The sequence below is a fragment of the Petromyzon marinus genome, chromosome 24, assembly GCF_048934315.1.
Source record: "Petromyzon marinus isolate PM22_M1 ecotype Great Lakes invasive population chromosome 24, UKy_Petmar_22M1.pri1.0, whole genome shotgun sequence".
Lineage (NCBI taxonomy): Eukaryota > Metazoa > Chordata > Hyperoartia > Petromyzontiformes > Petromyzontidae > Petromyzon > Petromyzon marinus.
This window is the reverse complement of record NC_133690.1, coordinates 18,205,001-18,306,328: the sequence shown is the minus strand read 5'-3', so window position 1 is coordinate 18,306,328 and position 101,328 is coordinate 18,205,001. Positions and strand designations below refer to the sequence as shown.

The window sequence follows — 101,328 nt, the reverse complement described above, 5'->3', positions numbered from 1 at the left end:
AAGTCAGCTTGTGTAAGTCAGCATGTGTAAGTCAGCTTGTGCAAGTCAGCTTGTGTAAGTCAGCTTGTGTACGTCAGCATGTGTAAGTCAGCTTGTGTAAGTCAGCTTGTCTAAGTCAGCATGTGTAAGTCAGCTTGTGTAAGTCAGCATGTGTAAGTCAGCTTGTGTAAGTCAGCTTGTCTAAGTCAGCATGTGTAAGTCAGCTTGTGTAAGTCAGCTTGTGTAAGTCAGCATGTGTAAGTCAGCTTGTGTAAGTCAGCATGTTTAAGTCAGCTTGTGTAAGTCAGCATGTGTAAGTCAGCTTGTATAAGTCAGCATGTGTAAGTCAGCATGTGTAAGTCAGCTTGTCTAAGTCAGCATGTGTAAGTCAGCTTGTGTAAGTCAGCATGTGTAAGTCAGCTTGTGTAAGTCAGCTTGTCTAAGTCTGCATGTGTAAGTCAGCTTGTGTAAGTCAGCTTGTCTAAGTCAGCAAGTGTAAGTCAGCTTGTGTAAGTCAGCTTGTGTAAGTCAGCATGTGTAAGTCAGCTTGTGTAAGTCAGCATGTGTAAGTCAGCTTGTGTAAGTCAGCATGTGTAAGTCAGCTTGTGTAAGTCAGCATGTGTAAGTCAGCATGTGTAAGTCAGCTTGTGTAAGTCAGCATGTGTAAGTCAGCTTGTGTAAGTCAGCATGTGTAAGTCAGCATGTGTAAGTCAGCATGTGTAAGTCAGCTTGTGTAAGTCAGCATGTGTAAGTCAGCTTGTGTAAGCAGCTTGTGTAAGTCAGCATGTGTAAGTCAGCTTGTCTAAGTCAGCTTGTGTAAGTCAGCTTGTGTAAGTCAGCTTGTGTAAGTCAGCTTGTGTAAGTCAGCTTGTGTAAGTCAGCTTGTGTAAGTCAGCTTGTCTAAGTCAGCATGTGTAAGTCAGCTTGTGTAAGTCAGCATGTTTAAGTCAGCTTGTGTAAGTCAGCATGTGTAAGTCAGCTTGTGTAAGTCAGCTTGTCTAAGTCAGCATGTGTAAGTCATCTTGTGTAAGTCAGCTTGTGTAAGTCAGCATGTGTAAGTCAGCTTGTGTAAGTCAGCATGTGTAAGTCAGCATGTGTAAGTCAGCTTGTGTAAGTCAGCATGTGTAAGTCAACATGTGTAAGTCAGCTTGTGTAAGTCAGCATGTGTAAGTCAGCATGTGTAAGTCAGCATGTGTAAGTCAGCATGTGTAAGTCAGCATGTGTAAGTCAGCTTGTGTAAGTCAGCTTGTGTAAGTCAGCATGTGTAAGTCAGCTTGTGTAAGCAGCTTATGTAAGTCAGCATGTGTAAGTCAGCTTGTCTAAGTCAGCTTGTGTAAGTCAGCTTGTGTAAGTCAGCTTGTCTAAGTCAGCATGTGTAAGTCAGCTTGTGTAAGTCAGCTTGTGTAAGTCAGCTTGTGTAAGTCAGCTTGTGTAAGCCAGCATGTGTAAGTCAGCTTGTGTAAGTCAGCTTGTGTAAGCAGCTTGTGAAAGTCAGCATGTGTAAGTCAGCTTGTGTAAGTCAGCATGTGTAAGTCAGCATGTGTAAGTCAGCTTGTGTAAGTCAGCATGTGTAAGTCAGCATGTGTAAGTCAGCTTGTGTAAGTCAGCTTGTGTAAGTCAGCTTGTGTAAGTCAGCTTGTGTATGTCAGCATGTGTAAGTCAGCATGTGTAAGTCAGCTTGTGTAAGTCAGCTTGTGTAAGTCAGCATGTGTAAGTCAGCTTGTGTAAGTCAGCATGTGTAAGTCAGCATGTGTAAGTCAGCTTGTGTAAGTCAGCATGTGTAAGTCAGCTTGTGTAAGTCAGCTTGTGTAAGTCAGTAGTGATAGGGGTAGTGATAGGTGTTGGGGTAGTAATAGGTGTTGGGGTAGTAATAGGGGTAGTGATAGGGGTAGTGATAGGTGTTGCGGTAGTAATAGGGGTAGGGGTAGTGATAGGGGTAGGGGTAGTGATAGTTATTGGGGTAGTGATAGGGGTTGTGGTAGTGATAGGGGTTGGGGTAGTGATAGGTGTTGGGGCAGTGATAGGGTTTGGGGTAGTGATAGGGGTAGTGATAGGGGTAGTGATAGGGGTTGGGGTAGTGATAGGGGTAGTGATAGGGTAGTGATAGGTGTTGGGGTAGTGATAAGGGTTGAGGTAGGCCTGGTCGAAGCTGCGTGTGGGGGCAGGGAGTAGCAGCAGTAGCAGGATGATGATGGGCGAGAGGAGAAGCGATGTGGTTATTTCAAGGGAGGAACGGAAGCCGGTTATTGTGGAGGTGATTGCTCCGAGTGCTGCAGGGGGAGTTGTTTCAAGTGAAGGGGGGGGGCGAGAAGGGAGATGGAGCGAGAGAGCGAGACTGGGCGCAGCGAGGCGAGGGAGGCGCATCGAGGGGCAGTGTGAGCCTGGGAGCATCGCGGACAGGATGGGACAGAGTGAGATATGACAGAAGCAAGATATGGTGAGACATGTCTTGCTTGCCTCAACAGCCTGTTAAAGGAGACAAAGGGGGGGATCTTATTTTTGGTATGGGTGGAGGCGTGGCTGTGCACGTGGGCTGTAGTCCAGCGCTCTCGAGGCAGTCAGGGTTGGTGGATCACACACACACCCCCTCGTGCTCCACGTTGGCTTGTTTATCCAGAAAAGCCTGCCCGAATCTCGTGACTATTCTTTCAGGAGGGTCCCGTGAGTGACGATCGCTGCTCTGTAGATATGTGCGCTGCATGTTTTGTTGAGACCACGACACCAACACACGATGGCCTTTACCCTTGCGAATTAAGTCACGGCATCTTCGACGACCACCGTGACGCGTACGGCACGTGGCACGTCTGGCGCCTTGAGTGAAGGCGCTCTTACAATCCCCGCAGTATTACATCGGGGAGGCCGCTGGATTCTAACCGTGAACCTCTTGCAACAAGTAGCATTGAGAGGTTCTGTTAATGCAACCCGCAATGCGTTCGCCCGCCAAATATACAAAGCAAGGGTGGGCCAGTGGCGAAGTGAATAGCGGGCTGCGTTATTTGCAGGTAAGTTATTTTAGCGTGTTGGTTGTTTAGGTCAATACCAGTCAGTTACGCTGAACGTTTTGTTTTGTGTTCGCTGTGTTTATCTGGGTTGATAATTCACATTTCAGGGTGGCGATCATTATCGCCACCCTGGTCCTCACATTCGTGAACTTATTCGAGATGATGCATTTGACAGTGCACTGCGTGGCAAAGAGAAGACGGCATGGAATGCCTTCCAGTTAGTGCAAACAAATTTTCTCGGAGACAACAGGGCAGACAACTACAGGGAGTTGGTGGAAAACCTCCTTAAGGCAATACAAAAGCCTTGGTTGCAACATTTCACGAGATTGATTTGAAGATTTCGTGACTGTAGGAATCCATACTCTGGTTCTTTAGGTAAAATCACGTAGGTAGAAATAAATAAATGAAAGAAAATACAAATAATAGTGATATATTATTTGTATTTATTTTTATTTTTCTACCTACGTGACTGTACCGAAAGAACCAAAGAGTATGTCACGAGATATTATTTTTTTGCACTCTCATCTAGATCTTTCCCACCGAACTGCGGAGCAGTGAGCGACGAGCATGGCGAGAGATTTCACCAGGACATTGCAACAATGGAGAAAGGTTATGAGGGCAAATGGAGCCCCATCAATGTGTAGTGTAACAGTACACACGCCGGTGAGCATCTACACGGCTGTGTGTCGGCAGGGCGGAGGAGCTGGGGCAAGGGTCATGGAAGACCCCATCTGGAAGCCCCTGGAACCTGCTAGTGGGTTCCAGAAGGAAGGCGTGGCCATTGTGGATCCAGGCCGCGCTGGGTGGCATAAAAGCAGCTGAGAGCGGGAGCTCGGGGCTGCCGGTTCTGGGAGTGGACTCGTCTCGTCATCACTGTCGTCTCGCTGCCTTCGTCGCTGGATATTGCACGGCCGGAGAGTTGTTGGCTGTCTCGGTCGGCGCCGTCGGTGTTACACGGTCAGGGTTGTGTCTAGGCTAGGCTAGACGATAAATTTACGAGTAAAATTCTACTACCTACACAATATACATAGACGTAAAATGTTAAAACTTAAATATCTTGGGAACAGTAGCCACTCAGTTGTTTTCATTGTCATATTTGAATTCAGCACATCAAAATCCATAACAAGCAGCACATTTCATCTCTGAAGCAGACGCCGTCTAAACATTGTAGAGCAGTATCATCGATTTACGTTGAGAGAAATACAAATTATTCTAACCACTCTGACAGCTACAGGCTTAGTGCGGCCTGGACGCATATAACGAAGTAATACACCTTGCAAGTGTATTCCATGTAAAGCCAACATATGCTAATTAACTGTGATTAGCAATCTTCTATTGTTATATAATTACAATAACCCCCCCCCCCCGTCTGCTCAGTGGTGACGTCATCGTGCTCTATTCAAGACCGGATGTAGGTGAATCGATTCACTATTCTTGGCAAATCGCCCGATGATGCTGGTTGATAAAATTACCAGCGAAACGTCGTACTACTCAAATTGTAAATGCTGGGGATTTACTCTCCAACACAGCGGTGGGCTGAAGTAGTAAACTAATTGGCGCGCATTGTTTACGTGGCAAACCCCTTACTGGCTGTGTCGGGTGGTGGAGGCTTACGACACATTTATACTGATGCGATTTAACTCAAAACACATTTACCATGGAGGGGATTGTTTATTATGTAGAGCGGTGGTGCAGTGATTAGGGCGCTGTGCTGCACACGATAACTCGGCCCCACTATGAGTTCGATATATGGACTAACGATAGCGATGGTGGCTTACTGTGACGTCAGAGCCAACCCAGGCCCCCCACTGCAGCAGGGCCCTGCACTGACCAGCGTGGTGAAATATGGTCAAACACCCCCCCTCCCCCCGCACCCACTCCCAGCTGTCTTTATGTTGGGTGGGCAAGCGCTCCTCACCATCATTTTCTATGCAGCAACGGTCTATCCACTGCTGGATGAAAGTATCTTCAAACAAATATATAATCAGACAATTTGCCTCGTAACTTCCCATAGCTGTCCCTTCACTTCGATTAGCACGGTTGGCTAAGTACGGTCAAAAAGTTTAACATATTTTCCCTTAAAACTGTTTTTGAACACGTTCCATCAGCCGCGCTTCCCCGTGGGATAGTTAATTGTCTCCAGCAGCATTGGTTTCATAGAAAATCATTGTTCATGTCGTGGCTTGTGAACACGAATATTCGGCGCTCGAGTATCAATAGTGCGGGGGTCTTGCGGTGTCCCCTCTCGCCCCAACCCGCCCCGTCGTGTCTCAGCCCTGTGGTCAGGAGATCAGGGCCCGCGCCTGTGGTCAGTATTTCGTGTTACGTTTGGACGCAGATTGCCTGTGAGGCTGCTGCGTTGGCGATGCCGCACGGGCACCAGCAATAGCAGCACAACATCCACACAGTCGACAAGAATAGCGCCCTTAAAGGGGGGTATATATGTATATATTGAAGGCGACGTTTCGGGCAATGGGTCTTCTCCATAGCAGAGACGAGTGTGTTTTTGGGTGTTTTTCTGAAGCAGGGGTGGGGGCGGGCGGTGGGGGGACGGGGGGGGGGGGTCTGGATAACGAATGAAAGGCGCGTCATGAATCGATTAAAATCGATTATTAATCATGGATGATGCTGCTGATCGCTTGATGATTGCATAGAAAATTAATGTTTTACGTAATTGATTTCATGATAATGAAGATGATAATTGGCCGTGATGCTTGCTACACTCTGGAAATCCTCGCAGAGACGCAGGACCCCTATTAAGGCGGGTCCTGCCAAGCGTTCGCACGTCGACGATTGCTCATCATTCCAGCTGCGTGATTTGTGGGTTGCGTTTAAAATGTGGACAGTCACACAAACAGAGGTCATCACCGAAGACGACACCCCGCACACAATCTCATACTCTTGCCAATGGCGCCACGGGATCTGTAACGTCCGCTGTGAGCGGACAGCGCGTACTGCTTTATTCTTACGGTTATAACAACCACAGCAGTATTAATCGGGGTGGCCGCTGGGATCGTACCGCGAACCTCCGCGACAACGAGTGACGAACGCGTCCCATTCACATCAGCGATGGATAATCACGACGACGGTGGCTAATGAATGACGCTGATTATGATGATGATTGAATGAGGATCATAATTGGCAATGGTTGCTGATTCAATGATGACTGATGAATGACACTGAACGATGTTGATCACATGACGATGTTGCCGAGTTATTGATAAATAATTATGATGATTGTAAATGTTGTGGATTTGATCTCCAACACACCGGTGTGCTGTATCAGTAACGAATTGGCATGTTCTGTTTACGTGACAAACCTTACTAATTGGCTGTGTCGGGTGGTGGAGGGTTTAATGACACATTTATCTTATGTATGATGATCACGATTGAATGAATAGTAATGATTAATAATAATTATGATGATGATGACAATGGAATTAAGGATTTGATGGTTACTATGACTGTTAATCCATGACGATTTTATTAATCGGAATAGTTCACCTGCAATGTCGCTTCAGGCGGATGCAAACGGCATATATACAATGGCACACACACGAACAATGGTTTTGACTGATTTATTTATCGGCTCATTAGATGATGATGAAGATCCCAGCCAGTACCACCTCCTCGGCTCCTCGCTGCATGCATGTTTGTGGAACTTCTTTGACACTGCACGTACCCAACCGCGCTAATCGGAGGTGCGGGGGAAGGACATCAAACTAGACACAAGATGCAGTTCTAAAGAAATAAGTTGTTAATATAGATGATTTATAAGTGCATAACGCCAGTGGCCACCTAATACCGGAAGGAAGAGCGTTCCAGACGGCCGCAGCAGCGCCTCTCTGCCACTCCGGTGTCTCGCTCACCAATCCACGGTACGCGACAAACAGAACTCACGACACACGAAGGTCCAAAGATTGGAGACAAAATTCCTAACCACCAACCCCTCCCTCTGACCCCCACCCCTCCCTCTGACCCCCCTCCCTCTGATCCCTCCCCCGCCCCTCCCCAACTCCGCCTTAATACAAGAGCCACATCGCTCACGTGGGCGCTCCGAGAGCGAACGACACCCGGGAGCGAGTGGAGCCACTGATGCAACGCTAAAGACCGAACACGCAGCAACAGCGACGGGGCCAGGTGAGCCGAGAAGGGAGGTGAGCCTCACCGGGTGAGCGGTGAGCCGAGGGCACAGTAAGTGCGATGTGAGAGATGTTGGGGGGGGGGGGTGGAGATGCGAGGTGAGAAGTGAGGTCATGGGTGAGAGTTGTGAGCTGAGAGTTGTGAGGGGTGAGGTGAGGGGTGAGGGGTGAGGTGAGGGGTGAGGGGTGAGGTGAGGGGTGAGGTGAGGGGTGAGGGGTGAGGGGTGAGGTGAGGGATGAGGTGAGGGGTGAGGTGAGGGGTGAGGTGAGGGGTGAGGTGAGGGGTGAGGTGAGGGGTGAGGGGTGAGGTGAAGGGTGAGGTGAGGGGTGAGGTGAGGGGTGAGGTGAGGGGTGAGGTGAGGGGTGAGGTGAGGGGTGAGGTGAAGGGTGAGGTGAAGGGTGAGGTGTGAATGGTAAAGTGCGAAGTGAGAGTGGAAGTGAGATGCGAGCTAATGCGAATGTCCAGGTGGCTAGATGTTAACTACCTCGCCTGCTGTACAGGAGCTTCGAGGTTCAATCCCGACCCTGGCACCTGAGCACCTGGAGTTTGGATGTCTCTCTCTCTGTGGTCGCGTGGATTTTCCTCCGGGTTCTCATCTAGCAGCGGATAGACAATGGCTGATGACGATTACGTAGCATGAATTACGCAAGGTACATATATACACTTGCGTACGATGCGTCCATCAGTATGTGCGTGCGTCTATTGTTTTGTTGTGTTCTCTCATCGCAAGTCGTGCACCGAGCCTGGCACCACCACGATCGTGTATATTGTTGGTATGGTGGCGCCCAAGTAAGACCAAAATGTCCTGTACCCCCCCCCCCCCTACCAACTAGACTCACTCATCACACTTGGTGGAAACACAAATAAAATATCGTTGAGTTGAAGTTTGTATCGGTGCGCGCGATTATTCACTCCGTTGCCTGCCGCTCCATCGCCAGTCTCGAGCAGCGGCAACCCTAGGCGCCCCCTTGTGGCCCTGACGCTCGCCTTGTCTCATCGTCGTCCGAAAATGTTAAACCACCCCGCTCTCCGAGCTTTCGAAGATAACAAATGACAAGAAAAGAAAAGAGCATTTGAGCGTTCTTAGAAAGTCGCTGTTGGTTTTGGAAGGGGGCCGCCTATCCCGCCCCCCTCCCCATGCGCCCGCTATTTACGTGGAAGGCACGGATCGACCAACAGATGCAAGAAGCCGCAGCAGGACGCAACGGGGAATTGGTGGGAGCTGCTGCTGCTGCTGCCACTGTTGCCACTGCTGCCACTGCTGCTGGAGTTGATCGCAAATCTGGGAGTGATATCGCACGGTCCAATATCGCCGCTAGGCTGCACACAAAAAAACAAAGACCACCAACCCCCCCCGTATAGCCTGTGAACAGACGGCTGGGGCCAGTGCTGCTATCGACTAGCACCGATGAAGGCACGGCACAGGGTGAGTGGCTGGCATCACAGCCCGGCCGCATTTGTCTCCCTCGTGGCGACATTTACACATCGTACTCATTTAAGGCTGAGTCAAACTAGGGGAGGCCCATGACCAGTTCAGATAATCGTCACGGGTGTTGGCCGTGAGCAGGAAACGAAATCGGGTCGCCGGGTTCGTAGCGCGACGCGCTAACTACTGCACCACCGCTCTCCACTGCTGGCTACACACTCACACACTGACACAATCACACACTCACACACTGACACACTCACACACTGACTCACACACTGACACACTCACACTGACACTCACAACAACAACCGCCATTCGCCACTAAGTGGCGGTGATGTCACCACGACGCTTGTGCCAGGCCATGTGCACCTTGAGGCCACGTGAAGTATCGAACGCCCGCTGACAGGAGGTCACGGGGCAGACCCAGGTGCCACGGGTCGACTGACTAAGATGACTGAGATGGCTGGCTGATGCACCACCTGTGCCCCCTACTGTGCCAACCTGCTGTGCTTTAGCCACCCGGCGCTCCGCTCGTTGTTGTGAGTGTCACTCCTCCGCCCTCCGTTGTTGTTGGAGGGCGACTGTCTCCAACTGCCCAGTAGCGTCCTTCACGAGCCTCCTCCACAGAGGCCGATCTTGACACCGTTGGTACCAGTCATCGGCAAGTCCACTCAGCTCCACGTCCTCCTGTACCACATCACTCCATCTCTTCTCTAGCCCGTGCCGCGCCCGTTTAGCCCCCTCGATCCAGCCGAACAAAAGCTGTTTTGGCATGCGGTGGCTGGGCATGCGGGCTACATGACCCAGCCAACGCAGCCTTGCCTGCCGGAGGAGCTCACCGATGGTTAAACCCAGGATGGATCGTAGGCAGGCTAGCCTAAATGTTTCTAACCGGCAAAATGTTTCATTAGGGGGGTCCACGTTTCGCAAGCGTAGAGAAGGGAGGGAATGACCGTGGCCGAGAAGACCTGAAGCTTAGTGCGGAGCGACAGACCAGGTAGCTTCCACACAGCGTTATGCAACCGATGAAAAGATATTGCCGCTCGAGTGATTCGGAGTGAGACTTCTGCTGTTAAACTGGAGCCGGTCATAAGCACACTGCCCAGGTATGGGAAACTCTCCACTCTCTCCACAACTGCTCCATCACCGATTGGGAGTTGTGGGGGTGGAGTGTCCGATGGTACAAAATACCCAGGCAGTTGCTTAGTTTTGGTGGGGCTGATGGTAAGGCCCCATCTCTTAGTGGCACGCTCCAGTCTCAGCAGCAGCGTCTCCAACTCCTACTCTGAATGAACAGCTATTACCAAATCATCGCCATACATAAGGTGGTTGAGCAATAGGGAGCCATCCCTTGACCGCACCCGGGCATCGATCAGCCTCCCATTATATCTGTACCAAATGGAGATTCCCCGGTACAGCTAATGAAGGCTTCACGAACTACGTGGTCAAAATAGATGTTAAATAATGTGGGAGCCAGAGGACATCCCGGTCGCACCGAAAGGTGTACAGGGAATGGCTCTGACTCCCGGCCACGTAGTTTTACCCGGGCCCGCTCACCATCATGAAGGTCCTTAATGATCGTGAGCAGAGGGTCAGGGACTCCAAAAGCACGAAGAACAACCCAGAGAACAGGCCTAGTGATGGCATCATAGGCCTTGACCAGGTAAATAAAGCAGAGATGTAGGTCTTGTTGAAATTCCCTACACCTCTGTTGTAGCAGTCAGACAGAAAATATGGTATCTGTGCAGGACCGCCCTTTCCTGAAACCACATTGGGGCTCCGCAAGCCTCTCCTCAGCATGCCTGGCAAGGCGATGTTGAATAATCTTTGCCAGGACCTTTCCCGGCACACTGAGGAGTGAGATGCCCCTGTAGTTGTTACAGTCTGTGCGGTCCCCCTTCTTAAAGAGGGGGACCACCAGGGCATCATTCTAATCCTGCGGAACCCGTCCAGTGGTCCAGACTGTTGTTATGATGTAATATAGGGCAGTCTGTGTACAAACGCTACCCTCCCTCAGCATTTCGCTTGGGAGATCATCTCTACCCGGTGCCTTTCCTAGTCTCAGACTCAGGATCGCCCTCAATACTTCCTCAACAGATGGCACCTCAGCCAGCCACTCACAGGTGGTGACTTCTTCCAATATTTGAGGCACTGCAGCCTCAGCAGGGTCATCCCCACATTGTGTCACGATGTCTTCCTGGCTGATGGATTTCCCCTCCCCCAGGACCTCACAGAAATGCTCAGCAAATCTGCAAACCTGTTCCTGGGGGTCGGAGATTGGATCACCGTTTTTTCCATTAATGATGGTAATAGGTGTGGCGCTGCAGGTTACTTTTTTGATGGCGTTAAATAGAGATTTGTGATCGTGGGCCACTGAGGCAGACTCCATCTCCTCAGCAAGCCGCGACCACCACCCATCCTTGCAGCGCCTCACGGCTCTCCGAACCTCCGAGCGAAGGCTGCGGTTAGCCTCCTCATTCTCTGACGTGGGATTCTGTAGCCGATGACAGTGGGCCTGTTGCTTTTTCTCAACCATCCTGAACACCTCCTCTGTCAGCCAGGGTCTCTGGGGAGGTCTGGACCGTGTACCCAAAGCAGCCATTGCAGCTGCATGAGTCACAGTCCTAAACCTCGCCCATTTACCCTCGACATCAGGAGGAGTGGAGGACGATGCCAACCCCAGCCGCACGCGATGATGAAATTCTCGCTTGCAACTTTCATCAGATAACTGAGACCAGGCCACTTTAGGTTGGAATGGGGTCCTGGGTGTACACCCGCCACCGGAGTTGAAGAATGGCAGGCGCATCTTACAGATGACTAGTCGATGGTTAGAGGGCAGATCAGCTCAATGGTAGGTCCTGGTGTCAAGGACATGGGCTCGCATCCGCTGGTCCGTCACTATGTAGTCCAGCAGATGTTCTTGCTTGGACCCGGCATGCATCCATGATGTTGTGTGGATGCGCCGATGCCGGAACAGCGTGTTGGTAATTACAAGCCCATGGGCTGCACAAAAATCTAGCAGCCTCCTACCATTGTTATAGAGCTGATCTGGCCCATGCCCTCCAATCACTCCATACCAGGTGCCAGCATCATGACCAACTCCGACATTGAAGTCACCCAACAAGATGACTCTATCCCGAGCGGCCACTTTAGCCAGCACCTGTGACAGGAGGTCACAGAAGGCATCTGACTCATCGGCTTTGCCTGCATCCCTCCACGGATGTTCGTCTTCGGTGAGGGCATAAGTAACCACGACCACCACTCCTCGCCTCCAGTTGATGGGAAGGTGAGCCCAAAGTATCCTGGGGCTTACAGCTTCCCACACCTCACCGCCACACTCTCATGCCCCCTTCATTATTTTGTTCAAAAGAAGAGCCACACCCTGTTGTTTGGCAGTCTGCTGCCCCGAGTAGAGGACTGCCCACCCCTCATGGTGGCAGGAGCCAGAACCGGTCCACCGGACCTCCTGAATGCCACAGAGATCCAGGCGGTACCGGTCCAACTCCCGACAGAGGAGTAGCAGCCTCTCCTCCGCAGTGAGCGTTCGAACATTCCACGTGGCCACACGAAGTGGCTTTTCGTTGTGTCTGGAGGAGCCCCGAGGGTAGAGATTCAATCTCCTGGCTCCGCCAACTGGGGTTTGGCCAGGAGACGTCATAGACGCCTGCCCCCCCGGGGCCTCCGGCACAAGCTTATTAGTTATATATTTAAGTCGTGGTTTCGTGGTAATTTTTTGAAGGTGGAGGGGTTACCAGCCCCTCGCACCCGTCCAGAGCCCCCGTTTAGCCACTGTGGTGGTCACAGACGCCATGAGGGGAGGGGCCAATCGGAATTGGCCCTCTCCCCACAGCACTGTCGACGACAGAGTTGCCCGTCCGCCACCGCGAGGAGGTAGGGAGTTGTTTGGCCGGATAGACTGACACAACAACAACAACAACCGCCATTCGCCACTAAGTGGCGGTGACGTCACCACGACGCTTGTGCCAGGCTATGTGCACCCTGAGGCCACGTGAAGTGTCGAACGCCCGCTGGCAGGAGGTCACGGGGCAGACCCAGGTGCCACGGGTCGACTGACTGAGATGACTGGCTGATGCACCACCTGTGCCCCCTACTGTGCCAACCTGCTGTGCTTTAGCCACCCGGCGCTCCGCTCGTTGTTGTGAGCGTCGCTCCTCCGCCCTCCGTTGTTGTTGGAGGGCGACTGCCTCCAACTGCCCAGTAGCATCCTTCACGAGCCTCCTCCACAGAGGTCGATCTTGACACCGCTGGTACCAGTCATCGGCAAGTCCACTCAGCTCCACATCCTTCTGTACCACATCACTCCATCTCTTCTCTAGCCCGTGCCGCGCCCGCTTAGCCCCCTCAATCCGGCCGAACAAAAGCTGTTTCGGCATGCGTTGGCTGGGCATGCGGGCTACATGACCCAGCCATCGCAGCCTTGCCCGCCGGAGGAGCTTACTGATGGGACCTTGCCCAGATCTTTCAAGGATTTGTGAGCTCCTCACACAATCCAGTCTGGTTAAACCCAGGATGGATCGTAGGCAGGCCAGCCTAAATGTTTCTAACCGGCGAAGATGTTCCATTAGGGGGGTCCACATTTCGCAAGCGTAGAGAAGGGAGGGAATGACCGTGGCCGAGAAGACCTGCAGCTTAGTGCGGAGCGACAGACCAGGTAGCTTCCACACAGCGTTATGCAACCGATGAAAAGATATTGCCGCTCGACTGATTCGGAGTGAGACCTCTGCTGTTAAACTGGAGCCAGTCATAAGCACACTGCCCAGGTATGGGAAACTCTCCACTCTCTCCACAACTGCCCCATCACCGATTGGGAGTTGTGGGGGTGGAGTGTCCGATGGCACAAAATACCCAGGCAGGTGCTTAGTTTTGGTGGGGCTGATGGTAAGGCCCCACCTCTTAGTGGCACGCTCCAGTCTCAGTAGCAGCGTCTCCAACTCCTCCTCTGACTGAGCAGCTATTACCAAATCATCAGCATACATAACGTGGTTGAGCAATAGGATGCCATCCCTTGACATACACACACACTGACACACACACACTGACACACACACTGACGCATACACACTGACATACACACACACTCACACACTGACACTCACACACACACACTGACACACAAACACTGACACACACACACTGACACACACACACTGACACACACACACTGACACACACACACTCACACACTGACACACACACTGACACACACACACTGACACACTGACACACACTGACACACTCACACACACTGACACACACACTGACACACACACACACTGACACACACACACTGACACACACACACTCACACACTCACACACACTGACACACAAACACTGACACACGTCCCTCTCTCATACATTCCACGCGCGGACTCGACCTTGACCGAGTGTTGTAGCGAGTCGCCGCTCGCGTGTTTACACAGAGGGACTTCTCCTGCACGGCATCCATGCCGCAGGCTGCGCGACCTGGTGCGGTTGGGATCAATGGGGAGTGTCTGACTATTCCGCCAACGTGCACGTGTTTGCTTAACAGATTAAATTCGCTGACGTTTCAAGGCCGATGGTATCAAGGTGCGACGTTTTATGTCTGCACCTCCACGGAAGTCGCGTGCGTGCCTGGTGTGTGGGTCAAACTCCCGCATCGAACGTCTCTGACGGGGTGCGTTTATGGTATTATTTTTGCATGCCTTTTTTCTCTCAATATCGGGTAAACGTTCGTCCCGAACCTTGGGCACGAGTCGAGAGCCAAGGCCAACACATGGGGGAGGGGGTGGGTCGTAAAAGGGATCGTTAATGCGGTGGCGATGGTGGCATCTTATTCACCCTTCGGCTACCAGAAACAAACACGTTGTAAATACCGGAGCAAAGAACAGACACTCGACTACCGAAGCAGAAGACACCAGGGCGAAGGAGGGCATCGCTTTTCACGCAGAGCAGTGCCACCCTTCGTGTCCGCGGAAGCTGATGTCACAGAGCGACCTCTGAGATCCTTTGAATGTCGGAATTTGGTTATTTGATTGAGTGAATGAGTGAGTGGTTGGTTGATTGGGCGAGTGAGTGGGTGGCTGAGTAAGTGAGCGGGTGGGTGGGTGAGTGAGCGGGTGGGTGAGTGAGCGGGTGGGTGAGTGAGCGGGTGGTTGAGTGAGCGGGTGGGTGAGTGAGCGGGTGGTTGAGTGAGCGGGTGGGTGAGTGAGCGGGTGGGTGAGTGAGCGGGTGGGTGAGTGAGCGGGTGGGTGGGTGAGTGAGTGAGAAGTCCCACTTTGAGAAGCACGACTGAGTGTCCACGTGGTGGGGTGGATCTGGCTGTTTCGAGGATCAAGCTTCTCGGCCATCAACAAATGCACCTCGACACATGTAGATGGAACAGTCGTCATCACCAACACCATCATCATAGCCACCACCACCATCACAATCTACACGAGGTGGACAGTGATAATGAAGGTCGCACACCGCTCCTCTTACCTTGGCGAGTGAAGGGCGCGCGTGGTGGAACTCGCAGGGAAGGAGGGAGGGTGTGGAGGTCGCATTATTTGCAGCATGCAAATCCTCAGCTTAGCCATTGCCGTTTGTAATTAAGACGGTAATCTGTAATAATTTCGTATGAATGTAATAATTGTGTTGCTACACATTCCTGCAGAGTAGAAACAACATGTAATAATAATAATCATTATAGTCCTTGTAATCAGTTAAATATATGTGCTTTGCAAAAGGACCATTGCCAGAATCGTCGCTTATTAAATAAGTGCCCATTTTAAGGTCACACACACAGTGTCACGAATGAAGGCGTTGAGTTGTTGGTGTTTATTGTGCGTGTGCACCATTCCCCACGCAGCAGTGCTCAGAATGAAGCCCTCCTCATTCGAGACCCATTTATCATCCCCCCTCCTCGAAGGCACTGCTACAACCATCAACTGTCTCAGAAACATCGTCAGCAGGCGGATGCGCGCATCTCCGTCATACATTGGAAATTAGAGCCACGATCTTGTGGCTCTAATTTTACTGGGAAGGAGATTGTGGACTCTTTGGGAAGCAGTTTATTCGTGAATTAAGTATGTTTTTTCGAATATTTTAGTAATAACATAGATTGCTCTCTAATCATCAGGGTCTTCTTTTGAGCCAGGTATATATGTACTGGAGGAATAAGAGATGCTTTCCACGAGGGGAAATGTACCCTCGGTGAGAGCTCGCAAATGCGTGTGAGAGGTTTACGAATGAGATTTGCCACGACCACAACTGCAAATGCATGCAGGCAACTTCTTCCGTGGATGACGATGTCGTAATTGATGATAACTCGTGTAATACGTGCCGCTCAGATATGGGACTACACGAGAATTATGGACGATGACTTTTCACTTACGTTGTTAGGGTTGGTGTGTGAAGAGTAAGGAGTGATTGATGTGATCAGCGGTGGTGCATTCGGATATATTTTACTCTCACTTGTTCTGTCAAAAATGTGCCCTGCAGACCCACAATGATAATTAAATCCAGTGACAAGGTCGTGTTTTGTCTACAATTCTTTGCCATCCAATTAGGGGTTTTTAAAAGAGTATTTAGCTTCCCTTTGTTTTCAACCGAGTTGAACGTTTTCTAGATAAGTCTTGTGGTTTTTGTGAATTTAGCAAAGTTTGGTGATATTAAGAAAATGTAGCATTTTTTCCTTAGCGAGTACGCATATATTTCTTATTGTTCTATAGCTAATGCAATCAGGGATATTTTATTCCAGGCTATATCTAGAGCTTTCGTTAATTCAGGAATGTTCGATTAAAGCCAACGTGGACGATCATCCTTTATTCTGAACAATTTTAAGGGGGCATGTTTATCAATTATTTTCAGAAATTTGTTCTTAAAATGTGTCCAGGCACTTTAAAAAACTGGGATTTTGCTCGCCGTATCCCAGTTAGAATGGAGATCGTCATGTATAGATGCTTGAAGGTCTAAATGTTTTAAAGACCGTTTTATGATCATGTTTTGAGTTTATTTGACTTATGTTTGTACGACGAATGCCAAATATAATGGCACGATCACTGAGATGATTACCACGTTTGAAGATGTACCGGGTAGATTTGTTAGTAGGACATCAAGTATGGACGAACGATCTGAGTTCTTTCTATTGGGTCTAGTGGTTGAAGCAATCAATTGATGTAGATTGTACTCGTTTGCAAAGTCGAATGCATCATGTGGTATGTTTAGCCAATTCTAATCGAGGTTACCTCTGATTAATAATTCACCTTTTGGAATGGGTAATGTAATTTTATCCGGGGATTAATTTGAAATGTACTATTTTGTGGTCGATAGCAACACATCAAAGTAACATTTCGGTTACCTGTAGAATAAATCATGAGTGTGATACATTCAAACGAACCCGTGTCGTATACAGTAGTTAGTTGTATGCAAGGTAGGTCATTCTTCACATGTACTGCCACACCTCCTCCTCCTCTTCAGGATATTTTTCATTTTCTCCGAGGCTATGAGTTACTGTATATGCGAGGTGAGCCATGTTTCAGACAACCAGAAGATGCCCGGGAAAAGATTAGCGAATTAAATTGTTAATTATTGAAATTTAGGGATGAAGTCTCTCATGTTGACCTGGACAATGCCACGACCTCGTTTGTTTTTGAAATCTGAGTAAAAGGTGAGTGATGCAGAAAATGTGGCAATAATGGAACCATTCTTGGTTTCAACACCTGACCAAATCAACAAAATTAATATTGATAGTTTTAAAATATATTTATAATAGAGTGCTGTCCTAAACGTAGTGAGGCATGGCTATGAGTACATTTTAAGCCTTGAAGCGAACAACATGAATTGTAGAATTTTGTAGATTGGAGAAAAAGAATGAACAGAATAAGAGAGGTGCCATTGTTTGAGACAGTGTTTGGGGGTGGAAGGAGGGTGTTGTGTTCGATGGACGAGGCGACTGAGTGAGTTGGATGGGTCGAGTGACAATGGGGTGAACACAATGGGGCAGAGTTAGTGGGTGGGAGTACGAGCGTGAGTCTGCTCCACCCGCTCCAGACGAGCCCGCAGGAGCTGCATGAACACCAGCCAGGGGAGGAGCTCTCTCGAACAGGAGGAGCCCATCTTGAATGTCATGGCCACTGCACGGAGCCTCCATAGAGCGACCTCCCAGAGCAGTGGCCGAGGCAGCCGAGCAGATGGGGGTTGTCGGCTCACCCGAAGATGGCAGAGGCGACGCGCGTGGTGCTGCAGACGCACGTCGTGGAACTCTGCTCCGTTCTCTTCGTCTTGGTGTTCACGGGGTGGCCCCGTGAACACCACGCCAAGGGCTGCTGGTGATGCCAAGGGGGTCCGCACAATAGACACAGTACACTACGACACGCTGCGCCACACACAGAGCAAACTGCCCCGCAGACTTCAATATTCATCAAACACTTCTCTACTATACCACACATTTATACTCTACCCATCAAAATCCCACAAAACATTAGTGCACAGTACTCTTAATTAAATGATACACACAATGAACATGCACACAAATACACAATGAACATGCACGCAAACACACAATGACCATGCACACAAATACACAATGAACATGCACACAAACACAAAACACACACAAATACACAATAAACATGCACACAAACACACAATGAACATGCACGCAAACACACAATGACCATGCACACAAATACACAATGAACATGCACACAAACACACACAAATACACAATGAACATGCACACAAACACACAATGAACATGCACGCAAACACACAATGACCATGCACACAAATACACAATGAACATGCACACAAACACAAACACACACAAATACACAAGGAACATGCACACAAACACACAATGAACATGCACACAAACACACAATGAACATGCACACAAACACACAATGAACATGCACACAAACACACAAAAACAGATGAACACACACACATAAATACGCATGATATATAAATACCAAAAAAGGCTGTATAAAAAAAAAACCCATAAAAAACTGAGAATCTTAAAAAAACGTAAAAATCAGTTTTTAAAATCCGTTAAAAACGAAAATATTTTTAAACATACAAAGAATCCGTTTTGTCTTCTTTGGTTCTTTCGGTAAAGTCACGTAGAATGAGAATAAAATAATAAATTGATAAAATAAAATAACACAATAATATTCTCACGACGTTTCGGCCACAACACAAGAGGCCTTCATCAGGTGAAGGGAGCGAGACTGTCTGGTAGGACAGCGCTGGAGTGAGAGAGCCACGTTCAGATCACGGCTTTTAAGCTGTGTGAGAGGAACAAAGAGCCTTGACGAAGGAATTAGCATAAAATTTAGCATTGAAAAGGCTGAATGATTAGCTGGTGACTGGTCACAGAAATAGCTATGTTAAAAGTTAAAGCATACACATCCGCAGAGGCACCCATTGTTAAAAGGAATTAGCATAGAATTTAGCATTGAAATAGCTAAATTAAGGCATTCGCTTGTAACTGCTACAGAAATAGTTACGTTGAAGTCAGAGCATACACATTCACCGAGGCACTTAGTACAAATCAAAACAGGAGAATTTAGCATTGAAATAACTAGGCGAATTTAGCATTGAAATAACTGGGTGATTTGCTAGTGACTGGTCACAGAAATGACTACAAATCTGAGCTATTCACAGTACTATATAGTGAACCAATAAAAACTAAAATATAAATTACCTTCATGTTATCAATAAACTCTATATTCTCCAATCAGCTAAGCTACCAACCATAAGTCGTTATATATCACAATGCTATATGGCGAAAAAATGGGTGGATTCTTACCCTCAAATTTCCATACCACGGATAGCTACGGGCCCCGTTCAGACGGACGAGTTCGTCCATGGTCGGAACAGAGGAGGGGGAGAGAGACAGCTGCGAAGCCCTAGTATACTCCATGTTGTAAACCATACCATTAACCGTGGTGTGAGAGGTATTAAGAGGCAATGCTGGCGAAAGAGCTGCGGTCTGAAGGTCATCGTAAAATTACAATTAATTAAGAACAGAAATGATTTAACACATCTTTCCAGTGGTTACTGAGCCTGAATCCATCTTCTCGGTTGAAATTGTCTCTGTGCTTGTATATGTGAATGGCCTCATGAACGAATCTCTCATGGTAGCCAGTTGGTTTGCAAAGAACCTCCGTCTTGGAGAAGTCAATGTCATGTGAGCCCACTGAATTGTAACAGTGATCTGCCACGGCAGAGGAGTTCGTCTTACCGTGTTTCAAGTCTGCTTTATGTTCGCGGATGCGATCCGAGATATGTCTTTTGGTTTCTCCAATGTAGCTACTACCACAGAGGCACTTTAGTTTGTAAACGCCCGGGTACTGTATGTCTGGAAGAGCATCTTTTACAGATGGAACTAAATCACGGATTTTGTGTACTGTGTTGAATCGGACCTGGATCTTGTGTTTATTCAGGAGTTATTATTCAGGAGTTATTATTCAGGAGTTATTATTCACTAAAGTGCCTCTGTGGTAGTAGCTACATTGGAGAAACCAAAAGACATATCTCGGATCGCATCCGCGAACATAAAGCAGACTTGAAACACGGTAAGACGAACTCCTCTGCCGTGGCAGATCACTGTTACAATTCAGTGGGCTCACATGACATTGACTTCTCCAAGACGGAGGTTCTTTGCAAACCAACTGGCTACCATGAGAGATTCGTTCATGAGGCCATTCACATATACAAGCACAGAGACAATTTCAACCGAGAAGATGGATTCAGGCTCAGTAACCACTGGAAAGATGTGTTAAATCATTTCTGTTCTTAATTAATTGTAATTTTACGATGACCTTCAGACCGCAGCTCTTTCGCCAGCATTGCCTCTTAATACCTCTCACACCACGGTTAATGGTATGGTTTACAACATGGAGTATACTAGGGCTTCGCAGCTGTCTCTCTCCCCCTCCTCTGTTCCGACCATGGACGAACTCGTCCGTCTGAACGGGGCCCGTAGCTATCCGTGGTATGGAAATTTGAGGGTAAGAATCCACCCATTTTTTCGCCATATAGCATTGTGATATATAACGACTTATGGTTGGTAGCTTAGCTGATTGGAGAATATAGAGTTTATTGATAACATGAAGGTAATTTATATTTTAGTTTTTATTGGTTCACTATATAGTACTGTGAATAGCTCAGATTTGTAGTCATTTCTGTGACCAGTCACTAGCAAATCACCCAGTTATTTCAATGCTAAATTCGCCTAGTTATTTCAATGCTAAATTCTCCTGTTTTGATTTGTACTAAGTGCCTCGGTGAATGTGTATGCTCTGACTTCAACGTAACTATTTCTGTAGCAGTTACAAGCGAATGCCTTAATTTAGCTATTTCAATGCTAAATTCTATGCTAATTCCTTTTAACAATGGGTGCCTCTGCGGATGTGTATGCTTTAACTTTTAACATAGCTATTTCTGTGACCAGTCACCAGCTAATCATTCAGCCTTTTCAATGCTAAATTTTATGCTAATTCCTTCGTCAAGGCTCTTTGTTCCTCTCACACAGCTTAAAAGCCGTGATCTGAACGTGGCTCTCTCACTCCAGCGCTGTCCTACCAGACAGTCTCGCTCCCTTCACCTGATGAAGGCCTCTTGTGTTGTGGCCGAAACGTCGTGAGAATATTATTGTGTTATTTTATTTTATCAATTTATTATTTTATTCTCATTCTACGTGACTTTACCGAAAGAACCAAAGAAGATGAATCATTGCAGTCACGAAAGCTTTAAATCGAAATTTAATCCGTTTTGTGTTTTAAATTAATGATAAGTTAAATAACATACACATTTACACAAACCCACGCATTTATTTACACCTTAACCTAAAAAAGTGGGTACAAATTGTAGAATCATAACAAATGTATAACAAGTACTCTGCTAAAGAACTTGGCTTCGAGACCGATCTTAATACCGCCGGCACCACTCAGCTGTGTTTGTTGTTGTTACCTGTACACTCACTCACCTGTACACTCACTCACCTGTACACTCACCTGTACATTCACTCACCTGTACACTCACTCACCTGTACACTCACTCACCTGTATACTGTCCTGTACACTCACTCACCTGTACACTCACTCACATGCAACCAGGTTGATGCTGGTGCGAGATTTATGGTGTTGTAGTTTCTTTACACGTCGCAATTATTAACCAGATAGCAATTATTCAATCTTCTATTCTCCCATACTTTCTCGCTTGAATACCGCCCGCATCACCTGCACGAACAGAGAGAGATACATAGCTACGCAACGAGACGCATCGATACATAACGACCGATACAGACAAACACCCACGGAGATGCATTAAAGTCGAGCCGTGGCAGTGCGACTGAGGGCATGAAAATCAACCTATAGATCGCACAGTGAACCTACTGTGGTCTGCGCTTCTTCAACGGAGGAGGAGGAACAGCGACACGACACCAACTCTGTCTGCTGAGGCCGTCTCGTCGTGGGAAGCAGCAGCAGTAGCAGCAGCAGACCTCCATATTGGGCATCTAGCTGGTGAACAACATATGGATGATGGTGATGGATGTGGATGATGATGGCTGTTGATGATGATGCCAGTTTTATTTCCCCACTACGATGTCGATGATGATGCTGAATATTGTGTCAGTGGAAAATAAAATAATACAAATAGAACGATGATGACAATGATTTTGAAGATGACGACATCGATGGTATATCAGAATGGGTTGATTTTTTTACATTTCCCAGATGGTGATCATGTGCATAATGATTTTTCAACTTGATGATGATGATGATTGCGGTGCCAGAAACAATGATGACAATGACCCTGCTGCTGATGACGCGTCAGGCATGTCTTGATTTTAAATCTCTTCAAGATGATGACGACAACGATGATGATGATGACGAGGACGATGTCTATGAGCATTCCCAAAAGCAACGACGATCGTCTCAGGAACAATGATCAACACCGTGATGATGACGATGACATTGATGTATCAGTCCAGTCAGGTGCTCGCTAACAGCATTTGCCCCAACAGTCTGTTAAAGCCTCCCTGGGGGTATCTTTGTCTTTGTGTGAGCAGCGAGATGAAGGAGGCGCACGAGAAGACGACCGTGGGCCCGCCTGGCGCAGGAGGAACACGGCGCTTCGCCTCCGTGCGGGTGAGGCCTACGATGTGACCCCCACCGTAGCCCAGACCCCCCCCCGCCCCCCATTTCCCCCACACTGCAGCCCCCTTCAGTTCTAATCCCGGCCACGGCTAGCCAGCAGTCTTCTCTTCCTCCGTGTGGCTGGTGTCGATGCAGGGCATCGACACCAGCCACATTGAGGTGGTCGAGCCACACGACCGCGTCAGGAGCAGTGGCGGAGCGATCCGCTGCGACGTCTCCTTCGGGTTTGCGGATCGGGCGTCGTTATATGTCGCTCCGTCTCTGTCCTGGATGACCACTAATGGAGAGTTTTTAATGTTCCATTTGTGCATCGTCAGGTACCCGCATCTGCTACCGTGGTTTGTGCGGTGGATGCGGCTTAGAGTGGACCATGAGCAGCGTCGTGGGGGATCAAATCCCAGGGATCTTCTGCCTTGGGCCTTTCGCAGCAATAGCTGAGTGATATCTGAACCACTCTTTGCCCGATCCCTAGGTCGACTCAGCCTTAAATGAGCACTGGGGAAATACAGTCGGGCGGGCCAAGCACTGGGGAACTGCTCCACATCTTGTGCACAGCCCGCGTTAATAGGTGCTCGCTAACAACACTTGCGTCCACACTCAGTGAAAGGCGATACCGGCGATCTGTGCGTGTACTCTGTATATATATATACATCGTTTTAAAACAGCGGTGAGCCGTTACGTTGCTACGAACCTGGTGAACCCCAGTTCGATTCCCGGCTGACGTGGATTTCGCCGCAACGCCCTCGGATGCCCACAGCGGAGCCCCGAAGCCTATAACACCTGTTATGCATGGTCGGCGTCCTCCAAAGCACTCAACTCCTGCTAAGCTTCCGAGATGTGGTCATCGTCACAGGTCAAAGCGATGCTTTGCTGCTCCAATGAGAAATGAGGCAGTGTTGCTTATCTCTTGTTTACAGCCCTGCAAAACCAGTGATGGACATTCCACGTTACTGTGGCGGGAGCGAGTCTATTCAAAGGGAAATTTATGTTTCCGTTGTTGACGCTAAGTGTTACTTATCATATCGACCAGCAAGAAGGATTATGGGCTTAGTCAACTGCCTACTCAGCAGTTGAACTCGAAACCTGTAGATTCTGGGCCACAGTTTTCATCAATATTAAAGAAATTACCTGCTGATGCGGATGCTCTTGCGTTGGCAGTGATGGTGCACAAACAACAACAACAACAACTCCGTGTCAATAACAACACCGCGCGTGTGTGGCCTTGAAATGAAACGCATATAAGAGGCGACGTTTCGGGCAACGGGCCCTTCTGCATAGCACACAGAGAGGCCAGAAGAGAGACAGAGTGAATGATAAGAGTTGGAGGCTGTACTCGTCGTACTCCATGGGGGTGGGGGACGCTTGAGAATTTCGTGTTGCAGGTTGCGTGTTGTGATCATGTGTTGTGATTGTGGTACGATTTGGGTCAGAGGTACCTCATGTTTGTCACGTATTTTGGGGTGGATCATGGTGCTTGGGGAGGCCTCCATCAAGTAGTGGATTGACCATTGTGGCGGCTGCTGCTGCTGCTCATGATGAAGATGTCGACCGTAATCAGTCCGTACTTTATTGCATCACACGGAGCACACCAGGTTCATATTGTCTTTATTTTGATGGTTAATAGTAGCCTGTTAATGTTTGTTTTGTTGGTCGACCTATGGCACCTGAGCGCTCGTTTATAAAACTCATGTTGCATAAGCCGTGGACACAGTCTCATTGTAATCGACTGCGTAAGCGATCTCACCCCTGATTTATATTTACAGCCCTTATCAGACTGTGTTACCTGTGCAAAGGTGATAATAAACTTGGGTCTATATATTTACGTGTGTCTGTCAATTCTAGTATGTGGGGAGCAGTGGTGCAGCGGTTAGCGCTACGCTGCGCTGCGAACCTGGTGACCCGAGTTCGATTCCCGCTCACGGCCAACGCCAGTGACGATTATCTGAACCGGTCCTGGGCCTCCCCTCGGTCGACTCGGCCCCAAATGAGTACCTGGTGGGGTGTGCAAACATCGCCTCTGGAGGCGGCCGGGCGTGGTGTTGGCCACCCACCTCCTTGTGTGCCGTGCCGGCTTTCATAGGTGCTCGCTAACAGCACTTGCCGCAACAGTCTGTGCAGGCTACATGGGAGATATTTATATTTGTGTGTGTCAGTGTGTATTTGTATAAGTCCGTGTGTGTCTGTGTTTATGATGTGTGCGTGGATATGAGTTCTATATGTGTCTCTTTTTTATTTATACATCGATGGAATGTACTTTATATGTATTTATGGTCTACCATTTGTCGGGCAGTGGTGGCTATGCACGTGGCACTGTGGCGGCGAGGGTTGGTAAATCACATCACTCCACGAAATTTGTGAAACTCCTTTCCCGTGCGCTGTCTCGCCATGAGGTCTGTATGGGATAGCGCGTTGCCCCCTCACACGCGGGGGATTTCTCCGGATCCTCCGCTTTCCTCCCGCATGTAAACAATCATTGATTGGCCAACATCGCCTCGCGGTCGCGGTCGTGGTGGTGGGGGAGAGGAGAGATTTTAGATTATTGCACCATTCGCCGAAGCAGCCGTGGCGGGAGACCGAACCGAACCCTTGACCTCTGTTGCAGTGCAAGTATAGAGTGGCAATAGCCACGACAACGCCACAACAGCTCGCTACTAAAAAAAATCGGAGGCTTTCGTGACCAATATTATCCATAATAGAGGGTTTTTTGGGGTCAGATTGTGTCGATATATAAATGTGTCGTTAAACCCGTCACCACCCGACACAGCCAATTAGTGAGGTCTGTCACGTAAACACAACATGCCAATTCATTACTAGTACAGCAACACCAGTGTGTTTGTACTCAGATTGTAAATGTTCTGGATTTGCTCTCCAACACACCGGTGTGCTGTACTAGTGACGAATTGGCCACGTTCTGTTTACGTGACAACCATTACTAGTTGGCTGTGTCGGGTGGTGGCGGTTTCAACGACACATTTATATATTTACACGATCCAACCCAAAAAATACCTATATTATGAAAAAAAGTGTAACGATAATAGGGTTTTCCCCTTTCCGGCAATAAAACAGGTGTTAAGATTTAAGTGTAACGGTACCCATGTTGAACTTATTTCGCACTGCACGTAGCCAACCGTGCTAAGCTGAGGTGCGGGGGGAGGACAGCAAAGTAGACACAACAACAACAACAGCCACGGGCAGTTCTAAAGAAATTAACGAAGGCCATCGGCGCAAATTGGGCAGTGGCAAACGGGGAAATCATCTTGTTGGGGGAGGCGGTGTCACGAATGGTTCACGGGTGAAGTCGCTGACGATGACACATTGACCTCGCAGCTTGGAGCAGTGAGGTGAGGCAGTGGCGAGAGAATGTCCAATAATGTTGTTCACAACAATACCGTTACAATACGATATTGAGTCGTGCGGGGGGTCGTCCGAGACAGGGTGCGCTTTATGATGTAAGCAAGGGTCATTGCCCGAAACGTCGCCTGTTGTAGAGTCATTACCCTTGCGGGCAGTCTGATTGAAGATCGTTGTTGGGGTTTTCTAAGGGGCGGAGTCGTGGTGCAGGTCCGATGACCTGTAGTGCTCTTTTTTCACAGATGTCCAGTAGAACAAACACTACTTTGCATACGTGTAGTTATTTGGAGGGACAGACACGGGAAAGGAGGCGAATTTTCCACTTTTTTTAATGCGTTACCAATCCTTGCTTCGGAATCGAACTTGGATCATCGGGTTCGGGAGATTGAACTCCCGCGCCACGCGACCTCCGCCTCCTCGCCACCCCTTCCCCCACCCCCACCCCATTCCCCGCCATCATGAATCATTGCCACACAGACAGGCTATAGGTGTGCATGTGTCTCCGTGTCATTGGTGTCTCGTCTGGTCGCGGTGACACGGGGACGAACTCAGCGGAACACTCCACAGCTGATGCACTGACGAACACAGACAAAGATCACCCGTGTAGCCTTTCACAGGCTGGTGGGCAGAGTGCTGTTGGCGAGCACCTATGAAGGTCGGCACGAGACACGTGGGGGTGGTGTGGCCAATTCCACGGCCGGCCGCCTTTGTCTCCCCAGTAGTGAAGTTTGAAGCATATATACACGCCCCGCCGGCCACTCATTTAAGGCTGAATCGACGTAGGGGATGAGGCTCACAACCCGTTCCGATAACACTCGCCACTGATGGTAGCCGTGGTCGGGATTCCAACTCGAACGGTCGAGTTCCCAGTGCCGACCATCCGCTCACCACTTGCAGCTATCGGGAGGTGACCATTGCATTACCACCATCATCATCATCAGCAGCGGAAGCGGCAGCAGCCATGGTCAATCCACTGCTGGATGTAAGCCTCCTCCCCACGGAACTGATGATTCCATCGCTCCATCTCCGCGCGGTGTAAGTCCTCTCGGACCCGTTCCGTTCCATTGCTTCATCTTGATCCTTCGATAAGTAATCGCGACAAAGTAAATAAATCAGGTGGCATGTATTGTACTCTTTGGTTCTATTGGGTAAAGTCACGTAGGTGAAAATAAAATAACAAAAATTACGATGTTTCGGCCACAACACAAGCGGCCTTCATCAGGTGAAAGGACGAGACTGTCTGTAGTTGGAGCACACCCTCTGTTCCTCTTTCTTAAATAATGGGGACCACGACCCCAGTTTGCCAATCCAGAGGTGCTCTGTACCTGTCTTCCATGCAACATCGAAGAGGCGCGTTAACCACGACACCCCTACACTGTCCTGCGCTTTCAATGACTCTGGGCGAATCTCGTCCACCCCGGCAGCTTTGCCGCTCCGACGGCCCCCGTGGTGGATCCGACCCCGCCCCCAGCTGTTTCAGGGCTGACTTCCGAGACGAGGGCATGTCCACCGGGCTGAGGAGCTCCTCAAAGTGTTCCTTCCACCTCTCGACTATCTCCTTTAGTCGAGGAAAATGTTACGCCGCCAGCTTTACTGAGAGCAGCCTTGGCCACGTAACGCCGGCCCCTCCTAAGGCGTCGGATAGCTTGCCAGAATATCTTTGAGGCTGCCCGGGAGTTCCTCTCCGTGGCCTTTCCCAACTGCTCTTCCAGGGGCTTTCGCTTCCAGCGACTGCTGCAGCTGCTGCCCTCTTGACTCGCCCGGTGACTCTCACTCGAGTCGGGAGATCTTTTCGCCAGAATTTCACTCCATTACATTTTAATGCCTTTAATCATTTACCATTATTACCATTCATTCTCGCTCCTGCACGCCCTGTCAGGTCGGGCACTAAGCGGCATGTCCGTTAAAAATTAAACAACGCTTGATTCCCATATGTGTCGCTCCTATCTAAACACAGATGAGTATTGTTTTACGCATCCCATCAGCGACACGGCATTGCTTCTGTGGGCGCATTTTTTGTATTCTTCAGCATTGGCTCAACTCAAGCAGAACTGTGACCCGAATTCGACAATAATTGTCTCGTCACCTCGCAGGCTTGTGTCAGGCTCCCTTGAAACACTGCTGGTAAGCCGCCACATGGGCAAGGATCCTCTCTCCGTAAGATATTGGTCCAACTTGGAAGCAAGGCAATACTACAAAACGTGGAATAACAATCATTGGAGAAGATGAATGACAATGCAGATAACAATTAGCACGGTTGGTTACGTACGGTGCAAAATAAATTCAAAGTACAAACATTCACAGTTTGTGCCTCTGGTGGTGGTGATGCTGCGGCTGTGTTGGCAGTGGTGGTGCAACAAGCACAACCAACAACAACCAATCCAACAACATCCGTCAACAGCACCATGCGGACTTAAAATAACACGTAGGCTTACGTGACCAATATTATTCATGATAAAGGCTTTTTGTTTAGGTGACAAACCATACTAATTGGCTGTATTGGGTGGTTGTCGGTTATATTTACGCGATGTAACCCAAAAATGCGTTTTTTATGTTTTAAAATAAAACAAATGTGTAATAGGCGACGTTTCGGGCAATGGCCCGTCTTCTCCGCGTGTCCCCCCCCGCGCACGACCCCCCTCCGCCCCGGACTGCCCAGGTGTTCCTGCTCTGCCTGTCTCTCCTCTACTTCTCCAAGGCGTTCGCTGGGAGCTACATGAAGAGCTCCATCACCTCCATCGAGCGCCGCTTTGACCTGCCCAGCTCCGTGGCGGGGATGATTGACGGTGGATTTGAGTTCGGTGAGCTGCTTGAGATTAGAGGGGGGTGGGGCAGGGGGGGGGGTGTGGGGGGGGTGTGAGGGGGGTGGCAGCCGTCGTCCAGCCGTGGATTGACAACGGCCTGCCATTGACAGTGATGATTTATTTAATGTTTTGGTCATGCTTGGAATGACAGATGGACACGAAGAGGAACGCATGGATCCGTGGAAAGGGGCACGGCCCAAAACGTCGCCTATTATATATGTTCCCTTTAAGGCCACACAGTGGTATTGACGAACGTGTTGAGTTTGCCTGGGTAGGTAAAGGAAGCCGACTTCTGTTTCTCTCTCTCTCTCTGTGCGTGCAGGGAATCTTCTGGTCATGGCCTTCGTGAGCTTCTTTGGCGCGCGCTTCCACAGACCCCGGATCATCGCGGTGGGAGCCACGCTCATGGGCCTCAGCACCCTGCTCATGGCCATGCCGCATTTCTTCATGGGAAGGTTGGCATGGGGGTGGGGGGGGGTGGTGCAGCGGATAGCGCGCCGCGCTATGAGTCCCACTCGAGGCCATTTGTATGGATTTGTTTTGCACCGAACGTAGCCAACCGTGATAATCGGAGGTGCGGGGGAAGAACGACAAACTAAACACAACAAGCAGTTCTAAGTAATGTGTGGATAAGTGGGTGCGCATAGGGTGAGGTTGTCGGGTTCCTAGTCCAGCGCACGCTAACTGCTGCGCCACCGCTCCAACACAAGGACAAATATTACCTCTCCTGTGTAGCCTTAACAGACTGTTGGGGCAAGTGCTGTTAGCGAGTAGCAGCACCTGTGAAGGCACACGAGGGGGTGGATGGCCAGCACCACGCATGGCCGCCTTTGTCTCCCCAGCGGCGATGTTCACACATCGCTGCAGGTACTCATTCGAGGCTGAGTCAATGTAGGGGAGGACCAGGACCGATTCAGATCATCGTCAACAACGGTGTTGGCCGCGAGCGGCAATCGAACTCGGGTCACGTGTGTGTGCGTATGTGTGTGTGTGGCCTTCAAAAATTTACCACTAAACCACGTATAAAATATCTAACTAATAAGCTTGTGCCGGAGGCCCGGGGGGACAGGCGTCTATGACGTCTCCTGGCCAAACTCCAATTGGCGGAGCCAGGAGATTGAATCTCTACCCTCGGGGCTCCTCCAGAAACAAAGAAAAGCCACTACGTGTGGCCACGTGGAATGTTCGAACGCTCACTGCGGAGGAGAGGCTGCCACTCCTATGTCAGGAGCTGGACCGGTACCGCCTGGATCTCTGTGGCATTCAGGAGGTCCGGTAGACCGGTTCTGGCTCCTGCCATCATGAGGGGTGGACAGTCCTCGACTCGGGGCAGCAGACTGTCAAACAACAGGGTGTGGCTCTTCTTATGAACTTATGAACAAATGAATGAAGGGGGCGTGGGAGCGTGGCGGTGAGGTGTGGGAAGCTGTAAGCCCCAGGCTACTTTGGGCTCGCCTTCCCATCAATCGGAGGCGAGGAGTGGTGGTCGTGGTTACTTATGCCCCTACCGAAGACGAACATCCGTGGAGGGATGCAGGCAAAGCCGATGAGTCAGATGCCTTCTATGACCTTCTGTCACAGGTGCTGGCTAAAGTGGCCCCTCGGGACAGAGTCATCTTGTTGGGTGACTTCAATGCCCGAGTGGGTCATGATGCTGGCACCTGGTCTGAAGTGATTGGAGGGCATGGGCCAGATAAGCTCAATAACAACGGTAGGAGGCTGCTAGATTTTTGTGCAGCCCATGGGCTTGTAATTACCAACACAATGTTCCGGCATCGGCGCATCCACACAACATCATGGATGCATGCTGCTGGACTACATAGTGACGGACCAGCGGATGCGAGCCCATTTCCTTGACACCAGGACTTACCGTGGAGCTGATCTATGCTCTGACTATCGACTTGTCATCTGTAAGATGCGCCTGCCATTCTTCCGCTCCGGTGGTGGGTGTACACCCAGGACCCCATTCCAACCTAAAGTGGCCTGGTCTCAGTTATCTGATGAAAGTTGCAAGCGAGAATTCCATCATCGCCTGCGGCTGGGGTTGGCATCGTCCTCCACTCCTCCGGATGTCGAGGGTAAATTGGCGAGGTTTAGGACTGTCATTCATGCAGCTGCATTAGCTGCTTTGGGTACGCGGTCCAGACCTCCCCAGAGACCCTGGCTGACAGAGGAGGTGTTCAGGATAGTTGAGAAAAAGCGACAGGCCCACTGTCATCGGCTACAGAATCCCACGTCAGAGAATGAGGAGGCTTACCGCAGTCTTCGCTCGGAGGTTTGGAGAGCCGTGAAGCGCTGCAAGGATGGGTGGTGGTCGCGGATTACTGAGGAGATAGAGTCTGTCTCAGTGGCCCGCGATCACAAATCTCTATTTAACTTAATCAAAAACGTAACCTGCAGCGCCACACCTATTGCCTTATTAGGGGAAAAAACGGTGATCCAATCTCCGACCCCAAGGAACAGGTTTGCAAATTTGCTGAGAATTTCTGTGAGGTCCTGGGGGAGGGAAAATCCCTCAGCCAGGAAAACATCGTGGCGCAAAGTGAGGATGACCCTGCTGAGGCTGCGGTGCCTCAAATATTGGAAGAAGTCACCCCCTGTGAGTGGCTGGCTGAGGTGCCAACTGTTGAGGAAGTACTGAAGGCGATCCGGAGTCTGAGACCAGGAAAGGCAGCGGGCAGAGAAGATCTCCCAAGCGAAATTCTGAGGGAGGTTGGCGTTTGTGCACAGACTGCCCTATATGATATCATAACAACAGTCTGGACCACTGGACGGGTTCCGCAGGTTGGAAGGATGCCCTGGTGGTCCCCCTCTTTATGAAGGGGGACCGCACAGACTGTAACAACTACAGGGGCATCTCACTCCTCAGTGTGCCGAGAAAGGTCCTGGCAAGGATTATTCAACATCGCCTTGCCAGGCATGCTGAGGAGAGGCTTACGGAGCCCCAATGCGGTTTCAGGAAAGGGCGGTCCTGCACAGATGCCCTATTTTCTGTCCGTCTGCTACAGCAGAGGTGTAGGGAATTCCAGCAAGACCTACATCTCTGCTTTATTGACCTGGTCAAGGCCTATGATACCATCAGTAGGCATGGGCTCTTGGTTGTTCTTCGTGCTTTTGGAGTACCTGACCCTCTGCTCACGATCATTAAGGACCTTCATGATAGTGAGCGGGCCCGGGTAAAACTACGTGGCCGGGAGTCAGAGCCATTCCCTGTACACCTTGGGGTGCGACAGGGATGTCCTCTGGCTCCCACATTATTTAACATCTATTTTGACCACGCAGTTCGTGAAGCCTTCAAAAGCTGTACCGGGGGAATCTCCATATGGTACAGATATAATGGGAGGCTGATCGATGCCCGGGTGCGGTCAAGGGATGGCTCCCTATTGCTCAACCACGTTATGTATGCCGATGATTTGGTAATAGCTGCTCATTCAGAGGAGGAGTTGGAGACGCTGCTGCTGAGACTGGAGCGTGCCACTAAGAGATGGGGCCTTACCATCAGCCCCACCAAAACTAAGTACCTGCCTGGGTATTTTGTACCATCGGACACTCCACCCCCACAACTCCCAATCGGTGATGGGGCAGTTGTGGAGAGAGTGGAGAGTTTCCCATACCTGGGCAGTGTGCTTATGACCGGCTCCAGTTTAACAGCAGAGGTCTAACTCCGAATCAGTCGAGCGGCAATATCTTTTCATCGGTTGCGTAACGCTGTGTGGAAGCTACCTGGTCTGTCGCTCCGCACTAAGCTTCGGGTCTTCTCGGCCACGGTCATTCCCTCCCTTCTCTACGCTTGCGAAACGTGGACCCCCCTAATGGAACATCTTCGCCGGTTAGAAACATTTAGGCTGGCCTGCCTACGATCCATCCTGGGTTTAACCAGGCTGGATTGTGTGAGGAGCTCACAAATCCTTGAAAGATCTGGGCAAGGTCCCATCGATGAGCTCCTCCGGCAGGCAAGGCTGCGTTGGCTTGGTCATGTAGCCCGCATGCCCAGCCACCGCATGCCAAAACAGCTTTTGTTCGGCCGGATCGAGGGGGCTAAACGGGCGCGGCACGGGCTAGAGAAGAGATGGAGTGACGTGGTACAGGAGGATGTGGAGCTGAGTGGACTTGCCGATGACTGGTACCAGCGGTGTCAAGATCGGCCTCTGTGGAGGAGGCTCGTGAAGGACGCTACTGGGCAGTTGGAGGCAGTCGCCCTCCAACAACAACGGAGGGCGGAGGAGCGACGCTCACAACAACGAGCGGGGCGCCGGGTAGCTAAAGCACCCCAGGTTGGCACAGTAGAGGGCACAGGTGGTGCATCAGCCAGCCATCTCAGTCATCTCAGTCAATCGACCCGTGGCACCTGGGTCTGCCCCGTGACCTCCTGCCAGCGGGCATTCGACACTTCACGTGGCCTCAAGGTGCACATGGCCTGGCACAAGCGTCGTGGTGACGTCACCGCCACTTAGTGGCGAATGACGGTTGATGTTGTTTTGTGCGCGTGCGTGCGTGTGTGTGTTGCGTGCATGTGTGCGTGTGTGTGCGTGTTTGTGCACCAGGTACTCCTATCAGAGCATCGTGAGCGGCAACTCGAGCCACGTGCGCGCCGTCTGTGCGCTCGAGCACGAGGGTGGAGGCGAGGGAAAGCTCTTGCCACCAGAGCTCCTCTCGGTCACCTTGGCCGGGGAAGAAACCACGCGGCCTGCACCAGGTACCTTGGCGAGCCCGGCCTCTAGGGCATCGCCAAGGTCAAGAGGTGACCTCTAGACCTTGACGATGAAGGGCCATCGTCCGAAACGTCGCTTATTATACTTATTTATTTTAACGCCACACACAGGGCTATTGGCGAATGTGTTGAGTTGTGTATTAACGGCGACGCTGATTGATTGTGATGATGAGTGTGATGACGATGCAAATGTGATGGTGGTGATGATTGTCTTGATGGTGGTGATGATCGTGTTGATGGTGATGATGAATGTGGCGATTGTGATGATGGTGGTGATGATTGTGATGATGGTGGTGATGATGTTGATGATTGTGATGATGGTGTTGATGATTGTGATTATGATGGTGATTATGGTGGTGGTGATTATGATGGTGACTATGATGGTGATGATGGTGGTGATGATTGTGATGATGGTGGTAATGATTGTAATGAGGATGGTGTTGATGATGGTGGTGATGATTGTGATGATAATTGTGATGATGGTGGTGATGATTGTGATGATGGTGATAATGATTGTGATGATGATGATTGTGATGATGGTGATAATGATTGTGATGATGATGGTGATGATGATGGTGATGATGATTGTGATGATGTTTCCAGCCGGGTGCGATAGCGCGAGCAGCTCCTACCTCTGGGTTATCGTGCTCATCGGCAATGCGCTCCGGGGAGTCGGGGAGGCCCCCATCGGACCCCTGGGCATCTCCTTCTTCGACGACCACGTGCGCGAGGAGAACACCGCATTCTACCTCGGTGACTCCCACGCCACGCGCGCAAAGACAAAGATCCCCCGTATAGCCTCGAGCAGACCGTTGTGGCAAGTGGTGTTAGCGAGGAGCACGTGGGAACGGCCGCCTGCACGGCCCACGAACGGTCACGCCCGGCCGCCTTTGTCTTCCCAGCGCTGATGTTTGATACGCACCGCATGTGGGACTCATTTTGAGGCTGAGTCGACGTAGAGGGGAGTGGAGTCGTTTGCGCAAAAGGGCAACAGACACAAGAGGCAAGATGAGTGGGAAATGGAAGGGGGGGGGGCGTGATGGAAGTCCTCGAGACGGGCAGAGAGGAGAGCACGACTCAAGATGAGCGGCGGCAGAGAGAGAGGAGAAGGGAGGAAGGGGATGAGGAGAAGGAATGAACGGGCCAAGGTGTTGGTGATCATGAGAGGGCAGTGGTGGTGGTGAAGCTGAGAGGAGATGGAGAAGAGAGACGGAAGGAGCAGAAGAGAGCTGCATGGAGGAGGAGCGGCTTCTGTTCTCACAGGGGGCGGGGAGAGGGGAGGAGTTCAGAGTGGGAGTGGCCACGCAGAAGCCGCGTAATTAACGGGAGGCTTGAGCAGATTGAGACGGTGAGATGTCCTCATCATCATCGCCCTCCTGCCCTGCTCTCTCCCGCAGGCTGTGTCAACACCGTGGGGCTGCTGGGCCCCGCGTTCGGCTTCATGCTCGGCGCGTTCTGCGCTCGCGTCTTCGTCGACATCGGCTTCATCAACATGGGTATGGGGGTCGCGCGCGCTTGGACCCTTCATAGGAACGTGGATAATGGCTCGGGTTGGCAGCAAATGGGGGAGATGAGCCACACGCACCGTGCAATGCCCCCACCTCCCATCGTCTCCGTTGTGTCAAGATAATCGACGTTCCCACGGCAAGGATAAGTTTCGTTGTTGGCTTCCCCAATAAAGTGGTTCTCGATCCAGTGGCCACGCCGAAACACTGATCATTGTGTACTTGTTCCCGAGGAGGGCACACGAGCGTGGTTTTTGTTGTTGTTGTCAAATTTGAAGGCTCTCGTTCACAAACGGAACTACGGTCCTGGAGGGCGCTCACCTGACTCAATAAAATACCTCGATCCCCACGCGGTGGTTGAATCCTGTTGGACACTCACCCAGTTTGTCAAAAGACAGCAATTAGAAGCTCAATGGGCTATCAACTCGACGTCAATCACAAGGGATTACTAACCTTGATGGACCCCTCCACATGATTAAGCAAGACACAGACCAATGTCCATCCAAATGGGCTCTTGACTCGGGGTAAATAAATGGATAACGCATCGCGACGGGCTCTCACCTGTCTGAGACACAGGCCACCTGATTCTCAGCCTAGTGAACTAAACTCATCCTCTGCACCCCACTCATCACCCCCCTTCCCCCTGCTCCCCCCTCCTCCCCACAGCGGACGTGGCAATCTCGCCCCGTGATGCCCGCTGGGTGGGCGCCTGGTGGCTCGGCTTCCTCATCTCCGGCACCGTGGTGCTGGCCACTGCCATCCCATTCTGGTTCTTCCCTCGCTCCATGGCGCGCGAGGGGGAGCCAGAGCCCCCCGCTACGGGATCCTCCAAGGAACTAGCAGATGCCGAACCCCTGTGGGGGCCACCTAAGGGTGACACGCAAGCCCCCGAATCCGTCGACGTGAAAGCGATGGCGAAAGGTGGGTTGTTCCACGTCGGAGCCATCAGTTGTGTAAATCGGTTGCGCTGCAACTCAATGGGTTTCTGCAACCGGTTTGCGCAAACCGGTATCAACGTGCACAGCCATCAGGGAGTCTGCTCAATGATTTGAGCCATGTGTTCCGTGACGTGCTTGCTCACATGTGTGCGACTATGGTCATTAGGACCCTGAATTACGCGCTGTCTAATTTCCATCCTGCGCAGCTATGCGCTGTGGATGTGGACAAATCAGTCGCAAGCGATCATCGTTGAGGTGTGGACCCAGTCGAACCGACAACAACAATAACGTGACCCGGTCATCTTGGCTTAAGTAAAGGAATGAGTAACAGAGCTTGCTCGAGTTGCGTGAGCCGTGAACAGAAGTGGTGGTGTAATGGTTCACGCACTGAACTTGCAATCCAGAGGTCAATAGCGAAGGGGGCATTGATGATGGTTACAACGTGTGTGCTACAGCTGCGATATCCAATTATTCAAGTCATTGATGAACGATTAACTGTTCGATTAATCGACTCGTGACCCCAGCTCGAGCGTGAACACAGTGCGCGTGTGTGTGCACGCATACTCGCTAACAACACTTGCCCCAACACTCTGTGAAGGCTATCCGGGGGACCTTTGCCTTTTGTGCACTTGCGCGCGTGCCCAGAGCTGGGTCCGGCAATGCGCACGCTGCTGGGGAATCGCGTGTACGTGTGCATGATGGTCACGGCCGTGATGAACGTGAACGCGATGGTGGGATTCTACACCTTCAAGGCCAAGTACATCGAGCAGCAGTTCGGAGAGACCGCCTCCAAGGCCAACTTCATGATCGGTGCGACCCTCGTTATCGTCATCATCGTCGTCGTTACTCTCACTAGCAACGCCACTACCACGAGCATCATCATCATCATCGTCGTCACCGGCATCGTCATCATCATCAGTCATCATTCATCCTCACCCCCAGCTCCACCACTTAACCGTTGCCACCGCTGAACCAACACCACACCCCGTAGCAGTTACTCACTGAGTACATGTCGGTGAACGGGAATCGAACTCCGGTCGCCCGGTTCGAAGCGCAGTACGCTAACCGCTGCACCACCGCTCTCCACACCACAACCACCACTCCGTGTTTTCCCGTGCAGGTGCCGTGAACATCCCCGTGGTGGCGCTGGGCATCTTCGTGGGCGGGATGATCAGCAAGAAGCTGAAGCTCACACTGATGGGCTTCTCCATCATGAGCCTGCTCACCGACCTGCCAGCCTACCTCATCGTGTTCTCCTACTTCGTGTTCGGGTGCAGCGAGGCGCAGGTCGTGGGCCTCACGGTGGACAACAGTGGGTGAGTGGACGAGTGGGTGAGTAAGGTGAGGGGGTGAGTAGGGTGACTGGACGAGTGGGTGAGTAAGGTGAGGGGGGTGAGTAGGGTGAGTGGACGAGTGGGTGAGTAAGGTGAGTGGGGAAGGGGGTGAGTAGGGTGAGTGGACGAGTGGGTGAGTAAGGTGAGGGGGTGAGTAGGGTGAGTGGACGAGTGGGTGAGTAAGGTGAGGGGGGTGAGTAGGGTGAGTGGACGAGTGGGTGAGTAAGGTGAGTGGGGAGGGGGTGAGTAGGGTGAGTGGACGAGTGGGTGAGTAAGGTGAGGGGGTGAGTAGGGTGAGTGGACGAGTGGGTGAGTAAGGTGAGGGGTGAGTAGGGTGAGTGGACGAGTGGGTGAGTAAGGTGAGGGGGGTGAGTAGGGTGAGTGGACGAGTGGGTGAGTAAGGTGAGGGGCCGGGGGGTGAGTAGGGTGAGTGGACGAGTGGGTGAGTAAGGTGAGGGGGTGAGTAGGGTGAGTGGACGAGTGGGTGAGTAAGGTGAGGGGGTGAGTAGGGTGAGTGGACGAGTGGGTGAGTAAGGTGAGTGGGGAGGGGGTGAGTAGGGTGAGTGGACGAGTGGGTGAGTAAGGTGAGGGGGTGAGTAGGGTGAGTGGACGAGTGGGTGAGTAAGGTGAGGGGGTGAGTAGGGTGAGTGGACGAGTGGGTGAGTAAGGTGAGGGGGGTGAGTAGGGTGAGTGGACGAGTGGGTGAGTAAGGTGAGGGGGCCGGGGGGTGAGTAGGGTGAGTGGACGAGTGGGTGAGTAAGGTGAGGGGGTGAGTAGGGTGAGTGGACGAGTGGGTGAGTAAGGTGAGGGGGGTGAGTAGGGTGAGTGGACGAGTGGGTGAGTAAGGTGAGTGGGGAGGGGGTGAGTAGGGTGAGTGGACGAGTGGGTGAGTAAGGTGAGGGGGTGAGTAGGGTGAGTGGACGAGTGGGTGAGTAAGGTGAGGGGGGTGAGTAGGGTGAGTGGACGAGTGGGTGAGTAAGGTGAGTGGGGAGGGGGTGAGTAGGGTGAGTGGACGAGTGGGTGAGTAAGGTGAGGGGGTGAGTAGGGTGAGTGGACGAGTGGGTGAGTAAGGTGAGGGGGGTGAGTAGGGTGAGTGGACGAGTGGGTGAGTAAGGTGAGTGGGGAAGGGGGTGAGTAGGGTGAGTGGACGAGTGGGTGAGTAAGGTGAGTGGGGAGGGGGGTGAGTAGGGTGAGTGGACGAGTGGGTGAGTAAGGTGAGTGGGGGTGAGTAGGGGTGAGTAGGGTGAGTGGACGAGTGGGTGAGTAAGGTGAGTGGGGAGGGGGTGAGTAGGGTAAGTGGACGAGTGGGTGAGTAAGGTGAGGGGGGTGAGTAGGGTGAGTGGACGAGTGGGTGAGTAAGGTGAGTGGGTGGGTGGACGAATGGGTGAGTAGGGTGAGTAGGGTAAGGTGAGTAGGGTGAGTGGACGAGTGGGTGAGTAGGGTGAGTATGGTGAGTAAGGTGAGTGGGTGGGTGGACGAGTGGGTGAGTGGTGAGTCGGGTGAGTCGGGTGAGTAGGGTGAGTAGGATGAGTGGACGAGTGGACGAGTGGGTGAGTAAGGTGAGTAGGGTGAGTGGACGAGTGGGTGAGTGTGTGGGTGAGTGGATGAGTGAGTGGGTGGGTGAGTGGGTGAGTGAGTGGGTGGATGATGAGTGAGTGGGTCAGTGGATGGTTGAGTGGGTGAGTGGGTGGGTGAGTGGATGAGTGAGTGGGTGGGTGAGTGGATTAGTGAGTGGGTGGGTTAGTGGGTGAGTGGGTGGGTGGGTTGGGTTGGGTGTGAGTGAGTGGGTGGGTGAGTGAGTGAGTGAGTGGGTGAGTGAGTGAGTGGGTGGGTGTGTGGAGTGAGTGGTGAGTGAGTGGGTGGGTGGGTGGGTGAGTGGGTGGATGAGTGAGTGGGTGGGTGGGTGAGTAAGTGAGTGAGTGGATGAGTGAGTGAGTGGATGAGTGAGTGGATGGATGAGTGCATGAGTGGGTGGGTGAGTGGATGGTTGAGTGGTGAGTGAGTGAGTGGGTGGGTGAGTGGATGGTTGAGTGGGTGAGTGAGTGGGTGGGTGAGTGGATGAGTGAGTGGGTGGGTGAGTGGATTAGTGAGTGGGTGAGTTAGTGGGGAGTGAGTGAGTGGGTGTGGTGAGTGAGTGGGTGGGTGAGTGGGTGGGTGAGTGGGTGGGTGGGTGAGTGAGTGAGTGGGTGAGTGGTGGGTGGATGGGTGGGTGAGTGAGTGAGTGGATGAGTGAGTGGGTGGATGAGTGGATGAGTGAGTGAGTGGATAGTTTAGTGGGTGAGTGAGTGGGTGGGTGAGTGGGTGGGTGAGTGGATGAGTGAGTGGATGGGTGAGTGGATTAGTGAGTGGGTGAGTTAGTGGGTGAGTGAGTGGGTGGGTGAGTGAGTGGGTGAGTGGTGTGTGTGAGTGTGTGGGTGGATGAGTGAGTGAGTGTGTGGGCGGGTGGGTGGGTGAGTGAGTGGGTGGGCGGGTGGGTGGGTGAGTGACGTGAGGGTGAGTGAGTGGGTGGGTGGGTGAGTGAGTGAGTGGATAGTTGAGTGGGTGAGTGAGTGGGTGGGTGAGGTGGGTGGGTGAGTGTTATGAGTGAGTGGATGGGTGAGTGGATTAGTGAGTGGGTGGGTTAGTGGGTGAGTGAGTGGGTGGGTGAGTGGGTGGGTGAGTGGGTGGTGGATGAGTGAGTGTGTGGGCGGGTGGGTGGGTGAGTGAGTGGGTGGGCGGGTGGGTGGGTGGGTGAGCGAGTGGGTGAGTGAGTGGGTGGGTGAGTGGATGGGTGAGTGAGTGAGTGGGTGGGCGAGTGAGGAGCGAGTGAGTGGGTGAGTGGGTGGGTGGTGAGTGGGTGGGTGGGTGAGTGGGTGGGTGGTTGGGTGAGTGAGTGGGTGAGTGGGTGGATGAGTTAGTGAGTGGGTGAGTGAGTGAGTGGGTGAGTGATTGGGTAAGTGAGTGGGTGGGTGGGTGGTGATTGAGTGAGTGGGTGTATGAATGTGTGAGTTGGGTGAGCTTTCGTGAATAAGTTAGTGAGTAAATGGGGTGAGTTTGTGGATGTGTGAGTGAGTGAGTGAATGGGGGGGGGGGGGGGTGTGTCGTGGATGAGATGGTGGATGAGTGGTTGGATGAGTGGGTGGGTGAGTGGGTGGGTGAGTGGGTGAGTGAGTGGGGTGTTGGTGGGTGAGTGGGTGAGTGGGTGGTTGGGTGAGTGAGTGAGTGGGTGAGTGGGTGGATGAGTTAGTGAGTGGGTGAGTGAGTGGGTGAGTGATTGGGTAAGTGAGTGAGTGGGTGGGTGAGTGAGTGAGTGGGTGAGTGGGTGAGTGGGTGGGTGAGTGGGTAAATTCCTCTAGGATCCCGCTGTCTATTCACTCATGATGACCATGCCGCTGATGGTGCTGCTCCCCGCCCCCCCCTCCCGCCTGCCCCCCGGGTCCCCATGGCCCCGCGCTCGCTGCTGGGGGAGTCTCTGGTGGAGCCCTGCAACGCGGCGTGCCCGTGCCCCCCAGGGGGAGTGGGACCCCGTGTGCGGGGTCACCAACCTCACCTACGTGTCCCCCTGCCTCGCGGGCTGCGCCACCATTGTCCGGCAGCGGGCAAGGCCACGGTGAGTGGGTGGGTGAGTGGGTGGGTGAGTGGGTGGGTGAGTGGGTGGGTGAGTGAGTGGGTGAGTGGTGGGTGATTGGGTGAGTGAGTGTGTGTGGTGGGTGAGTGGGTGCGTGGGTGAATTAGTGGGTGGGTGGATGAGTGAGTGGGTGGGTGGGTGAGTGAGTGGGTGGGTGGGTGAGTGGGTGGGTGAGTGGGTGGGTGAGTGAGCGGGTGAGTGGGTGGGTGAGTGAGTGGGTGAGTTGGAGTGGGTGAGTGAGTGAGTGGGTGGGTGAGTGAGTGGGTGAGTGAGTGAGTGGGTGGGTGGGTGAGTGAGTGGGTGGGTGAGTGAGTGGGTGGGTGAGTGAGTGAGTGGGTGAGTGAGTGGGTGGTGAGTGAGTGAGGGGGTGGGTGGGTGAGTGAGTGAGTGGGTGGGTGGGTGAGTGAGTGGGTGGGTGGGTGAGTGAGTGGGTGGGTGAGTACCCCAACCGCTGCGCCGCCGCTCCCCGCGCGAGACACCGAGTGGCACGGACGGCGAGTTGACAGGCAGTGGAGGGGGGCGGGGGTGTACCCCCACCACCCTCGGACTACGCACAGAGTGGCGGGCACAATAAGAAAGCACGCCCGAGAGCACGTCCACAGCAGAGATGGAGCGATGATGAACTCGGCTCACGGGCTACAGGTGCTGGGGTGGGGGGGACATCGCAGGGCCGTCTGAGGTGCCGGCGGCGACGGCGTGGGGAGGACCTTCATCCAGCAGTGGATTGCCCATGGCCAGGGCTAGGCAAAGACAATAACAAGAAGAACCAACTTTTAAGGATTCGGTAAAAAATAAAAAAACCCTTAATATTTCAAGAACCTAAATGCGCCGTGGTAGTGAACACGAGACGGCGGTGAACACGAGACGGCGGTGAACACGAGACGGCGGTGGTGGTGGTGAACACGAGACGGCGGTGAACACGTGACGGCGGTGGTGGTGAACACGTGACGGTGGTGGTGGTGAACACGAGACGGCGGTGGTGGTGAACACGTGACGGTGGTGGTGAACACGTGACGGTGGTGGTGAACACGAGACGGTGGTGAACACGTGACGGTGGTGGTGGTGAACACGAGACGGTGGTGAACACGTGACGGCGGTGGTGGTGAACACGTGACGGTGGTGGTGGTGAACACGTGACGGTGGGGGTCCTTAGTAAATGACGTGACGAAGCAGTCCTGAAGAGCCGCAAGTTTGCGGACCCCTGCCCATGACTAATGGCGAGGGGGGTGTCCTGGGGGGGGGGGGGGGGGTGCGGGTTGGCTGAGAGGCCACGAGGTGGCGATATTCGCGTGGTACAGCGACTATTCCTCGTGCAGCCAGCCCTGTGCCAATCCACTGCTGGATGAGAAGGCTTCCCTACGCCGCGTCGGATCACGGCGGCTGAAGTAGAAGATGAGCGCTTTGATACAACCAAAGTTGTGATTTGCAACTTTTGATCGGTTCCATATTTGCCACATTTGAAATAATTATCCCGCAGGCTACTCGGTCGGGGTTATATTCACCCCCAGCAGTTATCGCCCCTACTGCAAAAAAATTTTTGGCAGGACCCTCCCGAGAAAGACGACTGAGGCTCAGTGATACTTATCTGGATACATAAGCGAGGTCATGAAAAATATGAGACACGTGTTGTCACGTGTGTGGCCCTTTACACAGGCAGCAGTCCGTGTGTACCCAGGTATGTTCATTGTGTGCGTTTCATCAATACAATTGCGTTCCATGATTGTAGCTGCTACAGGTGAGACCTGTGTGTGTGCACCCAGGTGTGTACCATAAATGCACGTGGGTTCCATGATTGTAATGATGAGGATCGGTGGCGCAGCGGTTCGCGCACCGCGCTAACCCGGCGGCCAGAGTTCGGTTCCCACTCACAACCTCCATCAGTGGTGAATGTCTGGACAGGTCGACTCGGCCTTTGAAACGAGAACCTTGCACGATTCGTAACAAAAAAAAAAGAAATCGCCAATCGGGAGACAAAGGCGGCCGGACGTGATATCAGCCACACGCCACCGCCTTGTGTGCCGTGTCGGCCTTCACAGGCAGGGCATGTCGTCTACAGCACCGCTCCTCGCAAACAGCACTTGCCCCGGCGCGCTGTTCAAGGCTGCACGTGCGAGCGGGTGAGTGCATGGACGCCCTTGTCCTTGTTGCACGCAGGCGTTTGAACAGTGCGCGTGCGTGGGCGGCGCCGCGTGGGGGAACGCCTCGGCCGTGCTGGGGCAGTGCCCGCGAGGCTCCGAGTGTCCCACCGCCTTCCTCCAGTTCATGGTGGCCTCGGTGCTCGCCTCTCTCGTCGGCTCCATGGGGTTCACCGCGTCGCAGCTCATCTTCTTGCGGTACGGACGAGGCGGCATCGGCATCATCGTCAGCATCACCGGCGGCGTCGCAAACCGCTGCATCGCGCGGCGCTTTCAGATGCGCTTTCTGCGGCCGTCTGGAATGCTCTGCCTTGGGAGCTTATGCGCTTTGAAATCATCTAGATTTAGAACTGCTTCTTGTTGTTGTTGTTGTTGCGTTACTTTGTTGTGCTGCCCCCGCCCCTCCGATGAGCACGGTGGGCTACGGACGGTGCGACTTGTCGTCACCACCGCAGCGAGCACGAACCTCGTCACCAACATCGATAGCATCGTCATCCATTTACATAACGACCACCACTACCAGTATAGCCACCACTACCACTACTAGTGTAACCACCACCACTACCAGTGTAACCACCACCACCACTACCAGTGTAACCACCACTACCACTACCAATGTAACTACCACCACCAGTGTAACCACCACCACTACCAGTGTAGCCACCACCACCACTACCACTGTAACCACCACCACCAGTGTAACCACCACCACCACCACCAGTGTAACCACCACTACCACTACCAGTGTAACCACCACTACCAGTGTAACCACCACCACTACCAGTGTAACCCCCACTACCACTACCAGTGTTACCACCACTACCACTACCAGTGTAACTACCACCACTACCAGTGTAACCACCACCACTACCAGTGTAACCACCACTACCACTACGAGTGTAACCACCACCACTACCAGTGTAACCACCACCACTACCACCACCACCACTTCCAGTATAACCACCACTACCAGTGTAACCACCACCACTACCAGTGGAACCACCACCACTACCAGTGTAACCACCACCACTACCAGTGTAACCACCACCAATGTAACCACCACTACCACTACCAGTGTAACCACCACCACTGCCAGTGTAACCACCACTACCACCACCACTACCAGTGTAACCACCACCACTACCAGTGTAACCACCACCACCAGTGTAACCACCACTACCACCACCACTTCCAGTGTAACCACCACCACCACTACCACCATCACCACTACCAGTGTAACCACCACCACTACCATCACCGCTCACCGCGTGATCGTCTCGTTCTGTGGCCCTGCAGCTGCATCCCCAAGACGCTGAAGGCGTTCGCCATCGGGATCCAGATGCTCGTGATTCGCACCCTGGGTGAGTGTTGCCCTCCCTTCATCCCCCTCCACTCGGGCCACACCACCACCACCACCACCCACCACCACCCACACCCACCACCACCAACCACCACCACCACCCACCACCACCAACCACCACCCACCACCACCAACCACCACCCACCACCACCACCACCACCACCCACACCCACCACCACTACCACCACCCACCACCACCCACCACCACCACCCACCACCACCAACCACCACCCACCACCAAGAGATCGCCCTTGTTGTTGTTGTTGTTGATGTCTTCATCCAGCACAGTGTTCTTCACACATTTTTAGAGGGGGCCACTTCCGTGGATAAGACATCGTCAGTGCGAGGCCCGCCAAATATTTGAAACCATTGTGAGTTTGACAGCGGCACGATGATGGCGGGGAGTGCTGTCACTATGTTTGTATTGTCGGAGGTCGCACATCAGGGGCCGCACTAGAGGCCGCCAGGGGCTGCCAGTGGCCCCCCTCGGGCCTTGCGGTGAAGAGCACTCGGTGTAGACACCACGGGCCGCTGCGTGAAACAACAACAACAACAGCAGCAATGGTGATGTTTGAGTTTTCACATTCGGCGTTGTGGTCCGGTCGTCGTTGAGGCAAACGCCGAGGAACCGCAGACACGCCAGCAGCCAGCCAGCGAGCCAGCCGGCTCCAACATGCCCGAGCTCTGCAGTTCTCTCGACACGTGAAATCAGTCTCAAGGCAGTTGATGAGTGAAATAAACTCTCGCTCGGAGAAACGGGGGGGGGGGGGGGGGGCGAGGGCAGGCCGGGTGAGGTGGGGGGGAGGGTCAAACGAGGGGGGGTCGAGCCGGGGGGCTTTGTGGGGGTGGTTGAATCGGGGGGGAATCGAGCTGGCGGGGGAGGGGGCCGAGCGGTGGGGGGGGGTTTAGTAGGGGAGGTTGTGGGGGGGGTTTGTTGAGTGTGGGGGGGTGGTTGTGAGTGGGGGGGGGTTGTTGAGTGGGGGGGGGGGTTGTTGAGTGGGGGGGTTGTTGAGTGGGGGGGGTTGTTGAGTGGGGGGGGGGTTGTTGAGTGGGGGGGGTTGTTGAGTGGGGGGGTTGTTGAGTGGGGGGGGTTGTTGAGTGGGGGGGGTTGTTGAGTGGGGGGGGGGTTGTTGAGTGGGGGGGGTTGTTGAGTGGGGGGGGTTGTTGAGTGGGGGCGGGGGGTTGTTGAGTGGGGGGGGGGTTGTTGAGTGGTGGGGAGGTTGTTGAGTGGGGGTGTTGTTGAGTGGGGGGGTTGTTGAGTGGTGGGGGGGGTTGTTGAGTGGTGGGGGGTTGTTGAGTGGGGGTGTTGTTGAGTGGGGGGGTTGTTGAGTGGTGGGGGGGTTGTTGAGTGGGGGGGGGGTTGTTGAGTGGGGAGGTTGTTGAGTGGGGGGGGGTTGTTGAGTGGGGGGGTTGTTGAGTGGGGGGGTTGTTGAGTGGGGGGGGGGGTTGTTGAGTGGGGAGGTTGTTGAGTGGGGGGGTTGTTGAGTGGGGGGGTTGTTGAGTGGGGGGGTTGTTGAGTGGGGGGGGTTGTTGAGTGGTGGGGGGGTTGTTGAGTGGGGGGGGTTGTTGAGTGGGGGGGGGTTGTTGAGTGGGGGGGGGTTGTTGAGTGGGGGGGTTGTTGAGTGGGGGGGGGTTGTTGAGTGGGGGGGTTGTTGAGTGGGGGGGGGGTTGTTGAGTGGGGGGGGGGTTGTTGAGTGGGGGGGTTGTTGAGTGGGGGGGGTTGTTGAGTGGGGGGGTTGTTGAGTGGGGGGGGGTTGTTGAGTGGGGGGGGGTTGTTGAGTGGGGGGGTTGTTGAGTGGGGGGTTGTTGAGTAGGGGGGGGTTGTTGAGTGGTGGGGGGGGTTGTTGAGTGGGGGGGGGTTGTTGAGTGGGGGGGTTGTTGAGTGGGGGGGGGGTTGTTGAGTGGGGGGGGTTGTTGAGTGGGGGGGGTTGTTGAGTGGGGGGGGGTGGGGGGTTGTTGAGTGGGGGGGGGGTTGTGTGGAGTGTTGTTGAAGGTGGGGGGGTTGTTGAGTGGGGGGGTTGTTGAGTGGTTGGTTTGGGGGGTTGTTGAGTGGGGGGGTTGTTGGGTGGGGGGGGTTGTGGGGGGGTGTTGGGGGGGGGGTTGTTGAGTGGGGGGGGGGTTGTTGAGTGGGGGGGTGGGGTGTGGTGGGGGGGTTGTGAGTGGGGGGGGGTTGTTGAGTGGGGGGGTGTGGGTGGTGGGGGGGGGTGGGGGGTTGGTGATTGGGGGTTGTTGAGTGGGGGGTTGTTGAGCTACTGCGTGTGTGCGATGCAGCCGGGATCCCTGCCCCGATCTTCTTCGGCGCTGCCATCGACTCCACGTGCCTCAAGTGGACGAGCAGCGGCTGCAGCGGTCAGGGCTCCTGCCGCCTCTACGACATCAAATCCTACAGGTGGGGGGGGGGGGGTGCGACAGGGAAGACAGGTGGGAGAGGACAGGTGAGAGAGGGAGGTGACAGGTGAGAGTGGGAGAAGACAGGTGAGAGTGGGAGGAGACAGGTGAGAGAGGGAGGTGACAGGTGAGAGTGGGAGAGGACAGGTGAGAGAGGGAGGTGACAGGTGAGAGTGGGAGGAGACAGGTGAGAGAGGGAGAAGACAGGTGGGAGTGGGAGAAGACAGGTGAGAGTGAGATAAGACAGGTGAGAGTGGGAGAAGACAGGTGAGAGAGGGAGAAACAGGTGAGAGGGGGAGAAGACAGGTGAGAGAGGGAGGTGACAGTTGAGAGGGGGACAAGACAGATGAGAGGGGGAGAAGACAGGTGAGAGTGGGAGAAGACAGGTGAGAGAGGGAGGTGACAGGTGAGAGTGGGAGAAGACAGGTGAGAGTTGGAGAAGACAGGTGACAGTAGGAGAAGACAGGTGAGAGAGGGAGGTGACAGGTGAGAGAGGGAGAAGACAGGTGAGAGTGGGAGAAGACAGGTGAGAGTGGGAGAAGGCAGGTGAGGGAGGGAAGAGACAGGTGAGAGTGGGAGACGACAGGTGAGAGTGAGGGAAGACAGGTGAGAGTAGGAGGAGACAGGTGAGAGTGGGAGGAGACAGGTGAGTGTGAGAGAAGACAGGTGAGAGAAGTCAGGTGAGAGAGGGAGAAGACAGGTGAGAGTGAGAGAAGATAGGTGAGAGTGAGAGAAGATAGGTGAGAGTGAGAGAAGACAGGTGAGAGTGAGAGAAGACAGGTGAGAGAGGGATGTGACAGGTGAGAGAGGGAGGAGACAGGTGAGAGAGGGAGAAGATAGGTGAGAGTGGGAGGAGACAGGTGAGAGTGGGAGGTGACAGGTGAGAGAGGGAGAGAAGACAGGTGAGAGAGGGAGGAGACAGGTGAGAGTGGGAGGTGACAGGTGAGAGTGGGAGGAGACAGGTGAGAGTGGGAGGTGACAGGTGAGAGTGGGAGGAGACAGGTGAGAGTGGGAGGAGACAGGTGAGAGAAGGAGGAGACAGGTGAGAGAGGGAGGAGACAGGTGAGAGTGGGAGGAGACAGGTGAGAGAAGGAGGAGACAGGTGAGAGAGGGAGGAGACAGGTGAGAGAGGGCGAGAAGAGGAGACAGGTGAGAGAAGGAGGAGACAGGTGAGAGAGGGAGGAGACAGGTGAGAGAGGGCGAGAAGACAAGTGAGAGAGGGAGGTGACAGGTGAGAGTGAGAGAAGACAGGTGGGAGTGGGAGGTGACAGGTGAGAGAGGGAGGTGACAGGTGAGAGGGGGACAAGACAGGTGAGAGGGGGAGAAGACAGGTGAGAGTGGGAGAAGACAGGTGAGAGAGGGAGGTGACAGGTGAGAGTGGGAGAAGACAGGTGAGAGTGGGAGAAGACAGGTGACAGTAGGAGAAGACAGGTGAGAGAGGGAGGTGACAGGTGAGAGAGGGAGAAGACAGGTGAGAGAGGGAGGAGACAGGTGAGAGTGGGAGAGGACAGGTGAGAGAGGGAGGTGACAGGTGAGAGTGGGAGGAGACAGGTGAGAGAGGGAGAAGACAGGTGGGAGTGGGAGAAGACAGGTGAGAGTGAGATAAGACAGGTGAGAGTGGGAGAAGACAGGTGAGAGAGGGAGAAACAGGTGAGAGGGGGAGAAGACAGGTGAGAGAGGGAGGTGACAGTTGAGAGGGGGACAAGACAGATGAGAGGGGGAGAAGACAGGTGAGAGTGGGAGAAGACAGGTGAGAGAGGGAGGTGACAGGTGAGAGTGGGAGAAGACAGGTGAGAGTTGGAGAAGACAGGTGACAGTAGGAGAAGACAGGTGAGAGAGGGAGGTGACAGGTGAGAGAGGGAGAAGACAGGTGAGAGTGGGAGAAGACAGGTGAGAGTGGGAGAAGGCAGGTGAGGGAGGGAAGAGACAGGTGAGAGTGGGAGACGACAGGTGAGAGTGAGGGAAGACAGGTGAGAGTAGGAGGAGACAGGTGAGAGTGGGAGGAGACAGGTGAGTGTGAGAGAAGACAGGTGAGAGAAGTCAGGTGAGAGAGGGAGAAGACAGGTGAGAGTGAGAGAAGATAGGTGAGAGTGAGAGAAGATAGGTGAGAGTGAGAGAAGACAGGTGAGAGTGAGAGAAGACAGGTGAGAGAGGGATGTGACAGGTGAGAGAGGGAGGAGACAGGTGAGAGAGGGAGAAGATAGGTGAGAGTGGGAGGAGACAGGTGAGAGTGGGAGGTGACAGGTGAGAGAGGGAGAGAAGACAGGTGAGAGAGGGAGGAGACAGGTGAGAGTGGGAGGTGACAGGTGAGAGTGGGAGGAGACAGGTGAGAGTGGGAGGTGACAGGTGAGAGTGGGAGGAGACAGGTGAGAGTGGGAGGAGACAGGTGAGAGAAGGAGGAGACAGGTGAGAGAGGGAGGAGACAGGTGAGAGTGGGAGGAGACAGGTGAGAGAAGGAGGAGACAGGTGAGAGAGGGAGGAGACAGGTGAGAGAGGGCGAGAAGAGGAGACAGGTGAGAGAAGGAGGAGACAGGTGAGAGAGGGAGGAGACAGGTGAGAGAGGGCGAGAAGACAAGTGAGAGAGGGAGGTGACAGGTGAGAGTGAGAGAAGACAGGTGGGAGTGGGAGGTGACAGGTGAGAGAGGGAGGTGACAGGTGAGAGGGGGACAAGACAGGTGAGAGGGGGAGAAGACAGGTGAGAGTGGGAGAAGACAGGTGAGAGAGGGAGGTGACAGGTGAGAGTGGGAGAAGACAGGTGAGAGTGGGAGAAGACAGGTGACAGTAGGAGAAGACAGGTGAGAGAGGGAGGTGACAGGTGAGAGAGGGAGAAGACAGGTGAGAGAGGGAGGAGACAGGTGAGAGAGGGAGGAGACAGGTGAGAGAGGGAGGAGACAGGTGAGAGTGGGAGGTGACAGGTGGGAGAGGGAGAAGACAGGTGAGAGCGGGAGGTGACAGGTGAGAGAGGGAGAGAAGACAGGGGAGAGAGGGAGGAGACAGGTGAGAGTGGGAGGTGACAGGTGAGTGTGGGAGGAGACAGGTGAGAGTGGGAGGTGACAGGTGAGAGTGGGAGGAGACAGGTGAGAGTCGGAGGAGACAGGTGAGGGAGGGAGGAGACAGGTGAGAGAGGGAGGAGACAGGTGAGAGAGGGTGAGAAGACAAGTGAGAGAGGGAGGTGACAGGTGAGAGTGAGAGAAGACAGGTGGGAGTGGGAGGTGACAGGTGAGAGTGGGAGGAGACAGGTGAGTGTGAGAGAAGACAGGTGAGAGTGGGAGGAGACAGGTGAGTGTGAGAGAAGACAGGTGAGAGAAGTCAGGTGAGAGAGGGAGAAGACAGGTGAGAGTGAGAGAAGATAGGTGAGAGTGAGAGAAGATAGGTGAGAGGGAGAGAAGACAGGTGAGAGTGAGAGAAGACAGGTGAGAGTGGGATGTGACAGGTGAGAGAGGGAGGAGACAGGTGAGAGCGGGAGAAGACAGGTGAGAGTGGGAGGAGACAGGTGAGAGTGGGAGGTGACAGGTGAGAGAGGGAGAGAAGACAGGTGAGAGAGGGAGGAGACAGGTGAGAGTGGGAGGTGACAGGTGAGAGTGGGAGGAGACAGGTGAGAGTGGGAGGTGACAGGTGAGAGTGGGAGGAGACAGGTGAGAGTGGGAGGAGACAGGTGAGAGAAGGAGGAGACAGGTGAGAGAGGGAGGAGACAGGTGAGAGTGGGAGGAGACAGGTGAGAGAAGGAGGAGACAGGTGAGAGAGGGAGGAGACAGGTGAGAGAGGGCGAAAAGAGGAGACAGGTGAGAGAAGGAGGAGACAGGTGAGAGAGGGAGGAGACAGGTGAGAGAGGGCGAGAGGACAAGTGAGAGAGGGAGGTGACAGGTGAGAGTGAGAGAAGACAGGTGGGAGTGGGAGGTGACAGGTGAGAGAGGGAGGTGACAGGTGAGAGGGGGACAAGACAGGTGAGAGGGGGAGAAGACAGGTGAGAGTGGGAGAAGACAGGTGAGAGAGGGAGGTGACAGGTGAGAGTGGGAGAAGACAGGTGAGAGTGGGAGAAGACAGGTGACAGTAGGAGAAGACAGGTGAGAGAGGGAGGTGACAGGTGAGAGAGGGAGAAGACAGGTGAGAGAGGGAGGAGACAGGTGAGAGAGGGAGGAGACAGGTGAGAGAGGGAGGAGACAGGTGAGAGTGGGAGGAGACAGGTGAGAGTGGGAGGTGACAGGTGGGAGAGGGAGAAGACAGGTGAGAGCGGGAGGTGACAGGTGAGAGAGGGAGAGAAGACAGGTGAGTGAGGGAGGAGACAGGTGAGAGTGGGAGGTGACAGGTGAGTGTGGGAGGAGACAGGTGAGAGTGGGAGGTGACAGGTGAGAGTGGGAGGAGACAGGTGAGAGTCGGAGGAGACAGGTGAGGGAGGGAGGAGACAGGTGAGAGAGGGAGGAGACAGGTGAGAGAGGGCGAGAAGACAAGTGAGAGAGGGAGGTGACAGGTGAGAGTGAGAGAAGACAGGTGGGAGTGGGAGGTGACAGGTGAGAGAGGGAGGTGACAGGTGAGAGGGGGACAAGACAGGTGACAGTAGGAGAAGACAGGTGAGAGTGGGAGAAGACAGGTGAGAGAGGGAGAAGACAGGTGACAGTAGGAGAAGACAGGTGAGAGTGGGAGAAGGCAGGTGAGGGAGGGAAGAGACAGGTGAGAGTGGGAGACGACAGGTGAGAGTGAGGGAAGACAGGTGAGAGTAGGAGGAGACAGGTGAGAGTGGGAGGAGACAGGTGAGTGTGAGAGAAGACAGGTGAGAGAAGTCAGGTGAGAGAGGGAGAAGACAGGTGAGAGTGAGAGAAGATAGGTGAGAGTGAGAGAAGATAGGTGAGAGTGAGAGAAGACAGGTGAGCGTGAGAGAAGACAGGTGAGAGTGGGATGTGACAGGTGAGAGAGGGAGGAGCCAGGTGAGAGAGGGAGAAGACAGGTGAGAGTGGGAGGAGACAGGTGAGAGTGGGAGGTGACAGGTGAGAGAGGGAGAGAAGACAGGTGAGAGAGGGAGGAGACAGGTGAGAGTGGGAGGTGACAGGTGAGAGTGGGAGGAGACAGGTGAGAGTGGGAGGTGACAGGTGAGAGTGGGAGGTGACAGGTGAGAGTGGGAGGAGACAGGTGAGAGAAGGAGGAGACAGGTGAGAGAGGGAGGAGACAGGTGAGAGTGGGAGGAGACAGGTGGGAGTGGGAGGAGACAGGTGAGAGAGGGAGAAGACAGGTGAGAGAGGGAGAAACAGGTGAGAGGGGGAGAAGACAGGTGAGAGAGGGAGGTGACAGTTGAGAGGGGGACAAGACAGATGAGAGGGGGAGAAGACAGGTGAGAGTGGGAGAAGACAGGTGAGAGAGGGAGGTGACAGGTGAGAGTGGGAGAAGACAGGTGAGAGTTGGAGAAGACAGGTGACAGTAGGAGAAGACAGGTGAGAGAGGGAGGTGACAGGTGAGAGAGGGAGAAGACAGGTGAGAGTGGGAGAAGACAGGTGAGAGTGGGAGAAGGCAGGTGAGGGAGGGAAGAGACAGGTGAGAGTGGGAGACGACAGGTGAGAGTGAGGGAAGACAGGTGAGAGTAGGAGGAGACAGGTGAGAGTGGGAGGAGACAGGTGAGTGTGAGAGAAGACAGGTGAGAGAAGTCAGGTGAGAGAGGGAGAAGACAGGTGAGAGTGAGAGAAGATAGGTGAGAGTGAGAGAAGATAGGTGAGAGTGAGAGAAGACAGGTGAGAGTGAGAGAAGACAGGTGAGAGAGGGATGTGACAGGTGAGAGAGGGAGGAGACAGGTGAGAGAGGGAGAAGATAGGTGAGAGTGGGAGGAGACAGGTGAGAGTGGGAGGTGACAGGTGAGAGAGGGAGAGAAGACAGGTGAGAGAGGGAGGAGACAGGTGAGAGTGGGAGGTGACAGGTGAGAGTGGGAGGAGACAGGTGAGAGTGGGAGGTGACAGGTGAGAGTGGGAGGAGACAGGTGAGAGTGGGAGGAGACAGGTGAGAGAAGGAGGAGACAGGTGAGAGAGGGAGGAGACAGGTGAGAGTGGGAGGAGACAGGTGAGAGAAGGAGGAGACAGGTGAGAGAGGGAGGAGACAGGTGAGAGAGGGCGAGAAGAGGAGACAGGTGAGAGAAGGAGGAGACAGGTGAGAGAGGGAGGAGACAGGTGAGAGAGGGCGAGAAGACAAGTGAGAGAGGGAGGTGACAGGTGAGAGTGAGAGAAGACAGGTGGGAGTGGGAGGTGACAGGTGAGAGAGGGAGGTGACAGGTGAGAGGGGGACAAGACAGGTGAGAGGGGGAGAAGACAGGTGAGAGTGGGAGAAGACAGGTGAGAGAGGGAGGTGACAGGTGAGAGTGGGAGAAGACAGGTGAGAGTGGGAGAAGACAGGTGACAGTAGGAGAAGACAGGTGAGAGAGGGAGGTGACAGGTGAGAGAGGGAGAAGACAGGTGAGAGAGGGAGGAGACAGGTGAGAGAGGGAGGAGACAGGTGAGAGAGGGAGGAGACAGGTGAGAGTGGGAGGAGACAGGTGAGAGTGGGAGGTGACAGGTGGGAGAGGGAGAAGACAGGTGAGAGCGGGAGGTGACAGGTGAGAGAGGGAGAGAAGACAGGGGAGAGAGGGAGGAGACAGGTGAGAGTGGGAGGTGACAGGTGAGTGTGGGAGGAGACAGGTGAGAGTGGGAGGTGACAGGTGAGAGTGGGAGGAGACAGGTGAGAGTCGGAGGAGACAGGTGAGGGAGGGAGGAGACAGGTGAGAGAGGGAGGAGACAGGTGAGAGAGGGTGAGAAGACAAGTGAGAGAGGGAGGTGACAGGTGAGAGTGAGAGAAGACAGGTGGGAGTGGGAGGTGACAGGTGAGAGTGGGAGGAGACAGGTGAGTGTGAGAGAAGACAGGTGAGAGTGGGTGGAGACAGGTGAGTGTGAGAGAAGACAGGTGAGAGAAGTCAGGTGAGAGAGGGAGAAGACAGGTGAGAGTGAGAGAAGATAGGTGAGAGTGAGAGAAGATAGGTGAGAGGGAGAGAAGACAGGTGAGAGTGAGAGAAGACAGGTGAGAGTGGGATGTGACAGGTGAGAGAGGGAGGAGACAGGTGAGAGCGGGAGAAGACAGGTGAGAGTGGGAGGAGACAGGTGAGAGTGGGAGGTGACAGGTGAGAGAGGGAGAGAAGACAGGTGAGAGAGGGAGGAGACAGGTGAGAGTGGGAGGTGACAGGTGAGAGTGGGAGGAGACAGGTGAGAGTGGGAGGTGACAGGTGAGAGTGGGAGGAGACAGGTGAGAGTGGGAGGAGACAGGTGAGAGAAGGAGGAGACAGGTGAGAGAGGGAGGAGACAGGTGAGAGTGGGAGGAGACAGGTGAGAGAAGGAGGAGACAGGTGAGAGAGGGAGGAGACAGGTGAGAGAGGGCGAAAAGAGGAGACAGGTGAGAGAAGGAGGAGACAGGTGAGAGAGGGAGGAGACAGGTGCGAGAGGGCGAGAAGACAAGTGAGAGAGGGAGGTGACAGGTGAGAGTGAGAGAAGACAGGTGGGAGTGGGAGGTGACAGGTGAGAGAGGGAGGTGACAGGTGAGAGGGGGACAAGACAGGTGAGAGGGGGAGAAGACAGGTGAGAGTGGGAGAAGACAGGTGAGAGAGGGAGGTGACAGGTGAGAGTGGGAGAAGACAGGTGAGAGTGGGAGAAGACAGGTGACAGTAGGAGAAGACAGGTGAGAGAGGGAGGTGACAGGTGAGAGAGGGAGAAGACAGGTGAGAGAGGGAGGAGACAGGTGAGAGAGGGAGGAGACAGGTGAGAGAGGGAGGAGACAGGTGAGAGTGGGAGGAGACAGGTGAGAGTGGGAGGTGACAGGTGGGAGAGGGAGAAGACAGGTGAGAGCGGGAGGTGACAGGTGAGAGAGGGAGAGAAGACAGGTGAGTGAGGGAGGAGACAGGTGAGAGTGGGAGGTGACAGGTGAGTGTGGGAGGAGACAGGTGAGAGTGGGAGGTGACAGGTGAGAGTGGGAGGAGACAGGTGAGAGTCGGAGGAGACAGGTGAGGGAGGGAGGAGACAGGTGAGAGAGGGAGGAGACAGGTGAGAGAGGGCGAGAAGACAAGTGAGAGAGGGAGGTGACAGGTGAGAGTGAGAGAAGACAGGTGGGAGTGGGAGGTGACAGGTGAGAGAGGGAGGTGACAGGTGAGAGGGGGACAAGACAGGTGACAGTAGGAGAAGACAGGTGAGAGTGGGAGAAGACAGGTGAGAGAGGGAGAAGACAGGTGACAGTAGGAGAAGACAGGTGAGAGTGGGAGAAGGCAGGTGAGGGAGGGAAGAGACAGGTGAGAGTGGGAGACGACAGGTGAGAGTGAGGGAAGACAGGTGAGAGTAGGAGGAGACAGGTGAGAGTGGGAGGAGACAGGTGAGTGTGAGAGAAGACAGGTGAGAGAAGTCAGGTGAGAGAGGGAGAAGACAGGTGAGAGTGAGAGAAGATAGGTGAGAGTGAGAGAAGATAGGTGAGAGTGAGAGAAGACAGGTGAGCGTGAGAGAAGACAGGTGAGAGTGGGATGTGACAGGTGAGAGAGGGAGGAGACAGGTGAGAGAGGGAGAAGACAGGTGAGAGTGGGAGGAGACAGGTGAGAGTGGGAGGTGACAGGTGAGAGAGGGAGAGAAGACAGGTGAGAGAGGGAGGAGACAGGTGAGAGTGGGAGGTGACAGGTGAGAGTGGGAGGAGACAGGTGAGAGTGGGAGGTGACAGGTGAGAGTGGGAGGAGACAGGTGAGAGTGGGAGGAGACAGGTGAGAGAAGGAGGAGACAGGTGAGAGAGGGAGGAGACAGGTGAGAGTGGGAGGAGACAGGTGAGAGAAGGAGGAGACAGGTGAGAGAGGGAGGAGACAGGTGAGAGAGGGCGAGAAGAGGAGACAGGTGAGAGAAGGAGGAGACAGGTGAGAGAGGGAGGAGACAGGTGAGAGAGGGCGAGAAGACAAGTGAGAGAGGGAGGTGACAGGTGAGAGTGAGAGAAGACAGGTGGGAGTTGGAGGTGACAGGTGAGAGAGGGAGGTGACAGGTGAGAGGGGGACAAGACAGGTGAGAGGGGGAGAAGACAGGTGAGAGTGGGAGAAGACAGGTGAGAGAGGGAGGTGACAGGTGAGAGTGGGAGAAGACAGGTGAGAGTGGGAGAAGACAGGTGACAGTAGGAGAAGACAGGTGAGAGAGGGAGGTGACAGGTGAGAGAGGGAGAAGACAGGTGAGAGAGGGAGGAGACAGGTTAGAGAGGGAGGAGACAGGTGAGAGAGGGAGGAGACAGGTGAGAGTGGGAGGAGACAGGTGAGAGTGGGAGGTGACAGGTGGGAGAGGGAGAAGACAGGTGAGAGAGGGCGAGAAGACAAGTGAGAGAGGGAGGTGACAGGTGAGAGTGAGAGCAGACAGGTGGGAGTGGGAGGTGACAGGTGAGAGAGGGAGGTGACAGGTGAGAGGGGGACAAGACAGGTGACAGTAGGTGAAGACAGGTGAGAGTGGGAGAAGACAGGTGAGGGAGGGAGAAGACAGGTGACAGTAGGAGAAGACAGGTGAGAGAGGGAGGTGACAGGTGAGAGAGGGAGAAGACAGGTGAGAGTGGGAGAAGACAGGTGAGAGTGGGAGAAGGCAGGTGAGGGAGGGAAGAGACAGGTGAGAGTGGGAGACGACAGGTGAGAGTGAGGGAAGACAGGTGAGAGTAGGAGGAGACAGGTGAGAGTGGGAGGAGACAGGTGAGTGTGAGAGAAGACAGGTGAGAGAAGTCAGGTGAGAGAGGGAGAAGACAGGTGAGAGTGAGAGAAGATAGGTGAGAGTGAGAGAAGATAGGTGAGAGTGACAGAAGACAGGTGAGAGTGAGAGAAGACAGGTGAGAGTGGGATGTGACAGGTGAGAGAGGGAGGAGACAGGTGAGAGAGGGAGAAGACAGGTGAGAGTGGGAGGAGACAGGTGAGAGTGGGAGGTGACAGGTGAGAGAGGGAGAGAAGACAGATGAGAGAGGGAGGAGACAGGTGAGAGTGGGAGGTGACAGGTGAGAGTGGGAGGAGACAGGTGAGAGTGGGAGGTGACAGGTGAGAGTGGGAGGAGACAGGTGAGAGTGGGAGGAGACAGGTGAGAGAAGGAGGAGACAGGTGAGAGAGGGAGGAGACAGGTGAGAGTGGGAGGAGACAGGTGAGAGAAGGAGGAGCCAGGTGAGAGAGGGAGGAGACAGGTGAGAGAGGGCGAGAAGAGGAGACAGGTGAGAGAAGGAGGAGACAGGTGAGAGAGGGAGGAGACAGGTGAGAGAGGGCGAGAAGACAAGTGAGAGAGGGAGGTGACAGGTGAGGGTGAGAGAAGACAGGTGGGAGTGGGAGGTGACAGGTGAGAGAGGGAGGTGACAGGTGAGAGGGGGACAAGACAGGTGAGAGGGGGAGAAGACAGGTGAGAGTGGGAGAAGACAGGTGAGAGAGGGAGGTGACAGGTGAGAGTGGGAGAAGACAGGTGAGAGTGGGAGAAGACAGGTGACAGTAGGAGAAGACAGGTGAGAGAGGGAGGTGACAGGTGAGAGAGGGAGAAGACAGGTGAGAGAGGGAGGAGACAGGTGAGAGAGGGAGGAGACAGGTGAGAGAGGGAGGAGACAGGTGAGAGTGGGAGGAGACAGGTGAGAGTGGGAGGTGACAGGTGGGAGAGGGAGAAGACAGGTGAGAGAGGGAGGTGACAGGTGAGAGAGGGAGAGAAGACAGGTGAGAGAGGGAGGAGACAGGTGAGAGTGGGAGGTGACAGGTGAGTGTGGGAGGAGACAGGTGAGAGTGGGAGGTGACAGGTGAGAGTGGGAGGAGACAGGTGAGAGTCGGAGGAGACAGGTGAGAGGGGGAGGAGACAGGTGAGAGAGGGAGGAGACAGGTGAGAGGGGGCGAGAAGACAAGTGAGAGAGGGAGGTGACAGGTGAGAGTGAGAGAAGACAGGTGGGAGTGGGAGGTGACAGGTGAGAGAGGGAGGTGACAGGTGAGAGTGGGACAATACAGGTGAGAGTGGGAGAAGACAGGTGACAGTAGGAGAAGACAGGTGAGAGAGGGAGGTGACAGGTGAGAGAGGGAGAAGACAGGTGAGAGTGGGAGAAGACAGGTGAGAGTGAGATAAAACAGGTGAGAGTGGGAGAAGACAGGTGAGAGAGGGAGAAACAGGTGAGAGGGGGAGAAGACAGGTGAGAGTGGGAGGTGACAGGTGAGAGAGGGAGGTGACAGTTGAGAGGGGGACAAGACAGGTGAGGGGGGAGAAGACAGATGAGAGTGGGAGAAGACAGGTGAGAGAGGGAGGTGACAGGTGAGAGTGGGAGAATACAGGTGAGAGTTGGAGAAGACAGGTGACAGTAGGAGAAGACAGGTGAGAGAGGGAGGTGACAGGTGAGAGAGGGAGAAGACAGGTGAGAGTGGGAGAAGACAGGTGAGAGTGGGAGAAGGCAGGTGAGGGAGGGAGGAGACAGGTGAGAGTGGGAGACGACAGGTGAGAGTGAGGGAAGACAGGTGAGGGTAGGAGGAGACAGGTGAGAGTGGGAGGAGACAGGTGAGAGTGAGAGAAGACAGGTGAGAGTGAGAGAAGTCAGGTGAGAGAGGGAGAAGACAGGTGAGAGTGAGAGAAGATAGGTGAGGGTGAGAGAAGATAGGTGAGAGAAGACAGGTGAGAGTGAGAGAATACAGGTGAGAGTGGGATGTGACAGGTGAGAGAGGGAGGAGACAGGTGAGAGAGGGAGAAGACAGGTGAGAGTGGGAGGAGACAGGTGAGAGTGGGAGGTGACAGGTGAGAGTGAGAGAAGACAGGTGAGAGTGGGAGGAGACAGGTGAGAGAGGGAGAAGACAGGTGAGAGTGGGATGTGACAGGTGAGAGTGGGAGGAGACACGTGAGAGAGGGAGAAGACAGGTGAGAGTGGGAGAAGACAGGTGAGAGTGGGACGAGACAGGTGAGAGAGGGAGAAGACAGGTGAGAGTGGGATGTGACAGGTGAGAGTGGGAGGTGACAGGTGAGAGAGGGCGAGAATGACAAGTGAGAGAGGGAGGTGACAGGTGAGAGTGTGAGAAGACAGGTGGGAGTGGGAGGTGACAGGTGAGAGAGGGAGGTGACAGGTGAGAGGGGGACAAGACAGGTGAGAGGGGGAGAAGACAGGTGAGAGTGGGAGAAGACAGGTGAGAGAGGGAGGTGACAGGTGAGAGTGGGAGAAGACAGGTGAGAGTGGGAGAAGACAGGTGACAGTAGGAGAAGACAGGTGAGAGAGGGAGGTGACAGGTGAGAGAAGGAGAAGACAGGTGAGAGTGGGAGAAGACAGGGAGAGTGAGATAAGACAGGTGAGAGTGGGAGAAGACAGGTGAGAGAGGGAGAAACAGGTGAGAGGGGGAGAAGACAGGTGAGAGTGGGAGGTGACAGGTGAGAGAGGGAGGTGACAGTTGAGAGGGGGACAAGACAGGTGAGAGGGGGAGAAGACAGGTGAGAGTGGGAGAAGACAGGTGAGAGAGGGAGGTGGCAGGTGAGAGTGGGAGAAGACAGGTGAGAGTTGGAGAAGACAGGTGACAGTAGGAGAAGACAGGTGAGAGAGGGAGGTGACAGGTGAGAGAGGGAGAAGACAGGTGAGAGTGGGAGAAGACAGGTGAGAGTGGGAGAAGGCAGGTGAGGGAGGGAGGAGACAGGTGAGAGTGGGAGATGACAGGTGAGAGTGAGGGAAGACAGGTGAGAGTAGGAGGAGACAGGTGAGAGTGGGAGGAGACAGGTGAGAGTGAGAGAAGACAGGTGAGAGTGAGAGAAGTCAGGTGAGAGAGGGAGAAGACAGGTGAGAGTGAGAGAAGATAGGTGAGAGTGAGAGAAGATAGGTGAGAGTGAGAGAAGACAGGTGAGAGTGAGAGAAGACAGGTGAGAGTGGGATGTGACAGGTGAGAGAGGAGACAGGTGAGAGAGGGAGAAGACAGGTGAGAGTGGGAGGAGACAGGTGAGAGTGGGAGGTGACAGGTGAGAGTGAGAGAAGACAGGTGAGAGTGGGAGGAGACAGGTGAGAGAGGGAGAAGACAGGTGAGAGTGGGATGTGACAGGTGAGATAGGGAGGAGACACGTGAGAGAGGGAGAAGACAGGTGAGAGTGGGAGAAGACAGGTGAGAGTGGGAGGAGACAGGTGAGAGAGGGAGAAGAAAGGTGAGAGTGGGATGTGACAGGTGAGAGTGGGAGGTGACAGGTGAGAGAGGGAGGAGACAGGTAAGAGAGTGAGAGAAGACAGGTGAGAGTGGGAGAAGACAGGTGAGAGTGAGAGAAGACAGGTGAAGGTGAGAGAAGACAGATGAGAGTGGGAGAAGACAGGTAAGAGTGGGAGGAGACAGGTTAGAGTGGTAGAAGACAGGTGAGAGTGGGAGAAGACATGTGAGAGTGGGATGTGACAGGTGAGAGTGGGAGGTGACAGGTGAGTGTGGGAGGTGACAGGTGAGAGAAGGAGGTGAGAATGAACACCAGGTCCGACGTGATCATCACCGCCGGATTAAATAGTGATGGCCTCGGGGGAAACCGAGCCGTGACCATTCACAGAATCGTGACACGCCTTCTGCACAGGTGAGTGACGTCAGTGCGTGAGACGGCGACACATACCGACAACAACAACAATCGGCGTTCGTCGCGGTGACGTCACCACTGCGCTTGTGCTAGGCCCAGTGCACCCCGTGGCCGTGTGCTGTGGTGTTCCAGTCGACCGACTGAGATGACCGACAGCTAATCATTGTAGACCAGTATCGGCGTTCCCGACTACACAAGCATCAGCAGCAGCATCCAGTGGCGTCGTCTGGAAAGCCCTCGTGCAAGGAATGAATGGAACTGAACTCCCATCCCTGCCCAGTCTCTAATCAACTTAAAATGTATACTGAGCGCCTTGACTCAAGATCGGGAGACGGCGCTTGCCACAGCTTACAAAGCGACGACAGAATGGAACGATCTATACGAATTGGGTTTACCCTTTCTGGAAATAAAACAGCTGTGTTAATTTGTTAAAACAACAAACTGAAAACTTTTGCAAGGAATCACGTCTGCATTAACCACATATACTTGTGGTGAACAAGCAAATAAAAAAGATGCTCTGGTAGTATATGCTATGTCAGTGAGTTTCAATGCATATACTAGTAGAGCATGTTTTTAATTTGCATGTTCACCACATGTATGTGTGTGGTTAATGCAGACATGGTTGCTTGCAGAAGGTATTAGTTTGGTGTTTTAACATCTTAACACAACTGCTTTATTGCCAGAAAGGGTAAAAATGTTCTTATATTTTGATACTGGCAAGGGGAGGTCCCATGATGGAACGATGGAGTTGTCAGGGGGCACGCTACAAGGTAGCGATAGTGGAGGGGTGCTTAGGGATCACGAAGGGGTAGGGGAGGGATGGGAGGAGTGGAGGGGAGAGCGGAGGGAAGAGAATGGGCGATAGAGACGCGGTGGTGAGGCTTTAAGAAAGGAACGGAAGGGGCTTCAGGAGGAAGGGGACTATCTCACTCGGTAGCTGCGCCACTGCCTTCATCATCATCATCAGCATCACTGCCACCAGCAGCAGCACAATTCTAGCCAAATCGTCCGATGATGCTGGTTGTAATTACCATCAAAACGTGGTACTGGAATTGTAAATGTTGTGGATTTACTCTCCAACACACCGGTGGGCGGCAGTAGTAATCAATCGGCGCGTTTTGTTTACGTGACAATAATGACTAATTGGCTGTGTCGGGTGGTGGCTGGCTAATGGACACATTTATTCTTACGCGCTCTAACCCCTAAATAAAACCTGGTTATGAGCAGTGCCTAACCCATGATCATCAGCGATGGATATCTCATCACCCTTGGCAAGTTCCACGGACCATCTCAAGTGGGCGTCTTGAGAGTGCCGAGGACTCAGCTGGTTTTGTGAGGTCTGGAGTTGGGAGCCGAACGGGGTGGGGGTAGTGGGTTGGATGATGGGGGACAGGGACTGGAGGGGGGGGGGGGGTGCATCGCGACCCCGTGTCCCTGCGCATGATGACTCTGACGCATTCGCCTTGCTTCCCCCCCCCCGGCCCCCAACTCCCCCCCCCTTCACCCTTTTCCCTCCCCTCGCTCCCGTCCGCATCCCACCCCCCCCCCACAAGTACCCCCCCCCCCCCCACATTTTCCCGGTATTCAAGCGCTCCGCTCTCCTGTAATTGGCAGCACGCAATGACCTCTGCTCCTTTGCCGGGTTCAATTAAAGCTCGCTGATTGAACAGAAATGTATTTTCATGAGTTGATTAATTATGCGGGGCAGGACATTGGCTCTGATTGAAACGTCCGTGCTGCTCCGAGCGCGCGCACGCACCGGCTGGGCCCGCTCGCTCGCTCTCGTAACCGCGCAACCACGCGGCAACAACCACGCAACCAACCCCTCTTATCGCCGGATGTCACCGCAGCCACACCGCCACCACCACTAACCACGCCATCACGGGAACGGACAAAACGCGAACGCACGAACTGGCGCGCCCGCGTCGGGAATCGAACCGGGACCGCTTGCTTGTTTGTGTGCGGCCACTCCGCTGCCAACCCTCGCAGTCGGAAGAGTTGAAGAAGCTCTTGAGCCAGGGCCTGAACACGAGAAAGGGGAGCCGCTTGAATGATGAGCTCTCATCACGCGTGTGGTCAGGTCGCCCTCTGAAACAGGGCTTATAGCTCAGGGAGAGTTACCCGCCTGATAGAACAGTGTGGATTGCTTTGACCATACTTCACCACGATGGTCATCCGCACCATAAGCTCGCGATGATTTTCTTGTCGCCGACGGGGGAGGAGGGGGTGGGGGCGGTCTCCATGTCTCGATGTCCCGGTCCTCACCCCCGCTCCACCCTATCCCCCCCCGGCCCTGCGATGCACAGGTACACAGTGGTGTCCGTGATGCTGGGGTTCCGCACCACGGCCGTGGCGCTCGCCGTTCTCGTTGTCTTCAACGTGCGGCGACAACTTCGGAGAGAGGCTGCGGACGCGCGGGGCGCAGAGAAAGGCGCGGCGGGGGGCCACGCGGAGCTCCTCACGGTGGCGCGAAGCGACGGGGATCCCTGCCCCGCCGAGACGGGGGATGATCCCCGATTGAGGGAGCCGCAGAAACTACTGCTGCTGCCTGAAGCTGATCCCCACAGGGAGACGGTGGTGTGAGTGGAAGAGGGGGGGGGGGTAGCGGGGCGGGGGGGGGGGCGCAGCGGATCGCGGCCTGTGCTATGATCCCGGCGAGCCGAGTTCGATTTTTGCTCGTGGCCAGCATTAGTGATAATTATCTGAACCGGTCATCGGCCTCCCCTAGGTCGAATCAGTCTCAAATGAGTACCTGGTGCGGTGTGTAATCATCACCACTGGGGAGACAAAGGCGGCCGGGCGTCGTGCTGACCACCGACCCCCTCTTGTGCCACGCCAACCTTCATCGGTGCTCGCGAACGACACTTGCCCCAACAGTCTATTACAGGCTATACGGGGGATCTTTGTCTTGTTGTGTGTGCTGTGTATACGAATCCGGCGCAGTGCGCTGGGCAGAGGCTCTGAGGCTCGGTACCAACAAAAATCCGAGTTCGATTCCCGCTGCTGGCTCTCCCCTGATTGTGACTTTTATAGATGCTCGCTGACAGCACTTACAAGTTTATCCTTGCAGTGTTTACGACTATATGGGCGTTGTTTGTCTTCGTGTGTAACCTGTGTGCTCGTATTGGCATCAATTTGCCTCCAGAAAGGCACAATTATTGTTATCTGTGTTTCGCAATCAGTCACTGGAAATTGTATAGCCAGGTCAACATTGAGTTGCATTGCAGCTTAATCGATTATGCGCGGACGTCTCTGCAACTAGTTGCAAGTAGTTCTTCAACCGCAATCGAAACACATCGGCAATTTGTTACCACGTGTTTCACCGTCACGTGCTACGCGTTTGCGCACCTGTGATTGGTCGTTAGGATCCTTGATAGCACGCGGTTTCATTTCCCGCGTTGCGCAACCACTCGCTGGGACGTGGACAAAGCAGTTGCAGGCGACAACGAATAAGTAGTGGGACTTAGAGTTCGACTTGGTTGCGCGACTGATCGCTCAGGTGGCTCGGCCTAAGATAAATAACGTGAGTAATTGGTGTGGAATGTGGGGAGGCAAAGGTGGCCTGGCGTGCGTGGTTCTGACCACACCAGCGGCTCGTGTGTTCGCGGCGGCCTTAAGGCCTCATTAATCTTTGCTCGCGAATCATCCTGGTTTGGGGACAATTTAAACTCCTGGAAGTATTGTCCCCCGTGACGTTTGGGGGGGGGGTCCTTTGGGAAGAGGGAGCGGTGGCGCAGTGGTTAGTGCGCTGCGCTAATAACCCGGCGGATTCCAATTTTATTGCCGGGCCGCGGCCCACATCAGTGGCAAGTAGTGTCAACCCCCCCCCCTCCCTCCTCTTTACCAACTCGAACTGACCAGCGTGGTGAAGTATGGTCGAAAATCCCACGCGACCCACGCGGCGTGGGGAGGCCTTAATTCGATGGTGGATTGATTGATGAGTTCAACCTTGGATATACATATTTTTTTATTTTATTTTATCGTGAACAATGCTATACAAATGAGATGCTGTGAACATGCGAAGACATCGTTTACTCGGTGAAGGGTGCAATTATATCGGTCTTGTATCATCATCGTCAACTTAAAGTAAACATAAGTGTCCGTTGTCTATAAATCTAAATCTGAAATAAATTGTAAATCCATTTCATGCAGGAAACAGATGGACGACTCTATCAACGTTTTTCCTGCAAACGAGCTGTCTGTCTCCGTGTCAGCGTGTGTCTGCGTGTTGGTCTGTCCGTGTGGTTGTCCGTTTCTGTGTCTGTGTCCGTGTGGGGAGCGGTAGTGTAGTGGTCAGCGCGCTGCACTTCGAACTCGATGTCACGAGGTCGATTCCCGCTCACGCCAATGCCAGTGACAATTATTTGAACCGGTCAAGAGTCTCTCATAGGTCGACTCGGCCTCAAATGAGTACCTGGTGTGGTGTGTAAAATCACCACTAGGGAGACAAAGGCGGTCGGGCGTGGTGTTGGCCCTCACCCCTCGTGTGCCGTTCCGGCCTTCATAGGTGCTCGCTAACAGCACTTGACCCAACAGTCTGTTCAGGCTATATGGCGACATTTTTTTACGTTGTGTGTCCGTGTGCGAGTCAACGCAAACAAACAAAAGTATCCAGTGCACAAACTCACGATGCGTTGCTGTAAAGCATTATGGGTAGGAGTTCCCACAGCGTACACGCACGTGCACAATGCGCACGACGGCCTGTGCATTGTGCGAAACCACACGCTACCAACTAAGTTCATTGCGGACTCCAGCAATTGCGACCAACCCACATGCAGTGACGAGACAAAGACATTTGTACACCGGTGTCATCCTGATTAGAGACTTTTCACGAAAGTACAGTGACCAATGATCACCGCTGCAATGTCTGCGAAACCGGTCTACAGCTGTCTCTCTGTCTCATTGCTGTCCGTCGGTTGTTCACATTTGCTCAATTTATAGACGGCGCAGTTCTTCAGGAACTGCTGGTCGTTGTAGTCCCATCAACTTATTGGCTCTCCAGACCGATACTATCGATGAGGATTGGCGTTAAGCAAGACTCGTGGAGTGGCGAGAGTCAAGCCACGAGGAACTCACTTTGGAGGCGGAGTCGACCTAGAAGAGGCCCAGGATCGGTACAGATAATCGTCACTGGTGTTGATGGTTCTTGAACAGGAATTGAACTCGGGTCCGCCGGGTTCGTAACGCCGTGCGTTAACCGCTGCGCCACCGCTCCCAACTACCCCTACACACGCGCACGGTCCATGCGGATAGCTGCCCGGACGCGTTAACTCGCAAGAGTCACGTTCCATGCAAACGCATTTTCATTCGATCCCTTTGTATCGACGTTGCGTTTATCGCAATGGAAATCCATCTCATCTCAGCTCGCGTTTTTCACACCGCTTTCACATTACGCACATCATCATCATCAGCACGGTCATCATCATCATCAGCAGCAGCACGGTCATCATCATCAGCACGGTCATCATCATCAGCACAGTCATCATCATCATCAGTACGACCATCATCATCATCAGTACGACCATCATCCGCATCGGCGCAGGTTCCTCTCGCCCAGTATGAACTCCATTGAGCAAATTATGGGTGGGGGGGGGTTCAGAGGGGGAGGGGGCTGGGGGCTGTGCGGTGAGGGTGGGGGGTGAGGGTGGGGGGTGAGGGTGGGGGGTGAGGGTGGGGGGTTGGGGGTTCTGCCATGGGGGGGGGGGATCGAGGGGGAGGGGAGAATGGGAAGTCTGGGGGCGCATGCGGTGACGTGCAGATGAGACTGATTCCATTGATTTCGAATTAATCTTTAAATACTCTTTATTTATTTATTATTCGGCCTAAGACCCCTGGAGGACTCTCTGCGTGAATGCAGAGTCACGCCCATTGAGTTGTCGCGCCCTCGGGGCTCCAACACAAATCCGAGGAAGTTGCCACTCGCGCGTCACCGTTGTTGTTGCGCTCGAGTCAAATGCGTTGGAGTTGGGAGGAGCGGTGGCGCAGTGGTGTGCACCGCGCTATGGGCCCGAGCCACTGACAGGTGGCGGAGGTATTGTCGCGGGCGTATACCTCCAGCACCGTTTCGTCCAAGCCGCACTGACCCAGCGAGGTGAAGTATGGTCAAACGATCCTCGAACGACGCCGCGTGGGGAGGCCTTCGTATAGCAGTGGATTGAGAAAGGAGCCGTACACTTCGTGCCATCATCATAACCAGTAAGTCAAGTTGGCGACTGGTTGAGTTATTTGTTCGAGTTAAACGTTAAAATGAAACAGACCCTGTCTAATTATGACTCCTCATTTGTTTAAAGCTTCGGTCTGCATTTGCTGTTAATAATCTGCGGCAGCCCAGTCGCGAGAAACGCACGTGGGAGTTTACGAACATCACCCCGTGACAATCTCGGAAGCTCTCATCACCATCATCAAAAAGAACATCGTCATCAGCCATGGTTGATCCACTGCTGGATGAGGGCCCTCTTCCCCAGGCCGTCGCCACTTCTCGCGATCCTGCGATGCAGTCATCCATTCAGGACATGCGGCTCGCTCTGAGCAATCATCGCCCCATCCCCTTGGTGCACGATTCGCAGTCGCTGGCTGCCACTCAACAGTGATCAGTGTTGGCCGTCGACCGTCAATCCGTCTAGCGACGGGTCCTGCCGGAGCCCACTCACTGCTCGAGTTAATAATTATAATAATACAACAACAATGCTCCTCCTTTACCCAGGAAAGTGTCACCGAGTCTCAAGATTCATTTTCAAGAGGGTGCTGCTGCTGCTGCGGTACTACATGACGAGAGGTTGGCTGTGAGTGAGAGGGGTTAACACACATACTAAACTCCGCACAGATAGATTCATGAGTTCACCGCTTCTCTGTCAACTCCTGACTACCTTCCCAACTACTACAACGCCTGGAATGTGTCTGTGCAGTCTCCAATCTTACCTACTGACCAGCAGTGGATAGACAATGGCTGATTATGTTTGTAGACAGCTGTCCGATGGTGTGTTCTGATTGTACACCCTGTTGTTGTTGAGCGGCACATTGTCCAACGGTTCGCTCCACGTGCTGTGTGTGAGCTTTTTCAGGAACAGCATTGCGGTACAACCAAAACTAACATCGGATAGGCAACAGCTGATGATGATGATGATTCTGATGATGACACTGATGATGATGCTAATGATGATACTGATGATGATGATGATGACGACATCATATTCTCTGGATTATAATACGTCCACACACATACGCGCATATATGTCGGATTATGAGGCGCACCCCAACTTTTCTTTTAAACTAAACTACTAAACTATTTCCATTTTACCAGGTAAGGCCCACTGAGCTAAAAAGTTTTTTTTTTTTACAGAAACGACCTGGCCACAAATGAGAGTTCAACGAAGTGGCTTATCACGTGGAAACGTATCGCTTCCAAATACTCTCAATCTTGATTTGAAGCTTTCGTGACTGCAGTAATCCATACTCTGTGGTTCTTTCGGGAAAGTTACGTAGGTAGAAAAAATAATATACATCACGACGTTTCGATCACACAACACAAGCCTGGTGACGATTGCTTGCGTCGCGATCGAAACAATCGTGATCTCTAATTTTTTCTACCTACGTGATTTCACCTAAATAACCAAAGAGTGCAAATACTCTCAGCGCGCGTTTCTAAATGCACAGACAGAAAGACAACTTAAAAAAAGAGTTCCCTCTTAAAATCTGGAGAATACCGTCGAAGTAGAATTTGCTTTTTATGCAACGTAGCAACAATCCTGTAGTGAGAAGATGAGTTATGTAACTGGATGGGAGTATCGGAGGAGGAAACATGTCTTCTGTTAGGAGAGAAGTCATCTTATTTCCTGCGCGAGTAATCTTATTACGTTGCCCCATGATACTTTGGCCGGTGCGGTCTCGATGCGGGCAACGTGGGAAGAGGGGAAGGAGCGGGAGGGGGGTTATGCCAGTTGCCGATTTGATTTAGAGAGCTAATCGATAGTTATGAGGATTGATGGCTGGGTGGGGGAGGGGGCGAGGCGGGGGAAGGGAGCGAGGGGGAGGGAGGGAGCGAGGCGGGGGGGGCCGAGGGGGGAGGGAGCATTGTCTAAACGACGTGACGTCACGAGACGACTTCTTGTGACACACAGTGACAAAACAAAGACAAAGATCCCCCGTGTAGCCTGAACAGACTGTTGGGGCGAGTGCTGTTAGCGAGTACCTATGAAGGTCGGCACGGCGCACGAGGGGGTGGGTGGCCAGCACCACGCCCGGCCGCCTTTGTCTCCCCAGTGATGTTCACAGATCGCACCAGGTACTCATTCAAGGCTGAGTCGACCTAGGGGAGGCTCATGACCAGTTAAAATAATCGGCACTGGTGTTGGCCGTGAGCGGGAATCGAACTCGGGTCGCCGGGTTCGTAGCGAAGCGCGCTAACCGCTACTCTATACACGGTGACACACCCACACGTACACGCACGCAGTAATATACACACCAGCACAACGAGCTACAAATCACACACAGTGACACAAGGAGAGTAGCACACGCGAATATGCACATGAAACCAACTAAACAGCTTCACACTGACACAATCATTGACAGTGGCACACAAACATACTGATACGATGGAAACCGCGACAAACATTCACTCACTCGCAAAAACAGCGTCGCTCTCCGTTGTTGCTGGAGGGCGACTGCCTCCAACTCCCCTGCAGCATCCTTCACGAACCTCCCTCGCAGAGGCCGATCTTGGCACCGCTGGTTTCCCGTCATCGGCAAGTCCACTCAGCTCCAAATCCGTCTGTACCACATCAGCTCCACTTCTCTAGCCCGTGCCGCGCTCGTTTAGCCTCCTGTAACGGGCCAAACAGAAGCTGACTGGGCATGCGGTGACTGGGTCTGTGGGCTACGTGACCCACGGAAACGCAGCCTCGTTCACCGGAGGAGCTCATCGATGGGTTTGCGTCCAGATCAATTCAGAGATATGTGAGCTACTCCACATTTCGCAAGCACAGAGTAGAGAGGGCACAACCGTGACCGAGATGAACCGTAGCGTCGCAGAGAGCGGCAGGCTATGTTGCTTCAACACAGCAGCGTTATCTACGACCTATGACAAGATAATGCCGCTCGACTGATTCGGAATAAGAACTCTGCTGCCAAACCGTAGCGAGTCACGAGCACACTGCTCAGATACGTAAACTCCTCCACTCTCTACACACGTGCCTCGTCACTCGTGGGGATGTGAGATGGTAGAGGGTTTGGTGACATCAAGTGCACCAGGCAGGCGCTCTATTCTTGTGAGACTGATGGAAGGGCCCAATCTCTTAGTGTCACGCTCCAGGTTCAACGGCGGAATCTCCGACTTGTATCAAAGTGAGCAGCAATTTACCAAATCATCCGCATGCGTAACATGGTTGATCAATGGGGAGTCATCCCTTAACCGCACCCGGGCATCGATCAGCCTCCCATGCGTTCTGTATCAGATGGAGATTCTTACAGCCATGCGCAACCTCTCGAACTGCGTGATCAAAGAAGATGTTAAATAGTGCAGGGGCCAGAGAATATTCGTGTCCTCACGACCAGCCGCCTTTGTCTCCCCAGTACTGAACTTTACACATCGTAGCAGGTACCCGTTTATGGTTGAGACTACATAGGAGATGATCAGGACCGGTGCAGATGTATGGCGGTGATGTTCGCCGTGGCCCGGAAGGGAACAGGAGTGGCTGTGTTCGGAGCGCAATGCGCACGCACGCGAGACAGACACGCGAATTAGACACGTATCGCCTCGCCCGCGCATACCATCCTCCCCCGCATCATTTTAGCAGCCCCCCCACCCCCTCCCCCCAATACCACCAACACCCCCCCCCCCCCCCACAAAACCACATCTCCTCCAGCGACCCCCCCCACCACATCCCCAAACCCATCCAGCCCCTCCACGCCCCAGCGTCTCTCGGTATAAATATCCCGCGGCGTGATGCGGGATAGAGACAGAGAGATCGGGCTGCCCTGGGGCAAGCGGAAGAAGGAAGCACCCAAGCCGAGCCCAGCCATCAGGTGAGACTGACACACACCTGTACACACACCTGTACACACACCTATACACACCTGTACACACACCTGTACACACACACCTGTACACACACCTGTACACACACCTGTACACACACCTGAGCACACCCCTGTACACACCCCTGTACACACCCCTGTACACACCCCTGTACACACACCTGAGCACACACCTGTACACACACCTGTACACACACCTGAGCACACACCTGTACACACACCTGTACACACACCTGTACACACACCTGAGCACACACCTGTACACACCCCTGTACACACACCTGTACACACACCTGAGCAAAGATCACCCGTGTAGCCTTCACAGACTGTTGGGGTAAGTGCCGTTAGCGAGTAGCAGCTAGGAAGTCCGGCGCGGGACACGAGGGGTGATTGGCCAGTAACACGTCAAGCCGCCTTTGTCTCCCCTGTGTGGCGATGTTGACACACTTCACCTGCTACTCATGTGAGGCTGAGTCGACATAGGGGAGGCCCAGGACTGCTAAATATAGTCGTCACGTTGATCGCGAGCGGGAATCGAACCCAGGTAGCCGGGTTCGTAGAGCAGCGGGCTAACAGCTGCACTTCCGTTTCCCACACCTGTGTACACCTGTGTACACCTGTGCACACCTGTGCACACCTGTGCACACCATTGCACACCTGTGTACACCTGTGCACACCTGTGCACACCTGCAAGCAACAGGTGCACGTACGCCAAAGTGGTTTCTTGCCTCGCATTCAGCAGTGAATCGTTGGCCATCTCCCTCCATTCACAGTTCATTCAGCTCGTGATGGAATTTCCACATTCCTTTGACGGGGGCGAGGTTATCCTCCTTCCATAGGCGACAACCACTTGTTGACAAGTAGCGCAAAGTGGTTACTCGTTTTATCCACCACGATAGGATGATGGGCTGAGATAACTCGCAGGCTTCCGCTTGCGAGTCGCTCGCTCTACCGCATACTTACAGATGGGATCGCGAGATATCATCAATATCTTTTATACAAAAAACAACTATACATCTCTTATTAAGACTTCTCTTCTACCACAACGTGGCGTGTCCGTCACAACGACAGCCTTCGATGCGTCTCCACGTCGTCTTCGTGCTAGCTGCTGTACGCCGCGTGTATTCGAGTCAACCGTGGCGATATCGAACCAGGCTAATCCCTGCTGAGCGGCCGAGATCTGACGAGTTCGCATGCAGGGTGATTTGGCCGTAGACGTGTATTCATATTACTGATATCAACATTCAGTGCTTGGGTAATCCACTGCTGGATGAAGGCTTCTCCCTCCTCCACGCCATGTCATGTCAGTCTACGGTTTTTTGCCATACTTCACCAGGCGGGTCAAGTGCAGGATGGTCGCCACTGATGTTAGCCGATGATTATTCCATAGGCGAATTATAATAACAAAATACAATCCTGGTTGGCAGGGGGGTGTCTCAGCCCATCAAACCTACGCGGTCGATAAAGTAAGTACTACGTTGTGGAGAAGTCAGCAGTGTATGGTTGTCGTATGGGATAGGCTCGCCCCTCCTGCCGTAGGAATGTGGAATTGACACCACTATCTCGGCAGGGCTATGGACAGGAGATGATCACCGATGCCCCGATGCTCGTTTGAGCGGCAGGAGATCGCTCGGTCCAGACCCTCAGTGCTGTCTCTGACAACAAAGATTTCCATATCGATGGGACCTCTTTGCCAGTTTCAAAATGATGAAATAATAAGAATAGGCTTTTCCCATGCTGGTATTGAAACAGGTGTTAGGCCAATCAGTTTCAAAGACAATGCATACATGACCAGAGCATGTTTGTTGTATGTTTTGCCGCAAGTGTGTGTGGTTAATGCAGGCTTGATGCCGTGCAATAGGGTATTTAATTGGTGTTTGAACATCTGTTTTATTGCCGGAAAGGGTAAATCCTCTTCCTATTCATCCGCATCAAATGTTTCCATCGCATCTTTAGCAGGCACGTGGCAATGCCCTCACCTCCAGCCACAGAGGACATCTCCCAGAAAATTAAAAGTACCCCGGACTTTTTATTTTGTCAATAAGTCAATGATCCTGTCCCCTTCCAATAACCCCGGAGCGTAAAGAGAAGACGACCCTCGCCTCTGAGAGCGGAAGTTCGCCAGCATTGGTTCGAGCGATCCCGACTCTGTTTGCGGCTGTCGAGACACTGCGTGTCGAAACCGGTCCGGAATCAGAATCGGAATCAAGATTTGTATTGTTACTGCAGGAATCCGATAAGCTACGAGGCTATTTTAACACAGATGTCCAGCAAGGGACGGGTAAGAACGTAACACACTTAATGAGTCGATTCTGTTGAATTTACGCACGCACCGATGTGTAAGATGGGCAGTGTATTCGAGCGTGCGGCTGATGGGATGTGTGGGAATACACTTTCATTTTGTTTTTTTACGTGGAGAGACGGAGATGCGAAGGAGGCATTGTCCGCTAGCTCCCTGATTTGTCTCACCCTCTCAATGTCCGTCTCGTTGCATCAGCATCAGCCGATATCGATAGAACTTCACCAGATTTCCAAAACGAGCCGTCGATCGGCTAAATCACTGATCAGTGAATCTGCCATCGTTGCTCTTTATTTGCCATGCGACGGAGCAGGGAAATACCGTAGATGTTCAGCACTCGCGGTTCGCGGCCCTGCGCTATTATTGTCCTGCTATGCGATGCTGACCTCGCCTCGCGCTTTGCGGGCGTGACCCTCGTTGGCATGAGCCGGAGCCACCGGGCCCCGCCGTGTGGCCGCGGGGACACCTCCAACGCACGCGCTTTCCCAGAGGCACACTTTGCAGCAGCCAGCATTGGTGACCGTACTGTGCTGATGAGTCCTGATTACAGCGAAACCGGCCCAGCGTCTGCGCATCATTGTTGCTGCTGCCGCTGCTTTCAGTTGGTGTCATATTTCGTCGAGTTTATTTTGATTCACGTATAGATGCGTGTCTGAATGGATGTGTGTATGTATAGATGTGTGTATGTATAGATGTGTGTATGTATCATTAGATTGATGTACGTTGAACTTCTTTCGCACCGTACGCAGCCAACCGTGCCAACCGTAGCATCGTGGTCCTCTAGAAGACAACAGGACCACGATGGCAGTTCTCCAGCAACTGCGGATTCGTGTTTTGCACAAAGCACAAAGGCGGAGCGCTCTTTGTGCATTTTGGTTGTCATGTTTGAAACTCAAAGTCACTGAGCACAGGGCTCAAAAGCCCAACACGCCAAGCGGTCAGTAACAGACAGCACCGTTATTATTACAGTTGAAATCGACAAAGAGTGTAAGGCGTTTCTTGAATTGAGCGAGGTTATTGTTTCTGTAAGAGTTGGGGGGCCAGAGACGATGGTGACGACGACGACAATGGGCGAAGGGAATCCCAGATGGGAGCAGCGCGAGGAATACAGCAGAGAGAGAGAGAGCGGTGAGGTGCAGTGTGGTGAGTGAGTGGGTGGGTGGGTGAGTGGTTTAATGAGTATGTTGTTACGACCTGCAGTGTGGTGAGTGAGTGGGTGAGTGAGTGAGAAGGTGAGTGCTTGAGTGTGTGTGTTGTTGTGACCTGCAGTGTGGTGAGTGAGTGGGTGAGTGATTGAGTGGGATGGTGAGTGAGTGAGTGCTTGAGTGAGTGTCTTGTTGTGACCTGCAGTGTGGTGAGTGAGTGGGTGAGTGATTGAGTGGGATGGTGAGTGAGTGAATGTGTTGTTGTGACCTGCACTGTGGTGCTGGTTGAACGCACTGGTGGATGATGAGATGAAAGAGTCGATGTGGTGTACCCGAGTGGAGGAGCAATCAACGAGTGAAGTTAACGGCAATATCAGCTCCGGTAGTAGCGCTAGAAGAGTGATAAGTAGGCGAACGACCAAGTCACCGGAACGCGCCCGATCTCGCTACATCTCGCAAGCTCAGCAGGTCTGAGCCTGGTTCGTGCTATCGGCGACCTCGTTGTGTGACCAACCAACCCGCCCTGACCGGTGTGGGGAAGTCCCGCACTGCGCGGGGGAGACACTCATCCAGCAGTGGATGACAAGCGTGCTGTACATGTCCAGGGGGTCGCTTCTTCTCCTTTGCTGCCCACCACCCTTCCCCCACCCCCCAACCACACTGCCCCCCTCCCCCTGCTTGGTAAATCACAACCCGTGCCCTTTAAAACGAAGTGACGGCTAGCATCCAGATTCACGGACACGCATCGCTCCGTGCGCGCGCAGTCGAGGAATGGCTGAGATTCCTCGACAGCGTCCAACGCAGCTGAGTGCGCTGCGTGTTCGGAGAGAGAGAGCGAGAGAGCGGTGGGCTCCGTGGTTAGCGCATTGCGATTCAATTTCCCATCCTCGGCCGAAATCAGTGAAGGGTGATATCTGAACGGATCCTGGTCCCCAGCTAGGTTGACTCAGCCTTAACTGGGCGCGGTGTGTGAGCATTGGCCCTGTGGTAGACAGAGGCGGCCGTGCGGGTTGCGAGCCGCACCACTCGCCTCGTGCGCCGTCCCAGCCTTCGTAGGCGCCCGCTAACAACCCTCGCCACTGCAGGCAGCGCGTACCGAGCACATCGCTTGAACCACGGAGTCTCGCGAGTGCGTTCTGCTCGACCGACAATGGCAGTCGCATCGCGTCGAGCCGGGTGGCTCGCAAAGTGTCGCGCAACGTGCCTTGAACTTCTTTGGCACCGTACGTGGCCGACCGTGCACTATCTCACTACGTGCCGTTACGTTGCGCTTAAACACATCGTCTGGTGATGCTGCTGCTGCTGCTACCGCCTTGGCAGCGGTGCACAATTCACAAAAGCACAACCCCCACACACTCATAAATGAAAACACCGTGGCATTATAAAAAGGTAATGTATATTATACGCGACGTTTCGGGAAACGCGCCTACTTCGCAATGGGTGTCGCACCGCGTCGCACACGATCGCGCTATCTCACTGACTGAGCCTCGCATCTCGCCGCGTCGCGTGATGTCGCGTGATGTCGCACCGTGGTCGTGTCGCACACAAATGCATCGCCCTGTTGGTGTCGCGACAGCCCTGCTGTATCACTCCGGCAACAGCAGCAACAGCCGCAGCAACCGCAGCAGCCGCAGAATCCGCAGCCACCGTCCCCGCTCACGATGTCTCCGCGCCACGCGTCGCTCCTCCTCGCCTGCCTCGTCCTCTCGGCTCGGCTCAGCGGCTCCAGAGCCGCGCCTCCCAGGTGCACACAACACGCGCGCGTGCGGCTCTCTCTATCTGTGTCTCTCTGTCTCTCGGTGTCTCCCTGTGTCTCCGTCTCTCTCTCTCTGTGTCTCTCTCTTTGTGTGTCTCTCTTTGTGTCTCTCTGTGTCTCTCTCTCTGTGTCTCTCTCTCTCTTTGTCTCTCTGTGTCTCTCTCTGTGTCTCTCTGTGTCTCTCTGTGTATCTCTGTCTCTCCGTCTCTTTCTCTGTGTCTCTCTCTTTGTGTGTCTCTCTTTGTGTCTCTCTGTGTCTCTCTCTCTGTGTCTCTCTGTGTCTCTCTCTGTGTCTCTCTGTGTATTTCTGTCTCTCCGTCTCTCTCTGTCTCTCTGTCTCTCTATGTTTCTCTATGTCTCTCTGTCTCTCTGTCTCTCTGTCTCTCTCTGTGTCTCGCTGTCTCTCTCAGTGTCTCTCTGTCTCTCTCAGTGTCTCTCTGTCTCTCTCAGTGTCTCTCTGTCTCTCCGTCTTTTGCCCCGGTAGTACATAGACTAAAATTGGAACGATACAGAGAAGATTAGCATACCATGGTCTTGGGATGCCGCACCAGATACTTATTTGAGGCTAAGTCGACCTAGGGGAGGCCCAGGACCGGTTCAGAGCGGGTATCGAACCCAGGTTTCCGGGTTCGAAGTGCAGCGCCCTAACCGCAGCGCTACCGCTCCCTCACTCACCAACCCACCCACTCACCCACTCACTCACTCACACACCCACTCACCCACTCACCCACTCACTCACCCACTCACTCACCCACCCACTCACCCAACCACTCACTCACTCACCCACCCACTCACCCACGCACTCACTCACTCACCCACTCACTCACCCACCCACCCACTCACTCACTCACCCAACCACTCACTCACTCACCCACCCACTCACCCACCCACCCACTCACCCACTCACTCACTCACCCACTCACCCACCCACTCACCCACTCACTCACTCACTCACCCACCCACTCACCCACTCACTCACCCACTCACTCACCCACCCACTCACCCAACCACTCACTCACTCACCCACCCAACCACTCACTCACTCACCCACCCACTCACCCACCCACCCACCCACTCACTCACCCACTCACTCACTCACTCACCCACCCACTCACTCACCCACTCACTCACCCACTCACCCACCCACTCACCCACTCACTCACCCACTCACCCACCCACTCACCCACCCACTCACCCAACCACTCATCCACCAACTCATCCACGACCTCACCCCCCCCCCCCCCCCCCTCCCATTCACTCACTCACTCACACATCCACAAACTCACCCCATTTACTCACTAACTTATTCACGAAAGCTCACCCAACTCACACATTCATACACCCACTCACTCATTCATCCACCCACCCACTAACTCATTCATCCACCAACCCACCCACTCGCTCATTCATCCACCCATCCACGAACGCTCACCCACCCACCCATCCACGAACTCACTCGTCCGCTCCTCCACCCAGGCTCATCCTGGAGCAGGGAGGCCCGCCGGGTGTGGCGGGCAGGCTGCTGGGCGCGCTGGTGAGCGGCTACCTTCGTCCCGCCGGCGACGGCAGAGGGCAGCAGCAGCAGCGAGATGACGAGGAGGAGGGGGCGCAGTGGGAGTCGGAGCCCCTGGGATGGGATGGCAGGTGAGAGCCCACACCCCCCTGTCTTCCCCCGTCGGAGGTTCGCAGTTCGACACCAGTAGGCGCGCCCTGGAAAATACTGGCGGGTATCTTCACCGTTAAAGCGAAGCATTGTCTGTTTCACAGCAGACGTTAAAGACTCCCCCCCCCCTCTTTCCGTGCTATTACTCGCCAAAGATGGCCACTGTTGTGCCGGCGTCACGGTTCAAGTTTGCCAAGTAAAAAAAGATACCGGCAAATGGCACAATTGGGTTCACACACAGAAGTAGCAGTGGCGCACTAAAGCCCGCCTTGCAGGCCGGGCGCTGAGCCATACCCGTATCGACACGTGGACAGCTGCCACTGGGGGTGCTCCCTTCGGCTGTGTTGAGATGAGACGCAAGTCGCGTATCGCGCGCGGGGCGCTCTGAGGACGAGGGCGCCTCTTTCAGAACCAACGATCTCAATCAGAAACAGAATATTTAGCTATCCTGGTGGAATCCGATGGGGCAGGTCAGAACGTTACAATAGTGAACAGTATAACACAACGATAGGAGTGTAAAGTAGAGAGGAGCTGCTGCGTTGGCAGTGGTGTACGAGCACAACCCACAAATGAACACACTCGTCAACAACTCTACGGCTTGATTTGTTTTAATCGACGACGTTTCGGGCAATGGCCCTTCTTTAATGACAGCGGTGTTGCCGAATGTGTAGCACGTTTAAAACATAAAGTCAATATCAGTGTTACCTCCACGTGTCAATTCGTCTCTTCACCTCCCCTCCCCTCCCGCAACCCCGCCGCTCCCTCTTCCTCGCAGCTCCGAGCGGGACCTCGCGGTGTCCAAGCGCTGCGCGGGCCTCAGCACGTGCATCCTGGCGGACCTCACGGACAAACTCCATCGGCTCAGCGGCACGCGCACCAACGTGGGCGTCGGGACGCCTGGCCGAAAGCGACGCGCGGCCCCCTCTTCCTCCTCCTCCTCCTCTTCCTCCTCCTCCTCCTCCCCCGCAGGGATCTCTCGGGGAGGCTCTCAAGGCCCGGGGGAGATCTCCTCCCCCTCCTTCTCGTCCTCCTCCAGCCTCAAGCCAGGGTCGCTCCCACCGCGTGCGGTCTGAACCTGGGGCGGCGGCGGTTGCTGCTGAAGTCGTTAGCGTTCCATGCCTCCTTCTTCCCGTCTCTCTCTCTCTCTCTGTTGTTAAATACCTGCGACTGTATTCTATCTGCGCCCCCACCCACCCATCCACCAACACAACCCTAGCCGCCCCCCACCCCGCCACCCGCCACGAGTTCGTGTCCCCGATGGGAGTGTGCGCGTGTGAGAGATGCAGCAGGCGCGTGGGGTCTTCATCATCCACGCGCGTGTCCGGGCGCGTGGATGAGAGCACGGAGACACGAGTGCTCACCGAGCCGTGACGAGCGCGTGTTTGTGTGTGTCTGTGTGTGTCTGTGTGTGTGTGTCTGTGTGTGTCTGTGCGTGTCTGTGTGTGTGTCTGTGTGTCTGTGCGTGTTTGTGTGTCTGTGTGTGTCTGTGCGTGTCTGTGTGTGTCTGTGCGTGTCTGTGCGTGTTTGTGCGTGTCTGTGTGTGTCTGTGCGTGTCTGTGCGTGTTTCTGTGTGTCTGTGTGTGTCTGTGCGTGTCTGTGTGTGTCTGTGTGTGTCTGTGCGTGTCTGTGCGTGTTTGTGCGTCTCTGTGTGTGTCTGTGCGTGTCTGTGCGTGTCTGTGCATCTGTGTGTGTCTGTGCGTGACTGTGTGTGTCTGTGCGTGACTGTGTGTCTGTTTTTGAGGGTGGGGAGCGGTAGTGTAGCGGTTAGCCCAACGCTGCGCTACGAACGCGGCGACCCGAGTTCGATTGCCGCTCACGGCCAACACCAGTGGCGATTATCTGAACCGGTCCTGGGCCTCCCCTAGGTCGACTCAGCCTCAAATGAGTACCTGGTGCGGTGTATACAAAACATCGCCGGCCTTCATAGGTGCTCGCTCACAGCACTTGCCCCTACAGTCTGTTAAGGCTACACCGCGTTACCGGGGTATGGGCGTAGCAGTGGGCCAGCAGGCGGCAGTGCGGGTCGAGGGCCTTCCCCGCTCACGGAGGGCAGTGCGGAGTCGGGGTGTCTCCGGGCCCTCTCTGGCTTTTCCACCCGTCACGAAATGAAAACCTCTAACAAGCGGAATTCAAGGTCATACGTCTGCAATGTGGTAGGGTCCTCCTGAAACATCGAGTCTTGAGACTCAGTGAGGTTTTTTTATTGATTTAGTTCGTCCTCAATGGCAAATAAAGTGTCCGGTGGTATTGTCATTTGGCCAAAAATTCCCCACCTCTCGTGCCACGGGGTGACATCCGTTCACGAACGCCAAGTCACTTCGAGACGTGCACTCCTCTTCACGTGATGACCCTGCAGCGATTGCGGTGTTTACTTTGGCGAAGGTGTCATGCGTAAAACCGGTCGTGCTGTCGGCGCCCTGTTCTGAATGTGATGTACACCATCTCTCGCTTGCTTGCCCTGTCTCCCTCTCTCTCTGTATGCATATGACATGCAATTATATATATATATGAAACCCGTAGTACCGTGCAAGTATGTGTGCAGCATGGGTGCATCGCGCGCATCGTTATTACATGCATATACGATGATTATTAATTATGATAATAACAATACTACATGTCATAGACTGTGAATAGTCGTATCTGTGTCGGGTGATTATATAAAATGACTACGTGTGCTGGTGATGCGGAGTCCAATGCACATGCCTTCAAAATACACACGCGCACGCACGCGCACGCACGCGCACAGAAGACGACGATGCTGCGTGTAAATTGAAAGTATCCAATAAATATTTTATTTATCAAAAGTCATGCGAAGCGCACGTTTCGGAAGTCCCTACCTTTGCTGCATGGTACAGGAATCCGCGTGTGGCCACTTGGCCTCGCTACCCCCACAACCACCACCACCACCAGCAAGCCACTGCAATCGTCTCAATCGTTATCCATCATCATCAATAGCAGCAGCCACGTTCAATCCACCGCTGGATGAAAGCTTCACCACTCTACTGCGCCGAGCGATGGCCCATGAGAGCTCAGCTTAATTAATCGCTGCATCTCCGCGGGGGACATCCTCATGGGCGCTATTTCCTCATGTGACTGCCACTCCGACGTTAGTCTCGACCGCCGGGGTCATCGCCCCATCCTCTGGCCACGCGTCTTGCCCAAGCTCGCCCACCAGTGCACTTGGAAGTCATCATTTGTGAGATGGATGGACTTCTCCCCGTAATGGGAATGTGGAATTTCACCACTTACTCAGACATTAAGATGAGAACTGCTCCCCCCCATGCCCCCCACATTGCTCGTCAGAGAGACATATAGGACACACATCACATTACTGCATTGTACACAGCACTCACACACAGAACACACTAAGACACGCAGAACACATGGACACACTACACACACAGTGCACGCCACACAAAGATCCTCCGTATAGCCTTGACAGACTGTAGGGGCAAGTGCTGTTAGCGAGCACCTATGAAGGCCGGAATGGTACACGAGGGGGTGGATGGCCAGCACCACGCCCGACCGCCTTTGTCTCCCCAGTGGCGATGTTTACACACTGCACCCGGTACTCATTTGAGGCTGAGTCGACCTAGGGGAGGCCCAAGACCGGTTCAGATAATCGTCACTGGTGTTGGCCGTGAGCGGGCATCGAACCCGGATCGCCGGGTTCATAGCGCAGCGCGCTAACCGCTACACTATCGCCACACACACAGAAACACAGAAACACACACATACACACACACACAGAAACACACATATACACACACAGAAACACAGAAACACACACATACACACACACACAGAAACACACACATACACACACACACAGAAACACACATATACACACACAGAAACACAGAAACACACACATACACACACACACAGAAACACACACATACACACACAGAAACACAGAAACACACACATACACACACACACAGAAACACACATATACACACACAGAAACACAGAAACACACACATAAACACACACAGAAACACACACATACACACACAGAAACACAGAAACACACACATAAACACACACAGAAACACACACATACACACACAGAAACACAGAAACACACACATAAACACACACAGAAACACACACATACACACACAGAAACACAGAAACACACACATACACACACACACAGAAACACACACATACACACACAGAAACACAGAAACACACACATAAACACACACAGAAACACACACATACACACACAGAAACACAGAAACACACACATAAACACACACAGAAACACACACATACACACACAGAAACACAGAAACACACACATAAACACACACAGAAACACACACATACACACACAGAAACACACACATACACACACAGAAACACAGAAACACACACATAAACACACACAGAAACACACACATACACACACAGAAACACAGAAACACACACATAAACACACACAGAAACACACACATACACACACAGAAACACAGAAACACACACATACACACACAGAAACACAGAAACACACACATACACACACACACAGAAACACACATATACACACACAGAAACACAGAAACACACACATACACACACACACAGAAACACACATATACACACACAGAAACACAGAAACACACACATACACACACACACAGAAACACACACATACACACACAGAAACACAGAAACACACACATACACACACACAGAAACACACACATACACACACAGAAACACAGAAACACACACATACACACACACAGAAACACACACATACACACACAGAAACACAGAAACACACACATACACACACACACAGAAACACACATATACACACACAGAAACACAGAAACACACACATATACACACAGAAACACACATATACACACGCAGAAACACATATATATCATTATTGCGGGGGAGTGGTGGCGCAGTAGTTAGCGAACTGCTGTTGAACTTCGTGATCTAGGTGTCATCAGTACAGCAAACTCTGGACCGGGTTCGACCCTTCTGGGTGCAATCAGCATTGTTAGGCTCGTTAAACAAATGCTGCTGGATTAACCAGATGCTATTGGCAAGGGCGCTCCAAATAAACCCCCCGGAGTTGCTTGTTTGAACAAATGCTGCTCTGATATAATGTAGACGTGGAAAGCCAATAGGCCGATGGACTTATGTATGTGTACAGTTTTTTTCGGAAAGACAGATCGGGGTTTGTGATTTTGCATATGCTTTGAGTCGGTATCTGCTGCTCATTTGCAGGCCAGTTGGGTTAAATCAGCGTGGGAGCGGAGCTTCCCGTTCTCACGCAGCTACTGAGTTAATTGGCGTCTAATTAACACCACCCTGAACAGGGCGCGGCTACGCATGGGAGCTTTGACGTCGCACAGGAGACGGACACGCGAGAGAGGCTCGCGGGGAGACAAAGGAGGCGCGCATAGCCTGAACGACGATGTGGCGGGACTTTGGGGAGTATCTGCTACTTGTAGCGAAGAGCCGTGGTCTGCTTGGATAAACAGTGAGTCGCTTAGACTGGCGAGCGAGCGAGTGAGTCTGAGATGTTTCGTCTGTATCGCCTGAATTGTAAGCACCGTACGGCGTTCCGGATGTGCTGGTCTAGCCAAGCATCAATCGGAATGCGTCCGCCGCTCGACATATCTCGGAAGCTGAGCGGGGTTGAGCCTGGATAGCGCTTAGATGGGTGACCATCACCACGCGAGGCAACGTTGTCAGTTGAAGTATCCACTGTTGTATCGTGCTATGCTCTAACCGTCTAACGTCTATGCTCCCCGCATTCACAAACCCACGGTGGTCACATATTCGTTCCGTGACCATTTCGGCCCTCGTCCAGCAGTGGATTAGCACGTGCGCGCGTGTCGCACGCACACACGTGTCGCACGCACACACGTGTCGCACGCACACACGTGTCGCACGCACACACGTGTCGCACGCACACACGTGTCGCACGCACACACGTGTCGCACGCACACACGTGTCGCACGCACACACGTGTCGCACGCACACACGTGTCGCACGCACACACGTGTCGCACGCACACACGTGTCGCACGCACACACGTGTCGCACGCACACACGTGTCGCACGCACACACGTGTCGCACGCACACACGTGTCGCACGCACACACGTGTCGCACGCACACACGTGTCGCACGCACACACGTGTCGCACGCACACACGTGTCGCACGCACACACGTGTCGCACGCACACACGTGTCGCACGCACACACGTGTCGCACGCACACACGTGTCGCACGCACACACGTGTCGCACGCACACACGTGTCGCACGCACACACGTGTCGTCAAGTTGAGACATCTCCACATGGGGAAGCTGTAGAAGCGATCGGTGCACCACCCGCTGTCGGAAAACGGCATCTCGGAAGTTGATCTCACAGCACTACTTCTGAGTTGCGCGTTCAATGCATCGACACGAGGAGAAGGCGGGCTATCACAATATGTATTTACATTGGACTCTAGTATCCTGGACTCCAGTATAAATACATATTATGATAGCCCGCGTGCTCCAGTAACTGGAGGAATCCGATGAGCTATGGAGTTATTTTTCACTGATGTCTAGGACACGCAAGAGAGCGATTCGCCTGACGTCAGTCAAGTTCGAAAGTTCGACTTCTAAGCGTTGTGCTGAGCCGACGGGAGTTGGCAGACCACCCTTGGACGATGCAGTTTGTTCTGCACTCGTTGGTGACCGGTCTAGACCATCGGCTCAATCGGTCTGCACGAGTCTATGCAGGGGTGTCTAAGGGACTCTACGGGTCTCAAGGAATACCATTGGGTCTCTGTGGGAATCTATGGGTCTTTATGTCAGTCTATGGGTCTCTGTGGGAATATATGGGTCTCTATTTAAGTCATTGGTCACAGTGCTGAGATAATTAACTCGCCGCACCTGAGAACCCGGTTTAATTACAACTCGGTCTATGTGAGTCTATGGGTCTCTATATTCAGTCTATGGGCCTCTATGTGAGTCTATGGGTCTCTATATTCAGTCTATGGGTCTCTATATTGAGTCTATGGGTTTCTATGTGAGTCTATGAGTCTCTATATTCAGTCTATGGGTCTCTATGTGAGTCTATGGGTCTCTATATTCAGTCTATGGGTCTCTATATTCAGTCTATGGGTCTCTATGTGAGTCTATGGGTCTCTGTGTGAGTCTATGGATCTCTATGTGAGTCTATGGATCTCTGTGTTAAGTCTATGGGTCTCTATATGGGTCTATTGGACCATATGCGAGTCTATGGATATATCTTAATCTATGGGCTCTAATGAGTCTATGGGTCTCTGTGTAAGTCTTTGGGTCTTTATGTGAGTCTACGGGTCTCTATGTGAGTCTATGGGTCTCTGTGTGAGTCTATGGGTCTCTATGTGAGTCTATGGGTCTCTGTGTGAGTCTATGGGTCTCTATGTGAGTCTATGGGTCTCTATGTGAGTCTATGGGTCTCTAATGAGTCTATGGGTCTCTGTGTGAGTCTATGGGTCTTTATGTGAGTCTACGGAGCTCTATGTGAGTCTATGGGTCTCTGTGTGAGTCTATGGGTCTCTATGGGAGTCTATGGGTCTCTATGTGAGTCTATGGGTCTCTATGCGAGTCACTGATTACCGGGCTGAGACCATCAACTCTCTGCACTTTGAGAGCGCGGTCTCACCACGGCTCATTATATCACCACGCCTCACTCACTACTACAATGGCAATCAGATCACGCAGCCTCTAGAGGTTCGTCAACATTGCCAAGATGATCATAATAAACCAATACGGAATTACGAAGTGTGGGTTGACTGGAGTGAATGAGTTAATAACTGAATTAATGATTTAGCGGCTGAGCAAATGAGTCAATGGCTGAGTGAATGAGCTGGTGGCCAAGCAAACGAGTTGGTGACTGAACTAATTAATTATTCGGTAGTGAGTTACTGAATTAATGAGTTGAGCAACTGGTTTATTGAATAAATGCTAAGCTAGCGAATGCGCGAGCGCGTGAGCTAGTGATTGAAGGGCGGATAAATCGCTGAACGGATACACCAGTACTGTAAAGGAGCCGGTGGCTGAAAGAACTACTGAATGAGTGAATGGATGAGCGGCGAGTCGCTGACATTCCGCGCCTATCGAGACGCGCTTCGTAGCATCAGCTGCCGCCGCGCGCGGGATGGGTGCCAGGAGCCCAGAATGCGGGGTTCGGAGAGGGGATAAGCCGGGAGTCAAGGGGGTAGCGGAGGGGAGGGAGGGGACGGAGGGAAGGGAGGGAGAGAGGAGCCCCAACATCTGCTCCTCAGCCACGGTTCTTAACCTTCACCATAGACACACAAAGACAAAGGTCCCCCGTGTAGCTTTTGGCAGACTGACGGGGCAAGTGCTGTTAGCGAGCACCTATGAAGGCAGGCACAGCACAATCATGGGGTGTGGGTGGTCAACACCGCGCCCAGCCGCCTTTGTCTCCCGAGTGGCGATGTGTGCACATCGCACCAGGTACTCGTTTGAGGCTGAGTGGACCGATGGGACGCCCAGGACCGGTTCAGATAATCGTCACCGGTGTTGGTGGCCGTGAGCCGGAATGGAACTCGGGTGGCTGGGCTCGCAGCGCAGCGCGCAGGTCGCGTCTGCTGGGGCAGAGTGTGGGGAGCTCCCACCTCTTCCCAGTCGTCTGGGCCAGCGTGGAACAGGCGGCCACATGGCTCTCTCTGGGGCTTTCTCCAGTCGAGGTCCCTTCCGCCGGAAGCGAGCAATTGCAGGGGCTGCGCCTTTACCGTTTAACTTTCACTGCCCAGTCCGCGGGGTGAAGTACACAATCTGGAGAGACAAAGGTGGTGGCACCCCCCCCCCCTCAACACCCCCCCCCTCAACACCCCCCCATGCCCCTTCCCCCTCCCCTAACCCAACCCCTCCCTTCCAACGCAACGTGCGCTCACCAACAACGTCAAGCCCGACAGTGGATAAAGCAGCCACGGTAACAACAACAAGGGAGGCTTTGTTTCCCCCCCTGTCCCCCCCACCCCGTCTCCCCCCCTGTCCCCCCCTGTCTCCCCCACCCCCCCCGGGGCTCCTGGCTGTAAAGAGTTTTTTTTTCCGCCGGGAGTCGCGGTCACACGGAGGCCTGGGAAGCGGTAAGAGTCGGTGAGTGAATGAGCGAGTCACGGGAACGGTGAGTGAATGAGCGAGCGAGTCACGGGAACGGTGAGTGAATGAGCGAGCGAGTCACGGGAACGGTGAGTGAATGAGCGAGCGAGTCACGGGAACGGTGAGTGAATGAGCGAGCGAGTCAAGGAAATGGTGAGTGAATGAGCGAGCGAGTCACGGGAACGGTGAGTGAATGAGCGAGCGAGTCACGGGAACGGTGAGTGCAAAGCGTGACTTGAATGAGTGAGGGGTGAGTTGCTGGGTCAATCACCGGATGAGCGAATGGTTGAGTGAATGATTGACGGGAATGATATGAGTGAATCAGAGGAATATGTGAGCACATGACCGAATAAATATATTTTTTAACGGGCGAGTCAATCGCTGAATGACTGAATGCGTGGGTAATGCTTTAGTGAGTGAATGAGTGAATGAATTACCGAGTGGTGAGTTCATGACGAGTAAATACATTCATGAGATAGTGACGATGCGAATGAATGAGTAACTAGTGAGTTAATGAGTGAATGTGAGGTTGGGTTGTGAGTGACCGGACGAATTGTTTGGCGATTTATCGCTCACGATTAATAAAAAAATACAACACATTCTTCAATAATACCGTGTGTCACATTCGAAGGAAAAGTATATGATAGGCGACGTTTCGGGTTACGGCCCTTCTTCCTAACACATACATGGTGAAGAGTCGTTGCCCGTAATTCCACCAATTATGTATATTGTTCCGTGTATGGCCACACACACAGAGAGTTGTGATTGACGGTAACGTTCTGCACGTCATTGTTGACTGCCCTTGTTGCACCAGTGTGTAGGGGATAGTTTGTAGGGGATGGTGTGTAGGGGATGGTGTGTAGGGGATAGTTTGTAGGGGATAGTGTGTAGGGGATAGTGTGTAGGGGATAGTTTGTAGGGGATAGTGTGTAGGGGATAGTGTATAGGGGATAGTTTGTAGGAGATAGTGTGTAGGAGATAGTGTGTAGGGGATAGTGTGTAGGGGGCAGTGTGTAGGGGATAGTGTGTAGGGGATAGTGTGTAGGGGGTAGAGAGTAGTGGATAATGTGTAGGGGATAGTGTGTAGGGGGTAGAGAGTAGGGGGTAGTGCGTAGGGGATATTGTGTAGGGGATAGTGTGTAGGAGATAGAGAGTAGGGAACAGTGTGTAGGGGATAGTGTGTAGGGGATAGTGTGTAGGGGGTAGAGAGTAGGGGATAGTGTGTAGGGGATAGTGTGTAGGAGATAGTGTGTAGGGGATAGTGTGTAGGGGACAGTGTGTAGGGGTAGAGAGTAGGGGATAGTGTGTAGGGGATAGTGTGTAGGAGATAGTGTGTAGGAGATAGTGTGTAGGGGTTAGAGAGTAGGGGATAGTGTGTAGGGGATAGTGTGTAGGGGATAGAGAGTAGGGGATAGTGTGTAGGGGATAGTGTGTAGGGGATAGTGTGTAGGGGGTAGAGAGTAGTGGATAATGTTTAGGGGATAGTGTGTAGGGGGTAGAGAGTAGGGGGTAGTGCGTAGGGGATATTGTGTAGGGGATAGAGAGTAGGGGATAATGTGTAGAGGATAGTGTGTAGGGAAGATTGTGTAGGGGATATTGTGTAGTAAGGGTGAGTGTGTAGTAGGAATGCGTGTGTATTAGGGGTGAGTGTGTAGTAGGGGTGAGTGTGTATTAGGGGTGAGTGTGTAGTAGGGGTGAGTGTGTAGTAGGGGTGAGTGTGTATTAAGGGTGAGTGTGTAGTAGGGGTGAGTGTGTATTAGGGGTGAGTGTGTAGTAGGGGTGAGTGTGTAGTAGGGGTGAGTGTGTATTAGGGGTGAGCGTGTAGTAGGGGTGAGTGTGTAGTAGGGGTGAGTGTGTATTAGGGGTGAGTGTGTAGTAGGGGTGAGTGTGTAGTAGGGGTGAGTGTGTATTAAGGGTGAGTGTTTAGTAGGGGTGAGTGTGTAGTAGGGGTGAGTGTGTAGTAGGGGTGAGTGTGTAGTAGGGGTGAGAGTCTAGTGGGGGTGAGTGTGTAGTGCGGGTGAGTGTGTAGTGGGGGTGAGTGTGTAGTGGGGGTGAGTGTGTAGTAAGGGTGAGTGTGTAGTGGGGGTGAGTGCGTAGTGGGGGTGAGTGTGTAGTAAGGGTGAGTGTGTAGTGAGGGTGAGTGCGTAGTGGGGGTGAGTGTGTAGTGGGGGTGAGTGTGTAGTGGGGGTGAGTGTGTAGTGGGGGTGAGTGTGTAGTAGGGGTGAGTGTGTAGTAGGGGTGAGTGTGTAGTGGGGGTGAGTGTGTAGTGGGGGTGAGTGTGTAGTGGGGGTGAGTGTGTAGTGGGGGTGAGTGTGTAGTGGGGGTGAGTGTGTAGTGGGGGTGAGTGTGTAGTGGGGGTGAGTGTGTAGTAGGGGTGAGTGTGTAGTGAGGGTGAGTGCGTAGTGGGGGTGAGTGTGTAGTGGGGGTGAGTGTGTAGTGGGGGTGAGTGTGTAGTGGGGGTGAGTGTGTAGTGGGGGTGAGTGTGTAGTGGGGGTGAGTGTGTAGTGGGGGTGAGTGTGTAGTGGGGGTGAGTGTGTAGTAGGGGTGAGTGTGTAGTAGGGGTGAGTGTGTAGTGGGGGTGAGTGTGTAGTAGGGGTGAGTGTGTAGTAGGGGTGAGTGTGTAGTGGGGGTAAGTGTGTAGTGGGGGTGAGTGTGTAGTGGGGGTGAGTGTGTAGTGGGGGTGAGTGTGTAGTAGGGGTGAGTGTGTAGTGGGGGTGAGTGTGTAGTGGGGGTGAGTGTGTAGTAGGGGTGAGTGTGTAGTGGGGGTGAGTGTGTAGTGGGGGTGAGTGTGTAGTGGGGGTGAGTGTGTAGTGGGGGTGAGTGTGTAGTAGGGGTGAGTGTGTAGTAGGGGTGAGTGTGTAGTAAGGGTGAGTGTGTAGTGAGGGTGAGTGCGTAGTGAGGGTGAGTGTGTAGTAGGGGTGAGTGTGTAGTGGGGGTGAGTGTGTAGTGAGGGTGAGTGTGTAGTAGGGGTGAGTGTGTAGTAGGGGTGAGTGTGTAGTGGGGGTGAGTGTGTAGTGGGGGTGAGTGTGTAGTGGGGGTGAGTGTGTAGTGGGGGTGAGTGTGTAGTGAGGGTGAGTGTGTAGTGAGGGTGAGTGTGTAGTGGGGGTGAGTGTGTAGTGAGGGTGAGTGTGTAGTGGGGGTGAGTGTGTAGTAGGGTGAGTGTGTAGTGGGGTGAGTGTGTAGTGGGGGTGAGTGTGTAGTGGGGGTGAGTGTGTAGTGGGGGTGAGTGTGTAGTAGGGGTGAGTGTGTAGTAGGGGTGAGTGTGTAGTAAGGGTGAGTGTGTAGTGAGGGTGAGTGCGTAGTGAGGGTGAGTGTGTAGTAGGGGTGAGTGTGTAGTGGGGGTGAGTGTGTAGTGAGGGTGAGTGTGTAGTAGGGGTGAGTGTGTAGTAGGGGTGAGTGTGTAGTGGGGGTGAGTGTGTAGTGGGGGTGAGTGTGTAGTGGGGGTGAGTGTGTAGTGGGGGTGAGTGTGTAGTAGGGGTGAGTGTGTAGTAAGGGTGAGTGTGTAGTGAGGGTGAGTGCGTAGTGAGGGTGAGTGTGTAGTAGGGGTGAGTGTGTAGTGGGGGTGAGTGTGTAGTGAGGGTGAGTGTGTAGTAGGGGTGAGTGTGTAGTAGGGGTGAGTGTGTAGTGGGGGTGAGTGTGTAGTGGGGGTGAGTGTGTAGTGGGGTGAGTGTGTAGTGGGGGTGAGTGTGTAGTGAGGGTGAGTGTGTAGTGGGGGTGAGTGTGTAGTAGGGTGAGTGTGTAGTGGGGTGAGTGTGTAGTGGGGGTGAGTGTGTAGTGGGGGTGAGTGTGTAGTGGGGGTGAGTGTGTAGTAGGGGTGAGTGTGTAGTAGGGGTGAGTGTGTAGTAAGGGTGAGTGTGTAGTGAGGGTGAGTGCGTAGTGAGGGTGAGTGTGTAGTAGGGGTGAGTGTGTAGTGGGGGTGAGTGTGTAGTGAGGGTGAGTGTGTAGTAGGGGTGAGTGTGTAGTGGGGGTGAGTGTGTAGTGGGGGTGAGTGTGTAGTGAGGGTGAGTGTGTAGTGAGGGTGAGTGTGTAGTGGGGGTGAGTGTGTAGTGAGGGTGAGTGTGTAGTGGGGGTGAGTGTGTAGTAGGGTGAGTGTGTAGTGGGGTGAGTGTGTAGTGGGGGATAGTGTGTAGGGGAGTCTCTCCCTAGCCTGGCGTGATCTGGGGAGGTGTGCGAGGGGGATGGCGTTGTCAGGAAGAGAGGCGCGGCCACTGTTGAAGGAGGAGGAGGACGAGGAGATGAGCATCACTCACCCCATGGGGTCTTCTCTTCTCTCATTACCCTTCTAAAAGCAGCCGGGTTGCGGGAGTGGGGGTGGGGGCCAGTTGGGGGATGGGGAACAACATTGTGAGTGGTGCGGTGGTGGTGGTGTAGGGGATGGTGGTGGTGGTGTAGGGGATGGTGGTGGTGGAGGGGATGGGTGCGGTGGTGGTGGTGAAGGGGGTGGTGGTGGTGTAGGGGATGGTGGTGGTGGTGGAGGGGATGGGTGCGGTGGTGGTAGTGTAGGGGATGGTGGTGGTGGTGTAGGGGATGGTGGTGGTTGTGCAGGGGATGGGTGCGGTGGTGGTGGTGTAGGGGATGGTGGTGGTGGTGGAGGGGATGGTGGTGGTGGTGTAGGGGATGGTGGTGGTGGTGTAGGGGATGGTGGTGGTGGTGTAGGAGATGGTGGTGGTGGTGGTGGAGGGGATGGGTGCGGTGGTGGTGGTGTAGGGGATGGTGATGGTGGTGTAGGGGATGGTGGTGGTGGTGTAGTAGGGGATGGTGGTGGTGGTGTAGGGGATGGTGGTGGTTGCGTTGGGGCGCCTGCGTCTCCGCTTTGGCTGGACGCGATGCGTCTGAGCTGGAATGCCCGCACGGCTAATTGAATTAACGGGAAGACCCATCGATTGAATTTGTTTCATTCGTTTTGATGTGAAACATAAAGAGGACGAGTTTACTTTGTCTGTGTTCTCTCGCGTGTTGCTGTCCTTCTCCTGGCTTTCACATTAACGATTCTGGTCACGTTCCCGACATGCAGACATAAAAAGGCAAAGATCGCCCATAAAGTCTCAACAAACTTTTGGGGGCAAGTGCTGTTAGCGAGCACCTACGACGGCCGGCGCGGCACGCGAGGGGGTGGGTGGCCACCACCTTGCCTGGCCGCCTTTGTTTTTCTCTCGTGTAGATGTTTACCATGTAGCCATTTGAAGCTGAGTCGACCTAGGGACAGACCGGAACACACACATCAGGTGGACCCAAAACTCGCACACCTCCTGCCTTTCACATTCCCCCTTCCTCCTCCTCCTTCTCCTTGAAGAAACCGCTGGACACCATCGTCAACCGCATCAGCAACATCGTGAACCGCATCAGAAACATCGTCAACAGGAGGCCGATGCGAGACGTCGTGCAGTGCTCCGAAACGTCGGACACGCGCGGCACTACCCGAGCACGCAAGTTGGACCCCCTTGCGTGGCACGGAAACGTTCCAGCCCAGGCGATCACACAGCGCAAAACAAATCTGACGGCTCTCCATCGCGACCTTGAAGACCCGGCGTGGTGCAACACGCTGCAACACGCAAGTGACGGGTCCGCCGCTGGCTTCCCGGTGTTCCCAGCGGAGCCGGGGCCTTTGTCGCGAGCGAGCGGCACGGGGCGAGGACCCCCACGCGAGAATCAGCGGCTGCACGGGCCGACGGGTTTCCGGTTACCGGGGAGATTAATTAATTATTCAAAGAGAGGGGCTCCCGTGTCCTCGCGAGAAAGAGAGAGAGGAGACGCGTGGCGGTGGTGGTGGCGGGGGGGGTCTCATCCTCTTCTGCGCTGCGCTCCCATCGCTTTACGCAGCGGCGAACTCGTGACACTGCGGGACAAACATCCACTCGGGGCCCCGCTCCGTCTCTGATCGTCGTGGCGAGTTTTGTTTTGTGCCCTGGAAGATCGCGGCAGTAAACGAGCGTGGCCGCCTCTAATGCTGCTGCTGAACGCGAACTCCACTCCGTTCGCGTAGCCGTGGCACGTGAGTCGCTGCTGTCGCTGTTGCTGTGTTAAAGCGTTAACCCTTGCGCGTCGCTCCCAGCGTGGGTTAATTTTATTCGCGTTTCTATCTCTTTGTTCCTATATACAGTACGCACATGTTGTCTGCGTGTGTGTGTGTGCTTCATAGGTGATACTCTCTAACAGCGCTTGTCCCAAGAGTCTGTTAAGGCTATACGGGTGGGGATTCTTTGTCTTTGTCTGTGCTTCAGGGCTTCATTTCAAAACTCGATGTTTTCCAGAACGCTGGCTGCCGTGGAGTAGGGATGGTCGGCGTAAGGCACTACCACTAGAGTACAAGGCAAAGTAACAAGGTTTCACCTATCTATAAACAGGTCCCTGCAGGGTGGGCTGGTAGGACAAGTCTCTGCGCTGTCTATTGCTGATTTTACACCCAACAGCACGACATTTCACTTCGTTAAAGTATTGAAAGTGGACGGACGGACGGACACATTAATCTATTGCAGGCTGGTACACTCAGTTTACAACTTCGTTCCTACCAGTATAATATCATGATATTATATTAATTTACCTGCCTATATTTTACACTCTATCAAAGTATCGCGTGGACCAAGTGTAAGCTCACCACGATAATGGTTTAACACAACTCGGATCTCGGTGCAGCCTCGAGTTCGATGGCTTTTAGATGTTGCGAGATTAGCCGAGTGATTGATTGATGATTGTTTGATAGCTTATTTATTTAGTGATCTCCTATCTGGGCGGAAGGGGGGGGGGTAATGGTGAGAGCCTCACCAGTAGCGCACGTGGCAGCTGCCGGGAGATGCTGGCATCGTCCCTCGCTGCGGATGTCATCAGTCAGCCTCTCTTAGCTTCTCTTAGCTTGGATAAAAAAATATATAGAGAGAATAAATGAATAACATGTATTGTTGGCGCCCTTGTGGGAGAACACGACGAATAAAGTCGCTCAGCCTGGGGAGACTCCAGTGCATTCAGAAGGCAGCTGCTGGCGTCCTGACACCATTGGCTCATAACCTTTACTGGAGCCTCGCACCCCTTTGTTTCTCAATAGCTAAAGCGATGTAGAATGTCAATAACTACATAGGGGTTGATGAAACAAAGTAAGTTGTTACGTGCCCGTGCTTATTTTTTTGTTTCGATTATTTACCTTCTAAAAAAAAAGTTCTGGCCATGTCTCGCACCCCCAGAAAGTGCATCTCGAAACCCCCAGGGGTGCAGCGTGCACCCCCTGGTTAAGAAGAGGAACCACTGACTTACACGCACGCCGATTTGGAGCACATCACACACCTACTCTCTTGCATGCGTTTCTGTATGTTTGTTGAACTTCTTTCGCACCGTACGTAGCCAATCGTGCATTGGCTACCAGTGAAGTTTCGAGTGGACTATAAGATCCCGCTGCTGCTGACCTACAAGGCACTCAATAATGGGTGAGCCCCAAAATATCGACAGGAACAGATCCGTGTTGACGCTCTAACAAGGTCCCTGAGATCTTGGGATCCCCCTCTTCTAAGGACTCCGAGGTCAAGGCTCTGTCTGTGGACTCATCGGGTTGTTGCTAAGTGCAGCAGCCAAGCTTTGGAAGAACGCTTTGCCTTGGCTAATAAGACGATCAGAGTCGTTAATATAAATGTAAGTCTGTCACGAACCCAACTCTTTCGGTGTAACTTGGAGCGTCTGTTGCGAATGAAATCGGTGCAGCAGGGGTTAGGGAAGACGTCGAGTTGAGGTGGTTAAGTGGGCTCTGGGCGGGACGCGTCACGGCGAGAGGGGGTGGTCGAGATTGGCGACGGAGTGGCTGCCAAAGGATGGAAGGCGCTTGGGAGGACGCCCACCGCGGAGATGGAGCGATGACAATCCGCTCGTGTGCGCAGGCGTTAGGTGGATCGTTCGCATCGCAGGATCGTAAGAGATGTCGACTGCTTGAGCAGGCCTTCATTCAGCAGTGGATTGATCATGACTCACGATGACGTGACAGCCACTCCGTCGCAGATGCGATGAAGCGAAATACATCATCATCATCTTGCATGCAGGCGCCACAATCCTGACTGCTACAGCTGCTGCTGCGGCTGCCACCAATCATGACGTTGTTGATGATGATCCTGTTGTTGGTGATGATTCTGTTGTTGATAATGATGATGCTGTTGTTGATGATAATGATGCTGTTGTTGACGATATTATAATAACAACGACAATGACGATGACGACGCTGAAAGCAACAACAACAACCCCTTTTATTCACACGGAAAAAAAGTATCCCACTCAATTTTTTTTCACGCGTCTTTATGCGATTCCCTGTGTGTCTCTCTCTCTGCTTCTCGTGTTTTGGAGGTCGAGCCCTCTGTACCCAACAAAGCCCTCTCCTCACCCCACAACGATCTCGTTCAGATGATGCTCCACGTGTGGATGTGTGTGTGTGTATATATATATCTCCACGATGAATAGGGATATGTAAATGAACAGGATCACTCCACGCGGCGCTTTGCGAAATGGACGCATCGCGTGTAAAACAAAAGATCCCACACACTCCGCGCGCGAGCACCGCGCACAATGCCAGATCCTGAATGGGATAGAAGCGGCGCGGAGGTGGCTGCGTGACCTCCCCCGTGACCTCCCCCATGACCTCCCCCGTGAAAGAGAAATCAAATCGTCACCTAAATCAGGCGCCTGCGCCGCGTCGCTCGGGAAAAAAAAAACACACAATTCATAACGATAATTGTCACAATAATTATAATATTAATAGTCGTATTAATAGTATACGATCGTCAGTAAATACAAGGCAATGGGAGGGGGGGTGTGGGGGGGGCAGGAGTGGGGGGAGGTGGAATGGTGATGGGGGAATGAGAGGAAACATCGTGATTTGATTGTAAATTAATCATTTTTATGCAAACAATGTTGAGTTTAATCCACACTCTTCTGTACTCCCGTTGTCTGTGGCCCTCTGTACGCGACCCGGGTATCGAGCGGCCCGCGGCTGAATATAGATGCGGGGCGTGTGGTCGTGCGTGCGGGTGAGCGTGCGGGTGAGCATATCGGTGAGCATGCAGGTGAGCGTGCGGGTGAGCGTGCGGGTGAGCGTGTGGGTGAGCGTGCGGGTGAGCGTGCTGGTGAGCGTGCGGGTGAGCGTGCGGGTGAGCGTGCGGGTGAGCATATCGGTGAGCATGCAGGTGAGCGTGCGGGTGAGCGTGCGGGTGAGCGTGCGGGTGAGCGTGCGGGTGAGCGTGCCGGTGAGCATGCGGGTGAGTGGTGGATGTGTGGGAGGGTGGATGGTTGGAGTGTGTTGTAGTGACTGTTGGGTGGTTGGTGGTGGTGGCCAAGGTGTTGGTGAGTCGTGGTGATGGCCAGGGGGCGGTGGTGGTGGTGGTGAGGAATTGAAGATGGTAGAAGGTTGGTCGGTGAGGTGTCAGTGGTGGTGGATTGAGAGTGGAGGTGGTGGTCGTGGTGTTTACCGTGAATATTGGTGGTGGTGGTGGATTGCGATAGTAGGTGATCCGAGAGCGATCGGTGGTGTTGGTGCTGGCAGTGATAGGGAGCGGTGGCGCAGCGATTAGCGCGATGTGCTACGAACCCGGTGACTTAAGTTCGATTCCCACTCAAAACCAACACCAGTGGCGATTATTTGAACCGATTCTGGGTTTTCTCTAGTTCGACTCAGCCTCAAATGAGTACCTGGTGTGATGTGTAAACATCGCTACTTGGAAGACAAAAGCGGCTGGGCGTGGTGCTGGCCACCCACCTCCTCGTGTGTCATTCCGACCTTCATGAGTGCTCACGAACAGCACTTGCCCCAACAGTCTGTGAAAGCTATACTGGTGATATTTGTCTTTGGTAGTGAGTAAGTGGTTGTGCTAATTGTGGTGACCAGCGGTTGGTTGGTTGTTGTTTATTATATGAGTTACGTATTTTGAACAAAAACACGCCCTGACAGCTTCCACTTTATGCAGTCCTCAACTCACTCAAGACTCTGCACCCTCACCCACGCTTCAGTCACCACAGAATTTAGATATGAATTACAAATTACGTTAAATGCGCTTTCCTTGATTACCAACCAGTCATGGAAATCTCTTTGTGTTGGTGGGCAGCTGCCTGGACCCGAACCCAGGTCTCAGGAGATGCCAACGCGGGGCATCGGTGCCACCTCAGGTAGCAAACAACCTCAGCCGCACCGATCTATTGACACGGCTAACACGAGGGAAGTTCTCGGTAAACCCGACTCGTGTCAAGTTCTTATCTGATGATAATCCACTGCCAGTGGCCGCGCAGAGACATCGTAGCCGCGGCCGAGATGCCACCACGGCCGTGACGAGGGAGATGCCCTGTCGTTGCAGGCACGGGGGGGATGGGGGTTGGGAAGGGGGTCGAGAGGGCCCCCTCGGAGGCGAGCCCCATTCGCCAGTGGCTCGCGGAGCTGCGCGTGGAGACGCAGGCGGAGGCGATGGCCACGATGGACGGGAAGGCGCTGGGCGGAGACGGCACCCGGAGCTGGGAGGATGGGGACATCCAGGCGGGTCAGTAGCCATCGTCATCAGTAGTAGCAAATTTATCAGCAGCAGTAGTAGCACTGAATTGTGAGCATCTTCGACATCGTCGTCGATATCATTGTTGATATCATAACGGCGGTTATCATCGTCGTCATAATCGTCATTATTGGTATGATTATCATCATGATCATCAGCAGCGGCCGCGCGAGAAGAGCACGTGCGACCACAATGAATGGGAGCGGAACGTTCGATACGCCACGCGTGCCGAACCGCTCACTTCGAGTGACGCTGTAGCCGAGGGGAGTGGGTGGAGGTAATAAACAACGCTCCTGCCTCCTGTCTGTCAATCCACAACTATTAGAGGAGGTGGGGGTGGGGGCTCGCGTCTATTGTCTTTTGTTTACCCCCCACCCACCCCACCTGCCCGGCCCAATTCGGCAAAGTGGGATCGCGAGGGCACGGAATTACCTTCGTGAGTTGTGGTGACCTCGGCTCAACTCACGAGCGCTCCCCCCTCCCTGCCAGCAAATATCACAACAATCTCGGGCGAGATGGAGGAGGAGGGGGGGGGGGTGATGCGGGGTGGAGGGGAGAAGGTTAAGGGGGGGGGGGCGACGTGACGGCAGCGGCGTCACCCCGGGCAGAACCAATCTCAATATTAAGTTGTCTCCATTGTTCTGCTCTTCAATAACCGCGTAATATTCCATTCCCCGAGGAAGAAGAGTTTCACCCAAACTTACCCGTGATCGATTTCTCCCACTGTGACCCGCGGGGATTTAAGAGGAGGGGTCTGGGTGGGGGAGGGAGGGAGGAGGGGAGAGGGGTAGAGGGGATATCTACCCCCTCCCTATCATCCCCACCCCACCACCACTACTGATTGCAACAACAACAACATCATCATTATCATCATCGTTAGATCCTCACGCTAATTGTTTCGTTATAGTCATCAACAATTTCATGTAGACACCTTCGCTATTGGCATAGTCATTGTCTATCTCGTCTTCACGTGGATACATTCACCACCGTCGTCACCTAGTTGTAGTATCGATGGCATCGTCCTTCATTCTCAACGTGGGTGTTTGTCTTCATCTCGAGCTCCATCGATCACCCGGGCGGCTGTCGTCAATGGCATTGCCGCTCGACGGCCTCAACCAGCGGTATCAAATGATGATGATTCATACGAAGAGTGGACAATGATGACGACGATGATCGTGATGCTCAAGGTGTTGATACCATATAAAAAAATTGGATATATAATTTTATATAAAATTGTGAATATATTATTATATATAATTATACATTATAATTATAAATCACTCTATTGTTTCAATACACTATTATAGTGAATTAGTATTGTTACTATGATCATTATTGCATTCATAATACGTTTCCATGTTCTATCTACTGCTCGATGAGGACCTCCCCGCGTCGTTGTCACCCTTTACGGCCTTGTGATGGTGCCACAATCCACGTGACTCCCACACGTGATCTCAACTTATCACAACCGCCGCGAGTTGTCTCGGGCGAGTTGCCTCCTTTTGCTGCCACTCCATCGGTAGTCTCGACCACCGGCCACTATTCATCCCTTCTATCCATGACGTGTCCTGCCAAAGCCGACTTGGAGTGTTTTTTTTATATAAGAAGTCAAAATTGTCTACAGCTTGGTCATGCGCTGTGAATCCACGTGTTCATCTCTCTGTCTCTCGATGTAATTTGCAGGCCCGCATCTTATTCCATACTTCGCACATTTTTCAGTTTTTCTTCCAGATTGTTCGGTAATGTCCACCTTCCTGAACCAATCTTTCAGAGCAAATGATCTGTGGATGCTGCAGCCACGGTGGCAGTGACGCACACACACACACATATATCTGTGTGTGATCCACCAACCCTTGCTGCTACCACAACACGCAGTGTTAGATTACAGACCACGTGCGGCCCCACTCCCCACTCCCCACCCCCTAGGGATTTGCTCCTCAGGGGGTCTCGTCGGGGGCTCGGGCGCGCCCCCCGCGTGCTGCGCGCTCATGCGTCGTGCGCGTCACGTGAGCGCCGAGCTCGCGCGCCTCTTCCGCCGGCTCGAGGGGGCGCGCTCGCACAGACCGGGGGGGGGTCACCACCCCGCCTCCGTGGAGGCCAGCAGGGGAGGGGCCCCGTGGAGGCGCGTGCACGCGGGCGCGCTCCGCCTCGCGTGTCACGCGCGCGCCGCCGTGACGCAAATGCGCGCGACCTCCCCAGCCGCGTCGAGTCAATGCGCCCAGGTGAGTGGGAGAGAGGGGGGAGGGGGAAGCAGGGGGTGAACGAGGAGGATGGCGGGAGGGGGGAGGGAGGTGGGTGAGCAGTAAGCAGCGCCTCGGTTACTGTGATGATGTTAGTGCTGAAGCTGCCGGTGATGGTGCTGGTGAGGATGACGATGATGATGATGATGTTGGTGGTGATGATAATGACGATCCTGACATGGAGTTCATTAAGGGCGTGATGCTGTTATGTAGGTGATAGTGATGGTAATGATGCTGGTGCTCAAGGGATGATGTGTGCGGTAATGATGGTATGGAGATAATGATTGCAATGATGCGAGTGATGATACTACTGATGAGAACGTCATGATGATGGCGATGATAATGGTGATGATGCCATCATGGAGGTAATAATACGAATTATTCTGATATGGTGGTGATAATGATAATGGCATGGAGTTGATTGTGATTTTGGTGTCGCTAACTTGGAGGTGATGATGATGCTGTATGTTTAGGATGAAATTCGCCTCCTGGACTCGTGTCGGAAGCTGGAAAGCCTGGGGCTGAGGTGAGTGAGCCTCACGCCACCAACGAGTCGCCTTGTTTAGAGGCCACCACACGCACTGCCATTAATAATGAGACCACACATCGCCATCGCTTCCTTCCTTCTGCTCGAACCCCGAAGCAGTTGCAAAGTCAGTCCGCGCCATTTAAATGCCTATGGGTGCCACTCCAATGTCCTCCTCCCCCTCCTACCCCTCCTCCTCCTCCCCCTCCTCCATCCTGCACACGTGTCCCACCCGTCACAACCTCCTCCTCGTCTTCTTCCTGTCTTAAAGATGTGCCCGAGAAGGAGGTGCGGATCCCCTAGGGCCCGAGTTGGGTCGCGTCGCCACGCAGGTGGGCAGAGACTTCAGTGGGATGCTCGCCTCGGCACTCACGCACCTGGCGCAGGTGAGGGCGGGGAGTGGAGTGGGGGGGGGGGGGGGGGTCATCGTGACCCCGTGACCCTGCGCATTGTGACTTTAACGCTGGTGTGGAGCTGATGTTGGTGGTCGTCCTAACCTTCCGGTGATGATGATGGTCATGTTCGTGATGATATTATTATGGAGTTGGATTATTATGATGGTGGTGGTAATAGTGGTATGTGGTTGATGCTGCTGATGGTGTTCATACGGATATAATGAAGATGATGACGTTGTTTGTGACGATGTAAGGAGGTGGAAATGAGCGGTACAGGTTAGAGAGGGTGAAAACGGGGATCGATGTAGTTGTGAGCTTGTGTGAGTGAACTTGCTGATAACCGGCACGAACGGTGTCAAGATCGACCTTTGTGGAGGAGGCTCGTGAAGGACGCTGCTACTGGGCAGTTAGAGGCAGTCGCCCTCCAGCAACAACGGAGGGAGGATGAGTGACGCTCAGAACAACGTGTGGAGCGGAGGACGGGTAAAACGCAGAGAGTTGGCACAGTGGGAAGTCCAGGTGGAGCATCTGCGAGTCATCTCAGTAAGTCAACGCACAGCGCCTGGATCCGTCACGTGACGTCCTCCTGCCAGGGAGTCTTCCATGCTTTGCGTAATGCTTTCAAAGCGCACTTAGCCTGGCACAACTTTGGCGATGTCACCGCCACTTAGTGAACGAGATGACTGGCAGATGCACCACCTGCGCTCCCTGCTGTGCCAGCTTGCTTCGTCTTAGCGGCAAGCCGGCGCACGTGCTCCCGGATACCGATCCATTCCTTGGCTGGCGTTCCGTGATTCATCCTCACCATCGGCGCTTATAGCCGTGACGCGTCCTGCCCAATCACACTTTCGTTTCTTTTTTAATAGAACGCGCATCTCTCCGTATATGCATGCGCGCATATATGTGTGTGGCCTTGATAGGTGTACTCTAACAGCACTTGTCCCGACAGTGTTCAGGCTATAAGGGGTTTCTTTGTCATTGGTGTGTGCATAGTGTCACGGTTAGCGCGCTGCGCAGCGAACCCGGCCACCCGAGTTAGATTCCTGCTCACGGCCATCAACACCAGTGACGATTATCTGAATCAGTCCTGGGCTTCCTCTAGGTCGACTCAGCCTCAAATAAGTAGCTGGTGCGGTGTGTAAAACATCCCCACTGGGGAGACAAAGGCGACCGGGCGTGGTGCTGGCGCTCCACCTCTCTCGTGTGCCGTGCCGGCCGTGATAGATGCTCGCCTACAGCACTTGTTCCAACAGTACGCTAAGGCTATATGTGGGATCTTTG

The 101,328-nt window shown here is 53.3% G+C and overlaps 2 protein-coding genes and 1 pseudogene across 2 annotated transcripts in view; all 3 read left to right on the top strand.

Moving 5' to 3' along the window:
* Positions 1-7,021: 7,021 nt before the first annotated feature.
* Positions 7,022-64,512, top strand: LOC116945651 (solute carrier organic anion transporter family member 1C1-like; annotated as a pseudogene).
* Positions 64,513-70,234: 5,722 nt separating this feature from the next.
* On the top strand, positions 70,235-80,051 carry LOC116945650 (uncharacterized). Its single transcript, XM_032960175.2, has 4 exons — positions 70,235-70,372; positions 75,405-75,572; positions 77,061-77,228; positions 78,023-80,051. The coding sequence occupies exons 1-4, from the start codon at positions 70,293-70,295 to the stop codon at positions 78,318-78,320; spliced, it is 714 nt and encodes a 237-aa protein (XP_032816066.2). The 5' UTR covers positions 70,235-70,292; the 3' UTR covers positions 78,321-80,051.
* Positions 80,052-86,325: 6,274 nt separating this feature from the next.
* INSC (INSC spindle orientation adaptor protein) overlaps positions 86,326-101,328 on the top strand; it is a 39,734-nt gene continuing 24,731 nt past the window's right edge. The window contains exons 1-5 of the mRNA XM_032960173.2: positions 86,326-86,371; positions 96,698-96,877; positions 98,813-99,108; positions 99,600-99,652; positions 99,924-100,038. Coding sequence (XP_032816064.2) covers positions 96,709-96,877; positions 98,813-99,108; positions 99,600-99,652; positions 99,924-100,038 — 633 coding nt within the window. The 5' untranslated portion in view covers positions 86,326-86,371; positions 96,698-96,708. The remainder of the gene's footprint in view (positions 86,372-96,697; positions 96,878-98,812; positions 99,109-99,599; positions 99,653-99,923; positions 100,039-101,328) is intronic.

Excerpts from the sequence above, each read along its gene's own strand:
- LOC116945650 (XM_032960175.2), top strand. The coding sequence starts at position 70,293 with ATGCGGGATAGAGACAGAGAGATCGGGCTGCCCTGGGGCAAGCGGAAG. Across the intron at positions 70,373-75,404 it reads AAGCCGAGCCCAGCCATCAG|CCCTGCTGTATCACTCCGGC; the intron begins GTGAGACTGACA and ends GTGTCGCGACAG. Across the intron at positions 77,229-78,022 it reads CCCCTGGGATGGGATGGCAG|CTCCGAGCGGGACCTCGCGG; the intron begins GTGAGAGCCCAC and ends TCTTCCTCGCAG.